General features: G+C 49.3%; 6 protein-coding genes across 16 annotated transcripts; 5 read left to right on the top strand and 1 right to left on the bottom strand.

The window, feature by feature from the left end:
• Positions 1–5,227: 5,227 nt before the first annotated feature.
• PIANP (PILR alpha associated neural protein) lies at positions 5,228–13,582 on the top strand. Its single transcript, XM_050914084.1, is given in 7 exon segments — positions 5,228–5,235; positions 11,657–11,725; positions 11,875–12,113; positions 12,116–12,439; positions 12,603–12,684; positions 12,940–13,167; positions 13,321–13,582. Coding segments are annotated over 6 exon segments (912 nt in total). The 5' UTR covers positions 5,228–5,235; positions 11,657–11,708; the 3' UTR covers positions 13,343–13,582.
• A 28,857-nt stretch (positions 13,583–42,439) lies between these two features.
• On the top strand, positions 42,440–60,693 carry ZNF384 (zinc finger protein 384). Of its 10 annotated transcripts, none has more exons than XM_050894016.1 (8): positions 42,440–42,535; positions 42,688–42,928; positions 43,398–43,608; positions 55,764–55,988; positions 56,640–56,822; positions 57,651–57,729; positions 58,617–58,775; positions 58,941–60,693. In XM_050894016.1, exons 1-8 carry the CDS (start codon positions 42,470–42,472, stop codon positions 59,214–59,216), a joined length of 1,440 nt encoding a protein of 479 aa, XP_050749973.1. In that variant the 5' UTR covers positions 42,440–42,469; the 3' UTR covers positions 59,217–60,693. The 10 variants fall into 10 exon arrangements, with proteins under 10 accessions (XP_050749973.1, XP_050749966.1, XP_050750021.1 ...); XM_050894009.1 differs by having other exon boundaries at positions 42,688–42,962; positions 43,264–43,608; XM_050894001.1 differs by having other exon boundaries at positions 42,469–42,535; positions 43,278–43,608.
• Positions 60,694–68,812: 8,119 nt separating this feature from the next.
• Positions 68,813–84,515, top strand: ING4 (inhibitor of growth family member 4). Of its 2 annotated transcripts, XR_007766197.1 has the most exons (9): positions 68,813–68,840; positions 81,305–81,376; positions 81,580–81,746; positions 81,941–82,055; positions 82,378–82,486; positions 82,816–82,963; positions 83,370–83,431; positions 83,654–83,826; positions 83,920–84,515. XR_007766197.1 is itself a non-coding variant. In XM_050894143.1 (8 exons), the coding sequence occupies exons 1-8, from the start codon at positions 68,816–68,818 to the stop codon at positions 83,691–83,693; spliced, it is 738 nt and encodes a 245-aa protein (XP_050750100.1). In that variant the 5' UTR covers positions 68,813–68,815; the 3' UTR covers positions 83,694–84,515. The 2 variants fall into 2 exon arrangements, 1 of the variants encoding a protein (XP_050750100.1); XM_050894143.1 differs by having other exon boundaries at positions 83,654–84,515.
• Positions 84,516–95,004: 10,489 nt separating this feature from the next.
• ACRBP (acrosin binding protein) lies at positions 95,005–110,357 on the top strand. The gene is given in 11 exon segments (XM_050894111.1): positions 95,005–95,029; positions 95,792–96,004; positions 99,461–99,555; positions 99,674–99,787; positions 99,927–100,023; positions 100,026–100,332; positions 108,709–108,841; positions 109,065–109,244; positions 109,351–109,518; positions 109,591–109,677; positions 110,244–110,357. Coding segments are annotated over 11 exon segments (1,533 nt in total).
• Positions 110,358–111,388: 1,031 nt separating this feature from the next.
• Positions 111,389–114,732, bottom strand: LOC127015187 (protein Wnt-4-like). The gene is made up of 5 exons (XM_050895007.1): positions 114,668–114,732; positions 114,087–114,325; positions 113,077–113,208; positions 112,769–112,911; positions 111,389–111,856 (listed from the first exon to the last, which is right to left on the bottom strand). The coding sequence occupies exons 1-5, from the start codon at positions 114,730–114,732 to the stop codon at positions 111,389–111,391; spliced, it is 1,047 nt and encodes a 348-aa protein (XP_050750964.1).
• A 10,575-nt stretch (positions 114,733–125,307) lies between these two features.
• LPAR5 (lysophosphatidic acid receptor 5) lies at positions 125,308–126,420 on the top strand. Its single transcript, XM_050894121.1, has one exon. It carries the CDS (start codon positions 125,308–125,310, stop codon positions 126,418–126,420), a length of 1,113 nt encoding a protein of 370 aa, XP_050750078.1.
• Positions 126,421–132,357: the final 5,937 nt, after the last annotated feature.

Genomic DNA, 132,357 nt, shown 5'->3' with positions numbered 1-132,357 from the left:
TCGGATCTCGCTCTGATCTTTCCAGAAAGAAACCTCCCTTCTCTTCGTGCTGTAGATCCACCTTCTTTCCTATGCGCTCACTGTCCCACTTTAAAGCCTGTAGAGCCGCACTGTCTCATTCTAGGTTATTTCTCTCTTCACCGCCACAGAATCCAAATAACTTGTCAAAACGCTGATGATATTTTTTCCCCAGTCCTTCTCCAAACATAGCTAGGGTCACATCTTCTGAGATGATTTTTCACAACTGTGTGTAACACCGACTCCGAGACAAAAACGCTGTAAGGACAAAGGAGGCTGGGGTGAATTGCTTGGACACCAACATGATCCAGAAGGCTTTTAACCCTATAACTTGTACTAGGCTAATGCACGCAGGGTCATAAGACCTGTACCTAGTTACACCTAAAGGCAACCCAATATCAGCTGCTTACAGAGGAGTTTAAAAAGAGGGTAACGGCACGGTAACTCTTCCTCCGATCTGCTCTCACAGCCCTTCAGGATTTTGCAGACCAGGAACTGTCTTCCAGACAGCCTCCAGTCATGATTCAAAGACTCCAGAAGAGAGAGGATCTTGCACTTCACTTGGTAGTTTGTTTCTGTGATTAATCACTCTCCAGTGACTGGCTCTTGTTATTCTCTGCCAGAATACCTGGTAGACTTTTCCCCAGGAAGGAAGTGATACTGCAACCAAGTCATGTCTCGTTCTGCTTTTTGATACATTAAACACGTTGACCTCTTTAAATTACTGAGATCTCCAGCCTTCGGATCACCTTTGAGTCAAAGTTATTTTTAAAATATGGAGCATGAAGCAGCGTACAGTTTTCCAGCATGGGACTTACCCAGACACAGGGAGAGGTTTAATCATCTCCTCACTTCTCTTCCTTACTTCTGTCTTCGCACGGCCAGGGATCACTTCAGATCCATTGCTGCAGCCCGGCCCAGTGGCGCTGTGTTGGGCTTTGTGCCTGTTACGATCCCTAAATCCTTTTCAGATCACCTGTTTTCAGGACTGGAAGTTGTTCTCTGTAGATCTGGACATTTTTTCCTGTTCGTGGCTGTACAATTAGCTCTCGACTATCTTATAAGAAGTTTTATGAGAATGACCACCTTACTGAGTGCGGTAGGTCATTCTGTGCTGGTCCTATCCTCATTATTTTTAACACTCTAACAGTATTTGTGTCCTCAGTAAATTGTGTCAGAATGAACTATATCTGCTCACCAAGCACTGAATAAAATGGTGAGTCATACCTGACCCAGGACTTGTTCCTGGGCATCCACGTAAGAAACAGTGCCACTCAACGGTGGGCTTCCAGGGACGACCTCCTTTGCGTTTGCAGGTCATTAAATGGAGTTAACCAGCTCACTTAACCTCCTGCTCTGTTAATATTGCATAATGCTATTTTTTCTCATCAGCATGCTTTGGGATATTAATGCTTCCAGAAGCCTCGATAGATCTAAGGCATCACCTTTTCCAAACGAACCTGTAGTCACATCAAAGACTGATGAGAACAAAACAAGTTTATGCAGCATGATCGGTTTCCTCCAAATCAGGCTGATTGGCATTAACTGGAGAATCTCATATCAGCTCTTTGTTGCTTTGCCCAGAAACTTTCAGGTCTTCTGTTTGCTCTTTACAAATATTGGCAGGGCACAGCTCTCTTCCAGTCTTCTGGGATGTCTCAGGTATTCCAGAGCTTATTAACCAGTTGTTTGGTGAGCAACAGGGCCGAGGAAATTGGGCTCTCCACAGATTTGTTTCCGTCATGTTCTATACTTCCCACTACCGTGCCTTCAACCAGGGTATCTTGATGGCACCCTTTCCATGGTCTGCCACATCTGTGAGTCCTTTCCCCTTGTCCATAGCCTATGTCGCCGGGCTCCTCCTCCACCGCTCTCTAACATAACACAGCTTTCCCAGTATTTTCTGCTTAATTCTTTTGGCCTGCTGGCTGGACTGCCCCGACCTGTGGGGTTTTGCCCAGCAGCATGGCTATGGGCTCTCTTCCAGCACAGGCACCGATAACGTTTCTCTCCTCTGTCAGGCTGCCGGTTTTCATACAACTTATTGGAGCTTATTTACCTTTTAGACTCTGGTTCTTTTGTCAAACCCATGGCAACTAACAGACAGACAGACAGACAGACAGACAAACTTCTGCAGATAGCAGGGCAACCACATGGGTCTCTCTGCCCTTAGGAAACAATGCTAAAAACAGCAGCAGTGGGCTGCTTGGCCTCAGGATTCTTGGGTGTAAATGATCTGTACGTGATGATTTAAAAGTGACTCTGCCAGACAGAAATAACAGCCTCATATCCTTCCCAGGTATGGCCAGGCAGGGAGGTACTTCATTGTCCTCACACGACATATGCTGATCCTGGTCCAAATCCTGGCTGAATAGAGATAATTTTTACATTTCCATCTTCTTTCCGTCACCACATCACCCTCACTTTAACACCTTCAGAGTAATGCTTTATACTTAGTGTCAGTCTCTTATCTTCTTTCCACAGCTACCCAACTGCTCCTCCATCAGCCCACCTGATTCCATCTCTCCTCTCTAATTTCCGTGTAATTTCACGTTAGCTTTCCTTTGAGCCCACCCCATCCAGAGTACCTCCAGTTGCTACTCTGCTTGTCTAAAGCTGTGCTCCAAACCAAACAAGCCATTCCCTTTATATCACGTAAGAGTGATGTAAGAGTGACATCAGCCCTTGCGCTCGCTGTTCCCATCACCTTGATGGCTTTCCTGACTCCCCCCCACATCTCCCAGGGTTTCCTTGCTCCCTACAACATCCTCCTCCTTGTTCTCTCTCCTGTCTCTGGCTCCTTTTGCTTCTTTCTGTAGTTTTGCTCTTCAGGGGGATTTTCAGTGTTTGCGTCATTTGGATTTTCGCCCTTTAACTGACCTTTCCCCGGTTGAAATTTCTCGTCTGTTTTGTGCTTCCCAATTATACTAAACACATTCGTCAGGATTTGAAAAGGTCAGAAAGAGCCCGTGTGGCTGATGTAGCCCCTTCCAGAGCTTTCTACCCTCCGCTGCCCCCAGGTGAGAAGGCAGGAGGAGAAGCGCAGAGAGCTAGACAAGCTGAACACTGGCTGGTGCCACACCGCCCTGTCCCCAGCCATGCCTGTACAGGTGGTTTCTTGGGGATGAGTGTGCGAGGGCTCGCCGAGCAAGCTTTGCACAGATCATTTGTACAAGTCCCGGGAGGGCTAGAGAAGAAAAAGCTGGAGAATGCGACAGAAGCCTAGATTATCTCTGACATAAAGCCCCGCGTACATGAGGGGGACAAAAGCTGGGGGGCTCAGCATTGTGCACGCCTGTTGACACACAATGGCGCTGCGTCTCACACAAACCCAGACCGTGACATCTCCCCCGGCAGCGCCGTTCTCCCACGCCCCGACCTCCCGGTGACAGTAAGCCTTAACACAACCGCATCCCCGTGCCGATACGTCCAAACACACAGCGACATTACTCCCAAACACGTGAAGAACCTGTTGGCTCTCCCAAACACGCTCACAAAAACACAGGCAAGACTCAAACATCCCGACACGGGAAAGCTCAGGTCAGCCTGGTTCATTAGCGTGGGAGCTCGCGGGAGGCCTGACGAAGAACAACGGACTCAGCCCCCTCAGGTGTCTGTCCAAAGTTGGCACGACCTGTTCCGGGCATCCTGCCATGCTCAGGTTTGGTACTGTGTGTCCATTTGTCATCTGTGCCCATTCCTGATGCAGTGGTAGGTTGCTTTACAGCTTGGTGCTGTCTCTACTATTTCCTTCTGTTTTTTCCCAGGGTCAGTCACAGTCTTTCCTCATCGCTTTATGATGAAAAGTTTGATTGTTTCTGAGGATCTGAGGAAATCACTTTCTTTACTTCCTCATATTTCAGACCCTGGAGTGGAAACTGTCTTTCTGTCATTGACTTTCTTCTCTCGCCCGTTGGTTGCTCAGCTGCTCCCTTCTGATTTGGACTGTGCTTTCTGTTTGGTACTTGATGGTGGAGGAAGATTTTCCTTGTAAAACACCCAGCCCCTCAAAGGCACATCAGCTTCTTTCTTTAATTTCGCTGTCACATCCCTACCATTTCCAGATGCATCCCATCGATCCCCGGCAGAAACACGCTTGGGGACACGTTCAAGCGACCTGGGCGATCCCTCAGCGGGGCAACCCACCTCGGACGGACCCCCCCATTGCTCCCACAGCACCCGTGTGTCCCACCCGGCCCACGCGTGGGCGGCTCGGCTCTGCCCGTGAGGCTCGACCGGACCCCGCCGCCCGCCCACCCGGGCTGCGCCCCGCCGGGGGCACCCGCCTGCCGCCCCCGCTCCCGGTACCGCGGCGCGCAGGGGGGCCCGGGGGCCCGAAGCCCGGGCATGATGGATGCGGGGATGCGGGGACGGGGGGCGGGACCGGCGCCGCGGCGAGGGGCGGCCGGGGGGGGTGGCATCTCCTCGGGGGGGACTGCTGCGGGGCGGAGAGGCGAGGGGCGGCGGCGGCGGGGGTGAGCCCGGGGGGCGGCACGGGGGGAGGGGGATCCCGGGGGGCCTCCGCCCCCAAGGACGGACCCGTCCGGGGGTGGCATTCGCCGGAGCGAGCTGGAGCGACGGGTCCCTTGGAGACACCTCTCTCCATGGCAACCTAATCGCTTCCTGTGAAGATCCCGAAATAACCGACGAGACGGGGGAGCGGAGCGGAGCGGAGCGGAGCCGAGCGGGCAGCGGCGGCGGGCAGCGGCGGCGGGGAGGCGGCGGGGGGCAGGTCCGGCGGGCGGCGGGCGCGGGGCTGCGGGAGCGCAGCGCGGGCGGGCAGGGAGCGGGAGGAGCCTTCGCACCCGGCCGCCGGGGCAGGGGGCTCCCGGGCCGGGGGGGACGCGCTGCCCCCGCCCGGCCTCTGCCCCCGCCCGGCTCCCCCGGCGCGCCCCTCGGGCGGCAGCGGGGGCGACGGTGCCGGACGCGCCCGTGCCAGCAGCCATGGGGTTAACGGGAGGCAGCGAGCGAGAGAGACAGAGACAGAGAGAGAGAAAGAGGGGCTGGACCAGTCCTCGGCAGCTGTTTATTTCAAGGCATCTCTCGCTCCCTCTCCCTCAGCCAGGGCTCAGCCTCATCAAACCTTCCTCCTCCTCCTCCTCCTCCTCCTCCTCTCCTTCCTTCGTCCTGGCCATGAGAGGCACCGGCAGCTGCAGCTGTGCTCCCCCAGCCCCCTGCTCCGCCGCCCCGGCTGCACCCCACTCGTCTCCCCGCAAGGTAAGTTCATCCTCTCAGCCCGGGCTTGGGGGACGGGGTGGGGATGGGGCTGCAGGGGCGAGGGGCAGGGAGGGATGCGCGTCCGTCTCCAAGTCATCTCTCCCCGTCTCCTTCCCTGTGTCCTTTCTCCCCCTTTCCCTTTCCCCTCTCCCCATCTAGGTGCTCTGTCTCCTCCTAGGCGGCTGTCTCCTCCTCCCCCCCCCCCCCCCCCCCCCCCCCCCTTTCTCCTCCTCTTTCAGTCTGGGGCAGGGGATGCCCGAGGGGCTGGGAGGGAGGGGGCACAGCCGAGGCAACGCTGCCTCTTGCCCTCCAGCTCTGGGCTCCATCACAGACCTGTTGTGCTGGAGCACTGGAGCCTGCGCTGAGGAAGGCGACTTCAGCCAAATTGGCGCAGCTGGAGAAAGGAAACGGAGGGGTCAATCCCTCCTCCTGCCTGGCCAAGGGTGCATCATGCGAGAGAGAGCAATTCAGAGGTGGAGACTCAGCACCTGAAGCACTCGGATGCCCGGGAACAGTAGGAAACTGGGAGGCAGAAGATTGGCAGACTCATGACATGTATTGCAGGCAGGCACTAGATGGCAGGGGACCGGCATCCTAGAGTGCTGCTTGGAATGGGGCCACACTCACAGTTCCCAGATGTAGGGAGACTTAAGCTCAGAGGACCATTGATGGGCTTCACACGCCCTTTCCCTAGCTACCGAAACATCCAAATGCACCATCACCCTTCCAGCCCTGGATTCTGCCCCAGCCTAGGATTTCCATACCCAGCCCATAAGTGCTTGCCCTGGTACCCTGCCACAGGAATTCCCACCAGCACTCACTGAACGCTGCAGGACCCGCACTGACACGGGGCGAGTGCTGTCAGCCCCTCCGCGGTCCTGCTGGATCCTCCTGGGTGCAGCCACCAACCCTCTCAGCCTCAGACACCAGGTAGAACAGCCTGACGTGAGCCACTGCATTCAGACTGCCAGCCCCCAAATTCAGCCTGCTCTGCGAGCTGTCGCCCTGGCCCCGTGCACAGCGGGAACTCCTTCCCCAGATGGGCTTGGCATCTCCCACCCCAGGGTACCAGCATTCGGATTCACGCTCCCACCTGCCAAAACTCCTCCAAGCGCAGCCCCTGGGGCAGCTGCTCTGGGATTCCTCCCTTTCCCCGTCCCCACCCAGCCAAATACAGCAGGACGTATGTATAGCCCGTTTTCACCAGCACCGGGGTTCATGCTTCCTGCTACCAAACCAGTAATGACTGCATTTCTGCCTCTTGGACCATGAACTCCGGGATGTTCATGGCCACTGAGAAAAATATAGGCGTGGGGTGCCTGGGGCACCAGGCAGTGTGTGTGGGGGTCTCACTGCCAGTGCCTAAACTCGCTCTGCTCGATGCTTGGAGATAGCTGCTATGTTCCACGGTCCCATATCATGGTCTCGTATCGGTAGCTGTCACCGTAGCCCTTAATGCTGGCTGGGAGTTAAAAAATGACAGCCAACCTAGCGTTCTTTCTCTGCGAGGAGGGTTGGGTCCTCCTCAGGTTTGTTTTGATTTTTTTATCACTATTTCGAGTGGGATTGTTGCCGTGGGGGAGCTGGGCAAAGAAAGGATTTGCATGAAGCTCTCGGTGCTGCGGGGTTGCTAATGGCGAGCGTTATTTCAGCCGGCAGTAAGTTTCATAATCTTGGCCCAGCTGCTGTGAATGTTCTGTTCCTCAGGGTCATGAGCTTCTTTCCCCTTCTTCCATCCCTTCCCCCTCTCCCCAAACTGGTTGGCAATTTCATTGTTCCAGTGGAATATATCCGTCATGTGAGGTCATCGCTGCATAAGGAGAGGTGATTGATTGCTTAGGTCACTGGGGCCTGTCCCATGCTGGGCTTTGAATGCTGGCTTGGAAACCTTGAACCAGACTCTGCTCAAAGGAGAGGCGATGTGGGGTGCAGAGGGGCACGATGATGCATTCCCGGCAGCTTGAGTCGCCGAGCAAACAGACTGCTGCATTCTGAACTAGCTGGAGCGCTCTGAGAGCAGACGGCTTCATTCCTAGAGGCACAGTATCACAGCAGTCAAGCTCGAGATGTTACAAAAATACAGATAGATCATCATCTGCCAGCCGAGCCAGACAGAGTCGGGTGCAACTCTTTTCCCATCCCCGGATGGAAGGAGACTCTACCCACTTCTCACTAACACGGCTTGTGTGTGCTTGGCTTCATCCGATTGCTCTTCAGTCAGAGCTGATCTTGGCTAGGCATTGAGAAAGCTGTGAGATTCTCAAATTTTAAGGCCAGAGGGACCATTTTGATCATCGAGTCTGACCTACAGCAGAGCACAGGCCAGAGAATTTCACCAATTTCATTTCCTGCATCGAGCCCATAACTTCTGATTTAACTGTAGTGTCTCTTTTAGAAATACGGCCACGCAAAGGCTCCAGGCGGTAGGGAATACACCACCTGCCTAGGTGAATTGTGCTAGTGTGTGACCCTCTTTATTAATAGTATTGTTCCTCATTTGAATTTGTCAAACTTCAGCATTTTGTAACAGAAGGTTACAGACTGCATTTGATGCGAGGGAGCTACAGCGCGGGTATTGCCTGCACACGGCTGGCACCTCAGCTCTTTTATTCCTGTGACGGCTTTTATATTTGGATAGGATTTATCTTTGGGACCACGGTATACAAAAGTCCCAGACATGGAGAAGGAGTTACTGGCAGCAAATCGTAGGGCTTCCCTGGGGCGCGGTAGCATCTGAACTCTGGAGCTCCGGGTGTCACATTCAGGGTTTAGTCTGTGCTCCCTGCTCAGAGCAGGAGTGCAGCAGGCTTTGCTCCTAGCCATTAGTTAGGATGTAAATTCCCAGCCCTCTTGGTGAACGGGGATACATGCTTTGGGGCATGGCTACCGAGATCTGCTCTCTCACATCCCAGCAACGGTGGGTCCGTGCTGCGGGAGACTTACAAAGAGGGAGGAAGCACAGCTGGGTCCCTGACTCTGGGGAACAGCAGCAGGATTTGTGCTTCCATCCTGCAAATGCAATGAGAACAGCTCCTAATAGATTAGCCCCAGGGATCTCTGGTCTGGACCAGTAGTGGGGTCCATATGCAGTAGCAAAGAGCAGTGTAATTCTTACTCACGGCTTTCAAGCACCAAGATTCACAAACTGAGCTCCGTGAAGTGCCCTGGGGAAATAGCTTTGTCATTCACACTCTGTCATCTGTGCATCACAGGACTGGAACGCTGCGATGAAGGCTCTGTACCTAGAGTGAAAATACACAGGTCCATGTTTGGACCCTGGGAGTGGCCATGTCCGTTTTTATCACAATTAGACCTGGGAAACAGATCTGAAAGCAAGAGCCATGCCATGTGGTACTGGTGCAGAAATCCAGTCTCTCTGCTCTGGCACACAAAGGCCTTTTGAATGGTGGAAGGTGTGTGGATAGTGGGATTTATACATCCAGGTAGTAAGAGCATTGGTGTCCCCTCCTCCTCTCTGAAGATCTACCAGTTTATTCAGCATCCACACCGGGAGCTGCATACAGAGCTGAACGAAGAGCATTTGTTACACTTGCCCCACAACGCAGCAGGGTCTGTGCCCAGGACACAATCCCCACTGCCGGTGGCTAACTGCAGAGTGCCCCAGACATGCTTTATGTGCTGCTTTGTCAATAAGCCACAGGGGCATCCATGCTCTGTTTTGAACATGAGCGCTCCATGCGCAGTGGAGTCCAGCCCTCACTGGCTGGCATTTCCACCTGAAACCTTCCTTTGCTCTCATGGCATTTATGCTATGGGAGACACCTGTGTGCTTCTCCCAGCTCCTCCACAACCATGCCTGGGTGTGCTAGTGCAGGACACACTCTCAGTCTCCGGCCACGATATGATTAGCAAACCAGAATGTGTTGACTGAGACTGACTGACGTTGCCTCATTCCTGCACTCACCTGGAGCCACCTTTGGGGTAGGGGCACCGGGAGTCACCTGCTCTTCACCATTGGCTCCAGGACCTGTGCACAGCAGTGTCTCAGGTCTGAGGCTTACACCCAATGTCCGGGCTGTCACTTCCACAGCGTTATGTGTACACGAGGAGGCCAGTGCTGGGGCTCACTCCTTCCTCTCAGCTCCAGTTACAGCCATTACCTGCTCCATAGGGCTGAAATTCAGACTACTGGGTGTGAAAGCAATTCCGGATTTGGCTCTGTAGGGTTTCTTATTCCCAGGCCCTGGGAATCCATGGTCTGGGGTGCTGTTGCTACAGCTCACAATTTCAGCCAACAAGTACAGCGAGGTCTCCATTATAAGACATCCCAACAAACGAGAGGAGTGCAGTGAGCTGGGTGACCCAGCACATTGTGCACTTACACCCAGGCACATTTCTGCTGGTAGAGCCATCTGTGTTAGGAGGAGCGGTAGTGGTTACACGTGCACCCCTAACGTACCACACCCCCCCACGGGACTGGCACTGAGGTCTACCTGCACCTGGCGAAGATCTCCAGTCCTGGGCTGGCACTGTCCAGATCCACATCTCCTGCTGCCTGATGCAAAACAGCCCGCAGCCCCTGAAGACCAGAGCGGTAACTGAGAATGCCGTGCCACAAGCAGAGCAGGCTCTTCACCCCAGGGAACTACTGTCCCGTGGTGAGTCCCAGGCATGGCCCCAGCCACTCCAGGCCACCTTGAAACCACTCGGGCGGTTTGTGTGCCCTCTAGCCCGGGGACTCACATGAGGAGGTCCCCAACGCTTGGAATTCCCTCCCTTTCCAAAATCCAAAAGAAAATCTGTCACAGATTTGTGTTGCCAGACATGATCTTCCACGGCATCGTGATCATAATCCAGATGGCCACAATCTCACCAGCCTCTGGCTTCAGAAGAAACTTGCTCCGTTCTGCTGCCTCTCTGCAGAGCTGCCTGAGTCCCCTCCAAGGCTTAGAGGTTCAGGAGCAAAGTACAAAGAAATGCTGAGAATAGCTGCTCTTTTCTCCTCATCTTCATCTCAGGATCCCTCCAGAGACTGATCTTGCCCCGGAGGGAAGGGCAGGGCATTAGCCGACAATTCCTTTTTTTCTGTGAACTTTGTTTAAATATTTAACAGAAGAAAACTAAAAATATCCCAAGTTAATGCAGCAGGAGCTAGACAGCTGCTCACTCTTGGGTGCCTTTCCTCCCAGCCCCTCTCCTCAGGTGTACATCAGGGGCGTGAGTCCCACACCACAGCAAGCACCGGGCTCTTCCCTTAGCAAGAGGAAGCCTCCCATTCAGGAGGGGCTGCAGTTTTAGTTCAGGGCATGGGCTGAGCAGGAGGGGATGGCAGTAACCGCTTGGGAGCTGGGAGGTGCAACACAGCAGGCTCGGGGCTGGAGGTGCAGGGTTGGCCTCTGCATTGACTCCCTCGGCCAAGCATCCCCATTTCTCCATCCCGGCAGCCACAGAAGGGCATGACCATGGGTTGTCAGCATTCATGCTTTCCCCTTCACAATGAGCTGAGTATCTTGAATGATTTTTTTTGTGTGTGTGCGCGTGCGGTCTTTGTTGCGGAGAGGATCCCGGGTCAGGCACATCACAGCTCACCAGGGAAGGGCCGGCACTGCGCTGCGCCCGGCCAAGGGAAGGGGCAGACGGCAAGAAGGGTGGCTGTGCTACCGCCAGACTGATGCCAGAGGGTGGCGTGTGGCGGGTGCAGAAATCCAGCTGGGGGGACCGGCCCTTACTCTGTGTTACTGCTGCTGCCTAGTGCTGCTCGGCCATGGGAGGTGGGAGAGAAAGGAGAGGAATAGGGGAGAAAAGGAGGGACGGGACAGCACAGAGGACACTAGGACAAAGAGTGTGTGAAGGTAATTCCGTGTTAGCTAAGAGGAAAGTAAATACTAAATATTTGATAGGCATATTTTTGCTCTTAAAGTCTTTAGTAAGGCTGGACTTTTCTCGCTGATTCACTCCCTCTCTCTCAGTCTTCTTGGTTTATCACTTTCGTGCTTCCCCTCTCACTCCCTCACTCTGGCACACAATGAAGAGGCTCTTTTTTAATAAATGGATTACACGCTCTACACTATAAATAAACACAGGAATTAAGATTCCAACTTGTTCCAGCGATAAGCAAACAAAGATGCCAAATCCCCCTCTCGGCCCTCAGACAGGAGAGTCCCCAGGGAAGCTGCGCATGTGCCTCTGCACGTGTGCTCCAGAGATTGCTCCTTGCTTTTGTGTGCATATGCTAACGCGCGTGTTTCTGTGCAGCATTGGGGTCAGGGGGATGATGCACCTCTGTGCAGCAGAGCACACAGGCATGGGGAGCACAAGAGCAGGAGCGGGCGCTCGTGTGGGTGCACAGGCACCTCATTGCCCTGCCCACCGGGGCCCGTGGTGGCACACACTGCCTCCAGGGAGAGAGCGGCTGCCGCCAGGTGAGGGGACACTGACGCATCTCTCTTTGGGTTCCCAGTGAAGAAGATGAGACAGGATCCTCGCTGAGCAAAGACGCTGTTGCACCTGAAATGGAGCCCAGTGCCTGGTAGGTTCACAGCTTCCCACGTTCGCCAGCGACGCGGGAAGATGACGGGAGCGTGGGTGGTGGGCTGCTCCTGGCTGCTCCGGGCTTGGCCTCTTGACAGGAGGGGCGTTTCAGATAAGGCTCTCTTCTTCCTCCCCCCCACCCCACAGCAGGATGCCTCCACTCCTCTCCTGCGTCCACTCCCTGCAGCTTTGGCATCTCCTCCTCCTGGTCTCGGCCGTCCCTCCTCCTGGCGTCTGGTCTCTTCGCTCTCGGGGCCCGGCGGCCGCTCGGCCTCTTTGCACCCGTCGGAGCCCCTCAGCCCCACGGCCCATTTGCATCTGGGACAGGACCTCGCTGCCAGAGAGGGATTCTCGCTTCGCCCTGCCACGCCAGCGGGTCCTGGCACCCCGGGGGGAGAGCTGCGGCACGTCGTGCGGCTGAGGCGCCAGGCGGTGGGGGCCCGCCCCGCCACCCCCTCCGGATTCGAGGATGGCATGCCCTCCTCCCAGTACCCCTGGGCCATCGTGTGGGGCCCCACGGTGTCGGATGAGGACGGAGGGGACACCAACTCGGCCAACCCAGGCTTCCCACCGCTGGGATACACCTTTGTCTCGCCACACGGGATGGCAACGGCGCAGCCCAACTCCCACTCACTCCTGCACAACGCGGGGCTCAACCTGCGCGAGACCCCGGCCACCCTGCGGCCCTTCTTGTTTGGGCCCCGGGGGGAAGGTAAATCTGCCCTTTGCTTCTTTCACCCCCCCGCCCGTCCCCGCAGGAGCAGCTCCTTCTGCAAAATTCACAAGGGCCCCAGCAGGAACCTCCCCTTGCACTGCTGCTCTCCGGGGACCGGTGGGGGTGGCCATCACACCCCCCTCTCCCCTCTGTCTCGCAGGTGTGGACCCCCAGCTGTACGTCACCATCACCATCTCCATCATCATTGTCCTGGTTGCCACCGGGATCATATTCAAGTTCTGGTGAGTGGGGTTTGGGCCGGTGGAGGTTGTCACCATGCCAGTGTCTGCAGGTGGGTGGGCAGGAGGACTGTGGGCTTGGGACCCATTTGTCCCAAGGGTGCGGATCTGGTGCTGCAAGCCCTTGCGAGGTTTGGCACATGGCCGAGCTGGGCTTTAACGCTGATCATAGTGGGGTTCCATGAACCCTTCTGTCATCGAGGGCCGGGGCTCATCTGAGGGGCCACTCTTTACCTCACCCCTTGTCTCTCTCCAAAGCTGGGACCGTAATCAGAAACGCCGGCGTCACTCGGGGCAGCAGAGCGGTGGGAGGCAGCAGGAGAGCCAGCAGCCCCTCACGGACCTCTCCCCCACCACCGTCAGCATCCTGGGGCCCTACGGTGACTCTCTGGCCCCCACGCCCGAGGCAGAGGAGTCCAGGCAGGGCCAGGAGGGTGTGGAGAAACTGGGGGGCCATGGGAAGAGCACGGCCTTCCAGCTCAACCGGTGAGTGGCCGGTGAGCCGGGGCGGGAGGGGGTGGCGGGGGACAGGGGGACAGGCAGGCTGAGGCAGGGCAAAGGCGCTGGTCGGTTAGCGGGGGCAGTGGGGCGGTGTAAGCGCCTGTTGCTAATTAATTTCCGATTCCCTTTTCCCCCCAGAATCCCCCTGGTGAACCTGTGACGCTCACGGGAGAAGCAGAGCTGGCTCCCCCCACCCTCCTGTCACAGCCGGCGAGCGCAGACTCCCGCCGCCTCTGCTGCCCCAGGAAAAAACGACCTCCTTGTGCCATGGCCCGCCACCACCATTATTAACTAACTCCACCAGGACGTGCCTGGGCAAATGGACGAGCTGGGCCTCCTTAGCCTCCTGCTGGGGGAAGGTTGGGGACCCCCCCCGCCCACGCAGGACAGGGTGATGAGAGAGCGGGATGGTGGGAGGGAAGACAGCTGGTGGTGGTGTGAAATCTTGGCCTCCCCGGCCCCTCTCCTAGCACACACATACAGACACACACACACCTCTGGATCTCCGTGACTCTCTCACCAGTGCATGCCTGACATCGGGGGTAGGCGAGGTGGAAAGGCGTACCCCTGTCCCCGTGGGCCCTAACCCCTCTGTGTGTCCCTTCCCATGTCGTGTGCTTTGAAGTGAACGTCTGGAGTTCAGTGGCTGCAGGATTGCCCGCCGGGGCTCGGTCTCCCCTGAGCCGGGACTCAGGTGGTGGCAGGTTCTTCTGTTCCTGAGGCCTTGGCCCTGCCGAGGGTCCCAAGGGTGGGTGAAGCTTGGGCAGAAGAGGCTCACACAGCACCTGGGCCCCCTCAGCAACCCATTTCCTGAAACATTACCTCCCCCGTAGATGGAAGATATTCACATCTTTCCATTTTCTTTCTGCCTAACACTCCTGTTTTTTCTCTTCAGCTTGTATCTTTCTTCATCTCTCCGTCCCCAATTTTTTTCTCTCAGTTCCTCCCCCTGCCACCTCTCTTGCCAGTTAAAGTTGGAAAAGGTTCCTTTAGCTTTCCAAATGTTTTGATATCTTGGAAGCCTCCTTGCTGTCCCCCTCCACTCCCTCAGTCTCCTTCAGCAAGGTTTTTCTGAAGAACATCAGTCTATGGTGATGTTCTTCAGAAAATCTGAGGCGAAGCCCTCTGCCCATCATGTTATTTCACAAGCGTCCTGTACATTGGGATACTGCCAAAGCAGCTAAAGCATGGCATGCAGATATAGCTGGGCACGAGGAACTTGAGTTTTGCTGGGCTGAGGAAGGGAATTGCTTTCAGACACTCATGCCACAGGCAACAAGCAGCAGATGTGACTCTCTGTGCCAGGGATGACAAAGGGCAATTTAGAATTGACCTTGGGAACATTTGGAGGGTTGCCATGTACTGCTGGTAGGTCTCTCCTGGAATGCAAGGTGTCTGGAGACCCACGAGGCAACGCTCACCGAGGGCATGAGAGAGGGGATATCTGGGGTGCCAACCTTCGTAAGTGTATTGCCCTAGCTGGTTGGGGACCGAAACCAATGGCACAAGTATTGGTGCAAACTGGTTGCCTGAGCGTGTACTTCAGGGCTGTGGTGGTCTGTAGGGCAGGCAGCCACACTGTCAGTTACTTGTGTGAGCAAGATCAGTGCATCTCAACCTCTTCCTATGTGTGGACCCATGGGTGTCACTTTGAGGAAGTGTGAAACAGCAAATTTCAGCTTAATGACAATAGTTGCTCTCCCTTGGCTTTCGTGGACACCTTCAAAGTAGTTCACAGACCCCACATTGACAGCCACTGAGCTGAAATGATGCAGATTTAGGTAAGGTTGCCCTTATACTGTACAAACACCTTCAGCTGCTGGACTGATGTGGCCAGAGACAGGAAACTCACCCACAATTTGAAGGCCCTAATGCACCATACAAGGTCTCTGACAAAAGTCATCCTGGAGAAAAGGAAATGGCCCTTTCATCCTTTATCTCTGCAGTAAAGGCCTATTCTTTACAGGACAAAGCACAGGGAGTTTCATAAGAGGCCTGGTTCTGCCCATTTACCCAGCTGAACTATTAGGTGATCTTGGGTCCCACCTGACTCACCGTGAAGGACATTTAAATGAGAGTGTAAATTGCAATAAGCTTTGCAAAAACAGTAGAGATTTGGAGAAAATGACAGGTCAAATAAAATTACTGGCTTATTAAAAGCACAGAATGGCTGAAAGATGTAGGTGGAAAAGGACCCTGGAGGTCTCTAGTCTAAGCGCAGGTTAACTCTCCGCTTATAGCAGGGGATATTATTGCTTTACCATAGATCAATCTGTTACTGAGTCTTTTCCTTATTCAGGCTCCATTCAAGGCTTTCGTGGACATTCAAGCTGTGGATGGACAGAGAAGGGGGCAGATGGCTGTTCCTGCCCGCTGCCCCGCTCACCATGGCCCCCACCAGCTGAGGGCAGCTCGGGGCTGTGGCCCCTCTCTGCCCAGGCACATCAGCACTGGGGAAGGCCGTCTGCACGCAGTCTGCAAGACGCTGCGCTGCTTATTGCTGGCAGTTTACAATATAATGCCTTGAACTGGTTTAAGTAATCTTCCAGACCAGATTAATTAGATTGCTCTTTGATCAATAGCGCTTGTAAATAAGGCTGGAGTTTAGACTCTACCACTTCAAGGGCTGTCCTTGGACTTTTCCCTTTCCACACACTGTGTGGAGAGAAGGTCTGTAAGAAAGTGGCAGGGCACCATGGGAGGCGTAGTGAAAACGTTTTGCAACACTTGATGCAGGGAAGCCCTGCGTTCTGCTGGCCAGGCTTTTGTAAACTCTACAAACAAATCAGTTTTCAGTATTCTGGGTTTTTTTTCCCCCCTTTAACGTGTCTCTGGTTTTGTTAAAAGTATCTCCAGGGAATGAAGCCTTTTACGGATGCTGTGGTAAGGGGGAAGCTGTGGAATGCAGTAGAGAAAACTCTTACAATGACAGAAGCTTGGATATGCTGAACATCTTTTCCAAGACCAATTTTTCTAGCCAAATATGTTTTTATGACAGTCATTCACTCTCTCACACAAAACAGGTTAGATATGGGAAACAACTTCATTGTCCTGCCCAAACTTTCACTGCTACATTTTGTCCTGGAACAAAACATTCAAAGCACGTGTGGACACACAAGCTTCTTCCAGTCAATAAATAATCTCACTGGATCTGTTTTCTCCATGGCTGGAGCCTTATAAACCATCTTCCTCCATGCAGACTGGAGCCAGAGCATGCCTGCAGTCTCTTCCCTGGCCCAGGCTAATATTCTGTGAGGTGCACACACGGATGGGTTGACAGCACTGAGTACCAAGCCAGGGCAGAGGCCAGCACCTTCTCGGTCACAGCTCATCAGGTTTCCCTGTCTTCTAGGTGACTGGAGGAGAAAGATCTGGATTCAATTTTTCCGGTGGAAATTTTACAGAGAGAAAGGTGTGCAGGGAAAACGAATGAAAACGTTCATAGCCTTGGGCTGAGCCTGCCCAACATTTCTGTGCAATTAAAAGGAAACGTCTGGGTGGGCCGGGTGAGTTGAAGGCACCGTGTCTGTGCTGAGCTCCTGGAGGGACGTGGCTTTGTTAACGCAAGCATGGTCTCTCTGTGAGCGCAGTGGGAAGGAGGGAAGGTCTGGGGGAGAACCTCTCCCCTCCGCCCTGTATTGCTTCAGGGCAGGAACTGGAGTCTCCCTCTGTTTACTCAGCACAGTGGCATGACCACAAGGCCAAATCCTGCTTGGGCTTTCCCATCTGGTCGGTTGCGACTGGCAGGCAGGGGAGCAGACCTCTGGTGTGTGCTTCCACAATGCTCCTCTGGTCCAGTTTACAGGGACTCACATCCAGCCAAGCATCCCACGGTTTCAGAGAGGGCTATCTACCTCTTCCTCAATGGCACCTAAGTGCCCTTGCAAATCTAGTCCCTTCATTCCCCACTCCCTTTCCCGATAAGGAAAAATGCTTGGAAAGGAGCGGTTTGTTCATTCCCTGCAAGTTCTCGATCACCTTCAGACTGCTCTGAATTAAACTATGGCACAGCCTTAGAGCCGAGTCCTGCAGCACAAAAGCCCTGGGCCAAACTCCAGCTCCCCGATTACACCCCCGCTGATGTCTCACTGTAGTCCTGGCCCTACCTTGGCAAGACCATAGAGGGGGGCCCCCTTCCTTCACCGACTGCTGGCTCTCTACTCCTTTTTTCCTGTTGTTTTCCCTCTCCCACTGTTTTCCCGCTTCCCACTCCTGTCCTGTACCACAGTCTCCCTCCTGGTTATCTCTCCCCTCCTGCTGTTTCGCTCTCCCCACGCCTCTCTTGTTCTCCCTTTGCCACTCGGTCTCGTTCTGCCGTGGCTCCCATCCTCCCGTCCGTCCTCCTTCCTGCTTCCCTGCTCAGTCTCGCTCTTCCCCCTCCCCTGCCCTTGTGCGCTGTGATATATATTTTTGTAGGATTTCTCTTCTCCTCGTGGTGAAATATTCAGTTCTTGTGGGATGTTAGTTTCAACATTTTTAAATAAACCTTTGCAAAATACTGAAAGCAGGGCTTTTGCTACTGTGGAAGAGGCCGTAATGGAGATGTCAGAGTGGGATGAGAGGGACTTCACCCTGGGCAGACCTCAGTGGGACAGGGGCTCAGACACCTGGCATCCCACAGTCTCTTCTGGGGGGGTAGACGAGGCAATTTGGCCCCGCGTCCGTCTTGCCTTGGTCTCCTTGCTGGCCAAAGAGGCCCTTTGGCCCTCCTCATGTATTTCCATGGCAGGTGGCCCCTGATGGAGGAGGCCTTGCACACCCACTTCTCCACTCAGTGTGGCTGTTCTGCCTCTGGAGCTGCTGCCTCCCAGCCACGCTTTGGGGCTCCTTGTCACATGCCGGTTCGTGCTGGGACCCAGGGTGGCCGGGAGAGGTGAGAGAAGCTGAGGGGAAGGGAGGGAGACGGAGCGATGCAGGCGCAGAAGCCTCCCTCACTCTGTTCCCTGCGGCTGCCTCCGCAATTTCTATTTACAGCCCTGCTGCCTCCCCTCCTGGCCAGAGTGCCGCTGCCGTTGCTGGTTTCCAGGGCTGCTCTGTAATTAAGCATCCTTGTCTCCTGCAACTCCCCCACTTTGCAAGCCCTGGCGGCGATTGGTGCTGGGGTGGGCGCAGAGGGGGTGCTGGCGACCAGCACCAAACACGGTGGCCGCTCCAAAGGGCTGCTCCCCAGCAAAGGTAGGAGGATTGCTGGGTGCTGGGGACAGTCCCCGGCCCCTGCTGCCTCTGCCGGCTCGCTGTTGCAGTCCTTTGGGCACTGGAGGTGTCCCTGATCCGCTGCTTTACTGTCAGAGGAAGGAGCAGGCTCCCCAGACCAGCCCTGACCTCAGACCCTGTCCTGGGGTCTCTGGCCACTGGAAGGACCCAGGACCACCTCCTGCCGCAGGGCCAGACCCCTCCACATGGCACCCTGTGCCCTGGACAGGATCTCTGCGGGCTGGAGGTGGCCCCAGGCCCATCGGAGAGCAGACATGCCTGCAGTGGCTGTCCCAGGGCATGCGCACGTGAGAGGCTGAATGGCACCTCTTCTGCCCCTGTGCCAAGTGTGGGAGGACAGAGTCCCTCACCCCTGTTGCTTTAGGTGGCTGGTCACCTGCCCCCTGGGCTGATCCTCTCCAGTCAACTGCATACAGCGGCTCTGGGGCTGGGCAGGCTGGAAAGACTTGACTGAGGATGTGATAGATTCTCACTGTGCTGAAATTACAGACTTACATACTCATCGGTGCAGTGAAATATCTTGCACAAACCTCATCTGCTTCCAGCCAGAGATTCAGCCCTTCCTGCTGACTTCTCTGTCATCAGATGTTTTTTCTCCAGTGCCCTCTCAGCAGAGGCTGAGGCTGCAGGTGCTCAGTCAAACATTCCCTTTCTTCACCAGCACTCATTCTCTGCCTCACAGGAGAAGCTCCACAAGCTGCCCCTTTTTCTTCTGGCTTCCTGAAACACTGACTCCCTGGTCTAGTCCCTTCCCATCACCACTCCCCACTACATCACTCTTGCCCACCTGCCCATGTTGACTTCCCACCCTTCCAGTCTGGTCCCAGCCCTGCCTCCTTCCCCAGCATCTCTCTTCCTTCCCGGTCTCCAGCCTTGCCTCCTTCCCTAGCATCTCGCCAGCATCCTGTTCTCTGTCAGGGAGCTAGAATGGGGAGCTGCATGCTGAACAAGGACAGCAGAGATGGGAGGAATGGATGCAATCATTTAAATCAAAGAAGAACACCTAAAAACTGTATGACTACATCAAGACACAGGAAAATCACCCAAGTGGTCAAAAACAAGCATGAGGTATTGCTGACCACTGTGATTTCCTGGGAAAGAGAGTACTTCAGAAAAACATTACGAAAACATCTCCCAAAGCTGGGATTCCCTCCAGCTGAGTGCCTTCTATAACCTGCAATAAATTATCCCATTATGGAAAAAAAAAATAAAAAAAGCCAGGCAACTGTCAGCTGGAAGCGCCTGTCAATGCAGGGATTTGGCAGCGAGCTAGAGCGCTCGCTTGCCTCCCCTGCTCAAGGAGCTTCTCCAGAGTTGGGGCTGGAAGTTAGGACTCTGGGTGCTCCGGCTCTGCCCTCCTCCCCGGGCCTGTCCTGTTGGTTATCGCCACTTTGTGCACCTTCACAGCGCACCCTGTGAGAGAGCCGGCCCAGCGCTGCGGGCACGAGGGTAGTGGTGGGAGAGCACCTGTGGAGCTGTGGGCATCACTGTGCTCCTCGGGGCCATGGTGTGGACTGGGCACGGCAGCATGGACAAGCTGTGCTAACTCAAGTGTAAGCCTCGTTGAAGAGGGGACAGGCAGCTTAAGTTGGAGGTACCTCCGCACCCTGCTAAAGGGATGTGGCTGTGTAGATGGCCATTTAATTAAGAGCAACGCACAACTTGAAACTGCCATGAAGAATTGCCCTGAAACAAGCAACCACTCATTTCAGTGTCATGTAAAGAAGTTGAGTATTTCCCTTCGTTCATTCCTGCTTTGATCCTCGGAGGCAGAATTGAATCTTTATTGAGGGCTGCTGTGTCTCCGAGTGCACATTGCGCTCAGTGAATAATAGACCATTCAATGACGCATTCCACATTGATCCAAAGCCCAGCTTTCTCTGGGAGTGACCAGAATACAAGCAAAACCATCTTCAACTTCAGATCAATCCCCACAAGGCATCTGGCAAGGACACAAATGCCAGTCTCTGCTCTGGGGACCTGTCCTGCATCTCTGTGGCTCCTAGTTAGAGCTCCAGTGGCAGGAGAGCAGATGCTCTAGGGCAGCCAGTCTAGTTTGAAGCCCAGACTTTGTCAACGGCTGGACATACCGCAAGGGTTCAACAAACAAGCAAGCAAACAAGCCTGGGGTGACTCATTTTCTGAATGTCAGAGGAACATGGTGTGATGTCTACAGCCTGCACTGGTCAAATCTGCATTACAGCCTGGCCTGGCTGAAGAGATGGTTGGTTTCCCAGTTAGTTTGCCAAAGGAAAGATGCTTGGACAGGCATCGTGATTCCCTGAGGTACCATCTGAGCCTTGGTAAAGTGACCCAGAAAGTAGGAGCTTTTTGAACCCTTCCTAAACCAAGGGGCAGTCAGTGGTGGGTGTCCTCTGCTAGTGTCAGGGGAATCACTCTAGCCAGGCTAGTGCACTGTGAACACACACAGCTTTGGTTGAATATGTTCATTAACCAAAACATGAGTGCAATGGTTAAACACACCTACAGTGGAGGCTTGTGCCAGTCTCATTACATTGATTCAGACCCATTTGGCAACACCAGGATGAGTTATTTAAGTCTCAAATGGTTTCTCTCCGATGCCTTTTTCTGCTTTGCCAGTTCCTTTCTTGTGTGACATATTTCATGTGAGTGAACGTCACGCAAACGAGGTCCAAGGCTCTGCTTAGCATTACCCTGCGTTGGCCGTAAGAGGTGGCAGCTTTCTCTTATTCCAAGCATCAGGGCCTCCATGGCAAAACTGAAGACCAAAAAAGTCCTGGCTAAATGGGAGTTTCTTGTAGCTACTCACATTGGCCAGCTTACTTGTAGCTAACCACAACAGTGCAGTAATTCTAAGTGCAGCAAATGAGGAAGAGACAGATTTTCCCCTGGTACCTGCAAGTTAGAGGAGGGCTGGAACAAAATGGTGACTAAGCATAACACTGCCTCTTCCAGGGTTCTGGTGACAGTTCTTTGCTGATGCTCAGGCAGTCCTGTGGAGAGAAACAAATTGCCTAACTAAAATACAAGGAGCTGAAGCTGTCGAGCACAGGCCTTAAAGAAGAGAGTTATGAGGGAGCAGCAACATGAGGGAGGACAGGAAGAGGTAGGGTGAGGAGAGAGTGGGCAGAACCAGAAATTGTGGCTAGGATTAAAAGATGGGGCAGGAAGGGGAAGTAGGGTCAGAGGAAGGGATCAGGGTGGAAATTTAGAGCTAGGGGGCTTTAAAAGAGCTGGGTAAATGAAGACAAGATGGGTGAAGCAGGGGTCTGGAAGCTCACGGGTATCAGGGTGCTGCTGATGCTGAAGCCTTTGTTTAGCCTGATCCCTGTGTCCCAGCTCCCCTGATCCTTCCAGCTGTCTCAGGAGCAGCAACTGGATCCCCCCCCACCCCGCCTGCCTCCTGCAGAAGGAAGGGAAACAGATGCGATGATTGTACATGCTCATGGCTCAGCCCTCAGAGCTCAGCCTCACTGCTGCAGTGCGGACACAGCCCACGTGTCAGAGATGCAGGATTGTCATAAAATGTAGGTCAGGGGGTGAAAGTCCCTTTTGCAGGTTTAAAGGTCTCAGCCCTCCTGACGTTCCCTCTGAAGGATGATGCATTCCCACTTAAGGGACGTTGTTCCCTTTTCTTGCCAGCTTCCTTTCTAATGTTAATTCTTCGGTCATCATTTTCCAGGAGCTGAGATGGAGGCCACGTCATCTGATCTACAGGGGCACTAAGAACTAAGCCACAGGGATTGCACTCTGAATATGCACAGCACTGAGACCACCAAAAATGAGGCTGTCGGTGTGTGCCCTTGGGCTCCCAAAGTCAGTATTTTGGCCTCTGGCCTTTACCACTAAAGGGCAAGAACAGTACCACCTGCCGTGGTGCATGGTGAGAGAGGAGTCCCTCAGACTCAGAGATGAATGCACTAGAAAGGCCAGAAAGAATGACGCATGAGAAAAGTGTTTTGCAAAGATGAAGCCAAGGATGCAAATGTGAAGGAGTGAGTAGTGGCATGATACAGTGAGCACCATCCTCTGCACCAGAAGGGCCTGGTGGAAAAGTAGCGCATGCTCATGTAATGATAATGTGAATCCAAGCAGCTATCAGGATGTTGGATGAAGGAAGAGGCTGGTGTTTCACAACTTCTGAGCTGACTTTGCATCCTGGGTGGTTGCTGCCATTTGTTTCCTTCTTCTGTGATAATTGTACGTCGTTTCTCTGCACGGTTCGCTGCACAAATGATTTCACATACCCGCCCGAGCTGTGCTTTATTGTATTTTGTTTAAATATGCGAAATTGTATGCAACTCCATGTGACGTCTTATGCAAATTGCTTCTTGTGTTACTGTGCATATTTGAAATTAATTTGAGTATGATCACAACTCTGACTCTGAAGCCATTGTTTAGACTGAGCACTCACCCAGCTCCCCTGATCCTTCCAGTTATCTCAGGAGCAGCAGCCTGAGCCTCCCCCGCCTGCCTCAGCCTTGATCCAGAGGCAACGTGTGCTGGAGGTGACGCGGCTTAGATGAAGGTCACGTTCCAGGCCTCTGCTGAGTTTGCCAGTTAGTGCAGTCAGAGAGCGAGTATTTAACGGGGAAGCTGGAACACCAAACTCGTGTCCCAGAAGGGTCCGCAGACATGCACTCACAGGGAGTGATTTTTAATCCCTGCAGAGCCAGGCTAGACTCTGGACAGTGACATGCCATCCAGTGGTTCAATAGCTCACTAAAACGTCGAAAGGCATCTAGGCTTAGAAAAAAGCACTGGTGTTACAACATCAGGAATTAAAGTTGCTCTCTGGAGGAGCTTGTTTCTTAAAGATCTGCCCTTTATGGCAGTGGATCCGCAGATATAGGCAAATGCTCTACATACAGGTGCCCCATGTTCTTAAAAAGATCAGATTCCATTAAAAACATCTACTAAACACACCAGCCATAACACAGGCAGCATTACAATATCTACACTAATCTCTGAACACATACAAGCCATTTCAGCAACATTCTTCATGCTAATTTTCCCTTTTCTCTTCTGGCTGGTTATGAGTCAGCAGCTAGGCTTGAAACCCCTAACCTTCATCATTGAGGAAGATGCAGACGTCACTCTGGCAATGCCTTAATCTTCTATTAAAAAACAGAAAAGAGACAGTCAACCACTGAGTTTGCTGTAACTCTCATTTTATCCCCGGCTCGTATAATCCACTGTGACCTGGCAGTGAAGTATTTCATGCAAGGATTTCTGCTTTGGGCAGTTGAGTGCAGACGGGTGCCTAGAGGCAGGGGTGGCTGGGAGCTGTGTGCTGTGTCCCAGGGCTGCTGGTGTCCAGGGCTGCTGGTGTCCAGGGCTGGCGGCATGAGGGAGCGAGGCAGGGGGTGCTCCAAGGCAGATGCTGCTGGTTCACTGTCGCACCCAGCCTGCAGCTGCCCTGGGAGAGCTGCTGTCATCTTTCCCCTTGACAGCTGCTCCTGGGGCATCCCCTTCTCTCATCCCCTTTTGCCGTCCTGTGCCAAGCTGGTCTCATCCAACTGACTGCCCTCTCTGGGAAAGGGGTGAACGATGGGCCCTGGCCCAGGCTGGGTACTAAGCCTCGGTTAATGAAGATGAGAGAAGACAGTGCAGGAGCTGGCCTCAAAGCCCCTAAGTGCCCAGCTCACAAGGGCGCACGCTCCCCTGGGCTGCGGTGCAGAGGAGCCCTCTTCTGCTCATCAGAAATCCCCCCAGATCTGCAAGACACCCGGCCAGCACCTGAGGCAATCGGTCCTGGGCCTGCCAGTCACATACTGTCCCCTCCAATTTCCGTGCTAGCTCTCTACCTGCTGGAGGCGGCCGGGATGTGCATCCTGCGCTCCCTGGGTAATTACAGCCCTACAGCACTCTCTGCAGTGTCCCCAGGACACCGTCCCCGCAGCCCCAAACAGCCAGCGCTGTTTCCAGGCGAGCCCCGGGCACCCGGCTTGGCTTGTGCTGCTTTAAAAGCAAAGTCGTTATGAAAATGTCCTGCACTTGCATAAGAAGAGAGGACTGGCAGAGATCTCCTGGCCTGTGGCAGGCAGCCCCGTTGCATACTCTTGCTCAGAGACTTCCAGTCCCAAAACAGGTTCAGTCTCCTGGCCTCACTGCTGCAGCTGAAAGGCTGTTCCAGATCCTTGCACTGGCAGGTAGGAAGCTCCTTCTAATTTCCAACCTCAGTGTACCCATGGCCCAGCCTGTGATAATTCATTCTTGTGCCAGCATTCTCCTCAGGCTTAAATTCAATGTCAAAACCCTTTGTTAACACAGAGTTAATGTTGCTTGGTGATAGCTCATTCCTTCCCAGAACATTATGCTCATCAAAACGCAAACTTGTGGAAAAACAGGACATTTAGAGTTAAAGTACATGCCCAGGCAACCTTACTTCTGCTCCTTCTGAGCTGGCAGCTGCCAGAGGGACTGCCAGCTCTCCGTCTGCATTCACTGCGTCAAGTATAAAGCATTCTGCGATGACCGGAGGGAGCATTACCTGGGACATGTTGTAGGACTGTGAGCACCGGAGGGGGTGAGCAAGGAGGGGAGAGCCAGTCCCCTGGGGGCAGGCAGGGGGGCATGCCTGATGCCCATCTCTGTGACAAAAGGCCAAGTGTTTCTGTCCATGGGATACCCAGGCACTTTCAGTGCAGCACTTTCAAGGACAGAAGGAGACGATATGTGATTAGGATGTCCTGGGGTAAAGATTTCACCAGGCACTCCATTCTGCAACAACACCGAAAGGAAAAACTTTCTGGCAGGCGTCAGCTCATAAAAGTGCAGCCGTCTGGCATCAGTGCTCTGGGAAGAACACCACCAGTGTTCACCGAGAGAGCACACCCCAACCCACTGCACTGCAAAGTCACTGGGGTGGGGGAGAGCCATCTCCAGCAGCAAGTTTAGCTAGCCCAGCAGATTTGGCTCTGCCACAGCTGGGGAGGACTCGCGCGATTCCTGGCAGCAGCAAGCTGTTTGCCCTTTCATATAGTTGCAGTCATGCTGTTTCTACCACGGAGGCTGCTGTGTCTAAGGTGAAGGATGCTAGGAGGTTGCCATGAGCTTCAGCCCCATCCTGGGCTTTCCATATTAAGAGCAGGGAATTCAGGCCAGGATTGCCAGCAGGGTCACAGAGATGCACAGCGCACAAAAGCCAGGACTGAAAATTTTGGCAGTTTTAATACGTGGTGACTGCAGAAGCTCCAAGCACAGAAGCAAAGAATGGCCAGAGGGACTCCCTCTCTACACCCCTTCCCAATTATCCATGCTGCTGCCATTTCCAGCTCACCTTCCTCACTGCATTAAACCACTAGTGCTTTAGAAACTCCTAATGTTTAAAACAGTTTCTTACAGTCTTTGCTACTGAGTACGTATTTCCTAAGCAGTGCCTTACAGGAGGTTCACTATGAAGTGCAGCCACAAATCAGGTCCTGCCCTAGACAGGCTGCTCAACATCCTTCTGTCCAGCCAGGCTTTGGGCTGGGCTCCTGATCTCCAGCAGTTTTGGGGTGTCAAGCAGCGTTTCTTAAATTTATCGCCTACTTTCCATAGCTTTTTAAATGTGGATTGTGTGAAGCACCTGCCCTCTGCCTAGAATGGTCCCCTTGCTGACCCAGAAGGGCAGCTGGCCATGCCTGCCATGGCAAGGACATGCAGATGATGGGAGCTGATCTGGGGGAAGCTAGGGCTTGTCAGCTGGCAGGCCTGAAGGGCTCCACTCCAGAAAAAGGAGAGAGGGAATGAGCACGGAGCGATTTCTCAGGTGGCAGCTGCTCCCCCGACAGAGCCAAACGCTTCTGTGACAGATGCTCGCTCTGCCTGCGAGGCTGGAGGAAACAAAGCCCCAGGTGATCGTGGTGCTGAGGGAGTCCCTGGAAAACACAAGCATCCTTGCTAAAATGAGGCCCAGCAATGACGCAAAAGATTTTCTAGGAACTCTTGAGCATCTAGGTGAGACTGAGAACCGCCCTGAGGATGTGGAGATCATCATGCCAGCCTGCCTGGGAGGAGAAGCTCAGCCAGCCGAGTGGGAAGGAGGCACTTGAACCTGCAGAGTGCTACCTGCTGCAGCTCTGGACTCACCTGCCCTGATCCAGGGACTCGCTGCTTCCGATGAGGGAGTGGGCAGGAAACCTGTGCCCCTGGGTCCCACATCCCTCCGGGCGGAATACCTGACAACTTCTGGATTCCCTCAAGCCATATTTAAAGTTAGAGGTGCTTCCACCTGGAGAAACAGTAAATAATCCAGGAGCTCAGCTTTTGGGTCTATCAAGAGGCCCCAGGAACAAGTTCACAACTATTGTGTGCTCAGCTTGAATAGTGGAAAACTACCCAGAAACCAGACTGCACTGTGGAGTGTAAGGAACGTAAAGATGGAGTGTACAAAATGAGAAAAGGACAGTGCTCTGTCAAATAGACAGAACACACTTATAGATACAGGCAGCTGGACCTGCTTGCCTCCGAAACAGAAGAACCACATCAAATCCCGATAGGATGCATCCACAAGTGCTGGGGGAGCTGGCAGATGTCATTGCGAGGCCACTCAACAATCTTTGATTGATCATAGCACCTGAGAGAGGTACCTGAAGACTGGAGGAAAGAAAACATCACTCCTATCTTCAAGAAGGGCAAGGAGGACCCAGGGAACTACAGGCCAGTGAGCCTCACTTTGATCCCTGGGAAGGTGATGGAGCAGCTAATCCTGGAAGCCATTTGCAGGCACATGGACGACAAGAAAATCATCCGGAATAGTCAGCATGGATTCACCAAGGGGAAGTCATGCTTGACCAACACGATAACCTTCTATGATGAAATGACTGGCCTGGTAGACAAGGGGAGAGCTGTGGATATTCCTTACCTCGACTTCAATAGGGCCTTTGACACTGTCTCTCATAAGATCCTCACAGACAAGCTGTTGATGTATGGGCTGGATAAGCAGACAGTGAGGTGAGTTGAAACCTAGCTGAATGGCTGAGCCCAGAGGGTGGTGATCAGTCGTGCAAAGTCTAGTTAGAGGCCAGTACCTAGTACTGACCTCCTGTAACCCAGGGGTCAATACTGGGTCTAGTCCTGTTCAACATCTTCATTAATGATGTGGATGATGGGGCAGAGTGTACCCTCAACAAGTTTGCTGATGACACCAAACTGGGAGGAGTAGCAGATATGCCAGAGGGTTGTGCTGCCATCCAGAGGGACCTCAACAAGCTGGAGAAATGAGCTGACAGGAACCTCATGAAGTTCAACAAGGGGAAGTGCAGAGACCTACACCTGGGGAGGAACAACCCCATGTACCAATATATGTTGGGGGCCACCCAGCTAGGAAGCAGCTTTGCAGAAAAGGACCTGGGGGTCCTTGTGGACACCAAGTTGAACAGGAGCCAGCAGTGTGCCCTTGCCACAAAGAAGGCAAATGGTATCCTGGGATGAATTAGACAAAGTATTGCCAGCAGGTCAAGGGAGGTGATCCTTCCCCTCTACTCAGCTCTGGTGAGGCCGTGCTTGGAGTCCTGTGTCCAGTTCTGGGCTCCCCAGTACAAGAGAGACATGGACATACTGGAGAGAGTCCAATGAAGAGCTGCTAAGATGATTAAGGTACTGGAGCATCTCTCCTATGAGGAAAGGCTGAGAGAGCTGGGACTGTTCAGCCTGGAGCAGAAAGGGCTCAGGGGCGTCTTATCAATGCATGTAAAACCTGAAGGGAGGGTGCAAAGAGGAGGGAGCCAGGCTCTTTTCAGTGGTGCCCAGTGACAGGCCCAGAGGCGATGGGCACAAACTGGAACACAGGAGGCTCCCTCTGAACACCAGGAAACCCTTTTTTACTGTGAGGGTGACCGAGCGCTGGCACAGGTTGCCCAGAGAGGTTGTGCAGTCTCCCTCCTTGGAGATACTGAAAAGCCACCTGGACATGGTCCTGGGCAACTGGCTCTAGGTGGCCCTGCTTGAGCAGGGGGAGGTTGGACCAGGTGACCTCCAGAGCTCCCTTCCATCATCAGCCACTCTGTGATTCTGTGAAACCACTTACTGGGAATGGTCCCTGAAGTGTGCCACCCCGAGCCGTGCCTGAGCTTTGTCTCAAGCAGTAGCAGTGGTAGCTGGATTGGGCTAAAACTGCACCAGCAGTGTGACAGAATGGGTGGTTGCAGGTCCCCACTCAGCCCTGTGTCCTGGGGCTGTGTAGTTTTTAGCACAAATACAGTCATGGCTTCTGGGAGACCACCTCAGGAGATGGCAGGCTGAGGCTGTCCACAGTTGTGCCTTCCTGCAACAAGGGCAGGGTGACTTCCCCATCCCAGGTGGAGGTGGAATGAGGGAAGGATGGAGCTGGTATGGGGAAGAAGGACATGATGGTGGGGAAACTGTCTGTAACTTGCTCTGCTTCTCATCAAGGAACTGTCCCCTCCTGCCATATGGCTACACGCCTGCTGGGGAAAAAGAAGTATCCAGGTATGTGATACGGGTTGAGAAACAGTGGAAAGCTTGCAAGATGTGCTGTGACTAGGTAACACTACTGCTGCTGAGCTTAACTCTTAGGGAACTACAGCATGAGGAGGACGATGAAGTAATCCTGGGAGCTAAACTGCTGTGGTAGAGTGAGAGGAAGCAAGGCAGCTGGTGAGTTTTCCCTGATGATGTTGTAAACACATGCGAAAAATTACTTCCCTGAACATTATGTTTACCTGAAACTTGGGAGCCCTGCCCAAAGGGATCTGCTCCAGATGCTGGGAAAGCTCTGGGATGCAATAAAGGGGCAGGAGCTGCTGAAATCTGACAAGCCGCCCAGAGTGACGCAGCCCAAGCCTGTTACTCTGAAAACCTCTCAGTGTGTCTGAGTCCATAGTGAATTCCAGAAGGGTTCACGGTGCACAGACTTGATGCATCCCTGATGTTACAGACTGTTAAAACACTTGTAGCAGATCGTCCCTCCAGGCTTTTGGTGCTTACCCAAGGGGCTCCTGGCAGACCCTGTTATCCCCAGAATCCCAACAGCAGACTACTTGTCCAGCACTGCATTTTATCCTGGCTGGATTTGCCTCCTGCCCCTTCAGCTTCCCACAGCCCCAAGCCCCTCTCCCCCAGGCCCTTTCTCATCCCTGTCACGCAGCAGCTGCACGTATGAACTAGCTTCCCCTCCAATGTGTACTTCAAACCTGAAAAAAACCCTCCAATGTCAATTCATCAGGAAGATCACATCAAGCCCATCTAACCTCGCTGTCTGACAGGGTAACTGCACTAGCAGACTCGGGGGGATATAGTAGATGTGATACGTCTTGACTTCAAGGCTTTTGATACAGCAAAAGGCATGAAACTTCATAAACAAACTATGGAAAAAAACCACAGTCAGAATTGCCAAAAGGTGCACGCAATTGCCAAAAAGTACATGCAGCTGGTTTGGGGAGATTGCACTGTCAGAGTGGAAAGGCACTTTCCAACAGGGCCGTGGAAATCGGCAGATTCATTTTCATCAGTGAAAGCTTAAGCTGTGTGGTAGGAAAAGCTTTTTAAGCATTGAGCAATAAAATGCTGGACTAGATTGGCCAAGGGAGCCCTGTCACTGGCGGCTGTTGAGAACAGGTTCAACAAATATCTGTCAGGGATGAGTTGTGCTTACTTAATCTTGTCGCTGGGTCAGGAGGATGAATTAAATGATTGCCCGAGGTCTCATCCCAGTTTCATTTCCCCCAATTAAATTAAATATACCTCAGAAATCATTGGCAGAAGCAAGCCCCAGCAAGCTGTACTCACTGCGTCCCCCCCGAGTCAGGTGTTAGATCAGCACTAACTCTGTCCAGATGTAAACCAGGTTTGGGACCTATCACTTGTCCCCCTAATGCTGAACACCAGCACAACAAAACCCTTTCGTCTCTGCTGTCTGCTCAGGCATGTGTGGTACATTTAGTTCAAACGGGCTTCTGTGTATTTCTCCAAAGAACTGAGCCTTTTCTGAGACGCTGGGTTTTAAATTTCCTTCCTCAGAGGGCTTATGGGAGCGGGTGTTATGTGGGAGAAACACCAAGCAGCTGCCTGCATAGAGAACACGAGACTTTGGACTGATCTCTTACCCTTTAAGGAAAAACTCTTTGGGGGATGGAGCAGGAAAATGTGGACTTGCGGGCCGGTGTTCAGCACCTCTTTTCTTATAATGCTGTGCTTGTCGTGCTAACCTGGTCTGCCTGCCAAGGAAGCACAGCAAATTGCAGGAAGAGGCAAATCTGTGCAGCCTTAAAAAGAGCCAAACTCTAAGAGAAAGGGACTGCCCGACTCAATCATGGCCGAGCTCCTTCCCTTCTATAATGGCTCATTTTGCTGGGCACATCCCCATATATAAAATGGATTTCTAGAGAGAAGTTCATCCATTTCAGCCTTTCGCTAAGCTAAAAAAGCCAGCCCTTCCCCATGGCTGCTCACATGGAGAGCAGGGGGAGGCATGGAGACAGTCTGTTATTCCGGCTCCCCCACACTGCTGCCAGCCCCGAGCCCACTTCCGAATAGGGGTGACAAATTGTGTATAGCATCCTAAATAAGATTAACGTAATGATCTCTTTAAGGCTGTTGTCTTTGTGATCACGTCACATCGGAGCTTCATAATCATCTTGTGAATGATGCATGCACCCAGATCTGTCTTTTCTTCTGTCATTTCTAACCAGTGAATCTCTGTATGTAAAAGACATTCCTGTTAGCAGGAGTGAAGAACAGGACCTCACACTTCTCCGCTCCAGACTGTGAGTAATTCTTCTAAATGCATTTAATCAGCAAACTTCCTTTTCATGCTGCTTTTTGCTGAGCTAGAGCCATTACTGCAAGCAGAATTATTCCCAAGGCCAGTAACATTCCTCCATGGTGGCAGTTCCCTTTTGACTCCACACATCATCTGCCTTTCCCCAGCATTTTGCCCACCTAAAATTCTCCTACTAATTCCTTTCACTTCAGCTTACCTAGCTGCCTTCCAGCCTTTACTGTATCAAATGCCCTACGGAAATCCAGCTAGATTAGATTTACCGATTCCTTTTTTTTTCATCCAGGTAAGGGAAAGGAGGTAAAGAAAAGGATCAAGTTAAGGGCACACAGTGCTTTTGTTGATAAACCCATTCTGTATTTGATTCCATTTTCTACTTACTGCTGTAGTTTTAATTTTGTTTTCCTTCTGTAATTTGTTCTTAACCTTATGCTCTATTGAGACTAGACTAATGGGTTTGCAGCTGCCCAGAGTACTTTGTTTTCTCTCTTCCTGAAATATAGCTCCCTTTTTCCAGCCCTGGCATGCTTACCCTGAATTTGATGGATATGCTGCAAATCTTTGCTCCCAAAACTGCAGTTTCCTCAGCCAGTTTTGAAAAAACACAAATATGGAGGTGAGCTGGTGAACTCCAGTCTTGCTGCGATAGAGCTTCTGGAGTTTTGGTTCTGCCTTAATACAATAATTTACTGTTCTCCACTCTTTCTTCCATCCTCTTCTCCTACCTTTTTCTGCATCATCCTTCTTATTGAGAAATGATACGAGGCAGCTGTGAAGACCCAGAGGTGCTTTAGCAGCACTGTGGTGAGCACTGAAGGTGGTGTGAGGAGTGCATCAGCCAAGCACCCACCACTATGCTCTCCTGGTGGACTACATGCTACAGTTTAGGCTAGCAGACACACGTTTCTCAAAAAGGGGGAACTTGTGAAGTGGCTGTATAACTTCTGAATGAGAACAGAGATCCCCTGAAACTCATTACAGATTCTCTGACTGCACAGAAACATGCAGACACCTAAGCCAAGAATGTAAAGGAGTTATTAAAGTTTCTCTGCTTCTGAAGAGGTGAAGGGGGGGGGGGGGGGGGGGGCATGTGCAGCATGAACTCTTACATGCTGCAATATAGTTTTAAATGACATTTCGGTGACTGCTCTGTTCAGAAGAACATGGATGTCACAGCTGAAGGAGTCACCCCCAAACCAACCAGGTCCTGCTGTTAGGAGATTCATCTGTACTTGGAACATAATAAGATGGGTCAAGTAGGGCTACAGAGGGTGGCAAGCCAGCTGGAGAAGAGATGTTCATGCGGAAGGGCTTTACAGGTGCTAATGCTGCTGTCAACATAGATGCATTTCCACAGGGCCAAGCAAGCATACTACCCTTTTGGCTTCCAGCATTATGAAGACACTGAACATTGGCTCATGGCAGATCAGCAGCACAAAAACACTGACCCACAGAAAAAATCAGGTGGGAAGGGATCTCCAGAAGTCTCTAGTCCAATTCCCTGCTCACAGCAGCCTAACTCCAAAGCTAGACCAGGTTGCTCAGGGCCTTGCTCACACAACTTCTGAACATCTCCAAGGATGGAGATTCCCCAGTCTTTCTAGGCACCTGTTCCACTGCTGAACTGCTCTCAAGGGGAAGAAATTTTCCCTTACATATGTTCAGAATTTCCCTTGTTGCAACTTGTGTCCATCGTTTCTTGTCCTTTCGCTATGCTGCCTTCTCAGAGTCTTGCCCCATCTTCTCTACAACTTTCCTTAAGGTAGGAGCAGACAGCAATTAGATGCCCCCTTGGCCTTCTCTCTTCAACAAACCCAGCTCCCCCAGCCTTCCCCTTGTGCATTGTGTGCTCCAGCCCTCCACTGTGGAGCCCTTTTGCTGGCCATGCTGCAGTTTGTCAACATCCATCTTGTACTGAGGAGCCTCTCCTGGGCGTAATCTTCCAGGTGGGGCCTCACACCTCTCAAGTGGATAGGAATAATAATTTCCCTTGATCTGCTGACTACATTTTGCTAATGCAGCCTAGGCTGCAGGGATCCTTCATTGCTTGAAGGGCGCACTGCTGAATCATGTTCAAAATGCTTCTTGAGACTTTTTGTGGTGATCTAATAAAATCCATTTTGGTTTAAGACTGTTGGAGTTATTGCCACAGAAAAGCGATCACCCCACTGGAACAGGTTTTGCCTGTGCACATGTGGTGTGCTTTGGCTGTGACCACGCAAGAGAGATCCCCCTCAGGCACTTCGGATGTGACTGTGATTTTTGCCCCGTGCTGAAGGTCCTCAGGCACAGCCCCTCTGGCTGTCTTGACACATCCAGTGATACTTTTTCCTCCTTCCAAATTATGGGATTTGTATTCGTGGCATATTGGCCAGAAGATTCGGTAACTAATTGCCCTTACTACAGCGGCCAAATGAACTCAGTCTGTAGCTAAGGTTGATCAATTCCAGGTCACCACGTTCCTGCCCAACAGGGACCCCCACGTCCCCAGTTCCAGAGCAACCTACCTCTTTCAGTGAAAAAGCACTGGGTCCTTGTTGCATATGCCCCAAATTCCAAAGTGTATCCCAGGTGCGTTGTTTCTGCTCCTTGCCCGTAAGAGAGTAGATGCCACTATAATGCAATGATTCGGGCAAGCAAGCATGTGCAGGATAATGCGCACTATAACTCTCCGTGTATTTCTCAAACCTTAAACAACACTAACCAGAGAAGTTACCAAGCAGTGGAAGATGCAATCTATTTCCATGCAGCGAAAAAAAAGCCAGGAATGACGTGCTGAAATGCTCTCTGCTGTGTGCTGCCAGGGGATTTAATCAGCCAATTGCCAAAGAGATGTCAGTTCCCTGAAAGAGTGAGGACAACACGCCTTGCTGAGAAATGTACTCACAAGATTAAACTACCAGCTTCAGGATAAACCTAATATTGTCCCACAAGCAGATGAAAATTTGGGCAAGAATGAACAGCCTCCATCCTTAAAATGTGTGTCACTATATCATCGCGCCTTCCAAGCCCATCTGTCCATCTCTGCCTACTGGTCAGGTACCCCCAACGAATTCAGGTACCACTAGAGGCAACTTACTGAACATACCAGGCCAGGTCTACCAGCCCTAGAAGCCAGCCAAGCAGGATCCCATGACACAAAGTACCACCTATATTATTGGGACAGCCACCGTGAACAGTGCAGTTTACACAGACAGCAGACAAAAGGTGTTGAAGCACAGAGCATACAGTGGCACCACGAGCAGATGGTCTGTAGTCATTATTGAAGGTCCAGGGGTGGGTGCCTTGTGTTAGGGTGGCAGGGAAGGAGAGAGATGAAGAAATCAGGCAAGCAGAAAAAGAAGGGAAGAGCTGAGGTGGGAACGTGACAGTCAGATGTGACTGTGGAGGAGGTAACAAGGATGGGAGATGGAACAGGCAGCCAGCGTGGAGGTGTGTGTTTGCCACCCTCCTGGGTCAAAGCTGTGTAGAAGAGCTTGTTACAAAGGTTGTGAGAGAGCAACTGCCATGGTAACTTTGGGCTCAGCTGGCTTTCTCCACGCATTTTCTTTCCTGAGCTTGTCAGAGCTTTCAGGAGCTGTTTTGCGTGCTTCTGCTCCCAGGAGGGAGGCCCCACTAACCTCCACCTCCCACCCCCTCCAGGGCTCAGTTACCTCCTGCAGTTGCTTTTACGTTGCTGCTGGCTCATTTTCTTGCCGCACAATTGTAAACCTCTTTCAGTCACCTCCTTTCCACCTACCAGCCCGGGCTGGCAGTGCCACTGGGTGAACCCCACAGCTGGTGCAGCGTGGCTGCCCCTCCTCGCACAGCTCTGAGCCCTGAGACGGCACGCTGTGAACAACAAGAAGTTGTATAGATGGAGACTGTACCAAAGCTGACTTTTCTAAAGAAATGAGCTGGTCTGGAAGCGGCCACTGGGCCTGGGGGTCTCCACTACACGCATCATGCTACTTGCCCAGGGGCCGGCTCTCGGCCAAGCTTGCCCCTGTGCACGAGCATGGGGTAAGGAGGGCACCGCTTCACCCCACTGCAGCCCACGCTGCTCCTCCCACCCCCAGCACCAGCAATTATACCCAGGTTTTTAACCGCCACAGTCCTCAGTCGAGCCCAGCTGGCAGACGTTATGAAATGCCAGAAGCCCTAAACACGTACATGTGGGACACAGGCACGCCTCACCGGGGAGAAACCTGCAGTGGCGGGCAGGATGCTCTTCCCCGCTGCGGAGAAGGAGCAAGGGCAGGCAGGATAAGGAAAGGGGGCAACAGCGCGCTGGGAAAGAAGGTGAAGAGATCAGCTGTACTCTCCAGAGACGCACACCCGTGTTTCTCTGATTTTGCCTCCTCCTAAGGAAAGGAGATAAGAGAAATCAAGTGTCTGTGACAGATGTTAGTCACGCTGCCTCACGTGCTACTGAAGGGTGCTCGGCAGCGCGGGGCGGGAGGGGGAGCAGAAAACTCTAGGCATGGTAAGAAAAAATTAACCACTTTGTCCCACTCCTCAGCTGGCAATTACGACTTTTCCTTGTCCAGTATAGGGCGTTTTGACAAGCTCTCCCAGTTACCAAGCCCAGGCCAGCCCTCTTCTTGGGGGAGACTCTCAGTCTTACTTCTTTCTAGGCAGCATGCAGAGAGGAAGGAGGAGAGCTGAGAGGCTACAGGGGACTCTGGGGCAAAGAAGAGGCAAAAGAGATGTCAGTACCAGGCCAGAGTTCCTCTTCCAAGGCATAAGATTGAATACATTTGCCGCGTTGCAGAATGAGAGAGAAATGTCACCTTCAGAGGTGATATGACAATCACAAAAATAAATTACATACAGGAGCGGGGGGGGAAAGAGATGAGCATTTGTGAATATTCATGAGCAAGTCAAAACCCCCAAATTAACAAGGAAATTAATTTCCAAACTGATTAGGCTGCCAACTCCTTTTATTTAAATAAATCAACAATTGCCTTCATGTGACTCCCGCTGAAGAACACAAGAGCTAATCCTGGCTCCTCCCAGGAGGAAGTTTTGTGCTGCCTGGGATGACCAATACCCCAGCACCTCCTGGGGACAGGCGGGCGCTGCGGCTCCAGCCGCCTGCCTCTCAGCCGCCAGGAGACTTCCCTTTGCCCACTGCTCCGGATGTTGCGGTTTCATGATCGCCCGAGCCAATCTAACCGCTGGCTGCTATAGTCGTGCTCTCCCTGGTCCCACCCTCTTACTCATGCTGGCTCTGAAAAGCTGTTCCAGCATGCCAAGCTGGCAGAAAACTCATGCAACAATTAAAAAAAAGATTTCTCCCAAGTCAGGGCACTGAAACGGCTCAGCCAAATGCCCAGTGAGCAACACCACAGGTGAGGAAGGTAACCTAACCTGACTCGGGAGGTGGGTCCAGTGCCAAAGTCAGCCCTGCTCCGAGTGGTGGAATGAAGTAGATGATAGCTAAAAGTCTCTTTCCACCGAAATTGTAACAGTGTAAGGCAGGGCAGAGCTGCAACAGCCAGGTTGGCTTGGTGATCTTGTGGAGTGTCTCCAATTTGGTGTGGGGGTGATCTGCCAGCCTGGCTTAGCGATCTTGTGGAGTGGCTCTCTGTTCCTCATCTTCTCCAGGAACAGCCTCGTGCCTTCTCCTGCGCCATTGTCAAGGCTCAAGGGAGTGCCTGCTGCTTCGAGTGCAGCAGCTCACACTGCACAGCAACACGCCTGGTAGTCCCAGCACATTGGGAGACGGGGGAAACTGCCAGCCAAAACTTAAGTGGGTTAAATCTGTAAAATTGAATTCCCAATGAGTGAGAACGAGGGGGAGTTGCAGCCCCCTCTGGGGCCAAGTTGTGAGCAGTTACAAATAAAAAAAATTAGTATTTGGGTGTGGTTATATTGAGCCACTGACTTGCAACTGTGGAAAGACGGTTACCCCGCTCCCCTCCATGCCTGGCCTTGCTCTCCTGTTCCCTACAGCACTTACGTGACCGAGATGGTCCAGTTTGCCGACCTGGCAGAAAACCAGCTTGCTAAAAGTCCTTTCTGTTGGGTTGGCATGACAGACACGTTTAGCATTTGGCCAGGGAAGCGCCAGAGCCAGCACACGCGAAGGGGCAGGCAGGGACCGCCCCAGGTGGTGGCAGCGAGCCTTTGGGTCAACTCATCTGCAACAACCAAGCTGCCCCACCTCGCCGGGCTGGCGCGGCCGCCCAGGCTGACCCAGCGACTCCCTCCTGCGCGGCCACCGGACGTGGCTCCAGCCGGGCCCTCTGCAGAAGCCACCGGGCGCACCAGGCTGACGGGAAGCCGGGCCGCCGCGAAGCCAGCGCTCTCTGCCAGCTCGGCACGCTGAAGCGCCTCGGAGGCAGCCGGCGGGGCGGCCTCGCCGGGGCGGGGAGGCAGCGGGCAGCCGTCGGCCGCGGGGCAGGAGGAGCAGGCCGGGCGGTCGCTACTGCGGGCACACCCTCACGCCTGCCCCAGCCGGGAAGCCGGAGGGGGCCAGCGACGCCCGCCCGCAGGTAGGGGAGGGCGGCGGGACGGGGCCGGCGCCGGGGCCCGGGCCCGGGCCGTGAGGGCGGAGGAGGCGGCGGCGGCGGCCGACTGTTCATGAATATTCATCAGGGCGGCTGTCCCGCACCGCGCACGTCACGCCGGGAAGGCCGCCTCGGCCGGAAGCGGTCTCGCGGCCGGGCTCGGGGACGCCGCGCGCCCGCCCCCGCCGGCACAGCCACTTCCGCCCTTCCTCCAGCCCGGGCTCCCCGCGCGCCGGCACCCCGCACTTCCGGTAAGCGCGCACCCGCCCGTCTCTGCCCCCGCCGCCGCCCGGACCCCGCTTCCGGCCCGGCCCGGCCGCCCGCGGCGACCCCGCTGAGGGGAAACCTGCCCCGGGCCGGCGGCCGCCGCCGCTCCGCCTCTTTTTCAAGCGAAGCCGCCGATGACGCCGTTCCGCTCCTGTCGGCGCCCCGGAAGAGCTGAGGCGCGCTCCGCCCCTTGATCCGGAAGCGACTCGCCGCTCCTCTTTCCGGTGAGGAGGCCGCTGCCGCCGCTGGAGTCGGGGTCGGGGTCGCCGCTGGGGGGTGGTGCCCGGTAATCTGCCGGGTGGCGGGTGTGGAGGCGGGGGGGCCCGGGGGAGTGGGACTTCCGGGGCCGAAGCGATCCGGAAGCGGAAACGGAGGAGGGCTGTCTGTCTGTCTGCTCGCCCGCCCGCCCGTCCCTCCGTCCCGGTGTCGGGTGCAGAGCGCGCCCGGGGGCTCCGCCGCGGGGGACCCGCGCTCCGGGCCGGCCCCGCCTCGCCCGCCCCACGCCGCGGGGGGCGACCGGGCGGCGCGCCCCGTCCTCGGCCGCCGCCGCCGTGTGCGCGCGGGGCCCCGCGGGGGGAGGTGGGTCCGGGCCCCCCTCCCATCCCGGCCGGTCCCCGCGGGGAGCGCCCTCCCCCGCCCATGGCCGCTCCCCGGGGGCTGGACGTGGCCGGCGGGTCCGGGGGCCCCGCGTTGCACCGCCCGCTGTCATGCAGGGCGCCGGGCGCCCCCGTAACCCTGGCGGTTTGTTTGCAGAGACGGCCCTGGAAGGAGGAGAAATGCAAGAGGAGGGAGAGTGAGAGGGGTAAGGAGCTCCCGGAGCTGCGTGAGTGACCCCTGCCCCTCGCCCCGGGGGCTCCCTCCGGCCGCACTTGGGGGGGACGGGATGGGATGGGCCGCAGGCCCCGGCGCTGGGGGCTTGAAGTCACTTGAGCTCCAGGGTGCGGGAGAGGGGGTCGACTGCCTGGAAGGAGCTGAGGCGCAGGGTACGTCCCCTGCCAGGCACCTGTTCCGACAGAGGCTCAGTCGGTTGGGACGGAGGCTAGGCATGTGTCGGGGAACGGCACCAAAGTTGTTCTGGCTCTGGTGTGCGGGTTTGGGATTCACGACTTTGTCCGGCATGTTTGGGGTATTCCTGATGTGCATCCAGATGTGCTCGTTCTAAAGATGTAGCGGCGCTTGAACTTTTCGGTGCTTATGAGCTTCGTGGAAGCATTTTTGCATTTGATCTAATGGCCTGCGTGGCCTTCAGCGTCGTTAGTATTTTGCAGCAATTAAGCCTAAAAGCTCCTTGTTATTGAACAAAGATCTTTGGCAGACATAAAACGACATTGTAAATCATTCCCAAGTGTCATATTCAGGGCCTTTTGTCAACTGAAAACTACACCAAATAGAAAATAAAAGCTAGGTATCTGGAGACTAAAGAAAACCATATTAAAAGTCAACCTCTAAATACCTGCGTATCCAACCTTGATTGTGCCTTCCAGAAACACAGCCTCTACCTCACCGTATACTTGCACGTGCTTTTATCTATTTATGATTAAAGTGATGACCTGCAAAGAAGTATAAGTCCAGCACGTTAAATATGTGATTCTGTGAAGTACTCTGAGGTCTAAACTCCAGATTCCTTGTCCCTTGTGAGTTCACTGGTTCACTCGGTTGTTTATTTGGTGAATGTACATTTGTGGTCTGTACATAGAAGGTGTTTTTGGTTTATATCAGGAGGGTACGTTGACATCTGTCTGATACTAGACTGGTGAATAGGAAGAAGGTCCCATCTCTGGCCTGTTTGTGGAAGCTGGGATGATGAAGGCACTGCAGTGGGAACGTGCTGTGGTACAGGGTTGAAGCTCCAGCCCATGTCTGGTAGTTATAGAGCAATTGGAAGGGTTACGTGCAGAGTTCTGGTAAAGTAAGTGTGAGCAGCGTTCAAGTGGGGGCTGCAAATAGGGGTGCATGTTTTCAAAATATCCTTTAGCCTAAAAGCGGGGTAGGGGAGGGACAGCTAGGGGGCATTAAGGCAGTAGTTTGGTGGAGGAATCTTACCTTTGTTTTCTCCCTTTGGAAGACTGGCTTGCTAGTGAGATTGCATGAAAGCTTCAACTCTTACACCATTTCTCCTTTTCCTCCACATTCTTAAAACTTCATCACACTTCAGCCTTTCAAGCCAAAAGTTTTGAGGCCTGATATCCGCTCAAGCATGAAGATTTTTGGATGGGGAGGTGGATACTAAGAGAGTTTAACAAAAACAGTGAGTCATCTTTTGAGAATCAGTAAGGGCCTTATTTTGACTTGCACACTTTGTAAACTGAGCAAACAAAAGTTAGGTGCTCTGTGAAGTTCTGGTAGGGGACTAGATGGAGACAGGCAGCCACTGAGTGGCCTGGCCTGTGCTAGTCTGGATTTTAGAATCTGGAAATGGAGTTGCCTTTCATTCCTTGTACTCTTTAAATAAGACAGCTGTTGTGAGATTTTTGTTTAAACTGGCATCTTTCTGTTTAACTCCTGAAGTTTGCAGTTGAATCCAAGGGAGTCTTGGGCAATTACAAATAATATGAGACTTTATATTTTTACAGAATCAGGTTCACTTTGATGTTTTTGATGTGGAAGCTAAGCAAATAAGGGCTTACTTATTTTAAAAACAAAAACAAACAAACAAAACCCCAAAAAACCCCAAACCCAAACTTGACATTCCAAACCAACCCCCCCCTCTTGATTCAGGTGGTGCTCAATTGCCAAGAATGTGTTATCTCTTCATGTGTGCCTATCCTGTGGAAGAAAAAAGTCATGTAATTATGTGTTACATACATAGGGCCTTGCTGTGGGCAGTATACTTAATAATTAATTTGGCTCAGAAAAGAAAGCAGAGGAAGGAAGGTAAGAGTCTTGTCCGATCAGATTCTGATTGAATCACAGCCATGTAAATCCAGAGTAATTCAGTCAGGCAGCTAGCAGTCTGACTGCATGCCACCAATGCAAGGTAAATAATTCATCCTTAAGTGTGTTTATTGGTTGATTTGTAGTGAGTGAGTGAGGCAGGAATACTTGGCTTTGCTGTTGCGTAAGCAATTCATAAAAACAAAATTATCAGGTAATTTGGTTCATTTAAATACTGCTTCTCTACATAGAGGAAAATTATCTTTGCATTTTGGCTCACACGCAGCAATTCCACATGTATTTATTCTGCCCTCATATACTTCTGGAAAGTAAGTGTTTCATGCTACTCGGGGCATGCTCCTCAGCTTATCTGATGATTGAGATAGGCCCTTCAGAAACAATATTTACTCATTAATTAGACTACTGCCACATCATAACAGAAATAGGAGTGGGACAATTTGCAGGTAGCTGCATGAGAAACCTACAGTGCTTGCTTTCTCTAAGCAGCTTGCTCTGCCAGATGTTCTCTGAGCATAGTTTTTGTCACATGTATTTTGCCTACCAGTTTTGCCATATTTGGTCAGGAAAAGGTGTATCTTCTGCTTCAGGAAATATTCTTTTGTTAATTTCTTTAGTTTTTGAATAGCATTTTCACGAGTGTAACGAACTTTGTCCGCTAATGCTATTACACAGAGGAATGTAAGGATTAGAACGGAAAGGGCTTCTTCAGCCAGGTGTTCCTAAAGAGATTACGCCTCTGTCTTCAGAGGGCTGTCTTTTGGTGTCTGACTGGTCCTCTGACTGCATGGGGCGTTGAGATGGAGCAGTGGGCACTTGACTGGGGACAGAGTCCTACAGAATCTTGTCCCAAAGACGGGAATGAAATGGGCAATAGAGAGCCGTGACATGATCTCACTTGGAAATAGGGTATCTCAGGAGCAGGGTAGTCAGGTTATTTTCCCACAGCCTAGTCTCATCGGATGAGGGCAGAGGATCTTGTCTGTCAGGAATATTAAGTGATATTTCCGGGTTTCTTTTGAGAGTGGGGCTGGGGTGGTCAGAGCGGTGGGCAGCAGGAAGTTAGGAGCCCTAAGTTTGACTTCTTGGTCTGCTGTGGCTGTCTGTTATCTTGGGCAAGTCTGTTTCCCTCTCTCTGCCTGTCTTTCTTCCTGTGTAACATAATGCTAATGTCCCCTTGCTGCATCTGGGTCCTTAGTGTTGAGCTGGGGTGGAGGGACAGGCAAGGTCCAGAATTTTCACTTCTTGTGGGGTCAGACTGTCTGTGACAGTGAAAAATGGTTTTCAGCTGTATTTGCCTGGTTGCAGATGCACAGCCTTCATCATTTATGCCATGTACTTGGGTGGATGATAATTGGGGAATTTTGGAGGTGTTCTGGGTTTGTAGTCAGTCCTTTTTTTGCATGGAGGACTATTTGGGCAAGAGGCGTTTGAGACGGACCCAAGCCTGTGGGAATAGCAGACACCTTTTTCCCCTGAAAATAATTTTTGGCTTTGGGCACATAGCTCAAAAGTGGGGAGAAGTTGCTCAAGTAAGACAGGGGAGATTAAGGAACTGTCACAGCGTTAGACTGAGTCAGTTCCATGTTGGAGTCTCTTTGGGTTTAATGTTCTTTTTGTGTGTGTGTGTCTGTCTGTCTGTCTGTCTGTCTGCCTTCTCCTCCATTCCTCTTCCCTTCCCCCTTCCTCTTTCCCCCTGTGCCCAGCTAGGATGGAAGAATCTCATTTCAACTCCTCCCCGTACTTCTGGCCAGCAGTGCCCACCGTCTCGGGACAGGTAAGATCTTTGTCTTCCAACCTATTATGCTGGTCTTGCTTCCTGTTAGAAGTTCATGCATGATAAGCGTTTCTGTTGCATTTCTTGCTCAGCCAAATGCTGGGAGAAGCTGTGCCAGGGTATTCTAAAAGCTGTTCTTCCCACCCGTTTAGATTGAGAACACCATGTTTATTAACAAGATGAAGGAGCAGCTATTGCCCACAGAGAAGGGCTGCAGCCTGGCTCCCCCCCACTACCCTGCCTTGCTGACAGTACCCACCTCTGTGGCCCTACCCACTGGTATCTCCATGGACTCGGACACCAAGCCGGAGCAGCTGACACCACACAGCCAAGCCCCTGTGACTCAGAACATCACTGTGGTACCAGTGCAGTCTGCTGGGCTCATGACAGCAGGTAGGGGACTCCAAAGACTCTGGCAGCGTACAAAGGAGACTCTGGGGTGGGGGGACAGGGGGTCCTGGAGAATCCTTTTCAGGCTGTAGATTATTCCTAGCCTTACTGGTGGTGTGGACTGCCTTGGCGTGGTTTCACTGTGAATCTCTAGGCACTCCATACATCCACCCTGTTTGTGGAAGTTTGACTTCCAGCAGTGGAGACTGGGAATGTGTTGGGGAGGGTAAGCTACTCTTCTGTTTGCATTGTAGTCAAAAGTGGGTGTATAAAGCTCACTTCTGTGGTATAAAGAGGTTGGACATAATTAGAAATGTAATAACTGACTTCCTCCATCTTTCTTTGTTTGCAGGTCCTGGTCTGGTGATAACTTCTCCATCAGGTTCCCTGGTGACCACAGCCGCCTCTGCCCAAACCTTTCCCATCTCAGCTCCCATGATTGTCTCTGCGCTACCCCCTGGCTCCCAGGCAGCCCTCCAGGTGGTTCCTGACCTGTCCAAGAAAGGGACAACCACCCTCTCCGAAGGTGGTGGGGGTGGCGGGGGTGGGGGAGTTGCCCCCAAACCGCCCCGGGGCCGGAAGAAGAAACGATTGCAGGAGTCGGGGCTGTCAGAGATGGGCGACCCCTTTGTGCTGTCAAACGAGGATGATGAGGACCAGCACAAGGATGGCAAGACATACAGGTGGGGAGCGGGGTTAAACCTTGACTGTAACATTGCATGGGGATGGGGGTGTATTTAACCCCTCAGAGGGTTACATGGGGAAGAAGAGATCTCTGCCTTTTCCCTGTAGAGTCCCTGAGTAGAGAATCTTTCAGCTGCAGAAAGAGTTGAGTTTTCTCTCTAATCAGGAGTGTTTGCAAGCTCGTGGGTTGACCCAAAGCTAAGGATCTCCTTCTTAGTGGACAGCCTTGATTTCATGAACATACAGATGTTAATGTTACTAGATTAGTTAATGACCAGGATGTTATGGAGGCTAAACTGTGTCCTTGATGCCACAGCCGGGTAGTATGGCTGGTATACTGCAGAATGCAGTACTGTCTGGTGCAGCTGGAGCACTTCTCATGTAGCTGAGAGCCCTGGTGTACCTGGGTGCTCCTGAATTAGGACTCCAGTCTGTCCAGTGTAAAGACTACAAACTGGAGGCACACAGAGCAGGAAGTGAACTGTGGTGATAGTCTGCTCCTGTGTGCATTGTCCCTTGTGATCTCCTCCTATTTCAGCATTCCCAAAAAAACAGGAAAAAAGTGTATTTCTGAATTAGGTATAAGGGTGTTTCTGAGCCCTAAGGGTATCAGATAAGAGGGAGGAGAGTTCTGAGCCCTGAGGTTGGGTTTCTGAGCTTGGAGGGATGTGGCTTGAGTTTACAAGTGAGTGGTGGGAAAGGGAGAGATTAACTAGGAGGGAATACTTAAAGTAGAGGATAAGGAGCATGGGTGTTTTGGAGAAGGTGGGAACCGGACAGAGCAGGCAAGTGCTAGGGAGGAAATGTGATGGTCTGTCTTAGTTGGGAAGCAGGAGTACGTATGGGTGATTTGGTGATGGGTGTTTCTGAGGGATGATTAAGATCAATAAGCGGCAAAGAAGTAGCCAGATGGAAACAGGAACAGAAGATGGTCCCTAGCTCTTCTCACTTCCCTACTACATGCCCATGATCCTGTCTGAAACAGTTTCCCTTTTACCATCCTAGACCCTCTTTTTTCATACAGATTTAGTTATGTTTCTGGAATTAAGTCATAACAATACAAAGGCATCTACACAGGATCAGTGCATCCACTCCAGGCACTGTTTCATTTTTAACTATAGCATTTTAAAAGTGTTTACATTTTAAAATCAATACAGTTAAGTGGGTACAAAACCAGAGCTTGGATCAGCCTTTTTCTTCTCTTACCCAATGTCCCAGTTCTTCCACTTTGAAAATATGATCAGCGTATGGTGAAGAGGGGTGGGAGTGTTAGGTAGCTTGCTATTTGTAATCCCACCATTTATTTTGGGCCTTAGCCACAATTCCACACTACTCAAGCTGCTTACAGTCTGGGTTGCTAATTAGGTTGTTAAATATGTATTTACAGGGGACACAATTGGCAGTGAACACTAGAATTAAAGCTGAACCAAGGCTTTAATTATAGCTCCTTGTTTACTTGTAAGTTTGGAAAAAAAAGCCCAAGACCAGGTGGAGTGACTCAGCAGAAACTTTATGAACACGCATAGTCTGTGTAACAGCTCATGAAAAAGACTTTGCAGGGAAAAAACGAATGAGTTTATATGTAGGAACATGTAATCAGGAAGATTTCCTGTCTTCATGTTTAGTCCGAGTGTGGTACGTCTGCCTCTTCCTCCAGCCCCCATCCCAAGCAGGCCTTCCTCTGAGCAGTGCTAAGGTGCAAGATAGCTAAATTGAGATTTATTGAAGACCACCAAAGAGTACTTCTGCCCTCCTTGGGATCTCCTCTTTGGCTGGTGCTTTCTATGTGCAAGGTTGGAACTAAAAATGATTGTTGAAAAAATAGAGGAAAATGCTATCTTCTCTTGGAGCTGTGGGAGAGAAAACCATTGTGAAACACAGTAAAATTGTTTCTCCATAATATGCATATGAATAGACTTGCAAGTTAAAACTTTGAGGACTCCTGGGTTCCTTCTGTATTCTAGAGGATGCCTTGGGTAGTTCCCGTTACTAGAGTATGCAGACATATACTAGCTAAATTAGGACTGTGGGTGAGGTTCATCTACTCCTGCTCCCTTCTCAGGCTGGAGGAGGAATTGCTTGTGGTATTTGTATGTCTATGTTTGTACGATTTCACTGATTCTTATGATGATACACTGAGGACAATCTAGTCAGATGCCTGGAAGGAGTTGTACTATATTGATCAATATGACTTTTTTTTTTTAATACCCAATTCCTAAAGCCTGGGATTATTTTGTCAAATTTAATTATTTTTTGGTTTTAAGTTTCTTTTTGAGCTCTGTGAGCTATCTTGTCCTGAGTGCCTGGGCAGGTGGCTAATTTCCATAATTCCTGACTCCTAGTGTGTTGGTGAAGACAAAGTAAGGCCTTGAATGGGCAGCACAGCAAGGCAGACTTGGAAGGAATTGGAGCACAAAGGTGATACACATGTTGCAGCTCATCCCGTTCTCTACTGAATGTAGAGGTTCCTGCTCCAGCAAATGGCAGCTGTTTTGCTGCTGTATCACCTCTAGAAGTGAATTAGTGGTCTGCTGTGAAAGTGGTGCAAGAATCTTTGTGACTAGGTTTTTCTTTGTAAGAAAAGGTGTGAGGCTTTTGCTAACGATGGTGTTGCTTGCAGATCTTGGACATCGAGCCTTAGGATTAGTCTGGCAGAGTCCTTGCTGCTTTGCTTTGTGCTAGAAGACGAATGCTTGCACCTGCAGGGGACAGCATCCAACCCAGTCCTGTGAAGCATTTTCCTTCATGAGTAACATCACTTCAGTCTTTCCTGGGTTCATTGTCAGCTCTTTGTTAATCTTCCGTGACATCTTTGTAGAATTTACTTTTTCTGTGGAAAATGAGATCGGCATCAAGAGTCTTTCTAGGAAGATGCTGGCAGTGTGAAGCACATGGCGGCTTCTCAGTACTTGAAAAGGTGCTGAGGAAGACAGAGCGAGCATAGGTCCTGGAGACAGCAGTATTGTGTTTAGTACTGTTTTGCTGCCTGTACCTGTGCACTTTTAGAAGTTTATGGTGTCATGTAATCAGTGGACAAGGCTGATGAAGTGGTTCAGCCTCTCTGGGCGAGATCATCAGTTCTCTCTCTCTAAATACAAACAGTTCTCTAAATAGTTTCTTCTTTGCAAGAGGAAGAGCTCTCTATAGGCATTGCTTGGTTCCGGTATTACATTTGTAGGCTAGGACGAATACCAGTTTATAGTCTGGAATGGTTTTGCAAGCTGTGCTTTGTAGCCTAGGATACCAACAGAAAGGTTGTAGGCTTGAGAAGGGCCTTGCCATCATACTGTAACCAACAAGCTCTCTGTTCCCACCACTAGTTCTGAGTTTCCCTACTTGCAGTAGGTTGTGGGAACAGCGGGGAGTTTGGGTTTGGGAGACAATAAGCAGCTGAGGGACATAGGAGGCTTCTGAGGTGGGTCCAGGGTGCAAAAGTGTACAGAAGCCTTAGAAGGCTTAGCAAGAAGCAGAGTTGAGCTGTAGAAGGTGAAGAAGCTGGATGGAGGCCCCCTTTAGTGAGGAAATTAGGTACATAAGGGGAGCCAGTGGTTTGAATACACCAGGTGGGCATGTTCTCAGACATGTCTCTTTTTAAGTCTTTTTTTCTGCCCTGTACTGGATTTAGCATTGCTGTTTGGTGAACTTCCCATGGTTTTGAATAGATTTGAAATCTGGTGGCTATGGTTTTTGTAAGCCACATATATCTGTGAAAATATGGTCAAATCTGGCCAAGTTGTAAGCTTGGAAAAAATCTGTTAAGCATGCTCTGAGATGCTTTATAGTTTGGTAGTTGAAATATGCGAAGATTGTATCCTCTTTGATGTTTCTTGAGGCTTGCATGACTCCAGGCACTGACCAGACTGTCTATCTCCACAGAGGAGAGAAATACACTCTAACCTCTCTCAGTTTCTGTATGAGGCTGGGCTACATGTGTACTCTCTCTGCAGCGATAAGCATCTTCTAGACTAGCGCTGAAGGGCCAAGCATGCTTTTCCTTCAGTCACAACTGCTCCTCCTTCTGCTTCAGAAGGGAGTCTTTTGTGCCCAGTGTTGACAGTAACCTCCCCCCTCTGATGGGCACAAACACAAGGTGTGAGAAGACACTGCTTAGTTCAAATGTCATAGGGATGAGAATGAGATATGGGCAGGGCCTGGAGCTGATTGTGTCCAGGAAGTCTGGAAACTTGGTAGAGCAGAGATGGGAATCTGAAAGGAGGAAAGAGAAAAGACAAGAGCCTACAAACTAGGGAATGCAGCAGAGGATGCAATGGGGAGCCTATTTGCAAGGGAGAGATGACACAGAGATAAGCTATGAAGGGCCAAGACTGAGGGAAGGAAGAAAGAACCAGATCTGCTAGAGGCTGGAAAATGAGGAGATACCTAGAATTAGCAGAACAGATGGGGACAAGAGCATGGGATGTGGACAGACAAATAGAAGCGTCAGGGAGAGGAGACAAATGTTAGGTAATTGAGGGAATGAAATAGGGAAGAGCCACTGCACTAGAGAATGAGGAGACTGGGGTATGTGGGTAAAGAACTTGGGCCTGGGTCTTGGTGCAGGAGAGAGGGGATTGCAACAGGCTAGAAGGCTAAGGGCAAAGGGGGAATTAAGTTTGAAGTGTCAGGCAGAAAGTTTGACCACATTCCCTCCAAAGCCTAGAAATATTAAACCCAGTATTTCTAAATTTTGCCATGTCTCTAATGTCAGCGCAAGAATGTGACCTCCTCTGGCAAAGAACCTCATCCCCCTCTAAGGCTAGAAAAAGGTGACAAACTACCGTTGCTATCATTTATCATCCTAGCTGCAGTGGCAGAGGTCTGTGCAGTGGATCTTAAGATTGCTGATGACCAACGTGGGTGTCAGTACGATGCCACATGTTGGAATTTCTGTTTGCTTTTTTTAACAAGTAGTTCCGTGAGCAGCGGAACTAATGAAGCCTGGTTTCCAGCGGCTCTCTCCTGTGTGGATTCTCTGATGTCTAATCAAGGGTGAGCTTACTAGCCTTTCCCTCAGCAGCGGGCTCCAAGAGGGTCTTTCTTCTTTCCCCAGCTGCATATTTTTATGAAACTTGTGGTGACTTTAAGATCCTTACCCCTTTTCCAGATTTGGTTGAAATTGGCTTATGATCTCAAAACTCTAAGGAGGACAGGTGCACATGCACATCCATATATACACACGCAGTTTGTACACATAAGCTTTGCTTTGTATATGAATGCTGTGCTTGGAGGTTAGAAAATGTCAGAATTAAGACTGACCACATGCCTCAGGATATAATAAGATAAAAACTTGCATTATGGTAAGTTCTCTCCCTTCTGCTGAGATGTTGTAACTGTGCGTGTGTGCTCGTGCGTGCTCTCAGTTCATCATAGTGCCAAGCAGAAGGAATTAACAGTAAAGGTTCTGCAGTCATGAGTTTTAATTTTAGCACATGTTACTTGCATGTCAATGGAATGAGTGTGTGCAAGGGAACGAGGGGGGCAGTTACAGTTTCAACTGGGGAGAGAGAACTTCGAAACTATTCTGTTGCACATCTTATCTGATCATACCTTAATTTGGCCCTATTGAGTCAATGCACTTTGATACCCTCCTTGATTATGTGATTATAGTTATTGTGTATGTGATGGCCTGTCAGAGTCCTGCGTGTTTACTCAGAGAACCTGAAAGGAGTGTTTTATTAAAGGAAAAAAATAATACATTGACATGGGGTTGCAGAATTGAGAAGGATGATTTGGGGAAGGCATTTGACTGCTAGTCTGAAGTAGCCTCTGCCACAGATTTGCTATGGTATCCTACAGCCATGTGGTTCAGGCCTGCATATAATCTTGCCTTGAAGCATGTGCAAATATGAGTTAGGTCTAGTCTTCAGTGAATTTGCATTTGCCACAGGCTAAAAATGACCACAGGCAGTTATGCTGAAATAATTAACATTTGGTGTTCCCAAAACCGTAATCTCTTCTCAGGTATCATTGAATAACCCTCTGTTACATGTCAGACCCTGTTTTGCTTTGCAGAAGCATTGCATCTCATAGCTGTAGCACAGAAATCTATAGGAGCTGTGATTTGAATGTATATAATATGAATTATCCTTTAAAGGAAAAAAAAGTGGTCACAGGTATCAGTTTGGCCACTCGGAATTAGTGGGTATATCTGTCTTACTGTGTTTCACTCCTCTGTCTTTTGTCACTCCCTTCCCTTAGAAAAAATAAAACGGGGACATTGTGGGGATAGATGAGTGCTTATGGAGCACTGATACTTCTGTGGTCGGTACAACAGATGAGTGATTCTGTTTCATGAGGTTGGAATTGCATGTGGTCGATGAGGCTTGAGGCTGTACACAGAGTGGTGAGGAAAAAAAATGAACACTTGCTTGTTAAGTATCTGTCTGTGCAACATAATAAGGATGCAGTTCTGTGGAAACAGTCAATAAGGCTGTATCAGAACGCACCTGCATTGCGGAGCCAAATTATGGTGACATAGATGACCTTAATTCTGGCGTTTCCAAATTTGCTAGTGCTTTCTCATGGGCCTTTTTTATTCTTTTAATTTTAGCTTTTGCATGTTATCACTATACTAGGAAACACCTTATTGTGTTTTATTGTTTTGTTGGTCTTTTATGCTAATGGTGACTGATTTCAAAAATTGGTAGACAAGGTCTTAGGCCTGATGTTGTTCAGTGATTTGGAGGTCAACAGAAAGTCATGGCTGATAATTTACAGATAGAAGCAATGCTGGTGCATAGCTAAAAAAAAAATAGGGGAGCTTTATGTGGTTGTTAAACTGGAACTGTTCAAGCAAAATGTATTTTAATACAGCCCAATGGAAGACTTAGCCTTTTGGGTAATACTGTATGACTTCTCCAGCAGTCAGGGATTGAGGCCTAGGTGTTTGGACACAGTGGAAAACAATATCAGACAGAAGTGTCCTGTTGGATACTATTGAATGTCTTTGATCTAAAGATAAGGAATATGGGGAAACAGTATCCTGGAAAGCAATGACTGTGAAAAAGACTTTTAGGAATTAAGTGACATCATGTGAGCTCCCAGTGCGAGGCTGTGACAGAAAAAGGTAGATGCAACTGTTGAAAGCATAAATGCTGGAGTCATTAAAAGAAGACAAGCAACTTGTGAAGGATGCTGAAATAATACCACAAAATTCTGGGTCTGGTATTTTTAAGATCATTTGAAAAAATGGACAAAATGCAGGAATGCCCTCAAATCTGAGAACTGGAAAAGTGCTATATGGTGAGAGCATTTAAAAACACTTGCTGCCTTGCCAGGAGAGTATGCTTTTCTGTAGCCTTATTAAGCCACCAAGTGGCTGAAGGACTATGGAAATAAGTTGACTAAGATCTCTGAGCATAGCTGATAGATTTGATAGTATACATGCCAGTAGTCTAAATTGGTAAATGGAAGCATAGTGTTAACTTTTGAATAGGAGTTGATGCAGAGTGTAGAATTGTGGAAGCAGAGGTACAATTCATATGCTTTCATTTGGCATCTTCATACTCGCTGGCTTTATTTAGGTCTTACCGGAGTTTTCTAGCTGTGTATCTTGGATGTTAGTTCTGTCTCCTTTCCCCCGTCCTCTTACAAAATATTAGCAAGAAAATGTTTAACTTCAGCTGTAAAAAAAAATCAGGGAATGCAAGGGTTAAATTAGCATTTATCATGAACTGTGCATTCGTTATTATGCTATGCTTGCATTAGTTACTTCATTAACTCTGCATTGCAAAGGCAGTATATTTCTTTCCTTGCTAAATGGACTTCTGACTCTGACAGCTGAAACTTACTCTTATCATCTAGTTTAACTTCTGACCTTCCTGATTTTATTTTTTTTTTTTAACTTGTGGTCTAACTTGTATTTGTAGCCTAACAGAAGGATCAAGGGCTCAATTAATTTCTAAGACTAATCTCAGTAGATACTAGGAATTTGAATTCTCAAAGCCATGTAAAAGCTTACATAGTTTTCACAACTGTGATACTGATTAATTAAGTACTTGATTGAAAAATGCTGTTAATCCATGTTAGGCAAATTTTACTATGAGCTGGTATTTCAAATGGTATTTTATCTCATAACAGCATCTGATGAGTGAGGTGGAACATTCCATGAAAAGTGGAAAAAAATATGGCACTGTGTGCCACAGAGTTGTAGTCTAGTTGCTATAAGCATCATTTTGTTTATGACTCATCACGATGACTTTCATATGGGAGCAGAATTAGAATTGTACATCCACCTTTTACTGGCATTTCATGATTTTTGAGGGTGTTTCTGTCTAACATGAACATTCTCTGAATGTCTCACTTTATTTCCCTGCAGATTCCCTATAAAAAGAAAGGATTATAAACATTGGAAGGGGTTACTTTTGATCTCTGGCGTATGGCTGGGTACTAAATTAACTATTTAAACGAACCTCTGTGTTATTAAGAATATGTTCTCCTAGGCTGTCTAAATTTGCAGAGCCATAACAAGCAGCTGTAGGGATGTTGTGTCACACTGTCAATGGGAATGCTGCAGTCATTTCTGTTACTTGCTCTCAGAAAGAATACAGTGAAAGTAGTGGTAGTTTAGAAGCACAGTGGGGAGAAAAGATTAAAAATGGATATTAAACAGAGGGGAAAAACTCAATTATTTCGTATAGCGTTTTGCTCATGCTTAGCAAGGAGCACTCCCAACTTTTCCTCTCCCCAGCCAGGAGAATTTCACTGAAGTATAATACTGAAACGCTGCTAGTGTCAGATGCGATGTTCTCATTATCCGTATAGATTTAACTTTTTTTTTAATCCATATTTGCCCACTAGAGGGCTGATTGCATCTTCCCCTTTAATATTTGATGTTGTCTGAGGCAGAATGTGAAGCCCTTAATTAAATGGATCATTTGTTCCCTTGAAAATGCCTGATACCACACAATACAAAACTCTCTGAAATGCAGCTTTCTGCTATACGCCAGGGCTTTTTTTAACTCATAAGGCTCATGAATTTGTTAATGCTACATAACATTCCTGCCCTCTCAGGGCTGATGCTAATTAGATGATTAGAAAATGAGTCCTTGCAAGACTTTCTTTTTAAATGTTGTTTGAAAAACAATACTGGAATGTCTATAGCTGCTAAATTCAGACAAGAGGGGTTTGGTTTGGGGGGGGGGAGCTGCTAACAGATTTATCTTCCATTTTTATGCAAGTGCTGGAGAGGTTTTGAAATACCTTCTTTATAATTTTATTTTGAAAATGGAAAAGGACGTTCAGTCTGTTTCTCTTCATTAAAGTTTATTTTAGGGAATTTCTGACCTGAAGGCAGATACCTGACAAAGCAAATAAGTAAAGGAGAGGATGCACAGAAGTTATGGAAAATAAAGTAGGTGGCTTTATGGCACTACAGATTTAATGCATGGGTCTACTTAGACTTGATGACATAGTAAAGTTCATTAATTTTTCAGAACAGAATAGACTGTTTAAAATATATACTCATGTGTACAGCACAGAAGAGATTAGTGCCCAGCATTGTATTTAAACTAGAGCAAAACTTTTAGAAAGGTATTTCTCTCAGAAAGGTAGCTGAATTCTCAAAATATTGATTGTAGGGGCCAAGTGATTGAGACCATGCTATAGCCTCTGAGCATTGTTCCAAAGATGCATTATTCTCATGGTTGGAAAGATCCTATTTCCTCTTGGATTTTTTAACTTCTACTGTCAGTTGTTGTTTCTCATTATACCCTTCTTTGCTCATAAAACAAGCCCCTAGTAATTGATATTTTTCTCCCTACGTAGATTTATATGGGTATTGACCAAGCTATCGTTTAAGCTTTTCTCCAAACCTAGATAGACTGGGCTCAGTGAATCTTTACTGCAAAGCTGATTTTCCACATGCCATCATTCTTTAAGTTTGCTGAACTTGTCTGAGTTTTTCAATAATTGTTGACTACGTGGACTTCAGAATTAGACATGCTGTTGCAAGAATAGTCGCACCATTCCTGTTTACAAAAATGATACCTGCTATTCCCCTTTGTTTTGGTTAGCCATATTAGCACAGCATCGCACTGGGAGCTCGTTCTCCATTGAATGGTTCCTTATCAGAGGACTGATACTGTGGAACAGAGTTCAGCTGAGAGTAATGGAAGTAAGCATCTGCTGAGAAGGAGCTTGATAAAAATCATGCATGGGATTACGCCGTGATTGCTTGCATTAGCAGGGAACTGGACTTGGCAACTCAGAGGTATTTTTCAGTTCAATATTCACCTCAAAGTTCTTTCTAGCGTTGCTGCTTTCAAGGATACAATCCTCATCCTGTAAGTATGACTTGATAACTGCAAAACGCATATGCAGTATTCAAGTCTAGCTTTAAACGTTTCGGAAAGTCTGGAACAAACTGCACAAGCGTTTGGAGATAGCTGGGTTTATAAACCAATAGCTACTTTTAAAAAAGATGATTCTGATGTTCCTTTTTACTCCTCGTATCTCTAATAGACCTAGGGATAAACAGCCAAATTGCTTCTGTTTGTTGATTCCAGAAGGGATTGTTGTGTGTGTGAGGGTGGATTTATGTAAGGATGTATTTAGCTTGCATGTTCTGTTAAGGGTTTGCAGTTAAAGTGGATTAAGAGAAAGATGAAGGTAGGAAACGTGGGAACAACTGTTAGAGATGATAATGAATGTAAAAGAACAATGATGGAGAGGAAAAAATGTTACAGTAGGTGTGTGGTAGAGTGCTTGCTAGGGAGGCATGGCTTCCAGTTAAATGGCTTAAAATCAAGCTGTGGTTTGGAAGGGCCTGTGGAAGTTAAGGTAGGTGCTGGATAAATATTGCCTACATTACATACGCTAATCAGACTGCACACTTCATAAAGCTTCTGGCTCCAACGTAAATAGTCACAATAGTAGACGTAATGAAGTATCCTCCTGGGAGGAGATGGATATGGGGAAGAGCAGGATCAACTCTCTGTGGCTTGTAATACCTGCAGAGACTTTTGTCACTGAGCAGTTTTGTAAACACTTGTAAAACTTGAGGAAATTCCCAGACAAAAACATAAGTCAACCTGCGGTGAAGGCTGGATTCATGTTAGCCAGACTTCTCCTGGGTGGCATTTTTTCTCTCAAATGTGACCCTGGAAGTTCCATGTGCAGGTTCAATTTTGTCTTGTTTAATTGAAAAGTCTGCAAATGGAAAAACTAAGTTCAGAGAAACCTTAACTCTGCCCCTTGGTTGGCACACATTTGGAAAAAAAAAAAAAAAAAAAAGTCCAGTAACTTGGATGCAGCTTCCGTCTCTGTCAAATTATCAACCACAAAAGCTTTTACCATTTTGAATTGTAAAACAGTGCAAGCTTCTCTTAACAGCCTGGTGTCATGATGGAGGAACAGTTTTTAACACAGCATCCATAGCAGATAAATGCCAACTGCTTCTTCCTGTTCAAAGAGTCTGTGTGTTACCAAATAAGTTTCTGATCATTATGGGAACAGATGGATCCAAACTCCTAGACAAAACATTTTGCATCACATCAGTAAGGTTGAAATGATGAAAGCCCATTAGACCAGTGAAATACCACATTTGCTATCCAGAGTATCTTTGTGAGACCCACTAGGAAAGCAGCACTGTTGTTATTCTCAGCATTTTGTATTCTAAATACTTGAGTGTCTTCTCCAAAAATGGGAGCAGAGTTAAGTGGGTTTGGTCATAACTGCTTTTGCAGACTTTGCAGTACATGGAATTAACTTTTATTATGAAGATGAACCTTAACCTGGGATTTCCAGGTTTTTCAACCTTTTTTTGACTGAAATAAATCATAGATGAACAAAGTGTTTTTTGTCTGGGAATTATTATTCCTGTCCCCTTCAGATTGCTGTTGGAAAATTTCCAGAGTGCTACCCTGTCTCCCTTGTAAGCCTAATAAATTAACCTCTTTGATTCTTCCAAGACCTTTACTTGTCTGGCTGCAAGGTATCGTTTGGTCTCTTCTGCCAGTTCCTAGCTTAAGTTTGTCCCTCTGGGACTGGAGTGCTCGCAGCCAAGGACAGTGTCCCGGGTGAAACCTCCCCAGAACCACATAGCGAGAAAACATCCCTTCTTCGCTCAGTGTGGAAAACCCCGTCCAGTTAGAGTTGATACATATTGGGGCTTGCCCCCGTGTGACACTGTCTCTTCCCCTCGCCCCGGTCCCAGGTGCCGGATGTGTTCGCTGACCTTCTACTCCAAGTCGGAGATGCAGATCCACTCCAAGTCCCATACGGAGACAAAGCCACACAAGTGTCCTCACTGCTCCAAGAGCTTCGCCAACAGCTCGTACCTGGCCCAGCACATTCGCATCCACTCAGGGGCCAAGCCCTACACGTGCAGCTACTGCCAGAAGGCCTTCCGCCAGCTCTCCCACCTGCAGCAGCACACACGGTAAGGGCCAGAGGAGGCTGGGGGCCCTCCGCACTGCATGTTGCCGTCATCCCAGCATGCTGTGAGCACCCTCAGTGGGCGACTGCCTGGGGAGACCTTGCTGTTTTCCGCAGGCCGGTCAGGTCTGGTACACGATAAACCGGCAGTTTCGTCTCTGACACGTGAGACTTGTCACTTGCTGTGAGGGGCTGGGTGCGCACAGAGGTTAGTGTGGCTCACCCTAAGGGGCGTCTGCAATGGAGTGATGCTTTCTGAACAGAAGGTAGGGCTGGTTGTGTCAGAGTGAGAGTAGAGTGGGCGTAGGACGACTGTTTCCTGTCACCCCGGCGTAGTTCTGCCAAACGTCTCAGTCCAGGCTTGCAGCCCCCCTGCTATTTCAGCCGTAGGCTTCCCACACACAGCTCTGCCAATGCCCCTCAGTCCAAACTCTATAGTTCCTCTCTCTGGATCCTCCCCCGGTGCAGACAGACCATGGTCTCTTGAATCCAAGGGGAGCACGGTTTGAGACCGAGCAAGCTCATGCCGTGTTTGGAGTTCCTCCGTGTAGCAGATAGCGTGGTGCTGTCCCACCCCCTTTGTGCCCTCATTCCATCAGCACTAGCCAGATGGCGGTCATGTCCAACTGCTGCTGCTCCTCCTCCTCTTCGGCAGGATCCACTCCAAGCTCCACACGGCGATTGTCAAGCCGCACAAGTGTCCTCACTGCTCCAAGAGCTTCGCCAACACATCCTACCTGGCCCAGCACCTCCGCATCCACTCGGGGGCCAAGCCCTACACCTGCCGCTACTGCCAGAAGGCCTTCCGCCAGCTCTCCCACCTGCAGCAGCACACACGGTAAGGGCCAGAGGAGGCTGGGGGCCTGGCCCTGGCCCCCCCGCGCTGCCGGCATGCACCTGTGGAGCACGCGCGCCAAGCATGCGGGGGGCGGGCGGGGAATGCGGCCGGCTGCACCCTCAGAAGGAGGTGACCCACCAGAGTGGACGGAGTGGAGGCTGCGCAGGAGACACTGACCACGTCAGGGCTGAGGTGGGCACGTGCTGTCCCTGGGGATCCTTGGTCTTGCACCGCGGGGGGCACAGAGAGAGAGCGATAGAGAGAGAGGCATTGGCTGTAGGGGATCCCAGCCTGGCATCACGGGGGTTGCACTGAGTGTGTGGAAGCTTCTCCTGGCATTGCAGGGGGACAGGGACAGATGAACGCTGTAGGTGATCTCAGCCTGATAATGTAAAGGGAAAAGTGTTGGAGTGTCTATCCTGAGAAGGAACAGAGCTGCTTTCTTGGTACTGCGGAAGCAAGAGAACAGACTCCTCTTGGTCATATGAGACTCCTGAGCTTGGAGCAGGGAGCCTGGACCTCCAGACCCCTTCCCAACCCATTTTCAGGTGGCCCGCATGCTGAGCTGGCCAGGCATTCATAAGCTCTTGCTCCTCAGTCCTAGTCACTCTCTGAAATCTGCTTGACTGCCTAGCTTCTCTAACTTCTAGCTGGACACAGGAGCTGGGCAGAGCTCTCTTTGTCCAGATAGAACAGCATCTGGAGGCAACATCATTCCCTTTCCTGCTCTCCTGAGTGGCTGTGAGATTTGATCACAGCATCAGGCCCTGGCAGTCTGCCTTGCCTGCCTGTTCACTGCCTCCCATTTGTGCTCTTCCTTCTCAACAGTATCCACACCGGGGACCGACCCTACAAATGCGCTCACCCTGGGTGTGAAAAGGCTTTCACCCAGCTTTCCAACCTGCAGGTAAGGGGCTGGGCTTGTCCTGCTCACCAGTGGGGGTGGCAAGGGTGGCTGTCAAGTGGGAGGAGGGGCTACTTGCCTGTGGTGGAGGAGATGGAGAAATTGGGGCAGCTGGGAGGAGAGTGAAAGAATACAGAAGAGCTGTTGAAGCCCTGGGCAGAGGAGAGATTCCTGGTTCTTGTGGCACTAGTGACCCAAAGAAGTCACATAAACAGTCGCATCCTGTAAAACTGTAAACTTGGCTTGAAAGCGATGAGACCTTGGTAAAGTTCCTCCTGTCTGTTCTGCAGAGTTTTCTAACTTAGCTGGGGCAAGACTTTTGCTTAATGTCACACAGAATAAAATCTGGGTATCTGATTGGTTTTTTTGTTTGTTTTACAATGAAATGGAGGGCATAAGAGTAGTGATTTAGGGAAGCAGAGATGGTGTGTCCCTGTTGCAGCATCCTGGAGGAGGGGAACTGTAGGGTGTACCAAATGGCAAAGAGCTGTAAATGCCTGCAAGTAGTTAAAGCAGATCCTGCCCTGAAGGGCAGTGATAGATGCGGGGAGCAAATGTGTAGTGAGGCAGAAGAGGAGAGAAAAGGCAAAGACTGAGAAAGAGTTGTGTGGAGATTGAGAAGATGGGGGTTGTGGAGAGTTAGGAGGCTCTGCTCTTCAAATGCCTAGTATGCTTGAGAAAAAAGGGCATCTGTGGGGAAGATGTGGTGGGCTGGAGGGAGAGGCTCTGTCCCCTATGCTGGGAGCCAGGCATACCTCCCTCAGCAGGCGGAGGCCTAGGGAGCTTGGGGCCTGGCTGGAAGGGGGTGTCAGAGGTAAAGCCTTCTCCAGTACTCACTTCCTTCCCTGCGCTTGCTTTCTCTTTACTCCACCCTGCTGCCGCCCCCCCAGTCCCACAGACGGCAGCACAACAAAGATAAACCTTTCAAGTGCCACAACTGCCACCGTGCGTACACGGATGCTGCCTCGTTGGAGGTACACCTGGCTACGCACACGGTGAAACACGCCAAGGTCTACACCTGCTCCATCTGCAGCCGGGCCTACACTTCGGTGAGTGTTTGCTGCCCTGGGGGGTAGCAGAAGTGGATGCACTTCCCGGAGAGTACCTCCTCCATATCCAACGGGAGCAGCCCCCTGAGCTGTCGTGTCCCTCCCCGTTGGCTTTGGCTTTTGCAAACGTCGTCCCCTCCTCTCACGCCATTCTTGCCGTTGCAGGAGACGTACCTGATGAAGCACATGCGGAAACACAACATCCCTGACCCACAGCAGCAGGTGGTTCAGGCGCAAGCCCAGGCCTCTCAGCAGCAGCAGCACTTCCAGCCGCAGGGCGGGGGGGCAGCAGGGGGCCCTTCTGGAGACACTAACCAACCCAACCCTCCCCCCCAGTGCTCCTTTGACCTGACTCCTTACAAGACTTCAGAGCATCACAAGGACATCTGCCTCACTGTCAGCACCAGCGCCATCCAAGTGGAGCACCTCTCCAGCTCCTAGAGAGACCTCAACCCAGGGAGCAGAAAGCCTCTTGTGCATAGCCTGCGCCCAGGGGCACCGCTGGTGCAGCGGCCCTCCTCGTGCAACAGTCTCCGGCCTCTCCTCCTGCAACAGCCTCTTCTGGCCGTGTAACCCTGTTCATGGCAGCCCCTTGAACAACAGCCTGTCTCAAGGGGGTGCTCCTTCTGTGCAACAGCCCGCCTGGTAGGAGGATGCTTCCTTGTGCAAGAGCCCCTTTCCTGTGCTGGGATCACTTCCTCATGCAAGAGCCCCTCCTTTCAAACCCAAAGAAAGGCCCCTGTTTTGCCTTCTCTCTCACTGTAGGATGCATATGAAGGGGGGGGTGCGTGTTGAGACATGCATGGTGGATGGGATGGAGAGACGGTCCTTGTATGTACGGGGGCTCGGACACATGTTTTCAGCAGGCCACAGAAGAATGTGGCAGGGTTCACAGCTGGATGGGGTTCTTTGAGGATTTCCTTGAGTGTCTAAGAGAGAAATATCCATTCCTGTCCCTCCTGCTTGTGAAAGGGAGGAGGGGTCGCTCGTCCTGCCCCAAGGACTGGATGGGAGAAACCTTCTCCCCAGTGGAAGGTGAGACCAGTGTGGGGGGAGAGGTGAGGCATGTTCTCTGGGCTGGACAGGTGCCTACGCTGCCCGAGGGCTGTGGAGTATTGCGCTCTTTCTCCTCCCCTGGTGGAGAGCAATAGAGAGGAGTCTGTCTGAACTAGCTGCTGCCTCTCTCTCCCAGCTGTCTGAGCAGCACGATGGCCAAGGCCCCGTAGGAATGTGGGTTCCTGCTCATTGCTCTTCCTGCCCGTTGTGGATGATGTCCTAGCAGCTTGTACTCCTCCTCCTCTCCCTCCTGCTTCCCCCCCACCTCCTCAGAAAAGCCTGCAGGCATCAACAACAAACCAAAAAGCAACTGGAGGGAGGGTAAGAGACTGCCAAAATAATCATCACCCTTCTCTCTACTCCCTTTCCTGAAAGGCGGAACGACAGCAGTTCTGACTCTCACACGCCTGTCCGGCCCCCAGTTTCCCAAAGGGAAGGAGGAGGAGGAATAGACCAGTCTTTTCAAGGAGCCGGCAGGAGGCAGGGAAAGGCTAGCTTCTCCTGCTCACCTCCCATCAGAGTGCTCTCCCAGGCTCCCTCTTGCCAAGACGGGCTGGACTCACATGGCAGTGGTGGCCTCTTCTGGACCCTGGTCATGGGAGAGAATCCCCAAAAGGTGGACAGTGGAGAGAAGGGGATGAAGATCCCCACAGAGAGACCAATGTAATGAGAAGGGGGAGCCAACAAGAATAAACTGAAGGCCCCTTGAATTTATATATATATATATAAATATCTATTCCCCACCCCTGGCCCGCTCTGTCCTTGCTGTAACTGTTTCTATCTCTGTGTTTATAAAACGCATTATCCTGGCGAATTTTTATTTTCAATCTTCGTTTGTTTTTCCCTTTCTCTTCGTCTTCAATTCTCCTTCCTTTTTTTTTTTTTAATTGGTCCACATGACTACTAGTCTTGTGTGTCACTTGTTAGTTTCTTTGGATCATGGAGGCTGACTCGGAAGAGAATGAGAAGGCAAGGGAAAAAGCATGTGTTGTTGGGATTTAAAATCAATCACCCACCCAAAGCCTATAGAATCCCAGACTTCTGTACGAACAACCAATAGGGGCTTTTTTTTTTTTTTAAACCACCTTGTATAGAAATAAATTGATGTAAAAGGCTCCTTGAAGGTGCTGCTGCGAGCACCCTGCCCCTGTGACGTGTGTTCCTTCCCCCTGCACCAGACCACTGCACGAGTATCTTGCCGCTGTGAGTCCCGAGCGGCTGTGCGGGCAGACGCGAGGGTAGCACATCTCTGCCTTTGGGCAGCCTTGCGGTTTGCATAAGGAAAGCAAGGAGCTCTGCCCTCTTGCTCTGCACCTGCGGAGCCTGTGGCAGAAACCTTTTTCTCTGCGTTTAGTCACCAGAGTTGGCTGCAAACGGTTGGAGTGTTTTGTAGATCCATAGGTTAGGCTAGAAGAAGTTGTCTGATTTGACTCCTGCATTTCACGGGTGACATTTGAACCCATTTGTCCTGTATTGAGCCCCAAGAACTAACGTGTATTTGAAGTATGTGTTGACAAAATGCATTGGCTTGATTTTGAGGCACTCGGACACAGAGAATCCCTTCCATGGGTAGCCAGCTGCAAGGGCTTCGTGTTCTCACTGTTTAAATATTTAAGCCCGATTTCTCCTTTGGATCTGTTTGCCTTTGGCTTCCAGTTACTAGTTCTGGATATGTCCATCCCGCTGATTCAGAGAGCCTTAGAGCACAGTGGGGCTTTTTCCCCTGGACTGGTATTTAAACACTGTAATGTCACTTCTCAATCCACTTTTTGACAAGCTACATAGATGGAACTCCTTAAATCTTCCACTGTAAGGGATTTCCTCCAGCCCATGAATTATTCTTGTCTTTCCTTTCTACATCTTGTCAAATTTTTCAGTATCTTGTAAAAATGTTCCTTTCGGAACTGAGTGTTCAAGCCCCAGTGCCATGGACAAGGTCTCCCTGCCCTTTGCCTTAAGTCTGCAGAGGATTGCGTTTGCCCTTTTCTCGCAGCATTATACGGGAGCTCACGTTAGCGGCTTGTCTGGTGTGACCCCTAGATCACCCGAAGTCTTGGCTTTCCATGATAGTGTTTCCCTCTTTCTACAGGTATGGTCTGAGTTCTTATTTCCTAGATACTTAACGTGAGGCTGTATCGAAGTCCAGTTTGTGTGAGTGGACCTGGCTTGCTGATGGACCAGGTTACTCGCCGCTTTACCAGTTTTGTCACCCACGAACTGTATCGGCTGTTATTTTTTACTTTCAGATCCAGGTTGAAAATGCTATATTGCATCTGACCTACACTAACTTGAAAAGCATCATTCAGTGCAACTTTTCATTAGCTTCTTTTTGAGACTTGCAGGCTAGGCATTTCTTAATCCTCTTAGTATGTGATTATGTACAGTAAATCTTTTTGACTTATGGTGCTAGGTCAATGCCTTACAAAAATTTAAATATGTTGCACCTATGCAGTCCCCTTTGTTAAACCAAATGTATAATGATGTCATCTAAGAATGAAATTAGGGTTTGGGTTTTTTCTTTTCTTTTTTCTACAAAATCTATATTTCATAAAACCTTTGGGTTATAGGTTTTATTTTTCATTCACTAATTCTTCATCTCAACAGCTTTTCCGTGATTTTGACATTAAGTCATTTCATTTGCCTTTTGGGAATACTGTCATAATGTCTTAAGGTATTTCTCTAATATCCCATTTAATTAAAATCAGAATCAATGGGTTAGAGAGCTTGTTAGTGAACTCTTTTAGGACTCCTGTTTCTTTGCTGACTTTAAAATATACATCCCTAGTAGATGTTGTCTAATCTCCTACTTTGATACCAAGGTTCTGGATAGAAGTCTCTATTTTCATATGACTGCCACATCCTGTTTCTTTCTGAATATGGAATTGGAAGTATTTGTTGACTGGTTTCCCCTGTTCTGTGTCACTAGCATTTTCATCATTTTTATCTAGCATGGATCAGTACTATTAGTAAGATTTCTTTGTTTATTTTTTTATTTAAAGAAAGGAATGAAAGATCCAAAATCGCTTTCCTATTACCAGTAGTTTTGCTAGCCACAAAGCTTTCCTTAACAGTTTTCTCTATTTTATATTGTCTTAATTTATGTCGGTTGCTGTGTGGCCTTCTCCTTTTCCGTGTGTTATGTTTCAGGTTTGGGGGTTTTTTTTAATGGTTCCTTCTTGCTCACAGACTTTCTCACTGAACCCAGGATGAGCTTTTACCAAAAGTTTTCCTCTTTCTTGATTGTGGAATTAGGGCTTTTTTGGCCACATAATAAATTTTTCTTACAGAAGAGTTTCATTTACATTTTTCTGCCTTATTTCTTTTTTCTCATGGACAACTCAGTTTATAGTTTTGCTCACCTTGGAAATTAGCACAGACTCAGCACAGGTTTATTACGGCTTGTGGCTCTCTTCTGCATGTCCGTATTCCACATGAACAGGACAAAATTGCCAGTTTCACTCAAGTTATTATCTTGTCTTGTATGCATCACCTTGAAATCTGAAAAATTTACTTGTTTTGGGTGCAGTTTTGTATTGAGAAAGCTACAGTTTTAAAAGTTGGAAAGATGTTTTGCCAACCAGTTGAATTCTGTGGGGAATGGCTCACAAGTTAAAATTCCTTGCAGTGGTTTTTCATTTTATATGTTAAAGATGCTTGAAATCGCCTTTCCTGGTCCCTGGTTTGATGTGTTGGTTTCTAATGTCTGCTATCGACCCCTTCTTGGAATCTGCTACCTAGCATGGGGATCCATATGTATTTAAGGCTGTACAATTCCTGTGTTACCAGTTACTTCAAAGGTATTATTGCTTGTGTTTGTGCAGTTTGCTGCTGCTCCTGTAGCTTTTACTGTTGCCCAGGAAGAAACTAATGATTTTTCACTACGGGACCTTCCCATCGAGTTTCAGAAATGCTACTTTATTCCAGGCCTCTTTTTTTCTCATCAATGAGAATTTCTTACTTCTCTGTTTACCCAGAGTCCCGTTGCTGGTGTAGAAATAATTGAAGATACCTTACTCTCATTGTCATTGTCACTTATTTGAGTTTGGATTAGGTCTTCCTCTTTGGATTCTCAAGGCTGTTTAACATATTCAAAGTGCTTCAGGTGGTTTAAAAAGTATAGTTGCTACCTGCGGGACGCAAAATGTAACATCTGTACAAAATTCTTCCCTGTTGAGGTGAAGCCTCAGGTTCCACAGTCTTCTGCAGCTTTTCAGCTTTGTGCACTCAAGCCAACAACGGTTCAATTATTTAACTCCCACTCACAAGAGTGGACGATTCTCTAACACGATCCCATGGTCCTTCCTCTTCAGCTCCCTGAATTCTTTGACCCTGCATTTTCTTTGTGATGCCAATCCATTTGTTTCTGTACGTCTGTACCCAAGACTTGACAATGACTCTGGACTTCTGTATTAGGTTGCATCTTGTATCTTTGCTGGAAGGTGGTAGCACTTTTTCTTCTTGTCCTTTACTGAATTGGTTGTCTGTTCTTAGCTGGATTTTGCAAATTATCATTGCTTTAAAAGGAAACATCATGTAGGCTGGAAATCATTTAGAAAAGTCACCCACAAACAGTAACTGAATCTCAGCTGTGACTAATGATAGTATTAGTATTGCTGGTCTATAATTCAGTTAAATCTTCAAGAAAGATTTAAGACTTTCATAATTTAAAGCCTTATGGTTAATCAACCATGTCCCTTATTAGAGTTTTTTGTTGGTTATCACTGCCATTAAAACTGCCATTCTATTTTACTATTTTTTTTTTTAATCCATAGGGTCTTGTTATGCCTTTGTTCAGTACATTAAAGTCTTCTGCTATAAGAAGTCTTTTTTCGTTTGTAACGAATTACAGAACATGATCAAGTCACTGTATTCATCTTTCCAAACACCTAAATTAAATTGAGCTGGTTTAGGTGTCTCACAATAAGGCTTGGCTCCATCATGTAGTACTTATCTTTTGCCTTTCTTTTTCCTTTACGAATGACCAAGCTGTGTAGTGTTTAGTTATAAGTCTTGCTACATTAGGCCTAGACAGTTATCTTGAGCCACCAAACTTACATTGCCATAAAACGGTATGTAGTTCTTTTAATGAGATCTTCTTCTTTAAATTAAAACAAATAGCATTATGTTTCTTTTCTTAGCTGAGTGCAACCCATATCAATTACACTGTGATTTTGCCAAATCAGTGTTAGGTTAACTGGCTTACAGCAACCTGGATGATCCCATTTACTTTTCAATACTTTTTAAGTAAAAGTATTTGCTGGTCTTCTGGAACACATTCAGAGCTCCAAAGTTGTTTGGAAAAGAAAGCCCATTGCTTCCATCTGCTTGCCAGATAATTCTTTTAAAATTATTGATTGTCAGTTTCTAGCTATGCAACTTCTAGGATGTTTTATTTAATGAGTAGAACTAAACATCTTCCTAAGTCTCATTGGCAATAGGTAATATTTCATTACTTCACAGATTTGCCTACGTCATCCAACTTTCTTCCTAATATAGAGTATAATTATGAGATTCTGCCTGTCTTCTATATTTTTATTGATTATTTTATCATCTTTATATCAACTAAAGGATATATATCATGTTTAGGATTTTCTTCTAATATTTTGCAGGTAATGTACCCGAAAGCTGCCAAGTTTACTAGTGCAGTTTCAGAACATAGAATGAAATTGCTCTGTACACTTCCTTAACTACAAGATAGGCAGGTACAACACATTAAATTTGTGTGCATGGTTTCTTGTTTCTGTATAGTAGAACACCAAAGTACTAGAGAGATGTAGTAACTTGGTCCAACAAACATTTCGATTTCATGTAGTGTCTATGTAATGAATGGGAAAAAAAAAACCTGCAAGAAAAGAAATCATGACACCAAAGAACTAAAGTCTATGCCTAGTTTTGCTACTGAATTAGGATATGTTTTTGGAATGCAGACACAGCTATAATCTGGGGCCTTTGGCATCCTCCTTCATTTGTAAAGCTGATTAACCACCTTGGGGGCAAGTGCTGCAGATCAATTGTTTGATGTTTGTGAGAATGAAGTGTGGGTACATCTAGTCTTTCCTGAAGAGAAGGAAATGCAGAGCAGGGACCTCTGAACTGAGAATGTTAAAGAGTGAGAAGAGCTGAATGTGTACCTCTACAGCAAAAAGGGAACCAAACAAGACTCTGAAGTTGGAGGCCTCCTGCTGGGGTATGCATAACGATCCCTCTCAAGCACTGGCCTTCCTTGGACAACATTTAAGAGGTCTGTAAGGTAACTGAAAAGCTGGAGGCTTAAATTTGGTATGCAGATGTTTACATTTCCAAGGGAAAATACACAGGCATCTGTAGATCAATAAAGGTTGAGAACCACTACTCTAGACTACTTCAGTAGGCTGTTTAGCTTCCCTCTGTGAGATGCGTAGGCCTTCTGGGCAGTACGCCCACTCATCAGTCAGGTCCTTCATCTAACTAGGAGGTATTTACCGGTTTAACAATAGGATGTAATTGAAGTAGCAAACTCCGGGGTGGGGGGTGGTGTGTGATAACCATTGGGGTTAGCGTATATGGCTTTGTTACTACAATAGTTACCTGAGTATCAATATATGAGGCTGGGTGGGGGGTAGACATAAATAGTCATGTACCTCTAGAGCATATTCCAGTTGGGGAAGCATCTTCCTGTAAAATCATCTGTGCCCATGCTAGGACTTTCACTTGCAGAAATGTTTACTGTAAAAAATATTACACCTCTCACCAAATAACTACCGTGGTAACACTCCATCTGTGGGTGAGGATGCTTCTGGAACCCTGAGCGATGCACTTCTCCATGAATCTAAGTGTCTCAGCTTTCTAAAGAAAGCAAAAATAAAGACACAGCAAACTTTTCTAGATTCAGAGCTCAGGAACTAGTTTTTGCTGGATTGGAAGAGTTTCTACTGCCGTGAGACCGCACAGGTACACAAAACTGCCTCTCCCCTTTGTTTTCCAGCTTCACAGTCACAGTTAATGAAGTTAAGGATACATTTGTATGCTTTACTAAGGTTTACCATTTAGGTTTTAGGCAAGCGTCTCCTTTTTTCCCTGTCTTTTTTATCAGCAGTGGCAACAAGTCCAGAGGGACCTTGTCTTTCCATTTCAGTGGTCTAGTATTTTGACATCTCCTTAGCCTTGGCTTGGAGGATAAGATGGGATTCCCAGGTGGTCTCTTAACCAAATTGGCAATGTCTAAGAATGCCTGTTTCTTAACATCAGCTCTATTCAGCCTGGTAGCTCCAAGCAGGATGTTTTGGGGGGATTCTGGTTTAGTACGGTGATAGGGTATAGGGAACAGATTTTTTTTTTTTTATGTAACAGCCACATCCTTCTCCTTAATTAAGAGTGTAAGGCAATTTATACAAGAATTTTGAAGTACTTTAAAAACAAAGTGAGGCTTAACAATAATGTTCAGCTAACTGAAGCCAGTTGCTTCACATGGGAACTGAAAAGAGTAAGAAATGTGTTTTGAATAATTAAAAATACGTCATAAATAACTTAAATGATTATAGGAATAGGACTGGAAAACACTGCATCTTCAGAACACAGAGGATCTCTGAATTAACCAAATAGTTTAACAGCAAGATGGTTCAAACAGCTGCAATTCATTTTTCTAACAGCCCCTCAGTCTTGCATTGCAGGGTGCTGAAGACTTAATCCCAGTACATCCATATAAATAAAGGCATGGTGTCTTGGAAGATCTTTGGGAGGAAAGAGAAGAAACAAGTCTGGTTGCGCCTCACGGCTGGAATCTAGTGGCATGCAATCCTGGGCAATGACTGTTATTATACAGTCTATCGGAAAAAACAGAACGACGTAGGTGAGTGGGCAGGGGAAAGGCAGATGAAATATAACATTTGCCAAGCAAACCCACTGCCTCCTAAATAGTATAGGATGCTAAATTAACACGGACCTCTTGAAACAACAATCCTGAATGTTATAGACCCTAAGGACCAAAAGAAATAAGATGATTTTGTCTCAGTTCCTTTGTAATCGCACATGTGACCTCACCCTCTTGACCTAGCAGAATACCATACCACGTCACCTGCGATCACTAGCAAAGGACAGTCTGGGGAAGGGCTCCTGAACTCTATAGCAAGAGGATCTCTAACCTGGAAGAGACTCGTGGTATATATGGTCACGAAAGCGGGTCTGGCAAGATGGAGAAAAGAGAGCATGGTCCCACGCGTAACTTCATTGCTTTGTTTTGTTGGTTTGTTAGCTACGTTAAGTTTGTACCACAATCATTTTACAGCAAAGACAGTCTCCGTTTATAATATAGCAGCAGCTACTCGTCGCTGGCGAATTGCATGGTGAAGGGAAAGATACAGTACTGTAACAAACTAACAGCACTTCCTCACCCCGATTAGCCGGCGGGACTGCTGTTGAAAATTGAGGCCAGAAGAGACCTCCATAGCCTCCAACAGACGAAGCCCGTTTCTTCTGGTGCGGAGATGAAAGCAGGAGGTATTTACCCTCCCGCAGCTCAGGAGAGTCGGATCCAGGCAGCCCCGGGCCTGCTCCCCCCGTGCCCGGCGCGGTGCCCGCTCCCTGCGGCCGGGGCCCGCCTCGCCCCGCTCCTCCCGCCGCCGCTCCCCGAGCCGCCTGCTCCCCGCAACCAGCAGCGGAGCAGCTCGGGTTGATCCCGCAGGACACCCTCCCTCCGTCACCCCCGGCGGCGCCCGGGCGCCGGTGCTGCTGAGGAGCCCTGAGGCGGCGGGCGGACAGCAGACACCCGGCCGGGCGAAGAGGCGGCTCCGCCCGCCGTCCTTCTCCGGGAACGGGGGCAGCGCGGGGGCCGCCCCGGGCAGCCCCGCAGAGCCCAAAATGGCGGCAGGAGCTGAAGGCGGGCGGAAGCAGCTTCCGCAGCCGGGCAGCGCTGCTTCCGGGTGGGGGGTGGGGTGGGGTGGGGGGGCGCCGGCGTCCGGCTCCCGCCGGAAGCGCCCGTGTGTGCGGGGCCCAAGATGGCGGCGGGGATGTACCTGGAGCACTACCTGGATAGTAAGAGCCGCCGGGGGCGGGGCCGAGGGCCGCGGCTGGGGCCGCCCTGGCGGGAGCCCGCGTGAACACGGACGGACCGCGGCTCGGGGCAGGGCCCCGCGGGGGCCGAGCTCCGCCCCGCGGCTGACCGGTCCCCGGGGCGCCCGCGGCCTGCTCCGAGCCTCTCGGGCGGCAGCCTTGCCCGGCTGTCCCCGGCCCGGCCGTGAGGGCCCCGCCGCCGCCCGGTCCTGGGACCGTGCGGAGAGGCCCCGCCCGCTGCCCGCCGCGTAGAGGCGTCTCAGGGCCGCTTAGAAGCGGCGGTAGCGGCTCCGGCGGCCCGCCCGGAGCGCCGGTACGGGCTGCCCCTCCGCCGTGGGGCAGGGCTCGGCTGGGGCTCCTGCGGGAGCCCGGCCGCGCTGCGGTCCGTGAGCGCGCCGCGCTGACACCGGCGGCGAGCGCTTGGTTTATCCCCGGAGGAAGGAGACTGGTGCTGCTCCAGCCGCCTTTCGGCAGCGGCAGCTTGGCTGTCAGTGGCTTTCCCGGGATAAACTGCAAGGCTGGCGAAATGAAGCCGAAAATACCTTTTGTATCTGTAGGGAGGTAGTTTCGACAGCTTCCTTTGCTGTCGTTTTACAAATGCAGTCCTGTTTTCCTGGTCGAAGAAGAGCTCTGTAAATACTAATGGAGTTGGTAACGTTATCGGAGCCCTCCTATGATGATATCCTGCCTTAAGGTGCTTATAACTTTGTCAGAGTCTGCCCTTTGGGGATAAGACTTTCAATGAATGTTTTACTCCTGCGTTCTTAAAATAGTCAAGTAGACTAATCAGAGGGGTTGTTTTTGAAGGCACATACTAATGAGTTAAGTTTTAGCAACCTGTTCTTTGATGAATGCTCTTTTCATGTTTTCTTTCTGATCTGGTGTCAGCACTAGAGACGGGAGAGCGTGTTGATGGGGTGGTGTGTTTAAAGCATGGTAGTTCTGCTAATGTGTCTTTTACTTCACTATACCTGGCCAAGTTAAATCTCTTGCTATCTGTTTGCATATGCTTGGAAACATTGGAGCTTGGTTCTTCAGAAATTTTACTACACTACGTTTCCTCCAGCACAGAGCTGATAAGGTGTTGATATGGAGACAAGGGGTCTCATTCCTTGTGTCTGCAGTGCTCCTTTTGTCATTAGGAAAGGAAACCTCTTGTGAGTGAAATTAAGTTCAAGAACCATAATAAATTTCAGTGAAAGCTGAAAAGAAGCTGGAAGTGAACAGGCAAGGATCTACGAGCTGTGAGGAAGGAGGATGCAAAAGCCAGGAAGAAGAGTTGGATGAAGAGGCAGATTGTTAGAGAGGAGCAAGGATTGCTGAGCAAAGATGTATGTTCTTCTGCTCTTCTCATTCCGCTGTGGAAGACTGCAATTGACTGAGGCTCCTCGGCAAAGATGACCAGGAGTTGGGAGGATGGGGGCTAGACAAGAGTAGAAGGAAGCAGATGGACAAGGAGTAAGTGCATGGGGGGGGTCTTCCTACTAGGAGAGCACAAGTGTATTTTGAGTAAGAGCTGCAGTGCAAAGATAAAGGAGTGGAAGACTGGGATTTGCAGATGGTAGGCAGGGATGAGAGAGATGCAGCAGTGAGTGTGGAGAGGTATGGTAGATACCAAGTCGGAGAGAAAGGAAGCTGTAGATAAGCTTGGTGGCTAGAGACTGCTCCCACCAAAGTCAAACACTTCTGGATCTCATTGTCACTGTCAGCTAAAATCAGTGAACCCGCTGGAAACTCCTCTTTTCCCCTCTAGTACAAGCATGCAGAGAAAATTACAAATTCTTATTTCCTTTCTCAGCTGAGATGTGTGGTCCTGCAATTGAATTAGAAATTCTCATCCTGTTGAAGTTGAATATTAATATGGTGGTGTAGACTGTCATTTTTAAGGTAACTTGCCTAAAAAAAAAAGTAACGTGCACAATCTAAAGTACTTAAATCTGGCTACAAAGATGTTAGGAAGAACAAAGCAATCTTCTCTGCAATGGTTTAGCCTTTTTTGCATACCCTTAGAGCTTTTGAGGCCTTTTTCAATTTTGTCTGGCGTCCTGTATAGTACATGCAACATTACTTCCCTTTGTTAGCTAATTGTAAGACAGTTGCTGTGCTTAATCTAGAGTTTCTTTCAGAAAAGCACATCACATTAATTGTAATACTTACAGTCAAAGAGCATCCATCTCAGTCTTCAGTAAGTTAGTTTGCTGATAGGCTTTCCTGTCATGGTTTTGTGACTTTTGTCTGTAGTTAATTTTCACAGTTCCCATATTTAGTCATTGCACCTATAACACATTTTACCTGCCATGTTGAAGTGTCCCCTTATTAAAAGTTTCTTTCCTGTGTAGATTGTAATTGATTAAATCTTAATCTTTCTAGTAACTTAGCAAAAAAAACCCCAAACCATTCCCTGTGATAACATATTTTTCAGTTTTCTAATTACCCATATTGTTCTTCTCCAAGCCTGCTCTAATCTTTTGACATCCTGCTTGAACTTCTGACTCTCTGAAAATGCATACAGTCCTTTAGTAACCAGTCTTCTTCATGGTACTAACTAAAGAAGTCAACATATCGTTCTTCTGTTCGCCATGCCCTTATCCCTGTTCGCCATAGCATTTCAGCTGGGAGCTCATATTCAGATAACTGTCTACCGTGATATTGATATGATACAGTCTTTCTGTTCCTTAGAAATACAGTCCAGCATCCTTTATCTGTCACTTACATTGCTTGTTCCTAAATGTATTACCCACTGTAAGACTTGATGCAAAGTGCCTGTTTGCAGTGGGGCTGTCTCTTGCTGTCCCAGTGGTCTGTTCCTTCCATTCTCATTCTTCCAGTCTGCATCTCACTTCCAAGTGACCAGCTTTTATTTTGTTGGATCAAGAACTGCTTCTGTGTGATTTGCATGACTGGTGCAGCCACTGTTGATAGTTCTCTATAATGCATTCTAAAGCCTTATGTAGCTGTTTAAAGTACTTTTAATATATCTTATGTTTGTTTTTTCTTATTCTAGCTTGTTTTGCAAGATGCTTTCTGATACTACATCAAGTATTTGATGCAAGTTGTAGTTTAATCACTTCAAAAAATTATTTTCACTAATGAAATGTACTCTTACCAAAAAAGGTCGTCAGGCAAGTTTAACACTTAATCTATATTTTCACTCTCGTTTAATTCTTTGAGATGATCTCGGATCAGCTATTCCATTTCTTTTCATGCCTGCCTGACAGCATTCAGTTTTCCTCTTGCTCCTTCCTTCCCCCCCCCCCCCTTTTTTTTTTTTACATTATTTCAGTATTTTAAAAACATTCAGTTCAGTTTTAAGGTAGTTCACTAATGTTCCAAAACTTCCTGAAAATTGATACAAATAAATAGTCCAGAACCTTTGGTCAGCTCTTCTAAAAATGTCTAATATTTGCATTTACTTCTTGGAATGAAATTCTTTTAGTATTATAGTGCTAATGCAGACACAGTTTTCAGTTGAATTTTTGTTTCCTCCCACAGAGATTCTCTTTCATATGGTTTACTGGCTGGATCTGCTTAGTGAGTGAATGAGGAGTGTGTGATGAAAGAGGGCAGTTGTTTGTAGGACCTCTTCATATTCTTGAAGAAAGGAAGGTGTATAATGAATTAAGTGAAGATTGTAGGAAGAAAAAAGGTGGCCTCATGTTTGAGGCAGTTGAGTATCACTCTGACAAAGTGAGTTTGATGTTTGTGTTTATTTTGGGGGTCACGCTTTTTACAGGTTCTCCTTGCATGAATTGTGCTTCCCTCAAATTAAGAGTGAAAATTTGTACTCAGAGGAGCAGATGTGCAGAATGCTCATAGCTGCAACTGAAGTCTACTTTGAACAGATAATTCTGAAAAGTCAGGCTATATAACATTTTAAGAGGTGTGTTTGTAATTAGCTGGCCTTCTTGGCTTTAATCTCTTTGCCTCAGTAAATCTCTTGACCTTCATTTTATTGGTAAGGGAAGTGGGCTGCTCCACAGCAGCGTTGTGAAAAAGCATTCTAATGTCACAATAATGAACACCTTGAAAAGCTGATTACCAAGTCGATTTTCAGATTGGGTTTTGGGTCATGTATGTGTGACTGTATTGAGCAAAGAGAATAAAATAAAACTTTGAATCACTGCCCAGTCACTGGAAATGAGAAATGCCTTGTATGAAAATCTCATGCGGTTAGGTAATTAAAAACTGTATGTTAACATGCACAAGCAGTCTGACAAAGCTATGCATACAGCCTCAGTTGTTTCAGTTCATAAATTTTGAGTCCTCTACTTTGGACATCTAAAGTTCTTTTCCAGGAGACTTTTGTGGAATAGCCGAGTTAACAATAGTTCTCTTAGTAAAAGGTGTCTGGCAGCTTCTTAGGCCTGGTATTTCAGTAGCTTTCACGTCCTTGCTGCAATTTGAAACTGGGTTTAGACCTAGGCTTAGACATGCCCTTGCCTTTGCTCTAAGCTGTTAATTGCAAAGCATATCTGTCTGAAATGTGTTATGCTCCTAGCAGATGTTTTTACAGCAGAAAAATACACACATTCCTTCTGTGCTGAACATCCTGACAGAGGAACTCCGTATCTTGTCTACTCTGATCGCCTTCCTTCCTTCATCCTGCTGAAGCTGCCCCTTCAGTGACTATGCTGAGCCAAAGGATTTGGGGACGGGGAAGACGACGAATGTTTCTTGTTCCAGTTCTCTTCTTCCCGAGTGCTTTTCTTTGAGCGTGGCTCTTTCCTCAGTTCTTTTCAGTGCTGAAGTTCAGCATGAAAAGATTTCCATCTCTTCAAATATTGTCCTCCTTCTGGTCTCTAAACCATTTTATGCCTGCTTCTGAGGGGAGAAAGCAAGATACTGAAGTGCTTTCCCTCACGCCAAGAAGGCAGTGCAGCTTCAGGAGGGGAAAAACTACAGGTGCAAAGGAGTTAGAGATGTAGACAGGAATGGAGGAAGAATAAGAAGAAAGAAAACGTACTGTTTTGTGATAAGAAGGTTGAATGTGCATGAAGACTCATTAGAGGACTGTTTGCTTGCTCAAACTTGAGTTACTGTGCTTGGCTCAGTATTTGCTGTTGTACTGGGTTAGAAATACTGTAGTGGAGGCTTTGAGGGGGAGAAAGGAAGGGTGACTAATACAGATTTTCCAGAAGATGAGATGCAAACACTGAGTTTTCTTAATGTTTGGAATTTTCAAGAGGATTGCAGGGCTTCTTTGTAATAGGCATTGTTGAAGTGCACATATTCAGAAAACAGTCCCAAATAGTTTTCTACAAGTCTCTGTTTATTTGTGGATGTGCCATGAGTGTAGGGATTATCTTTATAGTAGAGGGAACTGCTGTGCAACCACATGTATCGTCTACCATCAGTGCTTCCCTGTTTACCCACCTAGTGGGTATCAGAATAAAGTAAGTATACTTAGTGACAACACACAAATTTATCTTTTATGGGAACAGAACCAAGGCATGTACCTCTCGTCAACTGTCTGGTGCCTGAATTTATTATGAAATGACCTCTCTGCTCACCTACCTATGCTCTACTGCTGAGGACCTGTCTACCCAGTTGCTCAGATAGCTGAGTTGAATGGAAGGGTCATGTTTGTGGGTGTGCTTTCTGAAGCAATCAAACAGTACCTTCCCTGCTGGTTCCAGCTGTCACAGTCCACCACGTATGTTCCTGCCTGGACTGATGAGGCTGTTGCTTTATTTGCCTTGCTGAATGGGGAGCACGCGTTGTTCCACTTGGGAAGCGTGTGCCAGACTGGAAGGAAGTTCAGATTTCCGTATGGTTGAACTGGTCTGTTACTGAATAAATGTCAGCATAAAATGTTGGTAAGGAATGGTAACAAAACAATAAGAAGTGTTTCCATCTTCCCCCACCCCAAACCTCTGAGGAACTAGATTCTGCCAACATTTGGTCTAAATTAGACCTAAATGCTTGGGAGAGTCATCAGCAGAGGACTAGTAACCTTGGTGAGCTTGAGAGGTAGAAGGATGTCGCTGGCCTGTCTACTCAGATGGCTGCTTGATATTAATTCCATTGTCTTGGAGGCCTCCAGTCAGGACCTATTCCAGGAGCAGACACTAGGACGTAATCTGCCTCAGTGAAGAGGATGATGGAGACAACAGACTTAGATGAGGAGTCCTCAGCTGGTAAGTTAACATGGTACTGTGTAGTTGTTTTCTTTTGGGTTTTTCCCCTTTTTTATACTGATCAGGGAGGCATCAAGTTTCCTTTTCTCCTTCTATTTGCATATGTCAGTAGGCACATAGAGTTGCACCAGTTCAGGGCTTGTCAATACTAGAAAACTTAGGCCAGCATAAGCACAGAGCAACAGAAGCAGCATATGCCCTCTTGAAAGTCATTTTCTTTCTCCTACAATTGAAATGGGAATGTCCTTTCATTCCTTGATAACATTAGCTAACCCAGTAAAATAGGATTATTCTTTCAGACTAGCTGCATCTGTCTGGATTTTCCTCTGTATAGCTTCATCAAATGAGGGTGTGATGTGTATTGTCATCTTAATACTCTTAGAGGGCATGGGTGTGATGTCAGAACTTGCTGTAGGCTAGCCCTTGATTCCTTCCCAGTCCTGGCTGCGTTCCAAATTCCCCAGCAGTTCTTTTATCTTTCACTTTACCTCCCGTCATTACTCTTGTCCCCTCCCCAATGTAGCATGCAGCCATACCCTCCTGTTCTTGCCTCTAAAGTTTCTCACATCATACTTCAGATATGCAACTCTCTTAATAAATTGTTTCTATATTCAACACTGTTTTAGTGTAGTGAAAGATGCCTTTCACCTTCCTGAGACTTTGGATTAGTTGCATCTGTGATGCAGCACACATGATCTATGGAAAATTACAAAAGATATCATGCAAGGGAGAGAATTTGGTGATTCATAGGCATCATTTGTTTCTGTGTGAAAGCTACTGGCACAGCCCACACTAAGCTAATACATTTATTATTGTTAATGACCAGTTCATTTAGAATTGATTTTGTTGTTGACTGGTATTTTTATCAGAGCTGATACAAGATGGCTTTACAAGACAAAGCATACTGCATTTTCTCCGCGTTTCTTCACTTACTCAACAGCAAACCTGGTGTGACTGTTTTGGCAAACAGCCCTATGATCTCTCTGGTGGTGGTCCCTGCCTTTGGAGATCTGTGACAGGCTGGAAATGCCTGGAGTGATGTGAGTCTCATTTGACATGTCAGTCTTCCAAGCCCTCCAAGCTCCTGAAATCAAGGTCGATCTTTAACACAGCAATAAAGATCACTTTTCTGAGACTTAACAACATTGCCTGCTATCTTGGCTGTGGATGCTGTAGCACTGAACTAATGTAGTAAGAAGACAACAAAAAGAACCGTCCCTCCCTGAGAAAAGGGTCCACTCTTTGGGGGAGTATTAGGTTTCTCTGGCTGTTACGTTGACTGTCGTTGCTGACTGATACCTGTGTCTTTGGACAGTGCCTGAAGTAGATGTGCCTGGGAGGACTAGTGCGCAGTGCACTGGCCCAGAGCTTGGGGTATATGACATGGCCACAGAATTCCTGGGTGCCTGTGGCTAAATCAGTGTATCCTGCACCCGAGTACCCCGTTTGTAAAAATGTAGGTAGTATTATCCCTTACAGAGCTGTTGTGAGGATAATGTTACACGTTAGGATGCATGTATTGCAGTAGGGCTGAGCCATGTATGAATAGAGAGAAAGGTATATATTATGCTCATGTACCAATTTCGATAAACTGCGTAGGAAGATCAATAATTAACTGAGAACACAGGACAGAGTAGAAGCAGCAGTTTAAAAGGGTTATACCCTCTGAAAGGAGGGATGGAGGGATATAAAGAACATCCTTCCCCCTAATGAGGAAGCAGGGAAGCTCCTGAAGATTGCTGTAAGCCAGTTGTCCTGCAGCATACTTCAAATGCTACAAAATTATGAGAATCACGGAGTACTGGAAAGTCCTATGTGCTTCCCCCGCAAGATCCCAGCCAATTTTCTATCTCAAGGAGCAAAGAACTTACCCTCTCATTGTGGCAGTCCCTGGCACAAGGAGGATTTTTTTAATTACCTTCAGCAATGTGGTGTTTAAAGTGTTTGCTGAAATCTGTACTGTTCAATAAAGCAACCGTGGTTATGTTTCAAAATGTATTTTCACATTTTTTAATAAATTTAAAGATGCATCTGAACATGGTGGGTGAACAGATGTCTCGGGAAAGGCACTGTGTATTTGTACAGTGCTTGGTGCAATGGATCTTTTTTTAGGAATTTGGACAGTGTCACAATACAAACCCGTTTGGCACAGTTGAAGGACGTGCTATGGAGGACTGAAGCATAGTGAAAGTTACCAGGTTGTGTAGGCTTGCTCTCTGTGTGTGTATGTCAGAGTTAACATCTGAGTTAAGTAGCTGAAGTTTAAATATCTGCCTACACTTGACACCCCACGTATTTCTAAAAAGAAATAAATAAAATAATAATAATTGGAGGGGAAGGAAGGTGGTGGTGGATTCTGACTTTTGGAGAGTGAGAGTGTGTGGTTCTTAAGGGACAAGACAGCATGGTCATGGATGCCTGCAGAAGAATGAATGGGAGAAGGAATGACAAGGAAAGGAGAATAAAAGAGATGAAAGAAGAATGAGGGTAGTGAAGGGATAAGAATTGAGGAAAGGAAAGACAAAGGTAGGTAGAGAGACTTTTAACTTGTGGTAAGACATGAAAACAAGGTAAGAAAAGGAAGGGGTGGGAAAAACTCAATAAGAGACCTACGCTGATGATTTTCAGGGTAATCGTACTGGGACGAGAATGAGTGGGGCTGCACATGGCTCTGTGTGGATCTGTACAGATGGACACAGTTGCGTTAATGCCAGCCCACACTTTGGGCCAAGCTGCTGGCCTTGCTAGCACTTTCTTCACTGTACGTCTTCACCATCCTCCTCTTCCTCTCTTGCTGCTATGCCATTTGTGTTGAAAGAGGCCCTCACTTTTCTTTATTCTTCTGTCAGATTGTTGCCTGTCTGGGACAGAGTGAGTGCCCTCCCCTGCCCTCTTCTCTAGTGATCAAGGATGCCTGTAGAGTGTTTTTTCTTTACTATGATCCATTTCAGAATCTGAAAATTATTTGGGTATTTTACAATAGATAGTATTTAGTCATGAAAAGTTTAGGTGCATCTTATAATAAGAAGAAAGAGCAAATGAATTGTAAAGGAAAAAGGAGAAATTCAGGAGGAAGTGAAATTACATAAATAACATGAATGTTTTTAGAAAGACTGAGGGAAAGTGTGTTGTGTTAGTAGGGATGAGGAAGTGGAAACTTAAATCTTAGATTGATTTTTTTTTTTTTTTTTTTTTTTTTTTAATGGGACTGTTAGGGTGGTGATGTCTGATAGCCAGCACAGCACAGGCCAAGCAATTTCAGCAAGTGTTCTGACCACTTTTTTTTTTTTTATTAAAGGGTAGATGAGAGCTTTTGAGTTAAGCTGCAGATAGTAGAAAACTTCCCCATAGTTAGCTTAAACTATATACCATACAAATAGTTTGTTGCTCAGTTAAAACTTGCTTAGCTGCAGCTTTATCATGTTACGCTTTTTGTTCTTGCCAAACTCTCTCTGGATCATAATTTGTAATGGTGTACTTGGCTTCTTTCCACTTTCAGTTGAATAGACAAAGCATCTTTATAACAGTTCTGATTATAAAGTCACTGTACTGTCACTTGTTTTGTTTTCTCCCAATTTATTGACGAAGCGATTGCAGAATGTTGGTCCAATAATAGATTTGCGGAGTGAAACGTTTTGCTGGGGTTTTGGAAATCATTTTGCAGGTTTTAGCAGGGAAGGAATTCAAATGACGGAGGTTTGTCTGTCAGTGCCCGTGGAAACCTGCCCAGCTAATGAGCCTCTGGAAGATCGTTGCTCAAACGTGCTTGACTGGTAAATGATCCGCTGATCGTGTCTGTGCTGAGCGTCTGCTAGGCCAGAGCCAGAGCTGGATAACGCCTCTCCCCGCACTGCCGAGAGCCGCCGGGAGCAGAGCGCTCCGCACACGCGGAGGCAGGTGACGAGGCAGGGGAGCCGCTGGCCTGGCTGAGGGGCTGGCAGTGAGGGGAGGAGGCGCTGGGAAGAGAGAGTCTCTGGAGATGAAGCCTCTGTGATGGCACAGGCTGAGAAGACGAGACCAGGCACGTAGAGGCAAAGGGAAGACAGAGGCTTTCCAGACGAGGGCACACGCTGGTGTTAGTGGTGGTGGCGGCAGATTTTTACAGTAATGGCTGTAAAAACTAGAGCACAGTCTCTTTCAGGTTCTGTAGCAGAAGCAAACTCCTGCCCAAGTTTCTCCTGCTGCGAGAACATCGCTGTGAATGTGGCTGTAACCTCACGTGGGATTGTTCTGCCCGGAGAATAGCATCGTACTGGTTTTTGTGCTCACTCTGTCTAAAGGTTTCTAGCCCTGCTGAGGGAAACTGACTGTACCTGCTGGAATTTGTGCTTTTACCGACTTTCATTTTTAGAAGAGAAAAAGAAATTACATTAATCTTTTTTTGAAACTACAGAGTCAAGAATTTAGAAATTGTGATCTTCCAGGATTAATAAACTCAGTGTAAATTTGACATACTGTGCGCAGTGCAAGAATAGATACTGCTTTCCTCTAGAGGTTACCTGTCTTGTCTTCTGCCCGGGATGCTTTGGAGAGGAATGAAAAGTAGCGTGCTGCAGTATGACCCATGTTTCATTTGCTGTATAAATTGAAAGGTTTGGTGTTGACGAGGCTGGGGACTGCAGGAAGGAAAAAGGCATGGTCTTGAGATTCCCAAGCTGGATTTCATCCCTGCCATAAGTTCCCTTTGTAAGCAATGATAATTTTCAGCATTGTGTCCCCATTGTCTTCTGAGATGCTTTTTTGAGCTGTAGGGATGTAATATGGTAGTCTGCTGCTTGAACCTAGTGTGAAGTCTGTCATGCTGGACAAACATGGAAGTATCAAATTTAGGAATGTGCAGACAGCCTTAATTTTGCCGCTTACTAATTTTTTGAGAATTTGATTTTGCGCTGTTAGCTGTCCTTGAATGCAGGAGGGCGATGTGTATGTGCTGTGTCATTATGTATCTGGGTACTTAAGGACACCTACTATCTGAGCATTTCTCAGATATTTAAATTGGAAATGGCAACAGAAATCTATTGAAGCAATAGCTTGATTAATTATAAGGACTCTGTATGTAACTTACTATATTCTGTTTGTGCAAAAAAATAAAGGAACAGCTGCTAGGCACAGTGAGGCCCACAGTTGTTTCTGCCTCTTACAGGAATTAGTTTTGTGGCCTGTGTGTAGTACTTGTTAAAACCTGCCTCTTGCATACAGACCTTCCCTTCCAGCTGATTGCTTCTCAGGAAGATATCTCTGCTGTAGAAACATGTGGCAGTGAAAATAGAGACTGCTGCCAGGACTGATGTATTAGACAGTTTTGGTGATGGGTAGACACACCTTCATTTACACTCCCTATGTGTTAGAGAGTGGGTTCAGGAAGCAGACATGCTTATGTTGTGTTTCTGAAGAGCTTTTCCTCACACCTTTTGGTTTTTTAACCTGCAAGTGAGATTTTTTTATTTTTTTTTTTACTAGGTATAAAGGTGACAATAGTCCAGCTTGGACTTCAGGTTAATGCAGTGACACTAGATCTCAGTTTGATTAGACAGGCATGGAAAAATGAGAATTTTTTTTATCAGCTTTGTCAGTTGAGCATCTGGTGATGCCTAGGGGGTGAGTAGCATAATGCATTGAAAACTAATTGACTATCAACTTCACATTGCTCATTCAGAGCCCTAAAAATGTTTATTATTCACGATGTATAGCATCCTTCCAGGTGTTGTACAGACCCCACTGAGATTACGGTGCAGAAGGCAGAGCAAGGAGCACGTGACGGGGTTAAGACTGCTGTTCACTGCTCCCCATCCTGTCTCAGACTTGCTCTTTGGCTCTGCACAAAGTGTCTCCTGTCCCCTATTTGTAAAATGGGTGCACTAAAACAGACTCACTTTTCAGTGAATTAGCATTTGATCAACTTTAATTTTTACATCCTTGTATAGAAATAACTAAATGGCATTATTTACCAGCTGTTGTACTATTTTTTTCATTACTGAATAGAGTTCTTGGATGGATACGTTGTATTATAATGACTGACTTCGTTACAAATTTTGGTTTTCTGCTTTCTTAATGTAGGCCTTCCTGCATGGCAGCAGTTTTCTGTTAACTAGTATGTATTATAGAACTATGCTTCTGGATTAAATATATCGTGTTTTTATAGTCTGTCTCCTTTGGAGTTGACAACAAATGGAAGCACACTAATGTGCACCAGGAAAGGGCGTTGGGAATTGCTGAAGTGGTGTATGTGGTGTTATCAGTTAGCTTTGTTCCTGCCTTGGCATCGTGGACAGGAACCTGACTTCTCCATGTATCCTCCTTTCCCTGCAGGTATTGAGAACCTGCCATTTGAATTGCAGAGAAACTTCCAGCTCATGCGAGATCTGGATCAGAGGACGGAAGGTGAGGATTAGAGATGGTTTTGTTGACCAGACAGGAAGTATGCAGCTTGGCCAGCTTTTCTTTCCTTTGCCTTTATCATGGGGATCTCAGGGCAGGGGAGGAAGCCTATAGCTGCTCTGATTCTTTAGTCTCTCTTAGTGGAGGGCACTGTAGTGTGTGTGTATGTATGTGTATTTATGTATTTAATGGTAAACTTGTTTCAGACCTCAAGTCAGAGATCGATAAGTTGGCCACGGAGTATATCAGCAATGCACGGACTTTGTCTTCGGAGGAAAAACTGGGGCTTCTCAAGCAAATCCAGGAGGCCTATGGGAAATGCAAGGAGTTTGGCGATGACAAGGTTCAGCTGGCTATGCAGACCTACGAGATGGTATGAAGGGAAGTGTCTAGTGCTTATCGTATGAAAGGCTGTACTAAAGCCCCCAGTCTTGGAAGGCCCTGGTCTCTCTTTTTAGGCCCTACCCACTCTTGCTTCTCAGCTCTTAGTGCAAGCCCTGTGCCTTCTGCTCTTTGCCCTCTTGGGCTCTGTTCTGTGGTAACTCCTGGTCACTGTCGTCTTTGCAGGTTGATAAGCACATCCGGCGGCTGGACACAGACCTCGCTCGCTTTGAAGCAGACCTGAAGGAGAAGCAGATAGAGTCGAGTGACTATGACAGTTCTTCCAGCAAGGGCAAGAAGAGTGAGTACCACCACTGGGCTGCAGATTGATACAGGAGGCAGCCAAGTGACTATGGAAGTGGTGGGGATGAAGGCAGGCACTGGAGTGGTACAGATCAAAGACTGTTACGCTGGAATCTGAAGGACAGGTAAAAAGATGGTGACCTGGGCTCTTCTTGTGTGAGCATATTCGAGGCTGCTAGATAAAATTAAGATGGGGTGCATGGCCCAAAGCCAATATACGCTCCAAAGTAGGAGTGTATTTTAGTGCTGGAGAGATTGTTACTATCAGGTGTCTATTTTGATGGGGTGGCAGATGCAACACCTTTTTCTCCTCTTACCAGAGGGCCGAGCCCAAAAAGAGAAGAAAGCTGCCCGTGCTCGCTCTAAAGGGAAGAACTCTGATGAGGAAGCGCCAAAAACTGCCCAAAAGAAATTGAAGCTTGTCCGCACGTAAGTGTTTAAGAGATGTGCGGGAATGAGGAGCAGCACTACAAATCAGACTAAGGGAGGCCTAGCCAAACTTGCCTGCGAAGGATCTGATCACTGCCCAGACTAGACAGTGTGTCCCCTGTCCCTTGGGAAGCAAGATGAAGGAGACCTTTTAATTCTTTCAGGGGAGTGTGGCATGAAGGGGAAAGCAGGTCACTTCAGTGGAGTTGGGTGTACGTGCTTAAAAAGAGAGAAGTGGCTGTCTCTGGCAAACAAGGGCATTGTCTTGGGAGACGTGAAGGGACTCAAAGCCAGTTATTTTGCTGATGGAGTTTATTCCTGTCCTGCAGTAGCACAGAGTATGGGATGCCTTCAGTCACCTTTGGAAATGTGCACCCTTCGGATGTATTGGATATGCCTGTGGACCCCAATGAGCCTACTTACTGCCTCTGCCACCAGGTCTCCTATGGGGAGATGATTGGCTGCGACAACCCAGATGTAAGAGCCTGCACTTGATGGAAATGGGGGAGAAGGGAGTGGAGAGTGTCTTGCACGGAAAGTCTTGTCCTGCTCGGGTGGGGCCTGATACAGCAAGCAGTGACAAAAAGAGGGCTTACCTCAGGTAGTTTGGAAGGGGAGAGGGGTGGCTTGCCCTGACCTGTTAAGTGCCTCTTTCTTCAGGGTTTTCCTTAAAATGACAGGTTGTTTTCTTGCCCCCACACTTAGCAAGGGAGAAGGGGAGTTCTCCTTGCTAACAATGCATAGGTTGGATGCGAGTCTTCATTCCCTGATCGCTCCTAGGGATTTAGGAGTTTGTGATCAAATGCTGGGAAACTCCAGCAGCCCAGACGCAATGATTTCAAAAGAAAACTGCTCTTTAACTGACCGCTCTCCATCCCAACAGTGTTCCATTGAATGGTTTCATTTTGCCTGTGTGGGTCTGACAACAAAACCAAGAGGAAAATGGTGAGTGAACAAGCAACGTGGAGGGGGCCCATTGGTCTTTGGAAAGGGGAGGTCCGGGGTGGCAGAAGGGAGAGTACTGTATATACAAACTTAGAAGACCTCTTAAAAAGGAAATTTTGAATTAAGGCTTTGTCAGGGACCCTGGCAAAGGTCCTTTGGGACTGTATGTTCGAGGTTCATGTCATGCCCTAAATGCTGGCTTTTTACTTCCCTTTCTACCAGGTTCTGCCCTCGCTGTTCCCAGGAGAGGAAGAAGAAGTAAAACCCGTGAGCCCTCAGTACTGCTGCAGGAGCTCTCTTCCCCCTGCCAGGGCCTCGTCCCAGCTCCCCCAGCCCTGGGGGCCTTGGCTGGGGGGAGTCTTGCCCTGTTTGTGGTTTGGGCCATCCCTGGAATGGTGTGTACCCTCACGGCGGTTCCTGTGTGTTCTGTATCCCTGGTTGCTTCTGAATCCCTAAGGGAGGCCTTCTCTGTGTACTATTCCAAACAGGTCTCTGAACCTCAAAGGGAATGAATGAGGGCACCAGGGTAGCCACCAGATTCCCAGGGATTCAGGTAGTTCCTGATTTTCCTTGGCTTTCCTTCAGCCTCCTCAGAGTTCATTGCCTACTCTCTGCTTAGAGAGCAAGGCTATGGGATGGGGGAAGGAAAGGAGGTAAGTCTTCAGCATTTTAGGTCTTTGATTTTCCTGGATCTTTTTCAGGAGAGAGGGAGTAACCAGGCTACTTCTTAATCTAGTGGGCTGGTTGAGAGGCTGAAAACCTAATGTACTCCCTATCTTTAACCATTCCACTACTGACACTGAGCAGCCTCTTTTGTTGGGGAGAGGAGGAGGAGGAGGAGGGAGTGTTTAGAGCTAGCTTTGTCTCTCTTATTCCTGGGGTAAACCTGCTGGTTTGGGAAGCACACTGTGTGAAGGAGGAAGAATTTCTGACCACATGGGGAGAAATGACTTTATCTAGCCTGTCTTCCAGCTCCAAAATTCTGCCTTCCTTTTGTGCAGTGATGCTTCTCCATTATGTTGATGATGGGAAGTTTGGGGATTCAGATCCCACTTGTATAATATGGAATTAAATAAAGTTCATTGAAACAAATACTCTGCCTTGCTGTCACCTCCAAAGTAAACTGCGACAATTGGTCTCTTTAGTTATTCTTTCTCAGCTCTGCTTTTATTCTAAATGTTGAATGTGGTACAGCTTTTTCATTTAACAACCCTGAACAGTTAATAAGTGACATTCTGCCTAAGTCAGGCTTGAAAATGTACCTAATATGCTTGCAAAAGGCTACTAAGCTTTCTAGTGGCTGTGAAAACTATCTGCCCCTTCAGTCGTGCCCCCACAAGAGGGAGGACATTTATTCACATTTTTGTTGGATTGTTTACTTTATCAGTTGTCTTCTCTCAGATGAGGAGAGGTGGAGGTTATAGAAGGCCAACCCTCACTGTGGCTGTTGGGCAGCACAGCTGAGAAAATAAGCCATCAGGACAAACCACGTGCATCCAAGAATGTGGATAAGTTTTCCAGACATCCTGATAACTTGCTCCCCAGTGGGTCACTTTCACCTTGGATCACCTTGTTGCCAGAAACTCCAGCTGCTGTTACTAAGATAATGTTAGGCTTCAAAATGATTTCTGAAGACGTGTCTCTCTTTGTAGTATCTGCAGGTAACTGTGAGGAGATGATCCATGCTGAAGCTCCCCTTTATCAATTCCATTGGCATGGCCCGGAGATTGATGAGCTTGAGTCTCTTCTTCCTGCTTGTTCTCTGGTATTCAGGAAGGTTTAAGCTTTTCACCTGAAACATGAAATGTTTTCCTCAGATAACTTGCATGAGGATCAGTGGAGGATTTTTGTTCTTGTAGTCATGAAGCCAAAGCTCTTCTAGGGTTTCATTATTAAAACCATTCAGAGGACTCTGTAGGTGAAGAGCAATGCTACTCTCACCTTGTAATTGTATGGGGAACCTGTCACCAGCTCAGAAGCTGGTGTTAAGTTCAAGTGAGTTAGCATTGAGTCAGTCTTTGCTTTTGCTTTGAGAAGGGGTGCTCGGGTTCCCACTTTGAACGGAAAAAAATAGAGGTAAGTTCTTACCCAGACTGGGGCTCGTATGGTTTGTGGTACCACTGCCAGAGTCTGGATCTCAAGCCCAGATTGTCTTAAACCATTTTCCTGGGGCTTCCCTCCTTAAACAGAGAGGAAGTAAATACTGGAAGATGTCGGTTGTGTGTGTGGGTACAGTCTTCATAACAGGAGATGCTGTGCAATCATCCAGTGGGTGAGAAAGCTGTGGCAGGAGAACACATTTCTTCAGCTGTCGTTTATCCAGGTATCAGCTGGGTGCTCAACTAACAGAACAAATGGAGGATGTGGTGTGAACTTGAAAATGGGCTTTGGGCAAAGTGACAAAGGATGCAAACACTCCTCTGAGTGGTTTGGTTTTGATGGGATAGGACACTGGATTGTAACGGCCACCATTAGCAGCAAGCTTTCTAGGAACTCTGGGCTAGAGAGGTGTTTGAAGTGGTGGCCCTGTAATGAAGCCACTGCTGATGAAGGATAATAAGTAGTTTGTAAATGCATGTGGTGTAATGTGAAAGCAGTGTGAGTGGGCAGGGGTGTGTTGCACACCAAACCAGGAAACAAGATGGCCTGTTGTTCAGGTGCTACTTACTGCGCAGGAGTGACTGTGCAGGGTAGCTCTGGTTTGGGAAACGCAAGTCTCAGGTCTTCTGCAGCCAGCGTAGGACGCTGAGATGGGGAGGTAGACCAGAATACTCCTGTTTTCAGGCTAAAGCTTAGCCACAGGGTTACCATTGTGCTTCTTGGCACACTGAGAATTGGAACATTCTGATGACTTAACGCAAAACACATGAGGAACACCTAGGCTGGGTTCTGATTCAGTGCCAGAAAACGGCAGGGAGTGCTAGGTGGGAAGCTCCACTTACCCGCTGCTCTGCCATTGCGTCCTGCTTCTGTCCGGCGAAGGGGTGCTTCAGCCAGCAGTGTGGAGCATTCAGGGGGCATTTGCTGCAGCTGAGGGAATGCTCTGACTTACAGGAAGAGGGAATTTAGATAAAAATATGGATAAAAGCTGATAATTTTTAAATGGCTTACAAATATAAATGCAAATGAAAGGACATTAAAAACTAACCTTGGAAGAGAGGGAATAAGGGCAGTAACTGTGCAATATGTAATCACCAAGGGAGGAAAATAAAAGAATCAGCAGAAGCTAGAAATTACAAAGTACAAAAATGAAGCCAGTGGGAACAAAGCCTGTAAGTGACAAGGCTAGAAACATAAGCAGCTTTTTTTAGAATGCCTTTTGTTTTTGATATAATTGAACATGGCACATGTCCATTACCAACTGCAGATAGCAGAATTGTTTGTAATGAGAGGAGGGGGAAGTGTTCTGTAAATATTTATTCTGTGTTGGTGCTGGTGTCATATGGGGATGATGTACTTCCTAGGGAAACAGTAAGGAGGATTTTAAATAGCATCTATTAGGGCGAAGGCTTTTTTGATCAGCAGTCTTAAATACATGGTGTTTGTCGTCCTGTGAAAGCCACCCGAAGGCATCTGTGGTCTGCTCTCTGTCAGGCTCTGGACTGCTAGGGAAAGCCTACAAGGCTGGAAAAGAGCCAGCTCTGTGCTGGTCCTTAACAATGTCAAGAAGGCTGCCGTAGCAGCCCAGATGTGAAATACTGAAACAGCAGAGAAGTAAATTCCTTTTCTCTAAAACAAGCAAGAAATCCAGGTCAACAAAATAAAATCAGTTTGACTGGAAGTAGCAAAAAGAGGAAAAAAGGTCAGTCAAAAATTACTTGATTTGATTTTTTTTTTTTTTTTTTTTTTTAGGATCACTGTTAGTAGTTACCTGTATCACTGTAGTGGTAATGGGATCTGAAAAGTTTACTTCTCCTAGAATTGAAGTGCTTAAAGAGGGGATACACTAAGTTAAAGTAATCATGAACTCCTTTAAAGAACTGGCTAGCTTGCAGATTTCCTGGAACAGCTGTCAGTGCAACATAAACACTTTCTAAAATGGAGCTGGAGAAATTGCCCTTTTAGAGTGATTGGAAATAACCTAGTTGATGAGTAAAGTCAAGTCTGAGTTTCAGGAAGCTGGAGCTGTACAGCATGACAAGAAGAAAGACTTGCCAGCCTCTCTAAGTCCATTTATTAATAATAGGTGGTCATGCACACAAATGACTGGTTTATCTTGTCCAGCTGTGATTGCCCCAACTGTGGGCATCATTCCTAGGTAGCTGGGCAAGCGTGGTTGATGAGGCTGTTCGGCAAAGTATTCCCTTTTCCAGCGAGCAGACACGCTCAGCAAACTCCCGTCCCCCAGGCTCTGCCACTGCCGTGTCTGCTGCGTGATGTGCACAGAAACCGTCCCAGCCACGAGCGTCACCTTCCACCGGTGGGACCACCTTCTTCATCTGTTACAAACATAGCAAGCGATTAAACTAGCCCCATAGCTCCGCAACATTCAGCCTTCCATTAAGTGCTCTTAAAGTATTATTTACCTAACTATACACTCAGAGCTGTGTGGTAGACAGTCTCTTTCTGTCTGTTAAACAGGTTGTGTAAGGCTTCTGTGCTTAAGCAGAGTAAGGCTCAATTGTAGAGTGTGTTTCGGTGATACCCACTTAGATTATGGGGGATCGATTCTTATGAGACAATTACTGCATATAAATATATATATCTTAGTATTGGAAACATTGATTGGAAGGTACCCCTGGAGGTCATCTGGTTCAGCTTCCCCTTCGAAGCAGGGCTGCTGTCGGTCCTAAATCAGGTCAGATATATACTGAGTAGCAAGATGCTCTGTAGCAGAGCAAACTAGGATAAGAAGCAGCAGTTGCGTGGCTCCAGGTGAAAGGTGATGTTGCTGACGACCTTAAGGCTTGATTCAAATGCTGGCCAAATCAGTCCAGAGATCTCAAGTTGGCAGTGGAAAAGAAAAACACTCCCAAGAGATAACTTGCTTATACTGGCTGAAAATAAGACCACGCCCTCCCAGGATGTTTCTCATTGCAGATACGCAGATATACATTGTCGAGAAGTGGTAGTTACAGATGACAGCAGGATTGCTCCCCTCTGACGTCTACAGAGAAATGAGTGGCACTTCCTCCAAGTCCCAGAAAGGAGGGATACGAAGGGTATCTAGTCATTCACTTGGCTAAGCGACATTTTAGCTAAAGCACTGCAGGACATTGAGGTGACTGAGCCCAGACCACGATGCAACCACGGTGAACAGTCTTGTGCGAGCTGGCAACAGGAATGCCCATGTTTCGTGTCTCCTGGAGCAGGGCAAGGCACACCGGTCACGCACCAAGTGCTCATCGGTAGATTGTTTAACATCATGTGATTATCCAAACTTCTGAGCAAGCTTCAACTGAGGGCCCTGCACAAAGCAGACCTGGCTGGTTTGACAGTTTCTGAGCCGTTGCCCTTTGTATAATCAACCATGGCACTACTTTTTCCCTGCCGTGTGAACCAGGAGGACAAACTGTGGAGACGTTGACAAGCTGAGTGGCAACATCCAGGGAGCGTGCAATCCCTGACTGCTCTAAAGCAGCGGCAGTAGGCAAGGAAGACTGCAGCATTAAAAGAGTTGAAGACTAATAGAAGGAAACAAAATGTCCTACCTTTCTTTCCAAAGACAACTGAAGCAAGTTTCTCCAACTCCGGTGCCTGGTAGTTACAGTATCAGAAGAAACATAGCTTTTTTTATCAAATAAAATGCATTTCATTTATAAAAATAGTCAAACGTCTTGATTAATTTATGTTTATTCTGAATACATAAAAGAAATTCAAGTGTTAGTTTAAAAAAGACATTTTTGCCCAAGTCTTAAGGACAGGCAAACCTGTGACAAACACTAAGCTCCTGAAGCCTGGTGTGAAAAAAATGTTCAGCAAGTTGCCCACCTCGGTCTGTTTTTGCAGATGTACAATTTAATTTCAGTGGTTTGGGTTGCTGCTATTAAAGGAATAACTCATTCAAAGCTGAAAGCCAGGCTGGGAGGAGAGAAGGCTGGAATTATTTTTTTACACATTGACAACAAGCAAGGAAAAAAAGTGTGAGACCGTGAGATTTCCTCATTCCGAAAGCCTGAAGGATCCAGTCATTGGAAGAACCCATTTAGTTACCATTGAAAGATTTAGGTGGGAATAGACATCTCTGGAGTTCTGTAGTCCAAGCCCCTGCTCGCACTAGGGATAACTTTGTGGTTAGATCAGGTTGTTCTTGCACTAAACAAACCTGCCTAAAACGACTAGAGCAGTTCATTCAAGCATGCTTTTGTGAATCCGCTCAATTTTAGATTGTATTATGAATTCAAGAAACCATTTTTAAATGCTGTTTTTGCAATCAATTAAATATTCCATTTTCTAAATGACAAGTAAAAAATGCTTCATTCACTATTTCCTAACAAAATAAAATGTAAATTAAGTATCTGAATTAATGCATGTTATAACTGTACGGTGCTTGTATAAATGTGAATAGATTAACATATCCACCAAGTTAAAAAGAGTGCCAATTTTAATGTAATGTCTATATTTATCAGCATATTCGCATAGTGCTCAGCCAGTGACAGTAAAGCTACCAAAATAAAGTACAACTGCGGAATGAAGATTATTTAACCTGTGAATAAAGTCAGCAATTCATATCATTTTGGTTTAAATCAGAACACTCTCTGATGCTTTTGTCTGTGGAGATGGAGACCTCAGCCCAGCTCTGAGTGGGCTGGTATCCACATCCCTTCCCACAGGGCCATAGCTGCCAGGATGAAGGTGTTCAGCATTGGGCTCTTGAAGTAATTTCTGCTTCATGGAAGACCTGGAGCTGAACTGGAAGAGGACCTTTACTTGGCTGCTGTGCAATGGCTCTGATGGCTTCTTGGCTGGGCTGCCCACTCTTCCTTTAGTACCAGGTGGCAGCTGGTCTTAGCAGCCCAGGCACACTCCTGAGATGCAGCTCCATGTGCTCCAGATGCAGCACTTGGAGGCCATCTAAATCCATGTCCTGTAGGTGCTGGGGTAGGGACTGCTCTCTCAGCCAGCGGCTTCATTGTCCCACATCTCAGACTAGCACTATTCCCATCTTCCGCCCCTCCTTGAGATTCCCCCACCAGAGTTTTTGATCTGTGGGCAGGCGGCTGCACTCTGGCTCTGAAGCTGCTTTCGCTTGTGGCTTTATGGTCGCTGGTAGGGCCTGTGGTGCGCACACAGACCGGGCCAGTGCACAGGGGCGTGGGGAGGGGAGATCGGACGTACAATGGGCAGAGGGTTGTAGGCGCCAGCGCTGTTTTATCAGGGAGGCTCCTCTGTACTCTCCAACGCCTCATGTGAATGGAGCAAACGTGCTCTCTCTTGAAGCTGCTGCAGCCTCAAGTGAGACCCAGCAATGTCGCCAACAGAGCCGCAGCCAGCATGGAGCAAGGGCACCTGTGCAAGCCCGAGTTCCTGGGAGCTGCCGAATAATTGCTGGGACCGGAGCAAAACCAAATGCCTTGGGAACTGAGATCTAGCAAGAAAGCGAGCCTGGTGGGCAAGGAGAGAGAGGGGGCCCCAAGGAGAGCCGGAGCCATTGCTGTTGAATATTGTCATCCGTGGAGGGGAGGAGGTAGCATGCTGCTGGGGAACTGTGATGAGCTTTGGACCCCCTTCTCTACCTATTCTCTTAAATGTATGTTTTAATAAACAAAGGTACCATAGTTTTTCCTTTCCTTTGATGCTCTTGTAAGGAATACAGAAAGTGGCGTGTCTCAGGGGCTCTGTTGGCCCCTTCCTTAGTCTGCCCTAGCAGCTATACAAGCAGAATTGCTCACAGCCTTCTCCATAAGCAAAGAGCCTAGTGCTTATTTTCTAGCAACATATTGATATACAAACATATTGCAGTTAACAGCACCATTATGGCTGTACCAGTACTCTGATTTTTTCACTCCAGCTAACATGATAAAAGATATTCAGGTATTTTTACCAGAATTTCCTTTCTGAAATAACTTTTTTCCCCCATAACGGGTGTTTTTGGAAGGTTTTCTCTATCATCTCTGCTTACATTTCAAATTATTTAAGCCACATGCTTTCTAGGGATGCTGCTTGACAAGGCACTGAGTCTGGAATTCACACCTAATCTTTGTAGCCTCTGTCTTCATGAGTTTCTTAAGCTGATCAGACATCCTTTACCCCCCTGCCCCCCCACAATTTCACTCACAGAGCTGACACAGTCTAGCAAACATTAGCCATCATTCCTTCTTCTTCGGTTAAGCACTCTGTGTGCCTGAGTGTGCTTTTTTCTTGGCAAGTTAGGCCAGTGTGCCTGTTGAGGAACCATGCTCGGCACCTCCGTGACCTGGCTCTGCAGTCACCCTTTCCCCGTTGGTCCATCGCTCACTAGAGCCAAGGCCCGGCTTGGCACCGTGCTGCTACAGCAAGGTCAGCCTCTTCTAGCTGTATTTGCTGTCTCTAGTCACAGCCCGTAGCTGTCCTGGGCGGAGGGGCTGTGCACCATACACCATGCACCTGCACAAGGCAGAGGGGAAACAAAGGGTTGGAGGATTGGATCAGTGCGTCAGGTCCAGGATAGTGATATTTTTGGGTGCTCACCTTGATCCTGTGATGTTTTCTATCAGCCTGATGAAGGAAGGGACAATATAACCCTTGTAGCTGAGGAGGAAGGGTCTGTGAGCCACGGTCCTGGGGTTTTCAAGAGGTTTTCAGACATCGCTGTTTGCTGATCGTGTTTGTGGTGGAACACGCAGAGTGGAAAATACTGAGAAATAACTGAGGTAATGAAGACAACAACAAGACTAACTTGGAAGAGGAGCTTGTCTGCTGAAGGGTGGTCCGTCACAAACCAGACAGGCTCTTCCGAAGCTCAGAATCGACATGGCAATCGGATAGCAACATGGAAAATGCAGCTCCTTTCCCTGTAACAGCAGCAAGTTGTTATCCTGCTGTTACACGTCCCCACTGCTGGTGTCAGGCACGCTGTAGGCCTGGGGGTTACAGCTGCGTACATCAGCCCGCCGAGCTCAGGAACACCGTCTGAGAAACACCATTTTGTGGTGGCTCTGAAAACAAGGCTGAAAATCTGCTTCAGTGCAAAAATTATACAGCTTGTAATGCGTCATCAGGAGTACACCTTAAAGGTGCCAAGTTAACCCTCAGAAATCAGAAAATACTGGAATTAACATCACCCCTGTGCTGCGCATTACTGACCACTGTAATTGCTTGATGCGGCAGTAGGGAGTAGACTCCCCCCCAGCTCGCCGCATTGATGCCTCCTGTCCAAACTACTGCTCCTCCTGTCCTTATCCCTCCCCCAAAGATGACTTCTTTTTTGCGGAAACTTTCAGTACAAGTGCCCCATAGCCAGCTGGCACAAATCTAGCCGAACAGCACAGCAGTGTCTCCTGCACTCACAGTCTCCCAACCCTCCTGGGTGCACGCCACAGACTAGCTGGCTTCTCAACACACTTGTGGACCATAAGAGTTCCCTGAAGGATTTTGACAACCTGAACCAAATCCAGGGTATGCCACAGTGCATGAGAGGTGCTAAGCAGCCAACCTGTCCTCACATCACTAACTGCCTTCTTTCCAAATATACAGTAGCTCCCCACAGGCATTGCTACTAGAGCATCAACCAAGGATGACTTCTTTGACAGCTCCTTCATCTTCTGCCTTGTATTTGAGTTCTCAGTGTATGTCCGGGGACTCTGGTCCGTTCATTCTTGTTTCCTGTTTTCATACACCATAAATCTCTTGCTGGCACATGTAGATGCAGGCTGTGTAGCCAGCACCTGCCAGACATTAATAATACTGTGTGACATGCCGCATCGGTGTGCTTTCCTAGGTCATGCATTTCCATCAGCCACTGAGGTCAGCATTGAGTTCCCCTGGGAAGCTGCTCAAGTCAGGACAACAGAAATCAGCCTGGGCTCTGTTGTCACTGGGGAGCTGAAGGCCCTGGAATTGTCTAAAATCAGGTAATAAGCAATGCATCCCAAGCTAAGCAATGGAAGACTAGGAATTGGCTAAAATTTACAAGCCCCAGCAGCCTGTTTTATTGTGAGTGGCAAGAGCTGGCCGGAAAATGTTTCCTCCTCACTGTCTTTCTAAGAAGCTGCAAAAACATCCTAAAATTCAATGCTGTTGTTAAATCGTCAGGCTACAAGCTTCTCAGAAATGTTACCTTCCAACAAGACATCTTAGAGCAAACTACAGCTTGTCACCTGCAAGGACCCACAGAGCTACGTGCTGTCACCAGACACCTTTTTAATGGTCTGCATGGCTGGAGTGATTTGAGCTTTCACCCTGATAGCCTGTATGGCCACGCAGGGTACCAGCAGGCAATGTGTCAGCCTTGCAATTGCAGCCGGCGCATCCGCAGCACTCTCTGCAGCCGTTGCATACAGCAGAGCTGCTCGAATCTCCCGGGATTTGCGACAGAAGTGACTTCTTCAGCAGCATCCTGCTACGCTGTTGAAAACTTTGTCTGCTTTGCCTGCAGCTCCTCTTCGGTTCTGCAAGGGTACCGTTTCACAGCCGAGCTGAGGCCGTGGGGTGATGTGGCGGGCACACAAAGCCGCTATGCCACCCTGCATTTTGCTTATGGCTGCAGTTCTTGGAGCTGCTGTGCCAAGCATTTTCTTTCCAACCACCCTGACAGCTGCTTGCCCATGATGGTTATGGTCGTGTCTTTCTCTCTCACATCAGAAAGTGCCCAGCTGTGCGAAGTGCTGTGTCAGCTGCGATCCATGGGGTGCACATGTGGGTCGCCGCATCTGTGCCCTGCACTTCGGTCTTTGTAGTAACCGAGCACGGGCATGTGGGTGTGGGTCTCCCTCAAAATCAGCCCTGTGGGGCTCTGGGCACCTCCGTGCTGGTGGTCCCAAAGCCTCTTTTGCCGGCACCATTCCCGCTTTTGCCTGGGAAGGCTTTACTGTGCAGAGGGCAGCACTCAGGGCACGTGCACCGGAGACAGAGGAAGACCAGCTGGTGCTCCTGTGACTCACTGGGGGTTCAGAAAATGGCATGGCTGCCCAGGAGAGATCAAGCCAGCTTCCCACCATGCCCTGAAGCAAGCTGGTGCTGGGATGCTCCCCGGGGAGGCACGGGGTGCGTCTCAGTCCCCTACAGGTGGAACAGATTTTGTCCCCTTTCTCCTGCAGAAGAGCACCAAACGCTTTGGGGTTCAAGATACCCCAAATGTACCACTTTTGGGGTACCCTCAGCCCCGGGGCAGCCTGGCCAGGCCTCAAATGCTGTTGCAGGTTGTTGCCAGCCACCACCGTGACCCCAAGCAGAGGGGGAAGATCCCAGGTTGCCTCCCGCTCCTCCTGCTTGCCTTGTCCCCGTCGCCCCGGCTTATTCCTTCCTTGTGGGGTGCCCATCTCCCCTCACACCCCCACAGGCACGAGCCTGTGCCTCGGCTCCCCTCCACTGGTCCCCTTGGCAGCCATCAGCTGGTGCCCAGAGGGGCACGTGTCCCCGGCACCCCAACTGTGATGCCATCCCCTTCTCATTCCACCACTGCCAGGGCTACCGTGCTGGGGCCTCAGGCAGGCATGGCGAGATTGCCCTGCCTGATGGGTGAGTGACACCTGTCCCTGGCCCCTACCCACCCTCCCAGGGCCACCTCAGAGGTTGCTGAGCATGGGGGAGGCAGGAGAGGAGGGGGTCCAGCTGAAGGCAAAGGAGGGAAAGGAGGGGATGGAGGGGGTGGAGGGGTGTCCCCGTGGAGGGGCACAGCCCCCGGTGTGGCGGAGGGGGCGGCTTGCAGGGATGGGCAGCGGGGCCTACGAGGCAGGTAAGGCTGGGGTTTTGTGGAGGAAAAAAAACCAAAACAAACAACCAAAAAACAAAACAATCCCTCCCCCAAACCAAACCAAGCCACAACAAGTGCCACTCAACCCACAAAAAAATCCCAACTTTTTAATTTTTTTCTTCTTTTTCTTTTTCCTTTTTTAAATTTTTCTTCTTTTTTCTTCTTTATCCTTTTTTTCCTTTTTCTCTTTTTCTTTTTCTTTATTCTTTTTAATTTTCTTCTTCTTTTCCTTTTTTCTTTTTCCTCTTTTTCCCTTTTTTCTTTTTTTCTCTTTTTTCTTGTTTTCTCTTCCCTGCCCCCCCTTTTTCCTTCTTTTTCATTCTTTTTGCCCCTTTTGCCCTGGAGCTCCTGGTTCCCCTGGGGCCCTGCAAGCAGGGGTGATGGAGGGATACCTCAGGCCATCTTGTCCCTGTCCCCTGCTCAGCACCAGCAGATGGGAGCAGGCTGCCCCACCAGCCGCTCTTTCGTTTCCACCCACCGCTTGCCCCTGTTAAGGAGGATTAAGAGCAGCCTGCCTTCTCCCCCAGGGCTGCTGACCTTGCTGATGTCCTCTGTCGCTCCACCGGTGCCTCCCGCTCCGGGCAGCCCCCTGTCAGACAGCGAGTATCGGCTCTTCTTTGCCAGCCTGCGGCCCCCCTGGAAGGCGGACGTGTCCTGCCAGCTGCGCCAGGCACACGGCTGCCTCAGCCCCGCCATCCTGCAGCTGGACCAGGAGGAGAACCACGGCCGTGTCCCCGAAGGTAGGGGCATCACCCCCACCTCCAGGGGCAGAGGTGGGCATCGCTCCAGCTGGAGCAGTGCCGGCTGTTTCTCTGCCCCAAAATGCCACAGGATTGCGGGAATGGTGGTGGGATGGGTCATTTTGGGGTCTCCAGGCTGAAGTTCGGCTTGGAGCAGGACAGTCCCAGCACTAGAGCACCGTGACTTTGTGCAAGGGAGTTTGGTTTTGTGGCCTCTCTGGGCACCCCTTCCAGTGCTGCACTGCTTTCCTGGAGAAAAAAGCTTTTCCTAATGGCCAGTCCTAACCTCCCAAGCAGGAATTTGCAGTTTTTTCCCTCTTGTGTTGTCTGGTACCACCAAGAAGAGTTTGACTTTGTCATCTTGTAGCTTTCCTTCAGGTTCTTGTGGGCTGCCGTTAACTCACCTCCCCATCTCCTCTTCACCCAGCTGAACAAGCACAGCTGCCCCAGTCTCTCGTCACGGGTCACGGGCTGAAAGCCATGGCCACTTCGCTGGCCCTTCACTGAGCTCTTCAGTTTCTCCACATCTCTGTTGGTGGGGTGGCAGGGGACAAAAACTGGCCACAGTTTTCTGAAGCTCACTGAAGCTCATCATCTCTTCCCAGCAGTCCATCTTACAACCTGACCAGCTCCTTCCATCTTGATCTGGGGTTTAACGCAGGAGCTTGGCTCATGGGCTCTCATGGGCCTTTAAGAAATCTTGAGCTGATAAGCTGCTTTTTTAAGTGTTTAACATTTCAGGAGCCAAGAAACATCCCAGTTCAGAAAGCACCATAGCAACAGCACCCTTTAAATCTCTGCAGTCATACTTTCCCTGCACCCCTGCATCAGAGAATTTAAGTGGCATAATTATATCTGTGCAGCTGAAAAACTTGGGACTACTTCTGTTGTATTTTTCTTCAGAGGAAAAAAAATAGGAACAATTTTCTCATAAAAAATATGTCTTTATATTTAGCTATGAACGTCAATGAACAGAATGATCAGCCGACTGTGCTTATTTGGACTGCAGCTTGAGGGCAACTATTTCTTGCTTGTTTCTGCAGCTGTGTCAGGGGAACAGGTCCCACCCCGCATCACCAGACCCAGGCATGGGTCCTGGGCTCCTCGCTCGCTTGCGGGCACCTGCAATCCAACATGCCATGGTGCTAGGTGCACCCAAGTTCCTCTGTCCCAGGTTCTGTCCCTGGTTCTTCTCCTGGCGATGCCCAGCGCCCTGGCACTGCTCTTTGGCATATCCAGCCACTCTCCCACTGCTGCTGCCTTCGGAGGCTCAGCTGCCAAGAGCAGGAGCATCTGGAATGCCAGGAGATGGGACAATTTTACAGGATGCCATCTTTGCCTTCTTTTCCTCCATCTCTTAGCCCAACAGATGCATTCGGCAGACTTTATTCCCCTCTGTGTTCCCTTTTTTCCGGTTTTGGGGCTATTTTGGCACATGTAGTGGCCAGGCTGAAAGGCTGAGTGGATGCGGCAGAGCATGTGCCCTCACATGTTTTGTCTCTACTGTCCTCACAGATAAATGGCAGTGCTGTCTACATCCAAATATTCTTGAGCATTAATTGTGCCTCTTCAGGTGTGGTGCTGAGGAAAGCAGTTACCTTGTGTTTTAAACATGGGAAGCCTACACATAACCTTTCAATGCTCTTTGTCGTGGAAGATGAGAGTCAGGAGGATGTTTCCTGGTGAGTGTATGTAAATATCTTGGCTGGCTCCATCTTTTAGTGACGATGCAATTGTTAATTAATTGCCCACCCCCATGTTGGGAGCTCCTGTGGGTGGAGTTGGCCACAAAGCCCAAGGGGGTGGCTTCCTGCCACCGCGCAGAAGCTGTAGCTGTTTGCAACAAACACATGGGCAGGAGGAGCAGAGGAAAGAGGCAAAAGATCATATTGATTAAACTAAGCAGCTGGTGCTGGGAAGGGCTCCGCTTGGCAGGAAGGTCAGAGGATTCAAAGAAAGACAAGTATTTCCACAGGGTAGATGAGCTGAGAGAAAAGAGGAGTCAGGGATCAGTGCTAAAGGAGGCAAGCTGCTCTTCAGGCCACGCCATCAGCGTTCAACAGGCTGTGGGAGAGCAGAGCCATGGTGAAAATCAAAAGACCAGCAAAAAGCCCACGGGAAACTTTATCTGTGTCAAGTTTTCCTTCACTTCCCGGATGCTGGAATGAAAATGTTCTTTTCTTCTTCCCCCACCCCAAAATGGAAAGTTTCTGTATCATCATAGGAATGGTTTGTGACAGGACACAGCAAGCTGTAATACTCCAAGCCTGGCCCGGTATGTGCTGCTGGGGATGCAGTCCTGGCCCGGGAGAGCCAGGCTAATACTGGGGTTAGCAAATGGTTGGCCTTCCTCCCCTGCCCAAAGGCAGCAATGCTCCTTTGCAAGCAGGGGCTGTGTGATGGAGTGTAACTCTGCAGCTCCCAGTCCATGTGCATGGGCATTGCACTGGCCGAGTCCATGTCCCCCACATCCTGGAGGGATTTCATAGGGCATCACCAAAAGACAGGGTGGGGGTCTGGCATGTTCCCTACAAGTTGGGCATTCTTCTGGACTGGGATCCTGGTGGATACCTGAAATTCTACTTTTTCCGCTGAATCTGTATGCTCAGCACAAGAGAAGAAGTGTGTACAGTGTAAAAGATGGTGTACAAGCAACTAACAGGAGAGCAGTGCAATTCCACCGCTAACCTCCTCCGTCTCAGCCAGCGCTTGACCGCTTCGGTGTGCACAGAGGGCTGACTCTGCCAGCTGGGCCATGCACTCACAGAACAGAGGGAGCCCAAGATTACCCCCCTCCCCAAATCTCCCAGGTTTTTTGGCTCTCCTGCAAGACCTCAGCTATCCTGCGATCACTGCAGGAAGAGCTGCAGGTTTTGAGCCAGCAGTGTCGGCAGTGCTGGTCAAGACTATGGTGCACATGTGTACAGGCACAGGCTTTGCCAGCAGCATCTCGGCCCTATGGACTTTCCTCCGTCCTCTGCACGGCTGGAATCAATGTCAAACAATTTTGCCCTGAAGAAGTTGTCTCCTCTGGTGTTTCCAGGCCCAGTCTGGTCATCTTTTTAACCCACCACATCACTACTTGCCTTTTTTTTTTTTTTTTTTAAAAAAACCCTTCGAGGACTAATAACAGAGTCCTTATCAGATCCTGGAAACAGGAGGTTTGGGTCTCTGTAAAAGGGAAGATAGCTGTGTGAAAAAGGGCAGAAGGATGAAGTGAAACCCTGGGTGGTTTGGAGGGAAAGTGCATGTGGTACCTGGGGTAGGGATCTACAACAGCACAAGGCTGTGATCTCCACTTGGGGGCAGACAGCTTTGACTTTCCCTTCAGCCACAAGCGGCTCTGAAAACAGCCTTCTGAGAGGTCCCCATATCTTGTTGCGCCCAGGCCAAGGGGGCAGATGCCAAAACCTGCGGCCTGCCCCCATCCCACATCTCTCTCTCACCCCTCTCCAGGGCCGGTCTGCTCTGACTTCCTGGAGGTGCCGTGGTTTCAGACCTTCTGCCAGTTCACCCAGTACCGCTGCTTCAAACGCCAGTTCTACATCAAGGTGGGGAGCAGGATTCGGGACGGGGCGGGGGGAAGTATCTCTTGGGAGATGGAAGGGGTGAGGAGGAAGGGAAGATAACACAGTGGGACTCATGTTTCTCCCTCTCTCCTCCACACAGCGAATCCCATGTCCGAGTTTGTCCTCTCCAAAAAAGCTTCTCCTCCCGACGGAGCGACCCCATGCTGTGGGCTCCTGGGCAAGGGGCAAAAGCTCCCCTACGGAAGAAGGTACGGCTGCACCGAGCTGCGCTGGGCGCTCCTGCTCGCCTGCTGATCTCCCGTAGCTACTCTTCCCCTCCAGCAGCTTTCTGGCTGGCCTCAGAAAGGTGTCCTCAGCAACCCCGTCCCACTCTCTCCCCAGCTCCGGGGCAGGCTTCTCTCTTGCCCACTGATGCCCTGCTGCGTGCCAACGTGGATGCTCTCCTGAAGTACTCCTACGCACTGTCGAGTCAGAAACCGCTGCCAAGGAAGCTCCCCCGGCCATGCCGGGGGTGCCGAGACCCCTGCAGTACAAGGGGCTGCCTGTGCTTCTACCGACCCTGCCAGTCCCGGCTGCCCCTGCCCCCTCACCTCCCACGCTGGGATCCCCTGCCCGGGCAGAGCAAGCCTGGGAGCAACGCCTGCAGAACAGCGTCTGGCAGCTGATCCACTTGGCCCTCTCCTTGGAGACGTCTCTGGGCACCGAGGGCTCTTCTCCGGACTCCGGCACCAAGTCAGACCCAGGGACCACGTCAGGCAGCGCCGAGGAGGGGGTGCAGGAAACAGCCCCTCGTGGCAGGTGAGGGGAAGACCTGTCTCCCCACCCAGCGAGGTACCACACACCACCCGTGCAGGGCTGTCCTCATGTGCGCCGGCTGGTAGCCCCCCGGCATTCATGCCCCTGCCCTGAGCAGCTGGTGAGCGCAGGCAGGCATTCTGGAGCAAGCCGTCCCATACAGAGCAGGAATGTGCTCGGGGAGCCCCTCAGACACCCCCGGCTCCAGCACAAAATGAGCAGGGAGAGGGTGACCCAGCACTGCTAGTGCCTGACAATGTTACTGTCCTTGCGTCCTGCGCAAAGTGCATTTAGGCTGGGCCTTAGCTGCAGGCAAGGCTTTATCCCATGCATATGTATCCCCACACTGTGGCCATCTGCAGCGTGCAATCACCTCTGCACTCATCCTCCTCCCAACTCACGTCTCGTGGGAGTCTGGATGACCTGCAGAAATAGCTTCCTTGCAAACACGGGTCCTTGGGACGCTGAAGTAAACATGTGTCTTGCTGTGCTCCTCGCCTCTCTGTGTGCAACGTGAAGCAGATGTTTCTTAAAACAGTCTGACCACCCAGGTAGAGGAAAAGCAGCCCTGTGCTAGGAAACAGAGCCGGGAGCACAGAGCCTTGCTCCTGGCTGTGCAGGACCTCTACTTCTCAAGCATGTGCACCTCTGCGCTCTGGATCTGTGCATTGCTCTTTGTAGGGGGTTTCTGGTTCCCCATCCTGGCTTTGAAAGCAGCTGCGTGCCAGTTCAGCACAGGGCCCTGCGACAGTCCAGCTTGCTGCAATCCTTAGTTCCTCTGGCCTAGGGATGCTTTAGGAGCTTGTTGAGCATCTTGAGCTCTTCTCAGCTGATCTGCCAGGATCCATTCCCTTCTGTCCTCAGGCAGCTGGGGCTGGTGAGCCCAAACAGAAAAGACCTGCAAAAGGATCATATGTTTTCACTCACATTTACTTTTTGATCCTTTAGTACTTTGTGGCTGAGGACCACTTGCTTTGACTGAGATGCAAAGATTATTTTGCTTGCCAAGAGCAAAAAAACCGCTGTCTAGATGTGGTTTTCATGGAGAAGTCATTTTGGTTTCACTCTGTTGCTGGCTAGTGATGTTCGTGTAAGCACGCAGGTTTTGTGCATGATTGCATACCTGTGGTTTCTATTAAAAACACTGCATACTACTACAGTTGAGCCAGAGATCCCACTTCTGCATGTGAAAATGAATTGCATCGTGTTGTTAAAGCTATAACTGTTCTCTTGCAAGGCTGTAACTTATGTCATCCTCCTTCCTAATATTGTAGGAGGCTTTTACTGCCCAGCAAATTTTTCCTGGTGTATGTACTCTAAGGCAAAATTCTGTTTCATTGACGATATATTCGTTTTCCCTGCCTCTGAAATTGAGCCTCGCTCTGATTTAGTTATATTGGGATTATTGAGGGACTGCTGTGATTGCAGATGACACTCGCTATTCTGCTGCAGAGTTTCTCAAAGACACTAATGCTGACTGTGTGTCTGTAACCTGGCAGCTGAGCTCCATCAATCATGCTAAGCAAAGCTTAAACTCAAGTGAGGATAAAAAGGCGAGATAGACCATGCCTGTCGGCTTTGCTGCTCGCTACATCCTGCCTCCTCTCAAAGGGACTTCAAAGCATGACCTAAAAAAGGGGCAAAATGCTTTGAGGCATTTCCATTCCAGCAAGAGGAGCAGTGCTGGGTGGGACTGGTCGGTGTGCACAGGTGCTATTCAGAGTCTGATTTAACACAAGGTGCGCAAGGTTCGTGGCTTAACCCCAGCCGGCAACGAAGCACCACGCAGCTGCTCACTCACTCCCCCCACCCAGTGGGATCGGGGAGAGAACTGAAAAAAAACCCCAAAACCAAAACCAAAAAACCCCTTGTGGGTTGAGATAAAGACAGTAATAGGACAGAAAGGAAGAAAAATAATGATAATGATAATAAAAATAATAATAATAGAATGACAATAATAATACTAAAAGAATTAGAATATACAAAACAAGTGATGCACAATGCAATTGCTCACCACTCACCAACCAATGCCCAGTTAGTTCCTGAGCAGCGATCTGCCCCTCCCGGCCAACTCCCCCCAGTTTATATACTAGGCATGACGTCATATGGTATGGAATATCCTTTTGGCCAGTTTGGGTCAGCTGTGCTGGCTGTGTCCCCTCCCAGCTTCTTGTGCCACTCCAGCCTTCTTGCTGGCTGGGAATGAGAAGCTGCAAAATCCTTGGCTTAGTATAAACACTACTTAGCAACAACTAAAAACATCAGTGTGTTATCAACATTATTTTCCTACTAAATCCAAAACACAGCACTATACCAGCTACTAGGAAGAAAATTAACTCTGTCCCAGCTGAAACCAGGACAGCACCAAACCCAGGGCTGCGTGTCTTCCCTAGGGTCTTATGTCCAGCAGGACATCCATCGCTTCTCGCTCACCCCTGCTTGTGGCAGCTGCTCTGGTAGCTCTACCACCTTTCATAATACCTGATGAAGCTAGCTGTGACCTTTAGAGAGAGACAGGGCAAAGGTAGTAATATAACAAGGCGAAGAATTTGCAGCACGCTTTTGTGGTCTTTCTGCTAGCAGTGAATCATTACGGGGGCAAAAAAAGTCTCTTACTGCACTTATTTTCAATTTTTAGTCCTTATTGTGCTTTCTGCCCCACGATTAAAGAGCTATTTATTTCCCAGTATTTCCTCTCCTCAAAGTTACCTATATACCATGATGCAGTCTTGCAATAAGCTAAAAAGAGCTCTGTAGCTCTTTCTTATATTATAAAGCCCACACAACTCATTTTCTGCGGCAATTTTCAGTGTCCCTTTAAAACATCCACACGCTACAGCTCTGCGTGCACCATTCAGCGACGGGTTTCAGCAGCTGGGTACTCAGAAGCAGGTCAACCTCCCTTCCCTTCCCTGCTCTTCTGTTTGCACACAAGAATTCCATTTGCCCTTTTTCCCAGGGCTTCCTGCTGTTGCGTTGTTTGTCCGCTATGACTCCTCCACCCCTTTCAGCGTCACGGCTGTCCCAGATACAGACCTCATCCTGTTGGTATTCACACATGGACGCTCGTGGCTCACATGAGCCCAGCTTGCCCAGCAAGGCTGAGCCGAGCCCCCCCAGCAGCTGCACCCTCCTCCTCCTGCTTTACCCCTCCAAACAGTCCTTGTGGTGCTTACGTATTTCATCCCTAGCGGGTTTAATTTTAAGACCAGACCCTTCGTTAAAAATACTGTCCCCAGAAAAAAAACACTCTTTTTGAATTATCATCACCCATTCACAATTACTTTTTTTACCCTGGGTCTGGTGGTGCGGGATGGGACCGGTTCCCCTGACATTTCTCATCCACTTTCAGGAACTAGCTGTCACTTGGGGATTTTGTAGAGGTATCTTTTCGACATTCAGTGAGGCCAGGGCCCCATTTAGTGTCTCCATATTGCTACTGTGTGTGGCTAGCTGGGAAAGGGGAGTCTTGACAAGGCAGGTTGTCTTCTCGCCACCAGGCTAGAAGTTGTTCACATGCTCCTAGGCTTTTGGGACTCTCAAAGCAGGGGTCTCTCAGTGTCCCAGGCAGGCAGAGGTAAAAGGCTGCAATATCATGCAGGTCAGCAGGAGAGATGTATTTACAAAATACAGTTTTTCCCACTGTCTGTACCCCCCAAGCCCTTGGGCAGGTGTTACGTTCCCATTCTCCCAGTAGCTCCTGCGTCGGGTTACCCGCTGGGTTTGATCTGCCAGATACCTAGCCAGCCTGCCTACCTTCTTGGCATGCAGGCCACGATCACTTTTTCTTTCTGAAGCTGTTAAGAATGGCTTTTTCCATTGTGGTTTTAGTTTCCTGCAGCAACCCCCCCTAAATCAGAAGTTGCAAAGTGCTGGAAAGCTGCTGTTTGCTCCTTATCTTCTTTTCTGCTTGCCTCAGGTATTCACTCCACCTCACACAGCCAGCCAATATCGGAGAGGTTCAGCAGCTGAAAGTTAATGGCCCAAATCCTTGTCATTACGTTGAGGGAGAGGTGGATGTTGTTAACCAGCACCCTTCAGAGATACCGCTGAAGTAGGCTCTATGTGTGTCGCTCCATGTCTTGAGATGCTAAAGCAAGATAGGCTTTTATCCGAAGTTTTCTCCTTTTGCCTTTGAGCAATTACTGATCTTGGCCCACAGATTCTTCTTAATTATATTTTTTCACATTCCCTTTGAAACATTGGCTCCCAGTACCTGTTAGGCTGTTTCCAGGGCAGCCGTTAGGACATTACTGTGCAGAGGTTCTAAGCTGGGGAGAGATTTGCATTAGGAAATGGCCTTAGGCAGACCTATCACTTTCCCTGATGCATGGTGAAACTTCTGCACATCCGCAAACAGCTCAGCAGCGTGTCAACGAGTGTAGGGGACCAGCAGCAGCACTGTTATACTCCGCCGGGTCCGTACCATCTGCCTGCAATGCCTCTGTGATGGGACACAAAGCCCCAGCACTGCCGTAAGGCAGCAGCAGTGGGAGAGTGGCTGGATGCACCAAAGAGAGGTGCCAGGGCGCTGGGCATCGCTGGGAGAGGAACCCAGGACAGCCCCTGGGGGCACCTAGTGCCACGGCATGGTGGATTGCAGGTGCCCGCAAGCGAGTGAGGAGCCCAGGACCTGTGCCTGGGTCTGGTGATGCGGGGTGGGACCCGTTCTCCTGACGCTTCTCAGCTGCTTTCAGGAACTAGCTGTCAATTGGGGATGATGTAGATGTATCTCACTCACCCAGAGGTGGTAAACCAACTCATAAATTTGCAACCGTGAGGCCAGAAAGCCTCACAGCAGAGATGGAGAACAGAGATAGAGGAGGAAATGGATGTGACAGAGACAGCAACAGAATTTCTTGGTAATCTCAGGCTGATGGCATGACTGATGGTTTCCTGGGTGGGTGAGCGGATGTTATGGACACAGTTTGCGTGCATCTGCATGTTCGTGTGCATCTGCAGTTCGTGTGCATCTGCCAACAGCAAAGTGTCCGTAGGTGGTGCATAGGAATGCAAGGCTTTCTGATCTGCGTGAGCTGATCGTATCGAACACAGTCTGTAAATCTAAAGTTTGCCGTGCAGCAGGGGCTCCTACCCACATCTGACTTTGCATCTGTTCTGAACAAGTAGGTCATCAACACTCAGCAGATGTTTTATCGCTACTTATGAGCTACTTATGGAAGCACCCTTTTTAGAAAAGTTCCCTTTTACTGCCTCTTTTGCCTATAATCCTCTATTTGCATCTTGTTTGAGCTACACTTGTTGGACCAGTACATGTGTTGGAGAAAGCAAAGGCTGTTAAACCCATTTATTAGCAGTTGCTTTCTAAGCCTCAGGTTGTTATTTATTTGCTATTTTTAAAGAAGTACAGCAAGCTGGACAGTTTTCTTCTTTTTTCTACCTCAGTGATGAAAACAACAGAGCTATTCATATCATTTTTAATGACTGTTAATGTGCCTCTCACTTTACGGGCTTGATCATCCTGGTGTGATGAAGAAGCAATCAAATCACAATGTGCCAGTGGAATAACAAGCAAGTAGTGGAACAATAGCCAATGATGACATATTTGTGGATAAATCCTTTCAGATAAGTTTGGAGAATAATATCAGGGTCATTAATTGAAATTTGTGAGTCCCATCAAGATGATCCAGCCAGTTTACCAAATCTTGAAGGCAAAGATCCAACTGTGCCTAAGCAGTCAAGCAGCTGAGTGGTGGCAGAGACTTCCTTCAGCTGTCACAGATTTATCAGCAAAGCGGACCGAACACTTCTTCTCCTGGGCTACAACGGTTTAAGAGAGAAATTGTCAGTGTTAGGTAACCCCCACACAAGGAGCAATCCTTTATGGAAGAGAAATGCTAGGTGTGCCTTGGGGGCTGTCACTGGTTCTTCTCTCAGCAATGTCCAGCTCCCAGTCACAGAAAAATGCTGAACGGGTTGAACTGAACAACCATAAACAAGATTTTCAAGTGGGATGAGCACAGACTTTTTGCTCTAAATTTAAAATCTCCTGTTCTTCTTGGTATCCTAAATGCTCTGAATGTTTACAGAGGAAACAGAAAACAAAAATAAAAAGGATCATGTGGAGCCATGGGATGGTGGAGTGGACATAAAGGATCTTACAGGTTCTGGAAGTGCTCTCTGCAGGATAGGTGGACTTTGTTTCTCTCTTTTACTGGCACATTTTAATTCTTTCCAGCTTTGCCTGAAAGAGTTGGTATCTGTCGCTGCAGTCCTCAGTTTGCATTCTTTTGTCCTCTCTGAACTCGGACCTTCCCTCCACAAACCTCTGGCCAGGTTGGTCACACTGTGGTGCATTGCAGTAAGAGATGCACAGGCTTGCAATACGTAGATTTCTGGGGTTTCAGCTGTCCTCGGTTTTTCAGTGGATGTGGTTGATGTGCTGTGGGTTGGCACCAGAGTAATTTGTTCACAGGTCTGTATCCACAGAATACCATTTGCAGCCTGTCCACAGCGCAGTACAGGACGGTGTGTTGAAGGAACATCTTCACTTGCCTTGATGCAGGCTAGAGCAACATCTGCTGCACTGTGACAAAACAAGTTTGATTGTAATGTCTTTTAAAAAAATCTAGCACTCATATTTTCTGTGACTACCATTTTCCAGGTTCTCTTGTAGCATCTAAGTGAGAGAGATGCCTTCAGAGATCCTGACACGCTCATTTGCTGCTGGTTAGTGTGAACTGTTTGGGTACAGGATCACTTGTTTCTGACCCGCTGCACGTGCAGAGCCCATGCTGTGAGCTCCTTCATCCATGGTGTGTGGCAGGGCCCAGGGATCTATTAAGGAGGTGCACAAAACTTCTTCCTATTAGTAGCCCTAATGCTCACCCATGTTCTCCTATGTGAGTGCACACCCAAACCCAGTGCAAATGCCAAGCACCCGCATGTTCCTGTGCATACGATGTATGCCTCTCACATGTCCATGGATCTGTGAACACCAATCATTCCTTACAGCTTGATTTCTTCACACACCATGTAACTGCAAGAGCGTAACAGCGGGGAGGTTGATCTCTTTTAGCCTTCAGGCCTGGCAACTGCTCTAATCATTCACCCTGGCCTTCCTGCTCAGCACAGGACGTGGAGCCATGCCTGGTGACCCCGGAAGGAAAAACATTATCATGTGGCTGAGCTACAGACCCTTCTCCTGAGAGAAATTTGAAATATCTTTTTGAAGTCTCCAAGCTGTGGAGAAACCACCCCATCAGCTGCTCCCATGCTAAATACCCTTTGTGTCAGGAACATCCAGCTAATTTCTGGTTTGAATGGATCTCACCCCAAATTCCAGTCACCAAAAGTCATTACTCTTCCTCCATCTGCTGACGAAGAGAGCATTCCAGCTGATCCCCACCTTGGTAGAAGTACTGACTGTCTGAGTGGCCACCCACTAGTGTCTTTGCTCAGCTAAGTAAGGCTTTTTTAGCTTCTCGCTCTAGGTAAAAGTTTTCCAGGCCTTAGGAAATCTCATCTTCATGACCTTCCTCCAGGTTTTCCACCTCCCTTTTGTTTTTTTAATGCTAATCTGAAGGTCTCCAAGAAGTTTCAGCTACTCTTAGGAAAACTTCTCCATACAGGTTAGCCCATGCATGGATTTTAAGAGCATTTTAACATAAGCAATTGCTGCTCTTATCTTCTTCTTAATTTCTGCCAGATCAAAGTTTGTTTATTTATCAATGGTTTTGTTTCCAGACACAGAAGACAAATATTTAATGAGCATTTTTACCTCTTCTGCATCATTGCTGATAATTGACACCATCCCTGTCTAATAACAGTTCTGCACCATGTCTACGATTTCTACTGTTCTTAAGAGATGCAAAATATTCTTATTGTCCTTATGCCACTGTCCTTAAATTTTCTACCTTCAGCTTCCCATGTCAGTTGGGATGAACAGTTAATTCATTGTTACCATTTTTTCCCTTTCTGTCAAATACATTGGCTCAAGCAGGAGAGAGGCTTAATAAGTTACATACTCCAGACCCAAACGGGGCTGCCCCATGGTCAACACGCAGCAGACCTCTAACAAACACCTCCTTGCTGTGCACTCAAATGGACAAAACTAGGCAGCAGCTGCTGCAGCGCCCCTGGGAAAGTTCCTCAAGCTGTGCTCCTCATCCAGTCCCTCTCACCTGCTCCCGAATGCACACAGCCCTCCGTAGCCTCTGTGTTACACAGGCACGTACAGACTCTGCAGGTACCCCCGTTCCTCTGTGTAATTTGGCCAAGAGTCCGAGGTTTCTTTGGGAAGAGTTTTTTTGCTATGCTTTGGGGTTGTTTTCCCCCCTTTCAGTTTTTAACTAAAGGTCTATCTCTTCAGCTTGTGACAAGAGATGAGACTTGACTTCTTCCATCCCTTTCTGTCAGCCTTTTAGCCCTGAAGAAGGATGAGGCAGTGCTGATCCTGTGCTATGCAATGCTGGAGGGAAACTGTCTCTCGTCGGTGGTCACCCAGGCCTGGAAGGAGATGGAAGAAAGAGTCCTTGGGTTTGGAGATGCGGTAAAGACACTGATATCCTCCTTTGACCCCCACTGTGTGCAGAGCTCCCTACAGTGCTGACCACAATGCTCCAGCGGCCAGAGCTCGTCAGCACTGTCCTTTCAGGTGCCACCTCCTGGGAGAAGCTGACCTGGATGACCAGGGAGGCAAGCTCCAAGCCAGGGATATGGGAGCTCCTCAGTCTCCTTTTTCCCCCCTGACCTCCCCACTGCATCCACCCTAGGTGTGTGACAGCCTCGGGCGGCGTCACATGGACCTGTGCCCTGACTGTGCTTTCTGCTCGCTGAAGAGGGAGCAGTGTCAGAACATCAAAAAGCTGAACCGTGTTCGCTGTGAGACAGGCAGCTTCACCACCTACATCAGCCCTCAGATCTTAGCCCAGCACCAGGCTGCAGGCAACAAGGTACCAAGTGTGCTGCACGTCCTGCTGGCCTCTGAGGAGGAGCCTGGACTGGGTGGTGGGGAAGGGGAGGAAGAAGCACGGCTCTCTTTAGCCCACCCCTTTGCAGACCAGCTCCCCAGAGACCTTGGAGTACTATGGCATGGAGGTTTTTAGAGGGCTGAGGGCGGAGTACTGGTGCAGCCGGATAGCCACCCATGGCTGTGAGGACCCTCGTGTGACCCTCTGGCTGAAGGCAGAGTACTCTGCTTTCCAAGATGGAGATGCCCCAAGCCAGGTGGGTGCCCAGTGGGTGCTCCCATCCCTCCTTTTCCTCTTCTTTCTCTGGCCTTCATTCCCATCTCCCCAGATCTGCGACTCAGGTGGAGTTCAGCACCCCAGCTACTGCGCGTTCAAGAGCCACCAGTGTCTCCAGCAGAGCCTCTACAACCAGAGGGTGAGAAGCAGCCTGCACTGCCCTTTACACAGCCTACTCCTCCATGGCTGGTCCCTCCACAGCCAGGCCTGAGTCCCTGCAGGACTCACTGGCCCACTGCTTTTCCTTCCAGTAGGACAGAATTGGGGGTGTTTGGGGGGGGTGACAAATAGTGGCCCACGTGCAGCTGGCATGTAATTGAGGCGGTGGGATTTGCACAGATGCTGTAAGAGATGGCAGCGGAGACCACCACTAATGTTAAGACAGAAGAGCTGTGGGGAGCCTCCCACTCGTCGGGGTATCCCTGTATATCCCTGCAGGGGAGGGTCTCCCCCATCTACTGGGTGCTTCCTAGGTGGTAACAAAAACCAAAAACACCAGAGCAGGACAGAGGACTAGCCCGTATCTTAGGAAACACGCAGTTCAGCTATCATCCTCTCCCTCCCGCTTCCCAGCTGGTTCTCCCCTCTTCCCTCTGATGCCCCCATCATCCCAGCCTCCAGATGCTGTCCATCATGGGGGTCCTCTTTCCTTGGGGGAAGGATGGGCGGTGGTAACAGTCCTACAAACTCAGGCTCTCCTGGCAGGTGTCTCGCCGTGGCTGCCACAGAAACGAGACGTACCGGGTGCTGAGTGAGAAGGAGGGAGAGGAGGAGGTGCGGCTGTGGCACCAGAGGTTCCTCAGCCTCACCAAGGGGTGATGCACGGTAGCGGGAGGTTGTGCGGGAAGCGCAGGACTCTGGAGCAGGCTCTCTGCGGCTGTGGTGGGGCAGAGAGCCTGGATAGACTTGGGCAGCTCTTCCCAGACCCCTTGCTGGCCAGCCAGCTCGTCATGGCCAGATCTCACCCTCTGAGCACCTGCTTTGCGCCGGCGGCAGCGGCACACCATGAGTGGAGCCTCGCTCAACAGCATTTCACTGTGGCACCTGCTGAAACTCCTCCTGAAAACATTTTCTCCAGCCAAAGGAGCAGCTGAGCATTGGAGAAGGCATTGGTCCTGGGAACCTGGATTTAGAGCCATTGGCCCAAGCGTCCTTGTCTGAAATCCCTAGCCATCTTGTGTCTCCCTCCCCCCGCAGGCCTATACCAGTCAGTAGTTCTCCCAAGGATGAGTCTTACTGTATAAAGAGCCCATTGGCCCCACAAACCTAATTTGCTCCCTTCTCTCTGATGCCGCCACTCTACTACACCCCTCAGTGACCCCTCTCATGTCCGAGGTGGGTCCCCACTCCCCCCTGCTCCGCTCCCTGGTGTTTCTCGCTCCCTGCAGCCTGTGTGGCCGCTGAGCACAAGGACTCCAGCGTGGCCTGGTCCCCTCCCAGCCCATGGGAGGGAGCAGAGCCAGGTACCCTCCAGGTCCCAAATGCAGCGCGAGGAAGGAGCTGACGTACACACTTTGCTTTCCATTACAGCTGGTTTATTTCTAAAGTTTAAGGGTTGATTGGGCCTGTGTCCTCCAACCCTCTGTTTGGAAAAATAATTCAAACCACAAAAAGCCCAATGAGGCTGGTGAGAGGGTGCTGTGCGGGGAGCACACAGGAGCTGATGGCACCCCTGGAGCCAGAGGCGGCTCTCCAGCAGGGCAGCAAAACCCCACGTCTCCTCTGCTCCCTCTCAGGCTGTGTGTCTCCCCCACACCTTCCCCTGCTTCCCCATGTCTCTCCCCGGGCTGTCCTCTCCCTGTAGCCTTGCAGTCCCCCAGCAGCCTCCCACCGCCCTGGCAAGCTCCCCCTCAGCGGCAGCTGTGCACCTCCACAAGATGCCGGCACTGCTTGCACTTGACGGAGCAGCACCAGTGAAACTTGCAGCTGCACCGCTCCACCACCTCCGCCTGGGCTGTGTGGAAGCCCCTGCCACAGCACAGGAGCTCACAGCCATCCATGGCCGGGGATGTCCGGTTGCACTGGCGGCCGGAGGTGCCAAAGACCCCATGCCGGGGGTCCCGGTCGCAGAAGTCTGGGCTGGCCAACAGGTAGACCAGGTCGTGAGCCGTGTAGGGCTTGAAGCGAGAGCTCTTGGGTACCAGGAGCTTGCGGGAACCGACCCGCTTGGGGTGAACCTCCGTCGCCCCCTCGAACTTTTCCTTGAGGACGTTGCCCACCTCGCGGAAGGGAGGCATGACCTTCCAGCATGTGCGCACCTCGCAGGAGCCCGACACACCGTGGCACTTGCACTCCACCTTCATGTGGGCCAGGAGAGCCTGGGGAGCGGGAGGCAGCTGCCAGCCAGACCTGGGACACCCTGCCCTACATCTCCCATGCCTGCAGACCCCCCAGCAGCCACTGTTCCCCTCACACACCTCCCATGGGACTGGAGGGCAGGATCAGCCCAAGGGAAGGGAAGGGAAGGGAAGGGAAGGGAAGGGAAGGGAAGGGAAGGGAAGGGAAGGGAAGGGAAGGGAAGGGAAGGGAAGGGAAGGGAAGGGAAGGGAAGGGAAGGGAAGGGAAGGGAAGGAAGGGAAGGGAAGGGAAGGGAAGGGAAGGGAAGGGAAGGGAAGGGAAGGGAAGGGAAGGGAAGGGAAGGGAAGGAAGAAGGGAGCAAAAAAGTCTTTTTAAGACAAGCCAATATGAAACAGAAGGGGATCCACTTTATGGGAAACAGGTTGGCTTAGGTCTGTAAGAGAAATCCCTGAGGCAGGGGAAGAAACAGGGACCTGCTCTGACCCACAGGGCTGTGGGGAGGGAAATAGATATGCCCAGAGCCAGAGGATGCTCAAGGGACCGGTTCTGACAATGGCCCCTGCAGAGGAGTGTGTCTTTGCTCAGGAGGGACTGGAGGGGCAGGGAAGCCCTTCAGAGCAGAGCAGGGAAACTCATTTCCTTTGCAGAAAAGACCAAGGGAGGTAAATCACAGGTGGGCTCAGTGAGGAAAAGGACTCTGCACAGAGGAGAGTAGGGAAGGCTGGAACCCCCCTCTGTGCAGGCGAGGAGCCAGCTCGATGTGAGCGGCGCAGTGCTGGGCTGAGGAAAGGCAGCAGGACGCAGACCCCCTCTGGGAGCTCATGGCTGCCCTGAACTGCTCCTCAGGGTAAGGGGGCTGGACTGAGGTCTGCCTAGCTAGGGAGAAGCCCCTGAAGCCGGGCTTGCTTCCCAGCCCTTGTTCCTGCCCTTACCTTCCTCCCAGCCTCATTGTTGTGCAGGTTCATGAGCGCTCGGCTGGAGGAGACACCACGGCTCCTCTCAGGGTTGTCTACGAAGGCTTGAGAAAAGGCAATGCCGTAAGACAGGTTATCAGAGCAGCCCGACCATTGGAAACCTGCAGAGGGAAAGTGGCCATAAGATGAAGAAGGAGAAGCCCTGGGAGGAGCCCCCAAAGGGCTGAGGGCCGTGGAGAAGGGAGGTGTCTCCTCCCCTGCTGGGGGTCTTCCCCATGGATCTTCTCCTCTGCCACTCCCTCCCTGCCACCGGCCTCCTCCTTCACCTTCGGGGCTGACTCCTCGGATCTTGCGGTCACAGCCACACTTCTCCAGCTCCCCACGGCTGCAGGCACGAGTCACAGCAAAGGCAATGCCGGCGGCAGAGATGGCGTGGATGAAAGCAGACTCCCGTGTGCCTGCAGCAGGGCGAGAAATGGCACCAGTCTGCGGAGGGGGAAGCCACTGATGATAGGACATGGCAGCGGGGAAAGGGGCTGCGACTGCATGCAGGAAGGATGTGTTCAGACAGAGACTGTTTGGGAGAAATCGCTGTCAGGATGCTGCAGCTCCCAAGGCCTGGAGCCAGCAAGGGAGACAGCTCTGTGGGGTCCTTCTGGCTCAGTGCCCTCACCTCTGGCACCCTCAGTTCCTGGGCTGGGTGTCCCATTGCGGGAGAGAAGTCAGCAGCCCCCAAGGGAAGTGAAAAGGGAGCCATGGTGGGGGACACCAAGGGCTGAGCCTCCCACGCAGGCAGGTTTGTCAGGGAGGAACCTGCCGCCTTGTCTCTAGGAGCCAGAGAGACCTTGCTCATAGCTCCCTGTATAGCTCCTCCCATCGAAACACATGCAAAATCTGTTCTGTGCTGTTTTGGGGGCATAGGCAGATCCTTCTTCCCTGGCCTGCAACAAAAAGGGACTGCAGCTTCAGAGAAAAAGGTTTGATTTGAGCTGCTACTCCAAAGGGCTGGGCTGGTGGCAGGGTGGGGGAGAAGATCTATCAGTCTGCAGTGATGGTACCCAGAATGGTCCAGATGGGACCAAAAAGCCAAGCCTGGCCAAATGAGGAAGAAGTTTAGCCAGAATATTAATATTTGTAACAGCACATGCATTTGGTTCAGTTTGCTCTGTGTTGACAGCTTTGTTAGCATGTGGAGGAAGACACTGGCCACTCTTGGGTTGGTCCCAGTGTGGCACTTGCACACTAGCCCAGGAAAGGCTGATGTGTCAAGGGGACCCCATGGGCATACTGAAGGGACCCATTCCAACTCCGCCTGTGCCGCCTCCCCCTTGCTGACCTTGGATGGCGACCTTGCCAAAGACCTGCAGCCCCTGCAGTGTGGAGCAGTTCCACCGGCGAGAGTGAAACTGGTGCTGGCACTCCTCGACAGCCAGCTCCGCGCCTCGCTTCACCGCATCCATGGCTTCCACCTGCCGCCGGCAAACACGGACCTGCTCTTCTACCAGCCCCGTCAGACCCTCACAGCCCCTGGGGTCCCGGAGGACCGCCCGCAGAGAAGGCTGCTTGGCCAGGTACCTGTGGGGCAGGGGAGAGATTCAGTCGCAGATGGGCTAGAGCCAGGGCTATGTCTGCAGGGGACTAGCCCTCTATAGCCTTATTTTAGAGCAGAAACAGGGCAGGGAAGGGGATGTGCTGCCTCTTGTCTGTGCCAAATTGTACATTCCTGGTCTGTGCCTCTTCAGCTTCACCGTCCCTCTCCCTTCATGCTCCCAGAGATGCCCCTTCTAATGTGCTGCCTTCGGGTTGCCCAGGTTCCTTCTTCCACACTTTTCTCACAGATCTGCCTGTTTTCTTGGGAGACAGCACCTCCCCAGGTGACTTTCCAATCCAGACAGTACAAGTGCAAAGCATACTTACAGCCAGGTCACGGCAAGGACGTGCTGCACGGGGATTAGCACCACGTACAGCCACACCATCTCCATCCTGTCCCCAGCAAAACTCCACCTTCAGCCACGGTGCAGCAGCCGCCTGAATCCTCTCCTGTGACCTCCCGCTGCCTCTGCCCGACAGTCGCTCTCACAGCAGCTCTGGCCCGGCACTGCAAAGCACGGGTAGCCCCTGCCCTGGGCAATGACCATGGGCTGCCCTGGTGTGCCTGCCAGCATCAGAGACCCAGCGGCCCGCAGAAACCTGCCAGGCTGGTGCTGCGAGGGCATCCACGCCGGTGCTGTTCCCTACCTACAGCTCGGGCAGCATCATGGGAGAGCTCTGAACCAGGGCTCTGGGGCAGGCATCCGTCAGAGGGAGCTCACATAGCTGGGGACAGCATCAGTGTCAGACCCCTGGTCTCTGCCGTCCTGTCAGCAGATGATCTGGTTGTCCTCCTCCACAGTCAAGTCACTTCATCAGCAGGAAGCAGCCTGAGACCCGGTCAGCAGCAGACAGAGCCTTCCACGCAAGAAAAACCTGGCAGCACCAAGCAGCTGTCACTAGACCCACCAGCTCGTCATTGCTTTGTCACCAAGCTCTTTGGGGAGTCGGAGAGTTTCCCTGCAGTGACAGCTCATGGGAGCAGAGAGGGGAAGACCTGCTGCCTCCCTCATCCCCAGCCGCTGTCCTTGAGGACCCTCCCTCATCTGCCTCCTCCAGGCTGGAGATTCTTCTTTTCTACCCTGCAGCCCACATAGCTACAGCAAACAGATGCAGCCCGGCTGCTCCCTGGCTTTCTTAACTCTTTCCCTGGCAGGTCTCTCTTCACTCCCCTCATTTTCTTCCCCACGGCAAGAGGGACAGTCCTTGCCCTTCTCCTAAGCAGGCATAATGGGGTGGCTGCCCCTCTTCTCAGTGGGTAGCCGTTTCCTAAGAGCCCCTGGGAGTCCAGGAAAATGTGAATTGTGTGACTGGGGAGCTGAAATGTCCTGGGAGAAAAGCCTGTCATTCCCCCAAGCAGGCCTGGGAAGTGCAAGCTGGCCCCACTGCCCTGGAAGCTGAAACTCCTCGCGCAGCCTTGAGGTTTCTGCTTTTCCTGTCTGAATCATTCAGAAAGTGAAACGCGGCTGCTCTGGCCCTGCTATGGTTCTTCCACCATGGCCCCGCATGTGGGTTCATGCCTTTGCTGTGCTCTTCCACGTTTCCCCGCACAAAGACGTCTAAAGGGTACTGGGGTTTACCAGTCATCCTTTCAAACCTGAGCAGCCCCTCTGTTGTAGCATGCTTTCCACCTCTCTCCTTGCCTTCCCAGCTCTCTGCGTCCCTCGTTCTGTTGGGTCCTTGCTCCTGCTTTCTGGAGCACTCCGGGGTGTCAGGCGTGTTGGGATCTGCAGCTTCAGGGTGTAGCCTCTAACACACACCCCAGTAATCTGGTCTTACCTGCTGTCGACTCAGAGAGCGGTGAGGAAATGCCGGGGGTTGCGCTGCTTTTCCCCACGAGCTGAGCCTCCAAGAGACAGCGAGGGGCAGAGGTGTGAGCCCACCTGGGTGGGGGGAGACAGAATTTGCGGGCTGATGCACCGAGACCTAGTGAGGTGAGTGAACCTGGCTGGGTGAGGGATGCTGTGGGGCAGCGCAGGCTCGCGGGCTAGGCTAAGTGCCACTGTGTCCTCTTCTGACACACACAGTAAAGCCCGGACTGCCAGGCTCAGCCAGGTGTGTGCACATGTCGGGGGGGGGGCGAGCGCCGCAGGGGAGGTGTAAGTTCCCACAGAGGGTGTCAGACACTCCTTTTGCAAAGGGAGAAGGACAGCCCCCCCCCGGTATATCTGCAAGCCTTTATCGGTACCAGAGCCTTGATGGGAACTGAAGAGACACAAAAAGCCGTGAGAACAAAGATCCCAGCAACTAGGAAGTGAGAAAGGGGATCTGGTTAAAAAAGAGACACACTGAAAAGGAGCAGGGTGAGATCAGTGGCTCGGGTGCTATTGTACCCTCCAAGGATTTATGAGCAGCAGGAACATATATCCCTTGGTGTGTCACTCCCTGAATGAGGAGGCAGTGATGGCAGAACAAGGCAGGCAGGGAGTGAGAAAGTCAAACACCAGCAGCAACAGCCAGCAGGCGGAGGAGCCGGGCAAGGGCTGCAGAGAAAGAGGGAGGCCACAGGCATGGCACCTTCTTCTCAGGGCAGCTGCTCCTGAGGAACGACAACGATAGGTTTAGGAGCGTCCCCATGACCCATGTCTTCTCCCAGGTGTGCTGGGACCGGCAAAGCGGAAATAGGACTTGAAGCAAGAGTGCCAGATGGGCTCTGCAGAAGGGCAGACCCCTTCCCAACTACGCTTGGCGGTGCTAGGTCGCAGATGTCCTGCTAAATCAGCCCTTGTACTTTCTTAGCACCATGCCTCCTGTAGCCTTGAATGACAGGGACTGACGTTTGTGGCAAATGTGCCTTTGCCTGCCGTGGGCACTGACACCTCTTCAGAGCTCGGTTCTTTTTGGGTCCCTGCCACATGCCAGCGGTGCACAGCTCAGCCCCCGGGCAGGAGCTCGGCCCCAAAGCGCCCAAGCCCATGGGATTGACAGGACTCTGAGCCTTTGCACCGGCTAGTGATTAAATCAACTTTGTTCTCACTTCCTGTATTTCACTTCTACCTCTTGTTTGGCAATATTTTGGGGAGGGGAATGCTTTCATTTTCCCCTGTCAGTCCTGGGGGTGGCTGAGTTAGCATGGGAGCCAAGATGAGCAAGTATTTGGCACTATGACCCAGGGCAGGTCTCCTCAGTTGCAAGGACATCTGGGTGTTGCTTCTTTCACGATTACGTTTGCTTTCATAGGATGTGTTTTAGCTTATCAGCTTTGGATAGCAAAGTTCATGCTTTGTGCCCAGCCAGAAGCGCATCAGGAAGTGAGAAAGGAGGGGAGATGAACTGCGGCATGACAGACATAGAACCAGCCGTGGTATGGTAGGGGACGGCTGTGATTTGGATGAACAAGTAGCCAAAGAGCCTGCCTGGTTCTGTTTTGATTCAAGCTGCTTGCAGTTTTAGTGCCTGGATCGAGACCTCTGCAGTGCCAGCGATCGCTTGCCAGCAAGCCCTTGTGCACCCGTGGCTCTTCACCAGCAGAGAGGTAAGCGAGATGGAAACATCTGGAGAGCTGGATGGTCTGGGCGCACTGGGCACTGGTCCCCGTGAGCTGCTGTGCATGTGCTGCCGGACCTGACCACAGGGCACTGGGGAACCCTCTATGCCTCTTCAGTTGCCTAGTGAACCTAGAGGTGCAAGGTAAATCTCAGTATTTATTCAAACGGACGCTTTCTTTGGGATCCTGTGATACTAAAAGCAGAGGCAGCCTGCAGGGCTTACTTGCCAAGGTGCCTACAATGGAAGTCCTCTTCCACAGGGCCCTCAGGAGATGAAGGGGGGTGAAACCTGTAGGGAGTAGGCAGTAGCAGTGTGATCAGACCTTGCGAGTTAAGTACGGAGGTCTCAGCTTTGATGTCATGTATCTCTTATGAAAAACAAGCCATCCTAAGTCTTGAATGTCTTCACGGCTCTAATCATCACAATAATCTAATTTCTTGGCTAGAAAAAAGGTGAAAAGTGGGGCTTAAATATCACCTACAACCGGTAAAAAGCATTCACATTTATGAAAAAATATACCTTCAATTTCTAAAGCAAAGTTGGGTGGGTTTTTTGAGGTTTGGTGTGCTCTTTGTTATTTCCTCTTGGTTTCGGATTTACTAAGCGAGCTTGTGCAGTTTGCATTTTCAGCTGCACTGCTCTGCACCCCAATGCCACATTCTCTGTCTGCATCCCCAGGGCAGCCTCCAAGCGCTCCAGGGTTTAAATGACAAGTCACTCTTGGAAATACTGACCCTGCAGCACGCTCGGCAAGATTTTTCTAGCTGTCTTTTTCCACCTCATTTCTCAGCACCATGCATAACCCTGTGTCCCACCACGCTGTGCTCCGTCATTTTTGCAGTGCTAGGAGGCAGTGGCTGTTGGTGAGATAGTGCCAGGAGAGAAGACGCCCCGGACCAGGCAGCAAGATGCCAGGCACACGTCTCATCTCAGGGCACGCCTTCCTGTTCCGGCCCCTATATGCAAGTACAGCTAGGGTTTCCCACCCCCCAAAAGAAAAAAACTCAAAATCCCCATGGGTTTTGCATGTCCTGTGGGGTCTCCCTGCCTAGCAGCTGTTTTGCTGCCTCTGGCGAGAGGTGCCCCCCTTGGGCCCGACCTCTGGCTCATCTCAGTCCAGCACCCCACACCAGCCAGGGCCCTGGGCAGCTCCCGAGTACTTGGGGGAGGCACGTGGCTGTCATCCAAGTGGGGTGGTCGCAGGAGGGGGTGTGTGGGAGGGGAGGACGGCGCATTCTTTTGGACTGTTGCTTTGGGGTGGTCTGCCCATCCTCCCGCATCACGTTCTCCTCTCCCCTCACACAGCAACAGCAGTCAACGTTGCCCCCATCTCACACCTACACCAGCACCCCTCCCTCCCTCACCAGTGTTTTCCCTTCCTTCTAGTTTCTGCAGCTCCTCCTCCCCTGCAGCAGTTGCTCATTGTGTGTGTGTGTGTGTGTGTGTGCACGCGCGCGTGCGTGCACATGTGTCATGTCTATGTCATTTCCCCTCTCCCCCCTGCCAGACAAATTCATTTTCCACCCGAAAACAGAAAGAAGTATCTGCCTAGGTAGCAACTATAGTTTCAGTTGCTCTCTTCTGTCCCTGCTGGGGAAAAGGCCATGGTCTCGGCAGATGGCCTTCAGCAGTTCATATTGATCTTCACTGAGAGGTAAAAAGATGCTTCCTCCACCTCCTGGGCCACATAAGGTCAGTCACAAAACAGAAAGTTCCTTCAGGATTTCAAGACAGCATCTCATCATGAGGAGGATGACGATTCACCTGTGGTACCATTGCCTCCTTACACAGCTGATTGATAACTTGAGACCTCTCAGCAGCTTTCGTGTAGAGCAATGAGTACCTGCGGTTCTTCTAGAGGCAGCCACAAAGAACATGGCCTGTGGCTCTCAGACATTAACCACCAAGGATAATCCAAGCAGTTTCACCTCTTCTGTCTCTCTACTACCAGCCTGCTTTACCAGTAGCTTTCCTCTACAGTGAGGGACAGTCAAAACAGTACCTTCAGAGCTCTGCAGAGAAATGCTCCGTTCCCACAGCTTCTAAAGACCGTGCATGTACGCATCTCATTACAGGTCTCTGAGATCCTGATTACAGTATCTGTTACGTCAAATTTGAGACTATCAGCTTAGCTTCAATAACACCACCGTTAGTGGATTCTTGCTTCTGTGTTTCCATCCACTCACAAAAAAAACCCCAAAACCCTAAAAAACCTCAAAAAAACCCAACCTATTTTCCACTCTCAGTGATCTTTGCTGCCAGTTTAGAACTCTGCTGTTTGGTGTCTCGAAGGCTAAAGGGCTAGGATGTAAGGAAAGACCACTCAGAAAAAAAGAAAAGACGATGATGGGCAAAAAACTGAACAGATTTCTTGCACTGGTGTTCATGGCAGGAAAGCCTGGGAGATTTCCACAGCAGAAACTCTCTTTATGGGGAAATTCATCAAAGGACTGTCTCTGATCAAAACGGAGGTACGAACAGTTATGGAGCAGCAAGATGAACTAAGCAGTGTCTGAAACCACATGGCTCCTACCCCAGAGGTCCGGAAAAAATAGAAGGGTGGAAGACCTGACTAACTGTGGTGTAGAAACATTTGCTTAAAACTGCTTTTAAAGGCTCACTAGCAGACACAATTTGAGAAAAGGCTCTTGGGGGATTTCAGACCAGGGAGCTTGATATCTGTGCTGAACAAATTAGTAGAAGCTATAATAAAGGAAAAAATCAATTGGCATGCAGTCACATCTAATTACTGGGGAAGAGTCATCATGGCTTTTGTAAAGGGATGCTGTGTCCTTCTTTGAAGGAGTCAACAAGCACATGAACAGTGGCCCATGTGGATTTCCAAAAGGCTTTCAAAAGGGCTCTCACCAATGGGGCTTAAAGAAATTTAGAGAAAAGGTTCCTACCTGGATAAAAAGTGCCTAAAAGATAAGACAGAGAATGAGGGTATATGGTTGGTTTTCTCAGTGGAGTTATAAGACACCAGTGCTGTGGCTTGGACTGTTTGACTTATTCATGAGGGATGAATAATAAAATAACAAATCTGTTGGAGACATAAAATTATTCAAGTTAGAAAAGATGATGGTTGGCTGCGAAGAACTGCGGTGATTAAGAGAAGTGTGAGTGACTGGCCTTAAAATAACAGCTGAAATTTCGTCTAGCAAAGTGATGAGAAAAACCAATTTGAACTGACCATTACCCCTTGCAAATGAGATCTATGCCTACTCAGCTCAGTGCATTCACATCATCAACATTGTGTACGTTTTGAGCATCCCACCACAGGGCTCACAAAGGCTGTAGCAGAAGTGGAAAGGTGCTGAGGAGGGCAATAAGGATGTTCAAAAGCACAGAACGGCTCCTCTGTGAGGAACAACTATGAAGACAAGGACCCTTTAGCCTCAAAAAAAAAAAGGTTACTTAGCGGGAGTATGGTAGACGTTTATAAAATCATCAGTGATAAGGTGAAGCTGAACAGGGATGTTTTTTCCACTGTCTCTTCCAGCACTAAAACTAGGAACTGAATCTAGTAGGTGGTGATTCAAAAATTAGGACAAGGAAGTGCTTCTTCGCCTGAGATAACAATTAAGCTGTGGAACTCCTTGGCACTCCTGGCACTGGATGTTGTAGATGGTAAATTCTACATCGACTCAGAAAGCAACTGGAAAAAATCATGACAGAAAAGTTCCCTGAGAACTACTGAATACAAACAGGTCACCTCTGGCTCAGGAAATCCCTGGACTACTGGGGGGAAGCAGGAAGAGAACTTGAGGGAGCATAACTACATGATTGCACTGTTCCTACATTATCCCTTCACCATCTACGATTTGAGATAGAATACTAGTTTTAGGCAGACCACTGATCTCACACAGTATGAACTGTGCTTACATATTACATTGTCTAGAGGTGTTTATTGAATACCTCTTGATAAAAATAGCTTGTCTGTGGAGACAAGTCACCCTCACCTGATACCTGGGTGGTCTGGGCACACATGTTAGAGCCGGTCATGGTCTCTCACAGAGTCTCAGTCTCACTCACTTTGTCTCGGTCAAGATGAAGGTGTCACCAGTCTGTTCAGTCTGCAGTCATTGCAGGGGTTTGGCTCTAGCAAAAGATGGCATATCCTCCTTGAGATTTTTTGAGGCATTTAATCATTTCACTTGAAACCAACAACATTCTTGCACATTTGCCTTGTCTTGCTGGATTATCTTATACTTTAAACTTACACAAGTCTTCACACAAAGTTTCCATCCACCAAGAAGGGTGAAATCCACCCAGATATAGCTTGACAAACCAGTAGAAGTTCCTCTAAGAAACCTGCCTTGGTGGTGGACCTGCCCAACAACACAAAAGGATGGGCAAATTGAGAGCTGTCTGCTGTCTCGTATTAGACTTCCACCTTCATTGTTTAACATATTGTTGCCAGAATGAATCTTTCCTACCTATGAGGTCAGCACACCCTTCTGTCTCTAATAGATCCTCCCTCTAGATCTGTGCATTGCGCCACAACGCCATCCAGAAGGTCTGACATGCTTGTCATGTCTATCGAGTTACTGAGTAGCTTCCTCTTACAGTAATATCAACCTTATGTAAAGATTTCCTCTAGACAGAAAATTCTACTTTCCTTTTGAAGTAAATCACAATCTACGTGGGCTCTGTGAGGGAGTCCCTATCTAACCCCTGCAAACAGCTGCGGGGAACTGGGTCATACTTACCAACCCCTACTCCACTATGACAGCTTTGAAAGCAGATGTCTAGTTTTAGGATCATAGAATAATTAAGGCAGTCTCTAGCCCAACCTCCTACTCAAAGCAAGGTCAGCTATCAGATCAGATGAGGCTACTTTGGACTTTACAGAGTCTGGTCTTGAAAACTTCCAAGGATGGAGACTCCACAACCTCTCTAGGAAACATGTTGCAATGTCTGACTGTCCTTACAGTGCAAATATTTTTCCCTGTATCCAGTCTGAATATCTATTACTTCAATTTATGCCCATTGCCTCTTGTCCCCCTCACTGTGAGCAGCTAACTCTGTCCTCTTTCAGTAGCCACCTTGCAGGTATGGGGAGTGTGGTGGGTTGACCTTGGCTGGATGCCAGATGCCCACTAAGCCACTCTATCACTCCCCCTCCTCAACTGGACAGGGGAGAAAAATACAACAAAAGGCTCGTGGGTCAAGATAAGGACAGGGAGATCGCTCAGCAATTACCGTCATGGGCAAAACTGACTCGACTTGGGGAAATTAGTTTAATTTATTACTAGTCAAATCAGAGTAGGATAATGAAAAATAAAACCAAATCTTAAAAACAGCTTCCCCCCACCCCTCCCTTCTTCCCGGGCTCAACTTTACTCCCAAATTCTCTACTTCCTCCTCTCCAGCAGCACAGGGGGATGGTAATGGGGGTTGCGGTCAGTTCTTCACACGTTGTCTCTGCCACTCCGTCCTCCTCACACTCTTCCCCTGCTCCAGCGTGAGGTCCCTCCCATGGGAGACAGCTCTCCACGAACTTTTCCAACGTGAGTCCTTCCCACGGGCTGCCGTTCTTCACGAACTGCTCCAGCGTGGGTCCCTTCCATGGGGTGCAGTCCTCCAGGAAGAGACTGCTCCAGTGTGGGTCCCCCACAGGGTCACAAGTCCTGCCAGCAAACCTGCTCCAGTGTGGGCTCCTCTATCGCCATGGGGTCACAGGTCCTGCCAGGAGCTTGCTCCAGTGTGGGCTCTCCACGGGTTCACAGCCTCCTTCGGGCGCATCCACCTGCTCGGACATGGGGTCCTCCACGGGCTGCAGGCGGATATCTGCTCCACCGTGGACCTCCATGGGCTGCAGGGGGACAGCCTGCCTCACCATGGTCTTCACCACGGGCTGCAGGGGAATCTCTGCTCCGGCGCCTGGAGCACCTCCTCCTCATGCTTCTTCACTGACCTTGGAGTCTGCAGGGCTGTTTCTCTCATATTCTCGCTCCTCTCTCTTCTGGCTGCTGTTGCACAGCAGGTTTTTTTCCCCTTCTTAAATATGTTATCACAAAGGCACTACCACCGTCACTGATGGGCTCGGCCTTGGCCAACAGTGGGTCCATCTTGGAGCCAGCTGGCATTGGCTCTATCGGACATAAGGGAAGCTTCTGACATCTTCTCACAGAAGCCACCCCTGTAGCCCCCCTGCTACCAAAACCTTGCCACACAAACCTAATACAGGGAGGCTGCTATTATATCCCCTGGAGCCTTCTCTTCTCCAGCTGAACAAGACCAGCTCCCTCAGCACCTCCTCACGGGGCAAGTGCTCCAGCCCCCAGACCATTTCGGTGGCCTTCCACTGGGACTCACTCCAGTTGATCAGTGTTTGGCAGGACAGTGCTACCTTTAGTATCTAGAGTGGTTACCAGCCTCGCACTACTTTGGAGTCACAGGTATGTTTGTCCACATGAATCCCACAGCCCTTCCTTCTTTACTGTGTGCTCCCTCACCTGGCTGTGCTGCTCTGTGTTTGTGGGACATGGGCTGCTTCACACTTTACAGTGTTGTAAGCAGGAAAATGATCTGAGTACATGCAATCCAAATAAGCACCACTGGTCCCATGCAAGTGAGAACACCAAAGGAACTGTATGAATGCAAGCAACATAAGGAACTCCAACTAGCTGGGACTCAGGTATGTGTGGGTTGTTTCACCTAGGAAAATGAGCTAGGGTGGAGTCAAGTCTAACTGTAGTATAATTCTTTTTATCTGCAATGGATGTACAAAGTTCTGTTTCTCTGATATAAAAAAATACTATGCAGTTTTTATTTTAAGTTCCTTCCAGTCAGCATTTTTCCCTCAAAATGGTTGCTCTCTTCTCTCTCTCTCTCTCTCTGGAGCTGCCTTGACTACTTTCCCTGTGTGCTCTTGTGCTGTCCCTTTCTTGTATATGTGTGCTCTCAGAAGTGATCAAAGCAACGTGCATTTTCTGGGGCTGAGCGATAAATGATTCTGTACAACAGTTATCTTCTTTGTGCTCTGGCTTCTACTGCCATGTAATTACTCACTTTTCTACTGTCCATGTTTCTTAGTCTTTTGGTTTCTTTGTGAGTTCTTGCTGCAGAAGCCACCATGGTGGGATTTTAACATTTCAAGAGATTTCCTCCTCTAACAAACTCTTCTGTCTTGGTCTTCCACTCTGACCAGGAATTGTGCTGACAACTGGCAATGACCCTCCATCGCATCAGCATCCCCATAACCACTGGAAAGAACTGCTGAACTAGAGGCAGAAGCTGACTCTAGGTGGCTACATTACCACCCCTGCCAGTTGACCACAGACCGGCAATCCAAAGCAGCACCAGTCAAGAGAGAGATCTGCCCATCTACCTCCCAGCTGCAGATGAGGGGAATGACCTGCCCCTAGCTTCTTAGAGGGGAATGACTTCTCTCAGTGCTTTTCTTTGTGCCTCCTTAGCCCACCAGCAGGCTCAACCATCTCAGCAAGACCCTCCCCTGATCCCCACTGGGCATGTCAGCTTCCAATGCGTCTCAGACATGCAAGGATTACAGCTTCAACCACCACCTCCTCCTGCCTGGCTACATCCTGATATTCATTACAGGTTTGATGCTGAACGTGATGGCCCTATGGATATTCATCCGCTACCTGCGCCTGAAGTCTGTAGTGATGATCTACATGTTCAACCTGGCCGTGAGTGACCTCACCTTCACACTCCCTCTGCCGCTGCGACTCTACTACTATTCCAACCACCACTGGCCCTTTGGTAATACCCTGTGCCAGGTCTCCGGCTCTGTCTTCCAGATCAACATGTATGGTAGCTGCCTCTTCCTCATGTGCATCAACCTGGATCGTTATGCTGCCATTGTCCACCCACTTCGCTGGCGGCATCTGCGGCGCCCCAAGGTGGCCAAGATCCTTTGCCTGATCGTCTGGGTTGTGATCTTCATGGGCTCCATCCCCACAGCCATAGTCCACAAGCAAAACCACTGTAAGGTACAGAACCAGACCATTTATCTGTGCTTTGAAAGCTTTAGTGACAACATGTGGCAGAATAACCTCTTCCCCCTAGTTGTCCTGGCTGAAATCTTGGGTTTCCTCCTGCCTCTCAGCTCTGTGACATACTGCTCGATTCGGATCTTTCAGGAGCTCTGCCAGGACAGCCAGACAAAGACCCTGCGACAGCAGAAGACCATCCGTCTCCTCTTGGTCAATCTGGTCATCTTCATCATCTGCTTTGTGCCCTACAACACTGCCCTGGCAGTTTATGGGATGATAAAGGCCCGAGTGGTGAAGGTTGAGCAAGACACACAGGCCTCCGTGCGCCAAGTGTTAATTATGACAATGTTGTTGGCCAGCATGAACTGCACGCTGGACCCCTTGATCTACTACTTTAGTACTGAGGGTTTCCGTAACACCTTTAAGAAACTGCGTCGGGGACAAGCCTGGGACTCAGATACAGGGATGCTTAAGAAGCAGGTTGTGGAGAATAAGTCAACTCGAGACCATGCTTTCTCAAAAGTAAAACAGTTCCCAGCTGAAAACTTTATCCGTCCCATTGAATCTTTGCCATCACTTCCTACTGCAGTATTTTTGAATGGCCCTATTGAGGACTCGGAAATATAACCACAGAAAGGTCATACCATTGCAGAGTTGCAGAGTCACCCATTCAATAATTACAGCAAGACTGTGGGAAACAGCTCAGGGTAACTTAGCAAACTGTTTGAGGGAGCACAGCAGACTGTATGTGGGTGAACGTGATGATACAAAGCTGAAGGATGAAAGGTTGTTTTGAATAAACAGAGATGTCTTGGTGACATGGTCCCACCTGACTCTTGGTACAGGAAACATAGCGGGGAACACAGACTTGAAACAAATGTAGTGTGTCTAGGTCTGGTCAGCATAGATTCCTATAGCAAGTCCATCCTACCTGAGCATCTCCTGGCTGCACTGTAGTGTGAAGCAGTTCTGGGGAATAATCAGAACACAGACATGGTACTCACTGCTGACAGAGTGAATTTAGTAGTAATGAATGAGGGAAACTTTGTTGGTTTTTCAATTAGATGCTTTGAGTCTTAAGTCCAGCTTGGGGCACCTAAATAAGTGTCTTTTAATTTTTCAAAAGAGTTGAAGCATTTAGCAACCCTTGTTGGGGTGAAGGAGAATAGCTGAGTGTTTAGTACTCTTGCAGAAAATAGGTTCCTAATTGTATAGTAAGTCACAGACCTTAGCAAAACAATCTTTAGGAGGTATGTCAAATGTGCCTGTGCAGCTGTTCACACACACATGCAGCACAATGGCTATACATTTACTTAAAGCAAAACAGCTTGGGAAACACTAGCATACTTAAAAATACACCCGACATTCATAATGGCCCCAGAAAAAAGAGAGGATGCCAATACTGTCGCCGTTTCTGAAGCTCACATTGATGTTGTTAGTGCTTTGCACTTTCTTGTCGCTCGGCCATAGGGTGATTGATTTCAGGTCTGAGTAATTTTCACTGTTAAAAAGAAATTATGTCACAGAATGAGGCTGTGGTGAAATATATTTGCTTGCACTGTTTGTACATGCTTTTTCAGCCTGCACTGTATGCGAAAGCCCTATAAATCTCCCCAGAAGCGAGAGACCCAGCTGTACACAGGCAGTGCCAGAAACACCAGTTATTCACTCCTGCTAGGGACCAAGGGTTGCCTTTCCCCTTGCACTGTAAAACAGCCTCTCTGTGGCTTTCAGCAGGACTCAGGCTATCCCAGAGCGGGTCCATTATGGTGTATTTTAAGTTTTTTTGAAAATGTTAAAGGACAGGTAAGGGGAAGTGACAAGAAATGCAGTTCAGAGTAAAGTCCTGGTTCTCAGACTTCTAAATTAGCAATGAATCTTACTCCAAGTCCCTACCTCATGACTGCTGTGGGAATAAATGTATTGTAATGCATCATGGTTTTGTGTTACAATACAGTTTAGGAGACACGGGGTTTTAAATCCATCTTTCCAGTCTCCCTTGAAGACCTTCTTTTTTACTACAGGTGACTGTAGAAGCAGGTCTTCGAGAAGACCTGTAGAAGATGATAAGCCTCTCCACAGAGAGATCCTTGTGTCACAGGCTGCCTTGGGAGACATATGCCCTAGGTAGGCCAGCTCCATCCCCTTTCTCAGCCCGTGCATCACCAGCAGACCAGCCTTGAAATATGTCTGCAGAGGAAGGACATTTAATGGTGTCTGAGAGATGCAGTGAGAGAGGTGGAAGAGGGCTTGTGGGGCAGTAGGTATTTCTATTTTGGAAATTCAGGACTGCCATGTGAATATGAATCATTTGTGACGTAGTGCAGCTGGAGAGGAAACAGAGCTGTGTGCATACCTTCTGCTAGGGTCTGATGTTACCCTTTTGTGCTGGGATTTACGGGGTAGTGCAGTGATATTACAGCAGCTGCACTGCTGTCCATTTCCACATCTTCCTCCACCTTCCTCTTTCCTCGACCCCTTTCCTTGTCCCTGTTCCTCTGGACCTTTCTCCCTTCCCCAGATCTAATATGCCATGCACCTGAGCATCAACACAACGCCTTCACTGCTATGTTTTCTTCCCTGCGCAGAGAAGCTGAATTTTTCTTTCCTTCTAACTTGGCTAGAGCACTGTCATAAATTCACAGAAAGATTTGGTTGGGAAGGGACCTCTGGAGGTCTCTACCCCAACTCCCTACTCACAGCAGGCTGTTGGGGGCAGTGAGGGCTGGCTGCTCCCCAAAGGAATGGCAGCTGAGAGCCAGGCATGGTAACAAGGCAGGCAGAGGAAGGGGCTTCCTCAGCAAGGGGAAGCACCTGAGCAAGGCGAACAAGGCAGGTACAGTGATGAGAGCCGGGTTCAGCTGTGAATCCAGATCATCAGACAAGCCTGCGGTGACGAGGCAGGTCCAAGGTCAAACTAAGAAGTCCAGTCAGCATCAGGATCAGGTCTGGAGGCAGTAACCAGGGTGAGCCACAGTCCAGCGATTGCCAGACAAGTCCATCGTGACAAGACAGGTCTCCGGTCAAGCCAGGAAGCCTATCCATGGGTCTAGATCAACACAGTGCATGGTCAGGCACAGGCAAGTCTGCTCAGGCAGGAGCCAAGGGCAAGAGAACCAGCTTAAAAGCAGCTCCTGGGCAGGGGTTCAGCCCTGCCTGAGGCTCCAGCAGAGCTTTCTGGAAACTCTCCTCGAAGTCACCAGAGGGAAGGGGCAGCCCTCAGCTGTACTGTCTCTGACCTGGCCCCAAGCTCACACAGCCAAAGCCCCAGGAGCAGGGAGGATGCACTCGGGACCCTGAGCTAGTTCAAGTTGCTCAGGGCCTTGTCCAGGTGTCTTCTGAGCACCTCCAAGGATGGAGATCCCTCAGCCTCTTGGGGCACCCACGCCAGTGCCGAAACATGCCCCGGGGAGAGGCTTTTCCTAATGCTCAGCAGGAATCTCCCTTATTGCAAGTCATGGCTGTTGCCTCTTGTGCTTTCTCAGGGCCACTGCGAGCAGAGTCTGGCTCCGTCTTCTTTTGGCGAGCTTGCCAAGTACGAATGAAATGTCAGGTGGCAGACGCCACTCCTTTGGAAGAGGCTGCTCTTCTGCCAAAGTTACAGTATCCCCCCCAAAACACAACACAGAACTTCTCAAAAAGAACATCAGAAAACATCATCTTTTCTTACAGTTTCATTCCTGAAAATAGCGGAACTATTTTTACCTGGAACATTTTATAAATATTCCACCTCCAGCAGAGGAAATTTTAGCTCAAATATTTTGACAAAATTATAAATAACTGAAAAGCTGATCTCTTAATGAATCTCATCAACAAGTTTAACAATAAAGGGGGCTGCTGGTCATGCTACACACAGCAGAAAAGTTCCTGACTTTGAGTTTCTGAAGGCTTTCCTTAATTGTTATATATAGGCAATGGTGTGCCCAGTGTAGGCTGTTGCGTTTTGTCCTTTGGGTTTTCAGTCTTTTTCAGCTTGCATTGGTTTTGTTTCATTTCTGAGGATTCTAGTCAAATTTAATCGCTTTGGATTCTGGAGGGGATTTTGGATATTTTTCATGTCTGCCAGAGAGAATCAGTGTTAGCTAGGTCTTCTGCTTCTGCATTTTTGCCTTTGTTAGCCTGATTTTTTTATTCCGTCACGCGGTGATAAAGAAGAGAACGTGCATGTACTGTCTCTCAGTGAAATGAATCACTCGCCCTATCTTGCTTTATAGCTTCTATGTAATGAGTATGTACAAAAAAGGCCAAACAAACACATCTGAAAGTCCTAGGGTATGATGGCGTCCAACAATACCAATTGCTACAAAACAGAACCACTTTAAAGCATGTGTTTAAAACAACAGGAACAAACTATGTGAAGCAATGGTATTCAAGAAAGGAAAGTTAAATGGGAATATAAGCTCAGCAAAGCCTTTTCAACCTGTATAATTGACCCTCTACGTCCTACTGTGATAATTCTTGAATTAGTATTCTTGCTAAGTATGTCAGGGGTAAAAGATGCCATTCACTGCTTCCCTGCACGTCATGTCATTCGCAGATGTGAACATTAAACAAATGCCTTCTTATCAAGTAAGACTAAACAAGTGAAAGGTCAGAGAGATGGCAAAGGAGCACAGAATGCTTATTCTATATGGATCAGACAGGGTATCTGCAAAAATGCATAAATACATTAGGATTTCAAGTCTTTTGACTTCCAGAACAGACATGCCAGTCACTTCTGGAAATGCTTCCTTATTTGGATGATATAGAGACATATTGTTATGACTATTAATCGTGATCTTAAATGTATTTTATACTTTCTAGAAACACACTGATGCTCTGGGTTCTGTAAGCCAGCTTGAAAAGATGTTTCAGAAGTCCCAGAACAAGCCAAACTTAATCTTCAAATCGTTTTTATTATTGCTTGTATTCCTTCCACCACATACTGGCTGTACGCCTCCCACCGCTTGATGTATCCCTCCAACGAAACACGTATTTTGTATTACAAACGCCCCGAGCAACTTAAGCTGTGCCTGCTTTGAGCTTGGGAGGTTATCCCCCGCCCCCCCCGCTCCCCCCCAGACACTGGGAGTTGAAACAGATGCCCTCCAGAGGTCCTTCCAACCTAAATAATTGTGTGATTCTCTGACCCTGTGTTTTAGATGACCTGATATCCCAAGCATTTTTTTCAGCTTCTTCATCATCATTCCCTCTTAGAGTTGTTCTCGCTTGGATTACACTCTGCGTACCCTGCCTGCCTTCCAGCTGCAGCCGGAGTCCTTGATCCTGTGGCTGAGAGCAGTCAGTCTAAGCTTTGCATTTCATGAGTTCCTTTTGAAGCTTCTCTTTCAAACTCTTGTGTTCTGCAATGCTAACAGAATCTCGGCAGAGGCCAGGCTGCCGCTGCGCTGATACTGCTGTACATCCTGCTGACCAAAATTGTCTCAGGGTTTCCTTGCCGTTTCCCACATTTCCATGTCATCCGCTGTCTCTGCTCTTACACTCGAAGAGATCTTTGGGCACGGATCGTGTTTTGTTTGGCTTGCGTAGCACCTTGCACAGCGAGACAGTGGTCTCTCAGGGCTCCCAAACAAAATAAGAAATAGCGCAATATCACTGAAGAACCTGCTATGCTGATAATTTTGTTTGAGGATATTGGGGAGTCTGGATGTGCTAAAGCCAGATATAGCTATCACTGCTTTAACCTATTTCACTCAGATAGTAACAGTGACAAGGCAGCGGTGGTCTAGTCTTCCATGCTAGCTGTAAAACCTTCCTGCCCTGCAAATACTACCCCCTGAAGCACAGGCAGTCACTCTCCACTTCAGTCCCTGAAATACAAGGGAACAAGAAAGTACTTTTCTCTGGGAGGGCAAGGGGTGGAGGGAAAGGATCAAACTTTTCACCAGAAAGTGATGATGAAAAACCTTTTCTGAGTCTGGGTGGAAAAAAAGAAAAAAAAAAAAAGGAGAAAACCAGTACAGACATCACTGGGCTATAAAGCAACCTGTCACTGCATCAAGAATGGACTCAGATGACAGAACCAAACCCTCAGCATGGTGTGACACCTGGAACAGCCTGTCCCAGCTTCAGAGGGATACTTGCGGGGTCTCAGACTCTTATTCTTTGCCCTCCTAGGAGCCCAGGAGTGCCTGCGTGGGTAAAACACGCCGAACCAGAGATAGCCAGGGCTAGCTGAAATGAGGGGGGTGCTTTCGCCAAAATGAATGTTTTGCGACGAAAAATTTCGTTGTGACCAACATTACCGTTTGCTTTCTGATTTGGCTTGGTTGTTTTTCTAATCTGAAACGACAAAAGAATTTCCAAATCCAAAACAACATACATATGATTGCGGCTATACGTCCTTCAGCGACCACGCACACGAGCACAGACACACGCGCGGACTGTTTGGTGGGAGATACAAAGGGGGAAACGCCCCCCCACCCCCACCCCCGGTGCTCGGCGGGCGGAGCAGGCTGCAGCCCCCCCGCCCCGGGGCTGCTGCCGGCGGGAGGGCGGCTCTGAGCCGGGTGGAGGAGGCTGCTGCCGCCGCCCCCCGCCGCTGCCGCTGCCGCTCCCCGCCCC

This window comes from Gymnogyps californianus, chromosome 1 (genome assembly GCF_018139145.2).
Source record: "Gymnogyps californianus isolate 813 chromosome 1, ASM1813914v2, whole genome shotgun sequence".
Lineage (NCBI taxonomy): Eukaryota > Metazoa > Chordata > Aves > Accipitriformes > Cathartidae > Gymnogyps > Gymnogyps californianus.
This window is presented reverse-complemented; position numbering and strand designations above follow the sequence as displayed.

What these genes read in the sequence shown, in the direction of transcription:
- ZNF384 (XM_050894009.1), top strand. Translation starts at nt 42,470, where the DNA reads ATGGAAGAATCTCATTTCAACTCCTCCCCGTACTTCTGGCCAGCAGTG. An exon ending in AAGGATGGCAAGACATACAG is followed by an intron (nt 43,609 to 55,763) that starts GTGGGGAGCGGG and finishes CCCCGGTCCCAG; the next exon opens with GTGCCGGATGTGTTCGCTGA. An exon ending in CACCTGCAGCAGCACACACG is followed by an intron (nt 56,823 to 57,650) that starts GTAAGGGCCAGA and finishes CCTTCTCAACAG; the next exon opens with TATCCACACCGGGGACCGAC.
- LPAR5 (XM_050894121.1), top strand. Translation starts at nt 125,308, where the DNA reads ATGTCAGCTTCCAATGCGTCTCAGACATGCAAGGATTACAGCTTCAAC.
- ING4 (XM_050894143.1), top strand. Translation starts at nt 68,816, where the DNA reads ATGTACCTGGAGCACTACCTGGATA. An exon ending in TTCCAGCAAGGGCAAGAAGA is followed by an intron (nt 82,056 to 82,377) that starts GTGAGTACCACC and finishes TCCTCTTACCAG; the next exon opens with AGGGCCGAGCCCAAAAAGAG. An exon ending in ACAAAACCAAGAGGAAAATG is followed by an intron (nt 83,432 to 83,653) that starts GTGAGTGAACAA and finishes CCTTTCTACCAG; the next exon opens with GTTCTGCCCTCGCTGTTCCC.
- LOC127015187 (XM_050895007.1), bottom strand. Translation starts at nt 114,732, where the DNA reads ATGGAGATGGTGTGGCTGTACGTGGTGCTAATCCCCGTGCAGCACGTC. An exon ending in TGGCAAGGTCGCCATCCAAG is followed by an intron (nt 113,209 to 114,086) that starts GTCAGCAAGGGG and finishes GCCCTGCTGCAG; the next exon opens with GCACACGGGAGTCTGCTTTC. An exon ending in CCGAGGAGTCAGCCCCGAAG is followed by an intron (nt 112,912 to 113,076) that starts GTGAAGGAGGAG and finishes TTCCCTCTGCAG; the next exon opens with GTTTCCAATGGTCGGGCTGC.